Source organism: Garra rufa, chromosome 4 (assembly GCF_049309525.1).
Source record: "Garra rufa chromosome 4, GarRuf1.0, whole genome shotgun sequence".
NCBI classification, from domain to species: domain Eukaryota; kingdom Metazoa; phylum Chordata; class Actinopteri; order Cypriniformes; family Cyprinidae; genus Garra; species Garra rufa.
Window position 1 is genome coordinate 40,036,278 of NC_133364.1, and position 123,810 is coordinate 40,160,087.

At 37.9% G+C, this 123,810-nt stretch overlaps 7 protein-coding genes across 7 annotated transcripts; 5 read left to right on the forward strand and 2 right to left on the reverse strand.

Annotated features, from left to right (window-relative positions):
* The first annotated feature begins 12,067 nt into the window (after window positions 1-12,067).
* Window positions 12,068-40,507, forward strand: LOC141332944 (uncharacterized). The gene is made up of 6 exons (XM_073837902.1): window positions 12,068-12,286; window positions 20,290-21,200; window positions 21,708-22,109; window positions 22,795-23,385; window positions 36,016-36,169; window positions 39,075-40,507. The coding sequence occupies exons 1-6, from the start codon at window positions 12,112-12,114 to the stop codon at window positions 40,178-40,180; spliced, it is 3,339 nt and encodes a 1,112-aa protein (XP_073694003.1). The 5' UTR covers window positions 12,068-12,111; the 3' UTR covers window positions 40,181-40,507.
* LOC141334024 (fucolectin-5-like) lies at window positions 27,206-28,670 on the forward strand. The gene is made up of 4 exons (XM_073839171.1): window positions 27,206-27,316; window positions 27,760-27,783; window positions 27,981-28,269; window positions 28,464-28,670. The coding sequence occupies exons 1-4, from the start codon at window positions 27,253-27,255 to the stop codon at window positions 28,594-28,596; spliced, it is 510 nt and encodes a 169-aa protein (XP_073695272.1). The 5' UTR covers window positions 27,206-27,252; the 3' UTR covers window positions 28,597-28,670.
* Window positions 40,508-53,935: 13,428 nt separating the features above from the next.
* Window positions 53,936-69,395, forward strand: LOC141334023 (uncharacterized). The gene is made up of 4 exons (XM_073839170.1): window positions 53,936-54,274; window positions 65,064-66,211; window positions 68,588-68,631; window positions 69,192-69,395. The coding sequence occupies exons 1-2, from the start codon at window positions 54,121-54,123 to the stop codon at window positions 65,990-65,992; spliced, it is 1,083 nt and encodes a 360-aa protein (XP_073695271.1). The 5' UTR covers window positions 53,936-54,120; the 3' UTR covers window positions 65,993-66,211; window positions 68,588-68,631; window positions 69,192-69,395.
* LOC141332946 (uncharacterized) lies at window positions 69,264-71,578 on the forward strand. The gene is made up of 4 exons (XM_073837903.1): window positions 69,264-69,404; window positions 69,488-69,671; window positions 70,979-71,071; window positions 71,209-71,578. The coding sequence occupies exons 1-4, from the start codon at window positions 69,264-69,266 to the stop codon at window positions 71,439-71,441; spliced, it is 651 nt and encodes a 216-aa protein (XP_073694004.1). The 3' UTR covers window positions 71,442-71,578.
* A 4,793-nt stretch (window positions 71,579-76,371) lies between these two features.
* On the reverse strand, window positions 76,372-88,684 carry LOC141334021 (uncharacterized). The gene is made up of 2 exons (XM_073839168.1): window positions 88,510-88,684; window positions 76,372-77,748 (listed from the first exon to the last, which is right to left on the reverse strand). Exons 1-2 carry the CDS (start codon window positions 88,667-88,669, stop codon window positions 76,592-76,594), a joined length of 1,317 nt encoding a protein of 438 aa, XP_073695269.1. The 5' UTR covers window positions 88,670-88,684; the 3' UTR covers window positions 76,372-76,591.
* A 1,835-nt stretch (window positions 88,685-90,519) lies between these two features.
* On the forward strand, window positions 90,520-99,049 carry LOC141334018 (uncharacterized). The gene is made up of 2 exons (XM_073839164.1): window positions 90,520-90,712; window positions 97,567-99,049. The coding sequence occupies exons 1-2, from the start codon at window positions 90,556-90,558 to the stop codon at window positions 98,967-98,969; spliced, it is 1,560 nt and encodes a 519-aa protein (XP_073695265.1). The 5' UTR covers window positions 90,520-90,555; the 3' UTR covers window positions 98,970-99,049.
* Window positions 99,050-104,299: 5,250 nt separating this feature from the next.
* Window positions 104,300-108,877, reverse strand: LOC141334020 (uncharacterized). The gene is made up of 2 exons (XM_073839167.1): window positions 108,730-108,877; window positions 104,300-106,026 (listed from the first exon to the last, which is right to left on the reverse strand). The coding sequence occupies exons 1-2, from the start codon at window positions 108,812-108,814 to the stop codon at window positions 104,741-104,743; spliced, it is 1,371 nt and encodes a 456-aa protein (XP_073695268.1). The 5' UTR covers window positions 108,815-108,877; the 3' UTR covers window positions 104,300-104,740.
* Between the last annotated feature and the right edge of the window lie 14,933 nt (window positions 108,878-123,810).

A 123,810-nucleotide genomic window follows, 5' to 3' on the forward strand; every position in this document is an offset into this window, starting at 1 on the left:
CCTGATGCTGCGGCTGCTGTGGTTGCTGCTGTGGGTGGTATTTACCATTTCTCTCGTCAGCTTGTCTCTTTTTGCAGGCCCGAGCCCAGTGTCCCTACCTCCCACAATAATTGCATCTTCCCCTCTTAAGTTGGTTATGCACTACATTTCCTGCTCCACCCCCTGCGTAATGCAGGAAAGCAGGGCTCGCTGTTTTAGGCAGATCAAATAACCCGTCACCAGCCATTGTTCTAATCTTTTTTCCCACATCCTCCACAGTCAAAATGTCTTTCAAAGTTGAGACGGACGGCGGAGTTACCTCTACGTGACCCTTTCGTTTTGATATCCACAAGTGAGCTTCATTTATTTTCTTGACGAGCGCTAATGGGGGCGCGCAAGGCTCTGCGGAAGTAAGCGCGGGCGCGCTGCGCGCGGGTACGTTAGGCGCGGGCGCCGAATAGGGTGGCGGCGTGCACGGCGGGAGTGAGGAAGTAGACGGTACTTCTGGATAGAGTTTAGTTGCTTTCTCTAATTTGGTTTTCTGTAACTTTGACTCAGCCTCAGCTAATAATCGTTTCTCGTTTTTTTCCTGTCGGCTTTTTGGGTACCACATTCCTGACAGATTTTGGCAGTGAAATACCCTGTTTATCATTCCATACAGTTTGCATTTTTAACCAAACATCATACCCGGCGTGTTAAAGCATGCTACAGTTTATCCTTTGCTCAAGAGACACAATTTAGACCCTACTGTTTTAGAGAACTATAGACCAATTTCAAATTTGTCTTTTATTACAAAGATCCTCGAGAAAATAGTGCTTCTACAATTGCAGAGTTTTTTAGATGAAAATAAGATATTTGAGGTCTTTCAATCAGGTGTTCGAAAATTCCACTCTACAGAGACTGCACTCCTGAAAGTTTTAAATGATATTCTACTTACTGGCGACTCTGGAAACCACTCTGTGCTTGTGCTCCTAGATTTGAGTGCTGCGTTTGGCACTGTTGACCATGCAGTCCTTCTTACTCGCCTGGAGCACTGCGCAGGCATAACAGGAAGCGCTCTTGAATGGTTCAATTCATATTTTTTAAATAGACGTTTTAATGTTAATATGGGTGAACACTCATCTGAGTCAGCTCCTCTAGCATGTGGTGTACCTCAGGGTTCCATCTTAGCTCCAATTCTTTTTTCTTTGTATATGCTGCCATTGGGTTCTATTTTTAGGAAGCATGGTCTGTCATTTCACTGCTATGCAGATGACACTCAAATATATTTGCCCTTAAAAAAGAGTTCCAATGGCTTAGAAGCACTCATGACTTGTTTGGCTGATGTGAAAGCCTGGCTATCTTTAAATTTTCTTAATTTTAATGAGAGTAAAACTGAGATAATAGTATTCGGTCCTTCAGACTCTGTTAGTACATCAACAATACATTTTGGTGAGTTATCTTCCTCTGTAAAACCTTGGGTTAAAAATTTAGGGGTTATCTTTGATGATAAGCTGAAATTGACAAACACATCAATGCAGTGGTCAGATCGTGTTTCTTTCAGCTTAGATTACTAGCTAAAGTGAAACCCATTTTGACGAGAAAAAATTTTGAACAATTGATCCATGCTTTCATTACGACGAGACTGGATTACTGTAACTCACTATATTTTGGGATTAGCCAGTCAGCTTTATCCCGGTTACAAATGGTTCAAAATGCAGCCGCTAGACTTTTAACCAGGACTAAAAAACGGGAGCACATTACACCAGTTTTACGTTCTCTGCACTGGTTGCCTGTGCGGTATCGAGTGAATTTTAAAATGATTCTTTTGGTGTTTAAATCATTAAACGGTCTGGCCCCTCCGTATCTCTCGGAATTACTTACTGAGTATCGTCCGGTTCTGTCTCTCCGGTCATCTAACCGGAAACTATGTATCCCAAAGTCAAAGCTGAGGTGCAGAGGAGACCGGGCTTTTTCAGTAGCTGCCCCCAGATTATGGAATGCTTTACCTCTGTGTATTCGCTCTGTTTCATCCTTATCTGTTTTTAAAACTATGCTAAAAACACATCTTTTTGAATTAGCATATACTTAGTGAGGAAGTTGTATTGAAATGTTTGTTTTATTATGATGTTTTTATTGCTTATTTGTATTGTGCAATTGTCTATTATAAATATGTGCAGCACATTGGCAACCTCGGTTGGGATAAATGGTGCTATATAAATAAATTTGACATTGACATTGACATTGACATATATTTTTGGTCCCATTCAGGGTCACCTTCGCCTTTATATGTCAATCGAAAAGCTTGTGCCATATGATTTGGGTCAAAAGAACCCATTCGCGGATATGTAGGATACATCCCATTGGCTTCGGTCCAACCCGCTAAATTGTTCACCCATAAATTTGTATAAAAACCCCAACTACATCTATTCATCCAATCATTTGGTGTTTCGCCAGGATTCGGTTTAGGATAGGTGGCTCCCATGATGGATATACAGATAATATATACAGATATTCACCTCACCACGGGACAGACCGAAACTCGTGACTCACACTTTCACTTTTAATTTACTTCAGCGTGCTCTCTCAGTTTTGCTGAGAATATTGCGGCGGCCGTCAGATAGGCAAACTATACTTCGCCTTACCTGATCCTCGCAATGTATTTGCGGCAGCTGTCAGATAGGCAAACTGTACTTCGCCTTACCTGGTCTGCGCAATGTCTAGATAGACAAACTACTTCATCGTATCTACTTAGACAGACAAACTACTTCATCGTGTCTATTCATAACGAACAATAATGTCACTAATCAGATATACAAACTATACTATTCTATTCAGAACGTTAAGTAGAGATTGAAATAAATGGGGAAATGAATATAAACAGATGTGATTGTTCCTGAGTTGAAGGTGTGCTTTCCCTGATGTCTATGATAATGAGTGCTGAAGATCTGCTGATGAGTCTGAGCTCTTCCTAGAGCTGCTGACATCCTTTGAGTGCTTTGTCTTCATCTGTAAGGACAGCTTTCTGAAATCAAAATCAAACTACAGCGTTTCTCTGCTTTAGTCAGATTCATGACTGCAGCGCCACACTTTGATCTCAATCAAGAATCTGATGGAGAGTCTCCTGATCTTCACCTCACAGTTTCTACAGGTGCAACTGGATAGTTTTGCACCCCTGTGATGGATATACATTTCATTACTATTTAGAAATGATTTTCTGAGTTCTGTTCAATCGAACCAAACAAGATACGCCTTAGATATAAGCCAGATGCTTCCGAAACATTTCAGCTGTGATTTATCCTTTAAATCAATCCATTATCTAACCTTTTGAATTTGTTTGTTTTTTCTGTATGTGAATTTCTATTATTATTTTTAGTGTGTGAAGGGGACTTTTATTTTGGCCTGGCGACATGATGTCATAAGGCTGCGCCACACTCCTGCATCTGTGTGTCTGCTGAACAAAGGTATGTTTTTAATTGTTTCAAGTTTTTAATTCAATGCGACCCATTCACACATATAGAGAACAGTGAATTGAGTTAATGGTGATTAATAACAAAATGTTTCTAACAACAATAATGAACAGTTTTTGTGAGTAAACATGCATCTCATTTCAGTCCCTTTTCATCATAAACACACTATTTGCTCACCGGCAAGTAATGATTAACAAATACAGCTTTTTTGAAACTTTAAACAGTAGTTTCCATTCAAATGTGAAGTAAATATTTTTAAAGTTTGAAGAAATAATAATAATAATAATAATAATAATAATAATAATAATAATAATAATAATAATAATAATTGTAATTTAGGTGTATGTCCATGAAGTTGTTAATATTCTGCGTAAGGGTCATTGACATATGTGACCCTGGACCACAAAACCAGTCATAAGGTTAAATTTTACAAAACTGATGCGTATACATCATATGAAAGCCCAATAAATATACATTTATATTGATGTATGGTTTGTTAGGATAGGACAATATTTGGCCGAGTAAATCTATTCGAAAATCAGGAATCTGAGGATGCAAAAAAAATCAAAATACTGAGAAAATCACCTTTAAAGTTGTCCAAATTAAGTTTTTAACAATAGATATTACTAATCAAAAATTACATTTTAATTTATATACAGTAGGATTTTTACAAAAAATCTTTACTTTATATCCTAATGATTTTTGGCATAAAAAAAATCAATAATTTTCACCCATACAATGTATTTTGGCTATTTCTGCAAATATACCCCAGCGACTTAAGACTGGTTTTGTGCTCCAGGGTCACATATAAGAATTTTCGACAGGCCAAATTTAAAATACAAAAAATATTATGTACACATTAATTCATGTTAAATTTTTAAATTAAGTTATTTTAGTGTTTTTTCATCTAGATTAATTAGCCGTAAAAAGAAAAACGATGTGGTGCGACCATTTATATTAAAATTAATTTATTTCCCTAACATGCTTAATTTTTTAGATGTTCTCAGTGAAGTGTTTAGAAAGTATTTGCAAGTTTTTGTATATATTGATCTTATTTTTGTTCTATAATTTCAGAGTTGCTTTCTTAAATGTAGTTAGCATACTTATTTTTCCTGCAAATTGCCTTAAACTGATCAAAATGTTTTACAAATACTATTTACTTGAGCACACTGTAGCAGTGATTCATATTTCAAACACAGAAATTGGATATTTTATTTTTAATTTAATAGTTATTCCTATTATTGGTCGCACCACATGATGAGCGGTCGCTCCAAACGACGTAAAGGCCATACATCATTAAAAATGTATTTAAAGAGATGTGTGAAAAGCGCACCACATGGTATTAACTGCTCAGTTGACCCTACAAACACGAGTGGATTACTTTCGGTGGACTCAAACTTGAAAAGTGGTGTGTATTGACATCTACTGTGTTCATAGTTGAAATAAGATTGCATAAAAAACTATATCCCAAATGATACAAAAATAAAGTATTTTATGTATATACACCATCAATTTAATATAAAAGCACAGAAAACTGCCAATCTGAGATGTATATAAATAATGGAAAACACTCTGCGGTGGTCACACCATATGATATTTGGTTGCACCACATGACATTTTTAAATTCAGTCAAAATTTACAAGCAGAGAATTGGCCACCTAATTCATTTTGAAATTTGTAATAAACATAAAAATTGTAGAAATAACTTAATATTCTTTTTTTTTTTTTTTTTTTTTTTGAGGTCATACCAAATGATATACGGTATATGATGCAAAGTCCTATCTTTTAATGGATTTCAACATAAAAGCCACAAAATCATCATTTCTCGATATTCACGCCACATGATATTTAATAAAATTGAGATCATCTGACAAAGTTTGCACATTAATGATAAAAATCTGAATACAAATGCTTAGCAATTTGATACAGGATTACAAAACACTGGAAATCATGCCAAATAGCACATCTGAATAAATTTAGGGTAATTTCAAAGAGCCAAAGCACAAATATTGCGAGGACCCTCTTGGAATTGCTCAGTTTAGTATTTATTTATTCTTTACACTTAACTCAAACATGTTCATGTTCCATGTTCAATCTGCACCAGACTTCATATGTTTGATAAAGGTTCTGACGTGAAGACATCTACATGCCAATATTCTGTTAACAGTCACAGCGCCACCAGCTAAAAGCAGGAATATCAAAGACTTTGACTTATTTCTCCCATATTAACCACTTTAAATGCATATTGCTCAGGGTCTCCTGCTTTCCTAAAGCCACCAGGCTGCTTGCAACTTTAATTTTGAGTGTTTTTTTGCCTAATCAGGTCCATTAGCTGTTACTCTGACTAACTCCCTTACTGGTGCGATGACTACTGAACTAGGGAGCTGATTGAGATGCTCACAGAGATTTAGTTTGCATAGATTTTTTTGTCTGTTAATTATTCTCATCTTGAACACACAGGAAAACACTTGGTGAAGTGACCGAGATCCACGTGACACACTTTTTATAAAGATGGTGTTTATTAAAAAGGAGAGTAAAGACATGAAGATTGAAGAAGCTTTCAGGATCAAACATGAAGATACTGAGGAACAGCAAACAGAGATGGCGTTTATTAAAGAGGAGACTGAAGATGTAAAGACTGAAGAAGCTTTTAGAGTCAAACATGAAGATACTGAGGAACAAACAGGTTGGTTTCGTTTATTCTTACTTCAGTCATTCTAGTTCACGAATCTCTTTATCTCCGTTATTTGTCTCGTTATTTTATCACACATTAAATGATGATAAACAGTAAATAGCAAAAAAAAAAATATATATATATATATATATTTGTGTAACAAAAACAATGTAAAAAAAATCACTTAGGTTTGCAACTGTATCTACAAATCCACCTGCAAAAAGTAAACTATGAATGTGAGTGAGATTTGTTGGCTATAATCAGTTTTTTGTCATCCTCACACACAATCACATTTTTAAGTCAGCGTCTTGTAAACATCACTTTCTCTCCAGACATGAACAACTCAAAATCAAAAATTTTAGAAGGAAATGAGACTGAAAAACACTTTCTCCTTTTGAGAAACAAATGCAATAAGTGCTGTTTTTGTTGTCACATTGTCCTGTGATGCACATGGAAGCTGACAATATTCTAAATTCTAAATTCACGTTATAGTTGAGAGGAAATCATTTTTCTAGTAATTTTTCCAAGTTTATTGGTGGGGGGAGTAAACGTACAGAGCTCTCTTTCACCCTCAATACCACGAATGAGGTGAAGCCCTTGAGGAACATAATGAAACCCCAACAACTCACCCCAGCTCACTGCTTTGGGTGTGTGTTGACGTCGCCCTGTCTCTGGGGCTCACCTAGTTGACATGGTATCCGCTGACAATCGGCTGTAGGTGCTGATCCACCATCTGCTCTTGGTATGGACTGGATCTGGTGGCTGCACCCTAATCCCATCTGCCATCAGCCAAGTCACCACCTGGCTCCTCCCTTAGTCACCACCTGGCTCCTTATGCTCCCGGCTTCTCACACCTTCATCGCCACCTTGGTTTCTCCCACCATCATCGCCCTCATCCTCCTCCAAAGCCCCTACTCTTCCTCATCAGTTGGGGGGTGTAATATCATTTTCATGGAGATTTAGTTTGTTTTCAGTTACCTGCTTTCTTTACTTTAGCTTCCCACCACCAATATGTTGTTGTGTATGTGTATTTAACAGGCACAGCTGTCTTTATTCATAATCATTATGTGCCCTGTTGAAAAAAAAAAACAGCATATGCTGCTTAGGTAGGTTTTGAAGCATGGATGCTGGTTTGAGCTGGTCCTTAGCTGGTTTAAGCTGATCATGTGCTGTTCATAAACTGGTTTAAGGTGGTCCTGAGCAGGAGCTAGTTGCTTAGGATCAGCACATGACTGGCTATGGACCAGTCTAAACTAGCTCAGCATCCAGCATCCATGCTTCATAACCTACCTAACCAGCATATGCTGGGTTTTTTTCAACAGTGTAAGTTTCTCGGTTTATTTCATTCATTGTCTGGAATGGTTTGTATCTAACATTCTGTTTCATAACCTTGTGTTTTCGTTTTAAGATTACAGGTTAAACCTCCTGTAGTTGTTTAGTGGATATAGGATCTAGCATACATGTTGTTGGATTTGATGTTTTACTGTCTGTTGCTTTGTGCCTTTAAACTGGTGTTAACCTTGTTTGGTTTCTTTTCACCCTAGACCGGAAAGAGGAGAGTCAAGAACTGAATGTAATGCAAAAGAAAAATCAGTATGATTCAATGACCGTGGAAAAATCTTGTAGTTACACACGGACTCATAAAACAGATACTACGAACCTAGCAGATGCTGAAAAGAGCCCTTTCACCTGTAAACAATGTGGAAAAAGTTTCAGCCGAAAACACAGACTTAATGTCCACTTGAAAACCCACGAAGAAAAGCTGTTCATATGCCCTCAGTGTGGAATTAGATTTACACGGAAAAAGTATCTTTATAGCCACTTGAGAATTCACACCGGAGAGAAGCCCTACTCCTGCCGACAGTGTGGGAAGAGCTTTGCACGAAATGGAAATCTTAAAATTCACATGAGAGTTCACACGAGAGAGAGCCCTTTCACCTGCCGACAGTGTGGAAAGAGTTTCTCTCAAACAGGGTCTCTTAATGTCCACATGAGGATTCACACTGGAGAGAAGCCTTACACCTGCCCTCAGTGTGGAAAGGGTTTCAGTCGAAAAGAAAACCTTAAAGTCCACTTGACAATCCATGCTGGAGAAAAGTTAATTTGCTCTCAGTGTGGCAAGTGTTTTACACAGAAAAAAACGCTTAATGTCCACATGAAAGTTCACACCGGAGAGAAACCCCACGCCTGCAAACTGTGTGGGAAGAACTTCTCAGTTAAAGGAAGTCTTACATCCCACATGAGAACCCACACTGTGGAAGAGCCATACATTTGCTCTCAGTGTGCAAAGAGTTTTAAACGAAAACAACAACTTGTGGCCCATATGAGAAATCACGCTGGAGACCTGGAAGAGCTCCACACAAAAAGGGTCTGATGTGAAAATTCACGAGTGAGAGAAGCCTTTTGCTTGTGGTCAGTGTGGAAAGACCTAAATATATAAAGAAGGCTTTCATCGTCACATGAGGATTCCCTCTGGAGAGAAATGTTTCAGGTGTTGCAAGTGCCAATGAGATTCTCAGACAGGAATCAGCTTAAGAATCACATTATAGAGGAGCCTCACACATGTGCCATTCTTGAAGATGGCTAAGGACTCAGCTGTCGGATTGACTTGGGCAGGTCATTCCACCAGAAGGGTGCATTGTAATGTGAAAGTCCCTGAAAGTGATTTTGTGCCTCTTTGTGATTGAAAAAGGAAAAAGGTTTAGAAATAGGAACATTTTTACTCGGGACAAAGATAATTCAGTCTAATAAAAACATATGAAATATCATGTAAATGTCAAACCCTGTCCGTGTTCTTTGTTCAAGAGTAAGCTGAAAGTGAACTTTTAAGTGATACTGATACTTTTAAGTGTACTATTTCAATACTCCTTGGGACTAAATTGGCCCAATTTCTAGTAAATAATAGTATGCTTTAAGTATAACAGTAGTAAACTTTGATTACGCAACTACTTTACATCTCTGTTTTCAGTTTGTACTGCAAGTATACTAAAAGTGAACTTGGGTATACTGATTATACTGATATTACATTTTTAATGCATTTTTAGTACTCCCAGTTATCTACTAGTTAAGTAGTTTTACACTGCAAGTATACTCGTAAGTTTTCTTTAAGTAAAATTTAAATCACATTTTAAGTATATTGCTATGTATATATTTTGTTATATGAATATCTGAACTTACAAAACATCAAAAGAATAAACAAAACAAAAACATTTTATTCTATCTTCATGCATTCCTTTTTAAAAACACTTGAATGTGGGTAAGTTTCATAAAAAGTAAATAAAGAAACAACATTTTGAACAAAAAGCTAAAAAAAAAGACTATTGGTGATAATCAAAACGTAATCCAGAGCATGACAGTCATAATTACCTCTTCATGGGTTGACATTTGTAATACACAGTTTTCCATATCTATGGTTTTGATACTGTTTTATGTCTGATGATTGTGTTAGATTACATGAAATTCTGTTCAGAAGATGTGTAATAGCTGTAATAGCGCCCCTAGCGGATAACAATGAAAACATAGATTCTCAGAGCTCAAGTATAGCTCAAATATATTTTTAGATTTTTTTTCCAAGTGTAAGTCAAGTATACCTAAATGTTTCTGAGATTTCTGAGAAGTACATAAAAAGTAGACTGAAAGTATACTTTCCGATATTAGTTTTAAAGAAGCATACTAATAGCAAACTTGAATAAACTTCTTTTTCGTAAGGGATGTCTCCCACACATGACAATATTAGAAGAACGATTCACATGCAACTTTAGCTCGGATGCAGAAAAAGCAATTGATTGTGTAAACTGGGAACATTTATTTCAGGATTTAGGATTTAATATTGAACAAACTATGCAACTAGATTCTGTTTTTTTCTGATGAGCAGACCCCAAGTGGTCTGCTAATATAACACATGATTCATATTATATAAATAACAGCTTTGATGCGTCGGCTTGATAACTTGTGGTTAAAGCGCCACTCAGTGGTCAAAGCTTCAAATGCATTTTGCAGACGCGGTACCCACTTTATATCATCTGTATAAAGTTTTGAAAGGTTGGATCTTGATAAATTTATCCTTAAGTGTAAAGAATTTCCGCAAGAATATACATACCGTTTATAACCAGTATTTGTATTCTCCCTAATCTTTCCAAATACTGCATGTTTCATCTCTAACAAAGGCACATGAATAAATGTAATGCACACAAAGACCTTGGTTAATTTATTTACAATTGGACATGGAAAGATGATCTGTCATTTCAATAACATAATTTCACAATTTCAATTTGGAAGGGATGGATATAGTTATTATTTAGAAATTTAATGTAACTACAAAAGACAATTATTTTAGTCCATGCTAAATGGTAGCCTTGGAAAGTCAGCAAGAGATGTCACTTAAAATCTTAAACTGTAAATAAGGTGTGTGTGAACTCGACTGTAAAATCATCATCTTTTGTCCTTATTGTCTGTTGATGTTTGTGTCTGATGTGTTTAATTGTTCTCATAGTTGAGTGTGAAAGCAGCGTCTGAAGGTGTGCTTTCCCTGATGTCTATGATAATGAGTACTGAAGATCTGCTGATGAGTCTGAGCTCTTCCTAGAACTGCTGACATCCTTTCAGTGCTTTGTTTGCTTTGTCTTCATCTGTGAGGACGGCCTCCTGAAATCTCAGTCAAACTACAGCGTTTCTCTGCTTGAACAGAGTTTGATCTCAATCAAGAATCTGCTGGAGAGTCTCCTGATCTTCATCTGAGAGGAACTGATATTCGAGGTATTTTCTTCTCAAAACTCTACTAACATTATAACATGTATTTCTGTTGCCCTGTGACTGACATACCTGTAGAGATTTTCCATTTCAGTCAAAATCAATTCTTTTAAACCCATCAGTATAATGCTTTACAACCACTGACTCTTAATAAAAGAGGAAATTCGATTTTATGTTTTGGCTTTATATTCTATGGAGAAAGTGAGATGGAATAAGATGGATATATATATATATATATATATATATATATATATATATATATATATATATATATATTTATACAAATTATAATAAAGATTGAGTTATATTTAATAAATTAAACAGTAGAACTAAATATAACTATATCATATAAACTACAAATTCTTAATGAGTTTGAAATATTCAAAGATCTATTTAATCCTTTGTAATATGAAGATCAAGATACTTGAGGAGAATATCACAAATGCTCAGTAGTTGGTGTTATAATTGCAATAACTTCACAATTCACATTTAGATATAAGCCAAAACTTTTGAAAAAATCTCTGCATTTCTGATTTATCCTTTAAATAAATCCATTATCTGACCATTTGAATGTGTTTTCTGTGTGTGAATTTCTATTGTGTGAAGAGGACTTTTATTTTGTTGAGGTGAGATGATGTCATAAGGCTGCGCCACACTCCTGCATCTGTGTTTCTGCTGAAGAAAGGTTTGGTTGTAATCATTTAAAGTGTTTAAACTAAAATAACTTACTCTGATAATTATATAGAGAACTGTGAATTGAGTTAATAGTTGATGAATGTAACACTGTAATGTTTCTAATAACAATACTTTTTTGTGAGTAAACATGCATTTCATTTCAGTCTCTGACTCTCTGATCATCATAAACACATGGTTTGTTCACTGGCAAGAAATGATAAACAAATACAGCTTTTTCAAACTGTTAACAGCTGGGTTTTCAGCCAAATGTGAAGAAAATCTTTCCAAAGTTCCCAAAAAAGGAAAAAAAAAGTTTCCAAGTTTAGATTTTGCACAATTTGCATTCTTCTATTAATTTGTAGTGCTAGTTTTGAGTGTTTATTTAATCTAATTCAGGTCATTTAAGTCCATTCATTCTGACTGACTCCCTTACTAGTGTGCTGACTACTGAACTAGGGAGCTGATTGAGATGCACCCAGAGATTTAGTGTACATTTCTTCTTCTGTCTGTTAATTATTCTCCTCTTAAACACACAGAAAACTCCTGGTAAAGCGACTGAGATACACGTGACACACTGATATAAAGATGACGTTTGTTAAAGATGAGAGTGAAGACGTGAAGATTGAAGAAACATTCAGAGTCAAACATGAAGATCCTGAGGAACAACAAACAGAGATGGTGTTTATTAAAGAGGAGAGTGAAGACGTGAAGGTTGAAGAAGCTATCAGAGTCAAACATGAAGATACTGAGGAACAAACAGGTTGGTTTCATTCTCAGTCTGCAGTCATTCTGTAATAACAGGCATTCATGTATATATACACTCATATATGTATAACTTTAACAAACAATGCTGTTCGATATATCATTTCGTTTCATTGAATTTTGTAAGTACAGTAAGGAAAATTGCAGTAACCAGTGCGAGCGGACTGACGTTATCAAGTATTCTGTTCTATTTGCAGTATTACCAGACTTGCACTGTCCCGTTATCAAGAGTTTACACTAAATAAATGGATAGATAACTCAAAATATTTGGAAGAGGGAAATGACTTCACTTTTGAAAGAATTTGCAACTGAAACTCCTCAAAAACACTTTCACTCATTTTTCACTGATATCTTAACACCAAGATTTATGTTGGGACCATGAATTGAATCTGAAGGTCCAAAACAACGTCTGATTTACTTTAAAATTAAAAATAAAAAGAAATCAAAAGAAAAAATACAGAAAGTTTAGAGACAACCAGGGGTCTCATTTATAAGCGTCACGTACACACAAAATTCAATACATACCTTTCTTTTTTAACACGGTTTTCGGTTCGGTTCGGTTCTGAAGGCTTGACACATAAGTGTTTTTTTTTTGTTTTTGTTTTTTTTTAATTCTATGCTCAGGCAATTGGAACAGTAAGAGGTTAAGGAGAAAAAAATAAAAGCGATTTATTGCAGTACTCCTTTATTTTACTTAAAAGCCAAGAAAAGTACACTAGTTCCTAGTGTAGGCTGTTGTATAATAAAAATAAATAAATAAAATAACACTGAAATCTCACAGCTGCTGCTAGCCCGAACTGGGGAACACATAAATTCCTACATTTTGAAAATAAACATAATTTGACCATTTCAAATAAACATATTTGTACTTCAGTAAACATAAATAAACCATCTTAATTAAACTTAACAGTACTCCAGTATTACTTTCTCTGCTATCCTCCTTCAGACAGTGATATTGCTGGGTGATGGTGCTGCAGTCATGTTGGAAGTGTTTCCGTTTGAGTAGGCTATAATACGTGTAAAACAATGCTTGCACACAGTAATTTTTTTTTGTTCACCGTTTTTTCTTCCTCGGCATTATACTCAACGGCAAAACTGAAAATGTCCCCACATCGCGGATTTGAAAGACGCCGACGCTTCCTCGTACTGTTGCCTCACTTCACCGCCGCTCGCATGTTAAAGTGTGGAATGATGGTTAAGCGCCCCCTAACTTTAGTGCATAGTGATTGAATATTTACTCTCAGCTCGTAGACTTACAGGCAAACACAAACAGTCAATTCGGAGAGAAATAAAACGCACATAAATTATTTACACGTAAAACCGGAAAAATTCACAAGCGCGTATTGAACCGGGGATGTCGTACCGAGTGGTTCAATATTATATTGAGAATTGTGTAATTAAATTGAATCGTGAAAACAGTGAAGATTCACAGCCGTACTTTTCGGATGGCAGTACTGACATACAGAGATTCCAACTATACACAAAAAGCATATAAACAGCAATTTTACATTTACTTAAAATGTAAAGTTGTAAAGATGTATTTGCACAGCAGAAGAATTAATTGGGGAAAAAATGTAGATCAAGAATCGTTTTGGAATCGGATCTCTCATAATTGGATTTGGATCATTAAGTGCCTGAAGATTCCCACCCCTAGTTCTACATTTACATTACATTTACATTTATTCATTTAGCAGACGCTTTTATCCAAAGCGACTAACAAGTGGGAATATAACAAGTGATTCATCCTAAGGAGGCAGATCAACATAGGAAGTGCTCAAAAATACCATATATCAGGCGTTGTTAGAAAAGTGCAGGCTAGAAGGGGAAGATCAAGAAAGAGAGATTTTTTTTTTTTTTTTTTTTTTTTTTATAGCGTCACATAGTGGCGAAAAAGATGGGTTTTCAGCAGTCGCTTGAAAGCTGTTAAGGAGACTGAATTCCGGATAGGGGTGGGAAAATCATTCCACCAGGTAGGAACGTTGAACGAATTGTTCTGGAAAGTGATTTCATACCCCTCTGTGGTGGTACAATGAGGCGTCTTTCACTAGAGGATCTCAGTCTTCTGGAAGGAGTGTAGATGTGTAGTAGTGAATGGAGGTAGGCAGGTGATGATCCGGTGGCTGTCCTATAGGCCAGCATCAGTGTCTTGAATTTGATGCGAGCTGTAACCGGTAGCCAGTGCAGGGATATGAAGAGCGGTGTGACATGGGCCTTTTTGGGCTCATTGAAGACCAGTCGTGCTGCTGCATTCTGAATCATTTGTAGAGGTCTGATTGTACATGCTGGAAGACCAGCTAAAAGAGCAGTGCAGTAGTCCAGCCTGGAAATGACCAGGGCCTGTACGAGGAGTTGTGTAGCATGCTCTGTTAGGAAGGGCCTGATCTTTCTGATGTTGTGCAATGCAAACCTGCAGGATCTAGCAGTTTTAGCAATGTGATCTTTAAAGATCAATTGGTCGTCAAAGATCACTCCCAGATTTCTGGCTGAAGTCGATGGGGTAATTGTTGATGAACCTAACTGGATGGAGAAGTCATGTTGTAAAGATGGAGTGGCAGGAAAGATGAGGAGTTCAGTCTTTGCTAGATTGAGCTGTAGATGGTGTTCCTTCATCCATGCAGTTCTGGTGTATGCATGGTTTTATGAATCTCAAAACTTTTGTGAAAACTACGGAGAGTTATATGAATGAGACCCCTGCAGTTTGTCTTTTCCCCATTTATGCTCTGCTCTTCTGCAGACATTCTTGAGTGAGCATATGGTATCATTTACCCAGGGCTCAGACCAGTCTATAAAGGTGCCATTGAGTCTAAGACATTTGCAGAGATGGAATTAAACCTGAATAGGAGCTCCTCAGCACTCAGATCTATTTGGGAATCACAGAGGGATAGAGTGGCTTCACAGAAAGCTAAGAAAAATGGCAGAGTGGCAGAGGCAGTTAACCATGACTGGTGAGCAGATAAAGTACGATTTGAAAGATTAAAAAAAAACCACAAGGAACCATAAACATAACAGTCTCGTGGTCAGAAAAAAAAAACATTTTCACACAGCTCAAGGTCACAGACAGAAGAACCATGCAGCAATACTAAATTAAGTATATGTCCATGCTGATGGGTATGGGCAATGACCAGTAAGTAGCACTACAGTAGTCCACATTTGAAGTGGATCAAAACCTTTCATCAAAGTTGTCATAAAACCAAAACAATGCCAATTTCTTGTCTTAGGACAACTTTAATCCACTTCAAATGTTGACTACTGTATAACATAAGCATGTAATAAGTTGATAAGGTCCTTAGCTAAAAGGTCATCAGTACAACAAACATGAACATTAAAATCTCCCAGAATTACAGAGGATGATAAATCACTGCTATTAAAGAAGAGGATAGGTGTCACACCAGCCCTGCCCCTCACTGACTGTTGCTGCTCCCTCTGCTGCTTCGCTGGTTACTTCCTGTTTGTCTGCCATAAAGGCTGGCTCAGCACACACACTCAGTGTGAAGTATTGCGTTTCTCCTGTGTACCTTTACCAAGCGTTTTCCCAGTTTCCCAGTCTCTGTGTTTTCTTAGTTTCCTAGTTTATTCCTGGTTTTGTTTTCTAGTTTCAGTCTAGTTTCAGTCTTTATTTTCTAGTTTCAGTCTAGTTTTAGTTCTTAGTTTAGCCTTGTTTTATTTGTTTGTTTCATTTGTGTTCCTTTTTACTCTGACTGCCCATTTGGTTTCTGGACTACTCTCTGGATTATCCTCGTTGTGATTGTTTGCTGGTGTTTGACCCTGTCTGTTTGACCACGTCTTCTAATAAAGCCTGCGTTTGGATCCACACATCAGTCTCCAGATCTCCCTTGTTACAATAGGACATGATGTGTGGCCAAGTATGGTGACCCATACTCTAAATCCGTGCTTTGAATTTGACCCGTCCAGGTGGACACACACTCGGACCACTATTGCTGTGGCGCCCGGGGAGCAGTTGGGGGTTCAAGGGTCTCACCTCAGTCGTGGTATTGAGGGTGGAGAGCGCTGTACATTTACTCCCCCCAACTACAATCCCTGCTGGACCAGAGACTCGAACCTACAACCTTCAGGTTACAAGACTCGACTCTCTAACCATTAGGCAACTACTGCCCGAGAATGGACCATCAAATTCCAGAGCAAATAACGGCAATTCAAAACTGCTAAATTAAAGTGACAAGTCAAGAAAAAGTGTCTTTATAGATGGAGGTCAGATCTCCACCTCAACCCATAGTACTAAAAGAATTACAGAACAAACTGTTTGTTGGCAGCAGTTCAAAAAATTGGCTTATAGGCCGGGACACACACTCTCTCGTCGGGCAGTATGTGTTTCGGTTAGTCTGTTTGGTGTGTTCCACACGTAGGGCTCAAATCAGCACGAATTCCCAGATTCAACATCACGGAAAGTGAGAACTCTTTCGTCGCCGCTAGTTATTTGAAGTCGGCTTGGTGTGTCCCAGCCTTAAGTCCCATATCATAAGCCAAGTTTCAGTAAAAAATCTGGAATCCAAGATAAAATAATTTATAATAACAGTGTTATTTACCACTGGCCTGGCATTGATCAAGGACATGTCCCATACCCAGAGATGTCCTGAACGCACTTTTCCACGGTGAACGTGGGGAGAGCAGTATGGAGCTGCTGCGGTTGGAAACAAGGGAACAATTCATTCTTGTACTGGTTTCAGGTGTACTTCACTTGGGTAGTTGAGGCCTAATGGTTAGAGAGTCGGACTTGTAAACCAAAGGTTGTGGGATCGAGTCTCACGTCCAGCAGGAATTGTCGGTAGGATTCTGTCCACCCTCAATACCACGACTGAGTTGAGACCCTTGAGCAAGGCACCGAACCCACAACTGCTCCCCCGGTGTCAAGAGCATTGGCTGCCCACCAGAGTATGTGAACGGAGTGGAGTGGAGTGGAGTGGTGTGATTTTGAATGGACGGAGGAGCGGAATTAAGTCGGAGTGTCGTGGTTTACACTCACTCCATTATGAGTACAATTCATGCCAACTGTCCGTAATATAACTGCATATTAAGCAAGAATTCACATGTTAAACATATTAAGCTAGCTTGATAGAGATGGATCACTCAAATCAGAAAGAATGTGAAGGCTATGTTGACGGCAATAGACGTGAGCGGTAAATTATAGTTCACAAGGAATTAGTTTGTTCCTACTAGATACTGAATATTTTCAGGTGAAAGCATGATTTAAATGGGTACAACACTTATTCACACACAATCGCTCTGTCAATAATGCATTAAAACAAACGTAATGGTATCCGATTTCGAATGAGCAGAAATCTGTAAGAAGCGCAGTGATCTGTAGGTAAAATAACTGACGTAACTAAAACGTATTGTTGTTTTCATTACAAACGTTGCACTGCAAAAAGCAGCAATTATACACTTTTAATGCTGACAATGTTATTAGCTTGGCATGTGGTAAGAACAAAGTTTGCACACTAGTGTTCCAAACTGTCCTGTTATTTTATTTCTTTATTTTTTATTTTAATATATGTTATGAACAGGACTGTTCTGATATCATTGAGCGAAGAGTGGAGCGGGAAATGGTGAACCCTAAGCAGAGCTGGAGCGAAATGTTTATGAAATGCACAGAGCGCTGTGTCACAGTTCTGTCTGTTTATGTATTTGGTTTCTCCCATTGTCTCCCCCCGTCGATCTGTCTGCTTTGGTTTACCCTCATTAGCGTCATCCCCTTCACCCATCTGCAATGATTAGTTAACCTTTATAAATCTGTCTAAGTCTTTAGTTCTCTTTCGGTCCCTTGAGCGCTCTTCGGTCTTTTCTGACCGGAACATTTTACATTTTGATTTTTTAAAAATCACAGCTTCATCGGAATTATATGAAACTTGGTGACTTTTATGGCACTGGGAATGTGAACACAGAAAAAAATTACGACATGATTCGAAAAGGCTAAGTGGGCGTAAAAAAAATAGTCACACTAATGATCTTCGGTCAGAAATGACCGACCATAGGAAATGAATGGGAAAAAGACGAAAACACAGCAATTCAGAGATTATCTGTGTGCACAATCGACAAATCAGACACAAAACTATAAAAAAGTACACTGCAGTGAAGGGATGATATTATAAAACATCAGGAGTGTGATTTAGACACATCCAGTCACACACAGACACGCACACACACACACACACTTATACACACACACACATCAATAAAACTACTGTGTCTGTAATAGAGCAAACGTTTGAGAATATGTGAAATCCATTCAATAATTCAGTCATAATGCAGAAAAAGCTCACAGCAGTGAAGTGGTGACACTCTAAAACATCAAGACTGTAAAATAAACACACACAAACATATCTATAAACTGCCTCTTGGGTTTGTCAGTACAGTGCAGTTTAGGATTGACTATAATCATAATGCAAAAAATAATTTGAAATCATTATTTATAAGAAGAAAATATCTCAAACTTCACAAAAAGTACTCTTTGTTTGTATCTCGTCTCCCGTCTCATCCGTCCAGCACCAAACCGTAACAGAAAAGATCGACCGACATTTTTTTTCCCTGCTTTATTTTCCGGTTTTTCTCAGTGTTTGTTTTCTGTTTTTTATTTTTATTATGGATAACCCCGCTGTCCTCCTCCTTCTACTGGAGCAGGGAAATCGCTCTTGAGGACCACACCAGAGACTTTGTGCACCTCGTACCACACACGCACTACCCGGTCAGCTGCCTTTGCACGTTCTACAGTGCCGAATTTTAACATCGCCACCAGGGGATTTAATAGACATTTTTATGGAAATATCTACCTGTCATGATCTGCCTGTCGGTATGGAATTCCCACCCACCCTCCCTCTTCTGCCTATGTCAACATCTGTCTGGTCACCGTTGTCCCCTGACATCCCCTCTGCTCACCCTCAGTCTTCCACCTGTGCAGTTGGCTCGCCGCGGGTCTAGCAGCTTCCATCGGTGTCATGGAGGACCCTTCATCTCCGCCTGAAGTCTCACAGTTCAGAACTCCACCTAGGCCCTCCGACCCTGGGGCTCCACCACGGCTCCCAGCGCCCTCCTCTCCATCATCGCCCGTCGGTCCACCAGCTCCACCGGGCTTCCTGGTCTCTCTGGCTTCGCCCTGGTCAGTCGTCACCCCTTCGTCACCTCAGGACTCTGCATCTCCGGCTGCGCCTCGTCACTCCGTTCCACAGGCTCCTAAGGACTCCTCCCTCCGGCACAGACTCCATCCTCTGTCGCTTCGGCTCCCCTGCGGACCTCCGGATCTCCGCCTCTGCCAAAGCCTCCTCGCCCTCCTCTTTAGTTCTCTGTCGGTCTGTAATGTTGTTTTGACATGTGTGGATGTACTCTGTGTTCCTGCTTGTTCCAGTGTGATTTTCCTGAAGATTGATATTAAAGTAATCGTTTGTTTGTATCTCGTCTCCCGTCTCATCTGTCCAGCACCATACCGTAACACGCGGAGGGGAAATTTTTGCCGCTCCACTGCGCTCACATACTCTGTTGCCCACTTCATTGCTGTGTTGGGTTAAATGCAGGGCACAAATTCTGAGTATGGGTCACCATACTTGGCCACACCATACCTCTTTTCCTTCCTTACAGTTCATTGGTAGGCCTTAACCCGTATACTACTCTTCTGTGCTTTCTAGCCGAAATGGCCATTGTGCGGCCAATGGTTTAGACAATGGACATCAGTAAGGGAGGGGGACTGTGATGAGAGCTGTTTTGTACTTGTTTGAGCAGTTTGTGTGAGATGACTTGAAGGTTTAGAAGAGATATAGTCATAAGTCAATACCAATGAAGTACACTCAAATAAAACATTAAACATCCAGACGGCAACATCTTGAAAAACAAATACAAATATAAACTGGCCATCTGTCTTACACCATTTGTAGTTGGTTAGAGGATATAGGATCTAGCATACATGTTGTCGGATTTGATGTTTTACATCTCTATTCATGATTGTTGCTTTGTGCCATTAAATTGGTGTTAACTTCTTGTTTCTTTTCACCCTAGACTGGATGCCACTGAAAGAGGAGTGTCAGATGAGTGTTCACACTAGAGAGAAGCCATACTCCTGCCAACAATGTGGGAAGAGTTTCACTCTAAAAGGAAGTCTTAAAATTCACATGAGAATTCACACTGGAGAGAGCCCCTTCACCTGCCAACAGTGTGGAAAGAGTTTCACTCAAAAGATAAGCCTTAAAGTCCATTTGAGAGTGCACACTGGAGAGAAGCCTTACTCCTGCCAACAGTGTGGGAAGAGTTTCACTCTAAAAGGAAATCTTAAAATTCACATGAGAGTTCACACTGGAGAGAGCCCCTTCACCTGCCAACAGTGTGGAAAGAGTTTTACTCGAAAGATGAGCCTAAATGTCCACATGAGAATTCACACTGGAGAGAAGCCTTACACCTGTCAGCAGTGTGGAAAAGGTTTCAGTCGAAAACAAAGCCTTAAAGTCCACTTAAAAAAACATTCCAGAGACAAGCTATTAATTTGTCCTCAGTGTGGAATGGGATTTAAACTGAAAAAAACCCTTAAAGTCCATTTGAGAGTACACACTGGAGAGAAGCCTTACTCCTGCCAACAGTGTGGGAAGAGTTTCACTCTAAAAGGAAATCTTAAAATTCACATGAGAGTTCACACTGGAGAGAGCCCCTTCACCTGCCAACAGTGTGGAAAGAGTTTCACTCGAAAGATGAGCCTAAATGTCCACATGAGAATTCACACTGGAGAGAAGCCTTACACCTGTCAGCAGTGTGGAAAAGGTTTCCGTCGAACAGAAAGCCTTAAAGTCCACTTAAAAAAACATTCCGGAGAGAGGCCATTCATTTGCCCTCAGTGTGGAAAGAGCTTCACACAAAACAAAACACTGAAACGGCATCTGCAAACTCATTGTGAAAAGAAAATGCTGTTTTCCAGAGTGTGATCAGGTTTAGAAACCTCTGGAGAAAGACTATTCAGTCTAATAAAACCATGCATATGAAAAATCATGAATAAATGTCAGAATTTCAGTCCTTGCTGTCGCTTTTATCCTCAGTGATTCTGCTTGTTAACTGCAGGTGTTATCACTAATGCTTAGTCATCTCTTGTAGAGTCTATCTATTGTCTATCTATTTATTTTTATTTTACTCTCTAGTTAATCTGAGATAAAAGAGGAGAAATTTAGCAATAATAATGGATTTTCCTTATAACACCATCAACGAGAAACCTAGAAAAAAAAACATTAGGGCTGCCCTCGACTGAAGATTTTTCTGATCGACTATTAGTCGCACATTTATTATTAAACCATGTAATTCATAGCAATGAGCCTTTAATTGCCTAAAGCACACACAATAGAAGCTTTCCACAGAGCACCAACAGATATAATAATTTTGAAGGAGCTATGAATTGGTTAATTAAAAAGTATAGCCTATATTTTCATGTCTGTGAGGCAAGTATACACTTTTGGCTCGCCGCGGGTCTAGCAGCTTCCATCGGTGTCATGGAGGACCTTTCGTCTCCGCCTGAAGTCTCAGAGTTCAGAACTCCACCTAGGCCCTCCAACCCTGGGGCTCCACCACGGCTCCCAGCGCCCTCCTCTCCATCATCGCCCGTCGGTCCACCAGCTCCACCGGGCTTCCTGGTCTCTCTGGCTTCGCCCTGGTCAGTCGTCACCCCTTCGTCACCTCAGGACTCTGCATCTCCGGCTGCGCCTTGTCACTCCGTTCCACCGGCTCCTAAGGACTCCTCCCTCCGGCACAGCCTCCATCCTCTGACGCTCCGGCTCCCCTGCGGACCTCCAGATCTCCGCCTCTGCCGAAGCCTCCTCGCCCTCTTCTTTAGTTCTCTGTCGGTTTGTAATGTTGTTTTGACGTGTGTGGATGTACTCTGTGTTCCTGCTTGTTCCAGTGTGATTTTCCTGAAGATTTATATTAAAGTAATCGTTTGTTTGTATCTCGTCTCCCGTCTCATCCGTCCAGCACCATACCGTAACACGCGGAGGGGAAATCTTTGCCTCTCCACTGCGCTCACATACTCTGTTGCCCACTTCACTGCTGTGTTAGGTTAAATGCAGGGCACAAATTCTGGGTATGGGTCACCATACTTGGCCACACCATACCTCTTTTCCTTCCTTACAGTTCATTGGTAGGCCTTAACCCGTATACTACTCTTCTGAGCTTTCTAGCCGAAATGGCCATTGCGCGGCCAATGGTTTAGACAATGGACATCAGTCAGGGAGGGGGACTGTGATGAGAGCTGTTTTGTACTTGTTTGAGCAGTTTGTGTGAGATGACTTGAAGGTTTAGAAGAGATATAGTCATAAGTCAATACCAATGAAGTACACTTAGTCAAATAAAACATTAAACATCCAGACGGCAACATCTTGAAAAACAAATACAAATATAAACTGGCCATCTGTCTTACACCATTTGTAGTTGGTTAGAGGATATAGGATCTAGCATACATGTTGTCGGATTTGATGTTTTACATCTCTATTCATGATTGTTGCTTTGTGCCATTAAACTGGTGTTAACTTCTTGTTTCTTTTCACCCTAGACTGGATGCCACTGAAAGAGGAGTGTCAGATGAGTGTTCACACTAGAGAGAAGCCATACTCCTGCCAACAATGTGGGAAGAGTTTCACTCTAAAAGGAAGTCTTAAAATTCACATGAGAATTCACACTGGAGAGAGCCCCTTCACCTGCCAACAGTGTGGAAAGAGTTTCACTCAAAAGATAAGCCTTAAAGTCCATTTGAGAGTGCACACTGGAGAGAAGCCTTACTCCTGCCAACAGTGTGGGAAGAGTTTCACTCTAAAAGGAAATCTTAAAATTCACATGAGAGTTCACACTGGAGAGAGCCCCTTCACCTGCCAACAGTGTGGAAAGAGTTTCACTCGAAAGATGAGCCTAAATGTCCACATGAGAATTCACACTGGAGAGAAGCCTTACACCTGTCAGCAGTGTGGAAAAGGTTTCCGTCGAACAGAAAGCCTTAAAGTCCACTTAAAAAAACATTCCGGAGAGAGGCCATTCATTTGCCCTCAGTGTGGAAAGAGCTTCACACAAAACAAAACACTGAAACGGCATCTGCAATCTCATTGTGAAAAGAAAATGCTGTTTTCCAGAGTGTGATCAGGTTTAGAAACCTCTGGAGAAAGACTATTCAGTCTAATAAAACCATGGATATGAAAAATCATGAATAAATGTCAGAATTTCAGTCCTTGCTGTCGCTTTTATCCTCAGTGATTTTGCTTGTTAACTGCAGGTGTTATCACTAATGCTTAGTCATCTCTTGTAGAGTCTATCTATTGTCTATCTATTTATTTTTATTTTACTCTCTAGTTAATCTGAGATAAAAGAGGAGAAATTTAGCAATAATAATGGATTTTCCTTATAACACCATCAACGAGAAACCTAGAAAAAAAAACATTAGGGCTGCCCTCGACTGAAGATTTTTCTGATCGACTATTAGTCGCACATTTATTATTAAACCATGTAATTCATAGCAATGAGCCTTTAATTGCCTAAAGCACACACAATAGAAGCTTTCCACAGAGCACCAACAGATATAATAATTTTGAAGGAGCTATGAATTGGTTAATTAAAAAGTATAGCCTATATTTTCATGTCTGTGAGGCAAGTATACACAGAGTTTTGAAGTTTGACGCTCAAGTTCACAGAGACGGCAGAAACGTATCCTGTTTGCTTTAATTATTTTACAAAAGCACAATGTTTAGTTGTTATTGCGAGTGCACACAAATAAATGTAGGTGAAGAAATGACTCGCTCTACCGACATCCGTTTCTCTTTAGTGAGTAGTCTTGAGAAAGCCAACTTACTGAAATGCTGAAACTTCTTCTGAGACTAAACTTTCCAAGCACTATTCCTCCTAGAGCTTTAACTCTGCAAACTCCAAACTCAGGCCAGATCTTCAGACTGATCTGACTCCAGCTGCTGGATCTCTAACTGATCAGACTGACGCTCTTCCTAAAAATGATGAAAACTGGGAAAAATCCCATAGACTTACATTGACGGAATGTTCAAAGGAGCCAAGACTATTCAAACTCACACTGACAAAACTCCCACAATCTCTTCTGTCTACTATTTCTAATCCATTTAAACTCATTCAAACTAACTTGCTAATCATGATAACATGCTAGTAACATGCTAATCATGTTAGAAACATGCTATTAACTCACTAATCATGCTAGCAATATGCTAGTAAGATGCTAATCATGCTAGAAACATGTTATTAACATACTAATCATGCTAGCAACATCCTAGTGACATGATAATCATGCTAGAAACCTGCTATTAACTCACTAATCATTCTAGCAATATGCTAGTAACATTCTAATCATGCGATTAACTTACTAATCATGCTAGAAACATGCTAACAACATGCTAGTAAATTGTTAATCATGCTAGTAACATGCTAACAACATGTTAGTAACCGCAATCATGCTAATAATGCTAGCAACTGGCAGTTTTGCTAATCATGATCAAATGATGCTAACAGTGTGCTAGTAACATGTTAAACATACAAGAAACATGCTACATGCTAGTAACATGTTAATTACGCTGTAAACATGTTAACGACATTCTAATCATGCTAGCAACTGTTAGTAACTTGTTAATCATGTTAACAACATGCTAGTGACATTCTAATCATGTTAGAAACATGCTATCAACTTGCTAATAATGCTAACAACATGCTGGTAACTTTCTAATCATGTTAACAACAAGCTTGTAACTTGCTAATCATGCTAGTAACATACTAATCATGATATAAATTTGCTAACAACATGCTAGTAACTTGTTAAATATGTTAATAACATGTTATCAACATTCTAGCAACATGCTAATCATGTAAGGGATAATCAACGGTTTGCCGTGCGTAAATGCACGACGTGGAGGCTAATAACCGGTGCAAAATTTGACTGAATGGATAAAAAAGACGGTTATTTTCGTCAGTTGTGACACGCAGCTCTAGCATTCTGGCCGCTTCAAATCAGACTCAGAGATTAAATAGTCCGGTAAAATCACATTTATTTGAATGAAAAATAGCATTTGTTTCAGTAGATTATCGATCGACCAAGAGTGAGTGTGAAGGCAAGAGAGATGACAGTTGTGTGTGTGAGTGTGTGTGTGTGTGTGTGTGTGTGTGTGTGTGTGTGTGTGTGTGTGTGTGTGTGTGTGTTAATGTGCGTGCGTACCTGCCTGCATGCTGTGCGTCTCTCTCTACAAACAACAATTCATTCAAAAACAGCATCTTTACCGCCCCGTTGCTGATGAATATAATGTAGCGACATAGTATCTAGGATATTTTAATAAGGATCGCAGGCAAACGCTGACAAGAAGTTTATGTATGTGCGCAGCACAAGGCGATCTCCGACCTCTCTCTCTCTCTCTCTCTCTCTCTCTCTGTGTGTGTGTTTGCGTGCATCAATTAAAGCAGCGCATTAATATAGAACGGTGATTAAACTGACTTGGAACTACCTGTGCATTAAACGGTTTTACTGCACACCTGCCAGCCAATCAGAATCCAGCAGACATTCCATGGAATAACATGTTTTTGATGTTAAACAATGCATAAAAATACAGCACCATCTAAAACCTTGTTTCATGTTTGAAAGTACAAGGTTTTTAACCATTTCAACATTTTACCTCCAAAACACATTTCCAATCACTGGGCTGTAAAACCTATCATTGTGAGCGGAGGATAAACAGGGGTCTAGATGGGTGGTGGGAAATTTTATAGATGCATATACAGTTGTCATTATGCAAACTTTGACTCATTGTGCCATATTTCTCTCTGAACTTTGACATTTGTTACTAACATGATAATCATTTATTATCTTCAAATTTATAACTTCAAGTTAGCTGGAATCTTGAAATAGTAATAGATGTCATTTCCTGAAAATGCCATTTAGAAAGAGGTTATAAATATTTAGCAATATTTTAATTTTTGTGCATGTCACCAATGTGTGGAAAAGTAAACAAAAGCTGCATGTGCAGATAAGAAAGTACAATTTGTTATTGCAAAAGGAATTCTTTTCTTAACTTGCATTGTTTTATCACGCCATATATATGTGTCAACTTATTTATACACGTACATAAATATATACAGTGCAAATTTATGTTAATATAATATATATATATATATATATATATATATATATATATATATATAGCAACATGATCAAACACTAACCTAGTAGACTATTTATGTAAGCACTGTTGTTTTGTTTTTAACCATTGTTTAAGTCCTCCGTTTAAGTTTAAGGTTCATATATGGCTGTGCATATGTACACTTATGTTTTTACACTGTATGAGCAGATATGTGTACCTGGAGCACAAAACCAGTCTGAAGTAGCATGGGTATATTTTGAGCAATATCCAACAATACACTGAATGGGTCAAAATGGTCGATTTTATGCTAAAAATCCATAGGATATTAAGTAAAGATCATGTACTATTAACATATTTTGTACATTTCCTACCAAAAATAAATTTTGGATTAATGATTTGCATTGCTAAGAAATGCCTTTGAACAAAAAGGTTTTACATATTTAGTTTTTTTTTTGTTTTTTTTTTGCACCCTCAGATTCCAAATTTTCAAATAGTTGTAAATATTTGGACAAATATTGTCCTGTCCTAACAAACCATACATCGATGTAAAGACAGTAGAGTTGAGGCATGGATCAAGATATGAGGAATGCAGGAGAAATAAAACCTCATTTGACAGTACTTCCATTTCTTTGCACGTCACCAGTGTTTGTGGAAATAGAGGAAGCTGCATTTGCAGATAAGTAAAAAAAAAATTGCTTACAAAACTTTTTTTCTAATATGTTGAAACAGAAGTGGGAGTTACTGACGCTCTTCTTTGGAAGAGAAGTTTATTTTTAATGCACTACATCTGCCGCACGTACTGCATATATGCTGTATTGATCTGAGGTTCAGCCACACTTCAACTGAGCACAGACAGGTCAGGATGGAGATAATCGTGATGCTGTTGCTCTCACTGCTGCCTGGGCTCTGTGGTGCTGTTTCCACAGGTACGTCTAGAGTAATAGATTTGTCACTAATACCATGTTAATTCATATATTTATTCTGAGAGTGGGAATATTCTATCTGTATCAGCATTTTGAGCCGAGTATTTAAATGTAATTGAATTATATTAATGCAATATATCATGAAATATTCTATTGATGATATTTACCAGTTGATGTAATATTTTATTGTTACGAATTTTACAGTTATGCTTTGTTAAATGTCCCCCACTTGTTGTTTTTTGCTTTATGTTTTGTATTGTTTCGTTGGGGTTGTGCCATTTGGTTTCCTTTATACCCTTAAGTTAGTCCATTATGTCAACATTTCTCAGTTTGTGTGAGGTTGAGGTTTCAGCAGGTTTAAAGACAGAGAAGACGTGTCTGTGATTTCATTTGTTTCTGTGCACATTCATGTGTGATTAACTCTTATTACTCTACTTTATCAACAGAATACAATCCCACTTGTGTCCCGGGTGAGTGTTACTTTGAAACTTTGAAATGTCTTTCCGTAATAAACACACACTTACTCTTACGAATGTTCCAGAGATGTCAAAGCAGCCCCAAAACCAATAATCCATAGTTATGCTCTTAACAATGGGACTTATGTATTCAAGCACTTAGTAAGATTTAGTTTAAATGTTTGCATGTTCTGTTTTTCAATGGGAAACAGGGAATCTTGCTCTTGGTGCCAACGCTGTCCAGTCTTCCGTATTTCGTCAGTATTACGCCCGATATGCTGTAGATGGGAATAGAGATCCAGACGCCAGTCACAGGTCATGTAGTTTGACCGAAGCTGGAAGTCCATCCTGGTGGAGGGTTGACTTGAAGAGAGTCTACAAAATAAGAAAGGTTACCATCACTGCTCTCAGGCATCCTTATAATGAGGGGAATGCTGACTTACAGGGCTCTGTGATTCGTATCGGCAACAGCCTGGAAAACAACGGCAACTACAATAAGCTGTAAGTTAGACGGGTTCATTCTCTCTCTATCTCTAGCTTTCTTAGGCGTTTTCATGAGTTTGTAGTTTTCAGTCCTGTCAAGTAGAGGCATCTCACATTCGTTCACTGGTATTGAATATGATGCTTCGTGTTTGTATAAAAGCATTCCTCTGTTAGAAGTATCTGAAAGATATTTTCTCTGTGTTTCTCCACAGGGCTGCAGTCATTGGAGACATTCCAAACGCAGGCACAGAAACGTTTGAGTTTGCACCGATTTTTGGACGATATGTCAACATCGTAGGCAGTAACCCATATCTATATGTGTGTGAGGTTGAGGTGTATTGCTAGTAAGACATACACATGAATAGAGGAGATGTTGTGTGTGTGTACTATGTAACAAATAAAAATATTATTACAGTGAGACTCCCAAAAATATTTTTTTCTTATTTTTTTCTTTTTATTTAGACGGTAGAACTGGAGAGATGGCAAAGACTGTTCTTTACGATGTTTTAAATGACCTTAAAGACATTTCACAGTTTTAATAAAAAATGAGACAAGGTGTTATGTGCGTTAGGGTGATGGACATCCGTGTATTCCCCCTTACCTTAGTTCCTGTGTTTCCTTTTATAGTCTGTTTCCGCTTCTTGTTTAAGTTGATTTGATTTCCATGCCACTTAATTATCCTGTGTGTTTAAGTTCAACCTCTGTATACTCCGGAGTTAAATTTAAAGAGTGTTCTTGTTTATATTAACTCCTGCGTTCTCCAGTGAATCCTCAACTGTGACAGAAGACCGGACCCATACAGATATGAGGAACTGGGCTGAGGAATTGCTTTTTGCAATCAAAACCAACAAAAGAGCAATAATACGTAAGTCCTGTGACAAGTCTTAGTCTAACACAGTAATAGAACATAGAATAGAAAGCTATTAGAAAAAGAATGAAGAAAGCTAATGTTAGAGGATCAATTAATAAAACAAGAATAGAAATAGAATAGAGAATGCTAGTGTTAGAGGGGCAAGTGTGGATGGAAGATTACTTACATGTCATATAGTTAGCCGTTGACAAATGTGATTCAGGGCAACAATTCCAGTAATGCAGTTATGCCCTAAGATTCAAGATATTGGTGCAAAAATGCCCCTGTTGGCTATGCATTGTTGCCTTGTATTTATACCACAGGATAAACTATATCAGACCAGTGCAGATTTCGTCCCAAATATCAACAGTTCTGTAAATAAGAAGTTGATATTGTGTTATGTGTTTAACACAATATTAGGTGTTTTTGCTCAATTTTGCAGAGAACATATTATCTTCGAAGCCATAGCACAAGTCAGAGCAACACAGCGGTGTTTAGTTTCTGAATGAATCCGCGTTTTGAACGAATCATGTGAACCAATGATTCAAAGGTCCATTCGTAAGAGTGCTGTTTATTGAATTCCTGAATGAATCAGCCGTTTGAACGAATAAATGACTTAATATAATAGTCAGTCAATATAATATTCAGGGGGACCAGAAACCATAGCGGTGCCCATGTGTCCAGTATAAACAATACCATTAACATTAAAGGATATCTATTGCCAAAATGCAACCTGGGCTGTTTTTTTTACTGTAAACGAGACAAACTTATATCTAAAAGCATAATTACGATAAACGAGTCGTTTTTGAGAATGAGCGTGATTTCGTTTTGTGTTCAGTGGCTGGTGAATGGGAGTACTAGGGGCATAACTTTGAGCGCATCAAAATCCATATTTTTACGACACTAAGAAGGCTCGACACACCATGAAACTTTGCTGGAAGTATGGCCTGGGTTTCTACACATGAACTCCAGCATTGAGAACATTGTTTGTGTACACAGAGTTTACTAAAAAGAAAGGTTTTGAACAACTCACTTTCACTGTTTGGGTTTCCGCTCGTCTTGCCAGTCAAGAAGTGTCCATCTCCGAATGCGAGGATGGATAGCTCCTAAAGCATATTTCCATATAAATGCACGGCTAATTTGTTGTTTTGTCGCAAGTGAACAACAATATTAACCTTCTAGTTGTAAAAAGAGCCTCATATAAGCCTAATATTTGGTCCTATGGAGTCCATTCATTCGCATTCGGAGATGGACACTTCTTGACTGGCAAGACGAGCGGAAACCCAAACAGTGAAAGTGAAGTTCTTTTTAGTAAACTCTGTGTTAACAAACAATGTTCTTATTGCTGGAGTTCATGTGTAGAGACCCAGGCCATACCCAGGCGTGTGTTGAGCGTCTTAGTGTTGTAAAAATATCCATTTTGATGCGCTCAAAGTTATGCCCCTAGTATTCCTATTCACCGGCCACTGACCACAAAACGAAATCACGGTCAATCTCAAAAACGGCTCATTTGTCGTAATTATGCTTTTAGATATAAGTTTGTCTCGTTTACAGTAAAACAAACAGCCCAGGTTGCATTTTGGCAATAGTTATCCTTTAAGTATCCAGTAAACAAAATTTTGCAAAAACGAGAGTACACATGTTGTATTTAACAGGGAAACGGCTAGTGTGCTTTAAAGACAGGAAAAATAAAAGATGAGCTCAAAAAATGTGCCAATGACTTGCTGGCATGCACAAAACCCAACCATGTATTGAACATGTCTTGGTTGGTCATCATGAAGCGTAGCTTCCACCTCCCTGAAGTGTGCTCCACAATACTTCAGGTTTTTTTGCATGTTTATCACACTTTAATGTGTTAGATTATTGGTGTGTGTATTAAAAAAAAAAAAAAAGATGTACTTTTACTTATTAAAGGAGCAACATCAATATTTTTCCTTATTCCTAATATTTTATTATTGACATATTAACTGAAAGAATATTTTTTATTAATATTAGAAGTGAGAAGTTTGTGACTTATTAATCTTTTTAAAAGAATGCTGATGACTATATTCTCTTTCTAGAGCCTTGTACTTTTCCATTCATCTGCATATCCTATGTGTATGTGCTCTGTACAAAGTGCAGAATGTTCTGTTCTTTCTTTTCAATTTTGCATGTATGTGTGCGATAAATGAAGTGTGATTCTGCTGAATTGGCTAAACAGTTATTATTACCATCTGTGACTGACCAACGTACATTGTTGGCTAGGTCCCTAGAGGTATACTTAATTGAAATAAGGAACTGAAACTGTATCATGAATTGATGCACTGATATATTTTTAAGCTGACAGTGAAATTTTGACCGGTCTGGTTGGTTTCCTGATTTGTCTGGTTTTAGGTTATAAAAGGTCTTGCAATTTTATTTAGGGGAGATCGGAGACTTCAATCTTCCTGACTCCTTTTGCTCCGCTCTCAACTTTCTTCTGGTGCACCTGAAGCAGTCTAATTTTTCTCTTAGACTTATTTTTTTATTTTACCTCTCTTGCCTCAGTTGAGGTCAGTGTTCATGACTCCACCATAAGAAAGAGACTGGGCAAAAATGGCCTGCATGGCAGAACTCTAAGACGAAAACCGCTGCTGAGCAAAAAGAACATAAAGGCTCGTCTCAGTTTGGCCAGAACACATATTGATGAAGAAAAAACTTTTGAGAAAAAACTCTCTGGACTGATGAGACAAAAGTTGAACTTTTTGGAAGGTGTGTGTCCCGACACGAGCTCGCCGACAGGTCAGGCTGTGATCAGGGGAAAATCAGCGCTACAGTCTTTATGTCTGAACTACTTAAAGATGCATCAAAGAGGCTTGCTGATGCCAAACAAATATCTAGCATGCAAAATTTTCTGGACTGATCGGCCAACTCGACATTACGTAGCGTCAGGTGATGTGATGTGCTACAGGCAATGAGTGTGAAAGGCATGGGTTGAGGTCACCGGAAGAAAAACAACAGCAGCAAAACGGCTTTAATCAAAGTTTGGCCACAAGAAATGGAGCTCAATTTTTCAGAACAGATCATTAAGCAAACAGCATTAAGCAGTAATTTTCCTCCCGATGTCCATTTTCAAATAAATTACTCCTGTTCCACTTCTTGTGACAAAATGTGGTTTGGGAATGGAAAGAGTCGTTGGGTGACAAAGAAAAGTCTTAATTATAATTTTAAGAGGTCTTACAGTTGGGGACGGAAAGGGCTGGATAACACTTCAAAAGACAATGATGTTGTTGAATAAATATGCACGATGCACGTTTCAAAGTCAAAACGCGGCACGGATGTCTTTATATGAATGTATCTGAAGGGAACTTGGGAAAACATAACTTTCCAGCGCTCCTAAAGCGCCACCTGGTGACAGACAATGAATTTGCATTTCTAATAATTTTGGAAATATTTATGGTCAGATTATTGCAAATATTGACCCATGTTTTTATGAGGCAAACACATAGAGTTGTAGATGTGAAAGAAGTTAATGTGCCTTCTAAAAACCTAAACAATGAAGAATGTTTTGAATAAATATAATAAATGATATGCTTGATTTATTCCTTTTAATGGCTAATAAAGGCTGAAATGCCATTGTACAAGATATTTTGTTTTTGTGTGAACCTGTATCTGAATTATAAATCATGTCATTTTGTGGCTTAATATGCTACCGTACATTGTCCAACCCACTCATACTGTTTGTTTTACTTGTGCAGCTCTTAAAAGGGGTCATAAATTGCCTTAAATTTATATTTAAAAATGCAGATACACTGATGTTTGTGTATTGAAAATATTTTTAGACATTAAGACTCTAGATTTTCTATATTTAAAAAAATAATAATTTTCAATTGGAATATTTAATTTAATAATAATAATTTTTTAATATTTATAATTTAATAAATCATTCTCATTAAACTACTAGTTAAGTAGATTTATAAAGCAAATAAACGTGTACGTTTTCTTGAAGTAAATTTAACATTACACTTAGGTTAATATTTTTATATTATTTTTGCACGTTAAGTGTCAGGTTCTGATTGAAGTGTTTGATTTTACACTTGAAATATACCTTGAACTGTACTTAAACCCTTTTCCTTCCAAGCATTTAATTTTTTAAGCTGGACCTTTGCTGGTTTATGCTGGATTTTGACCAGCTAAGGACCAGCATCAAAACCTACCTAACCAGCATCCTTAATAAGTGTAGATGAGGACTAATAAATAAAAAATACTATTATATGTTTGCTAAGTAAAGACTATCGACAGGTACGTATTTAATCAGTGAACTACATTCCTTTTAATTTGAACAAAATTGCTCATAAAAACAGTATCACTGCCAAAATCAATAAGATCAAAGACAGCCCATACATTCCTTATAGATTAGAAGATGCATTTGTTACTAAAAACAATGCACTGCAAAAAATGCTTTTTTTACTTAGATTTTTTGTCTTATTTCTAGCCATAAAATCTAAAAAACATTAAATCAAGAAATATTTTCTAGACAAGCAAAAATAATTTTCTTGTTTTCATAAAAATAACTACTCAAAATGAAGTGAGTGTTTGCTTAAAACAAGCAAAAATAATCCGCCTAATCTTATTTTAAACAGAAAACAAGATTATTTTTCTTACCCCGTAGGCACATTTTGCCTGTTTCAAGTAAAAACACATTTAATTTTGAGAATTTTTTCTGAAAACATGACAATAATTTATATTAGTCTAGAAAATCCTTCCTGATTTAAGAATTTTTAGATATTTTGGCTGGAAACAAGACAAAAAATCAAAGTAAGAAAATGTTAATCGGCGATTTTATTTATTTATTTATTTTATTGAAAAAAATAAATAAATACAAATCAAACAGACTTTAAATGAACCAAAATAGAAATTTTAAAATATACAATTGCAAGTACATAAGGCAGACACAACTGCAAGTATATACATAGTATTAACTAAATTTGAATTACAAAATCTATATTAAATAACATTACAATAAAATAAATAATGAAAATAAATAAAACATAAAATAAATAGTAGGAAATAAAATACATTTATATGACTTTGCAAAGGAGTTAGTTATAAAAAAAATATTATAAATCACTAAACTCAGTGAAAAAAATTAGCTAGTGTAATAGCCTTATTACCCGAAAGGGTACACAGAGACGATTTATTTTATGTATTCTTCTCACTTGACATGTTTTCGTATGTGAAGGCATTATTCTGGGCGGGACTTTTATTTTGGTGTGTCGCCGTGACGTCACGTGTCTGCGTCGCTCCTGCATCTGTTTATTCGGCTGAAGGCAGGTTCGTCTTTTATCATCCACACAGTCTTTAAATCAACGCAGCCCGTTTGTTTCTTACTCAACTTTTTAATTATTTATTTTCGAGTGTAACATTGCGATGTATCTAATAACATTAATTTGTAAAGCACAGAAAGGTGCGTCTCATTTCTCTCCAGTTCATCAAAAACACTTGTTATTAAACTATATTTACAGAGACTCATATGCAGTCTATTGATTCTGAAAGCTTATTTATATTGCACCTTATCTGTACATATTTATATTAATTAGGGGATCTGGGGGAATGGCTTAATGTTTAACAACCCAGGTGAAAAAAATACACTTAAATGCAATGAAAATACACTTAAATACCTGCAGTACATTGTTATTTTTTGTGTTAAATAAAAGTGTGATGGTTATACACTATAAATATACTAATTAAAGTAGGACTTTAGTACACTTGAAAAAGTATACTAAACACCAGTAATACTTAAATAAATGTTTAGTGTACTAAAATAAAGTATACTACAGAGAAAAACATACAAAAGAGTTTTATTAGTGTACATGCTTTAAACATTAGTTGATTTTTAGTAGACTGTTTACACACTACTAATCCTAAATTTAAAATAAGTTAATATATAAAAAATATATTAGTAATGTATTGTAGTAGAAGTACATTTTCTCAAGTACACTTAATATGAATGCACTATTAACACTTAAACTGATTTTGAGTGTGGTCATTTTAAGTTTACATTACATTGATTTCATTAAAAATCTATTAGTAATGTATCGTAGTAGAAGTACATTTAAAAGTAGGGTTTAAGTGTATTTGTAACTATATATAGTTTTTTAAAATACAGATATAGTATGTTAAAAGCACATTTTAGTTCAATTTCATGGTGTCTCAAAACAGCACAGTTGAGTACACTTAGATGATCTTAAGTTTATCTTAAAATGCACTTAATAGTGATTTTTAGTACATTTAAATACAAAATTAGTTTGGGAAAATAGAGCACTTTTAATACAGTATTTAGCACACTTTTTTCACAATTTGTGTATAATTTTAATATATTACTATTATGCTTTAAATATATTTATAAATGTTTAAAAGTAGGGTTCAAGTGTATTTCCAGCTGTAACTACATATATTTTTTTTTAGTTCAATTTCAGGGTGTCTCAAAATAGCACAGTTGAGTACACTTAGATGGTATCACGTTTATCTTTAACATATACTCATTGTACTAAAAAATAGTATTGAGTACAAAGTTAGTGTGCGAAAATAGAGCACTTTTAGTACAGTACTGAAAAGTGCACTAAGTATACTTAAATAAAGTGTATTTTAGTGCACTTTTTTTTACCTGGGAGAGTCAGGTGTACACAAATACACTAACAATGTTTTCATGAACAGCTAATCCATTAAATATAATCTACAAATCTATACATGCTAAATGTAAATCATAAATGCCTAATTATTACATATTTATATTATCTGTGGCTGTGCTCTTTTAATAATTTGTAGTGCTAGTTCTGACTGTTTTTCGTCTAATAAAGTCATTTATGTCCATTAACTCTCACTCTGACTGACTCCCTTACTAGTGCGCTGACTACTGAACTAGGGAGCTGATTGAGACGCACCCATAGATTTAGTTTGCATGTCTATTTCTGTCTGTTAATTATTCTCCCCTCAAACGCACAGAAAAACACACCGCTATAAAGATGACGTTTATTAAAGAGGAGAGTGAAGACGTGAAGATCGAAGAAGAATTCAGAGTCAAACATGAAGACACTGAGGAACAAACAAGTTGGTAACTCCTAACAAAATGAACGACTTGATGCGAATTAAGAAAAATAATTTTGTGTAACATTAAATGAGCAATATCACACGAGTAGACTTGACATATGGCTGTATATCGGCACGGTTGTGATTCACCATGGAGTGTCGATATACAGCCATATCTCATGTCTACGAGTGTGATAATGCGTTTATACAACAGTTTGACGGCACAAGTGTGTAAATACATAAAATAACAACGGGGTGTCTTTAAAAACCTGTTTTGTGCGAACTATTCCTTCCTCCACAAATTCAAATCAAAGATTGAAGGTTGATCAGCTGAGAATAAGCCTCTGTTACTAATTCCAAAACGTCATTTTAGAACTAGAACTAGTAACGAATGAATGCTGATTTGCTTCATTGAAAGCCTGTTGTATTACTGTATTAAAACCTCACTGTATAATGTATGAGTATTATGAGAGAGATGGACTGAGCGAGTGATTATCGTACCTGCATCTAATTCATTATTCATATTCACCATGATATGACATTAGTTTGAATGTTTACTGATGAAAGCGTTAATATCTGTTCATCTATTAAGGTTGATTTTGCTGCTCAGTGCATTTATTCGCCGTAGCAAGCTGTTGTTGAAGCAGAGGTCGCGTTAACCGAAAATTTTCCGTCATTGACGGAATGTTTTAATCAGTGACGGAAAAATCTGAAGGCTGTCCGTCACTTTGACGGAATACACCCATAGACTGTAAAAAATATGGACGTAGTGTCCGTGACGTCACCCGTAGGATTCTGAAGCGCTATTTTGAAGCCTGTTGTGGGCGGGATTCGGCCGTCGCCATCTTGGAATCGCGTCATCGCGCGTCACTCCCAGATAATCAAAAATGGGCAAAAAGGCGGGACGTGGGTGGAGCTGGTTGCAGAAACCACGCCCTCCTAGCGCGACAGTGGTGACAGCAGCGGCAATCCCCCTGTCACTCAAGTGGCCACGCCCTTAATTATGCTGAACTTTAAGGCTTAATATAACTTAAACGGATGAGTTATAAAAAAATTAACCCCCCTCACAGTTGACATGAAGGGCAAAACTAGCTATATAGACCAAAACCATTTTTTGAACCAGGCTGTAAACATACTTTTTTCTGCTGTAAAGTTGGGCATTTTAACATGGGGAGTCAATGGGACTGACTCTCTTTTGCAGCCAGTCTTTAGCGGCCAGTCGATGAATTGCATTTTAAGACACTTCCGTGTTGGTTTCAATAGAGAGAGCGGGAGGTTGCCCCTTGAATACACCACACAGAGGGTGATCTATTGTAATTTGTAACTGTAGTTCCCACCCCTGTCCAGTTGGTGGCAAATGCGCTTCAGTGTTCGCTCAGAGCACGTTATCCAGAACAAAAAAGAAACTCTTACGAATCCTTTGCTGTGCGTTTGATTACACCAGTACCCAGTTAAGGCTACAGTGATCTATTATGCCACATTAAAGAGCGCCAAAACGGTATTTATTACTTGAATTTTCTAACGAAATGGACAGAATTTGAAATCTGAGGCTTTTTCATATTGAAAGTAACAAGTGAGGCACACTATGTAGCCTACTCTTCACAAACAGCATATACCGAAAGATCGATTGGGATTTAAGAAATATTAGTCTATAAAAATAAGAATCTATTCAAATCGAGAAATCGATTTTTTTTACCCAGCCCTAGCATGTTTTGTTGTTTTTGTCACTCTTGAGTGTGGAATTGAACACGAAAAGTAACGCAGTTTCTGTTCATCTGTTCTCTTCACGAATAAATGCAAAAACCTATACAGTATGCTTGCATTGTAGGTTCATTATTAAAAATGGAAATTTGAACAAAAATAAAAGCAATTAAATGTATTATTATAATATGAAAATTCAAATGACGGGTAATAATAGATTATGACGGAATTTTTACGACCCTGTCCGTCAAAATGACAGACAATGAAAAAGTCTAACGCAACCTCTGTGTTGAGGCTAAAAATAACTTCGCTTAACTTCAGTTTAAAAGTCCCAAAGTCACCATTAACTGCTCACTCATAACACGGTCTCTTGTCGCCATCTAAAGGCGGAACAATGTAATGTTAACTAAATTCACCATCAAGAATACACGCACGTTACTCAATACTAAGTACTATTATTAAATACATTATTTAAAATATAATTTATATACATTTTTATTTATTGAGTAGTAATATTTAATAAACAACAACAACAAAAGCAGGCATCAAAAAGTTGCTAGGCAATTCAGTCAAGAGTAAAGCCAGCATTCAGCATTGAATTTACATAAACATGCTACATGAACTATCTTCTTCTCTGGAACAAATAATAGATTAATGAGATCAAAGACTGCCCGTTAGATTTACCCATAATGAATTACATGTCATGTGTAACCACTACAGAGACATCAGAGACAGCGGTAAATTCCTGAAGATCTGGCCGTGGTGAGAGCGCTCTGAGCGGATTAATGAGTGCAGAACGCCCCCTGACAATATGGGTCTCGAAAGTCCGAAAACGACGAAGCAAATTTTCAAACAGACGTTATCTTTATTAACAAACTGCATATTTGAACTATAAACAAGTGCATTCTCGCCTGAAAACCTCTTAAAACTACATTCCATGACACAAAAAGAGTAATTTATAAAATGATACGAGATTGGGACGTCAGCCATGGCACTCGGAAAAAACGGTCAAGCGGAGTGATACAAAATTGTGAAAGGGCGTTCCTGTAGCGATACCAGTAGAATATCTGACGGTTCTCAGCCAATCAGATTTGAGAACCAGAACGAACTGTTGTATAAAGAGTCATAATTTACATGTGTTGATTTAGCGTCTCAAACTCCATCTCTGCACATTGCTGTACGTTTTGAGTTTATGATGACGTTCATCTGTTTCTGTTCGCTCTAGACCTGATGGCGCCGAAAGAGGAGAGTCAAGAACTGAATGAAATGGACACGAAAAATAATCTCGTGGCTGGAGGGAAATCGTTTTGTTTCTCACAGACTTATAAAACAGAAACCACAAACCTTCAAGTCCAGATGAGTGTTCACACTGGAGAAAGCGGTTTCGCCTGTCCACACTGTGAAAGGAGTTTCGGTCAAAAACAGAGCCTTAAAAGCCACTTGAAAATCCACAGTGGAGAGAATCTGTTCATGTGTCCTCAGTGTGGAAAGAGCTTTACCCAGAGAAAAACTCTTAATGCCCACATGAGGATTCACACCGGAGAGAAGCCTTACTCCTGCCAACTGTGTGACATGAGCTTCACACGAAAAGAAGGTTTTAAGACCCACATGAGAGTTCACACCGGAGAGAGCGCTTTCTCCTGTCTACAGTGTGGAAAGGGTTTTAATCGAAAACAAAGCCTTAAAGTCCACTTGAGCATCCACGCTGGAGAGAAGCCGTTCACATGCCCTCAGTGTGGAAAGAGCTTCACACAGAAAACAACCCTTACCATCCACATGAGAGTGCACACTGGAGAGAAGCCTCACGCCTGTAAACTGTGTGGCCAGAGTTTCTCAGTGAAAGGAAGTCTCAAAATTCACATGAGGATTCACACCGGAGAGAAGCCGTTCACATGCGCTCAGTGTGGAAAGAGTTTCAAGCAGAAGAAAGAACTTGATGGCCACAGCAGAGTCCACACTGGAGAGAAACCTTTCGATTGTGATCAGTGTGGAAGGAGCTTTGGGTATAAGTCGCACCTTAACAAACACATGAGGATTCACTCCGGAGAGAACTGTTTTATATGTCAGCAGTGTGGAAAGAGTTTCTCACACAGGGGTAACTTTGACAATCACATGAGAGTTCACACCGGAGAGAAGCCTTTCTCCTGCCCTCAGTGTGGGAAGAGTTTCAGAGTTAAAGGAAACCTCAAAACTCACATGAGACGTCACACTGGAGAGAGGCCTTACAAGTGTGCTCAGTGTGAAAAGAGCTTCAAAAACAACACGAGTCTGAAGCGACACATGCAAACCCATTCTGGAAATAAACTGCCTTTGTCCACACAAGAGGTTTAGAAAAAAAAAGAACAATTTCAGCAATCTTCTGTGCATTTACTTGAAAAGCAGTTCAACTGTGAATCAGCTTTGATCAGTCTAATAAAAATGTCACACTTAAACATACGTATAAAGGTCATTTACATATTAAAGTAATGTAAATTTCAGACCTGTTTGTGTTCCTTTTTGTTTTTTGAAGAGTACTATTACAAACAAGTTTGATCAAGTGTGATTAGTATATCTGAAAAAAAAAATATAGTCTGCACAAGTAAAGAAGCAGCAGAGACAAGGGTTAGAAGCACTGCTTATGCAGCATATAAATCAAAACTTAATGAGCTGTTGAACCAATGAAGAGAAAACTACTGAGTGTTGATAGAGTCCATCTACTCCATCTATGTTTTGATTATCAATCCAGATTTGATAAACTTAATTTTTTTTTATTGTTTTTAATTAAAATGTAATGATTTGAAAAAGCACAAAGTTAGATATCTCGTCTATCTCCACTAATTCTCACTTTTTTTGTGAAAATTATCAAAAATGCTGCTGCTGGCTGTAAACTTTTAAAATCGACATAAAAAGATCAAAATATACGTACTAATGGTCAAATACAAATTATGTGATCTAACCAGAGATGTGAACAGAATTGGAGTCGTTTCTGAAAACTTTTTTTTTTTTTATTCTGTTCAACAAGTGAAACAAGTAAATCATACCTGGTATTAAAGTGCTTGCAATACTCATCATTAGTCAAGGAACTTGTTTTAGACTAGAATATCAGTGTAGTTGACCATCTGAAGTTTGTACAGTGCTCTCAGAGGAAAACAGTTTGAAGAGACTCAAGTAAATGTCAGCAGGATTCATCGAGTGTTGCTTTCATCAATGAAAATTACGACTAAATATCGTCGTCAAAGAACCTTTATCACGTGACGAAAACGAGAGGAAACAAAAAAAATGACGATGACTATAATTAAATGTATACTGCAATATCGTTGACGAATAAAAATTTCACTAAATGTGGTTTGCTAAAATGTCTCTTTATTTTTGTTGACGAAAACGAGATGAAACTAAAAGTTATAACGTTAGATTGATGCTCTTGCCCAATAGCCAGAGCTGTACCCCTTCTAAACGTGCAGACCATAGAGGCATCTAAATAAATATATCTATGGTGCAGATGCAGGCGACGTCACTCCCTCAAGCCACACTCGCTGCATTATCTAGAAGATGACTACAAAGTTAAGTCTGACACAGATGAAGGGACCAATGGCCAGCCAGCTGGGGTTCATCTTTGGGAGAAAAAGAAGAAACGACACACGTTTTATTTGCACTTTTTAGTAGTGATGAGAAAAAAATAAGCTTTCGAAGCACCGAGGCTTTCCCCTCAACTGTATCGTTAAAATGTTTTCAACACGTTGCACACTAATGACATCTTGTGGTCAAAGGTGGAAAAAGATGTCCAAGCGATTTTTGGACATTTTCATAACATAAATCAACTTGTGCTACGAAAACCATAAGAAATTAAAAAAAAAAAAAAAAAAAAAAAAAATGTCATTTTACTTATACAAGGTATAGACTACATTAATTAATTTTGTAAATAAACTTATTAAAAAAAAAAGAATAAAATACAATTTTCATTGACTAAAACTAGACGAAAATAGTCATGGATAATTCTGACTAAAATAAGACTAAAATGCCCAGACTTTTAGTCGACTAAAACTTGACTAGACTAAAAAGAGTATGACTAAAACTAATAAAAACTAAAATGACAGCATCGCACAAAGACTAGACTAAAACTAAAATTAAAACCGGCCGCCAAAACAACACTAGATTCATCTATTGAGCAGGATTCAGATCACTCACAAAAAACAAACAACAGAAGCAAAACATCTGTGAGCATGTTAATATCAGGAGCATCTGTAATATATACAGGGGTTAAATTAGGATTTGTAATGTGGAGGGGCTCTATGGTGGCAAAAATTAAATCAAATCAAATTAAATAATTTACACTGAAAAATACAACTGAATTAAATAATATTAGGATTGTTTTAAGTTTTTTTTTTTTTTACATACACAAGAAATTATACTTTTAAACCAAATTAAAACACCAGTAGGTGATGGCAAGTGTCTAATGAATGAGTCATTCGACAATCGTTCAAACGATGGATGTATCAGATGTTTGTGCATGGGATAATGAACTTTGACTGAGTTAGGTGCTGTGAAATGCTGTGGTTTTGCTGTCTTTGAAATTATTTTTGCTGCTGAAACAAAAGCAGTCTGTAGGCTACTGCTCCTAAAATGTAAGTGGCCTAATATTATTGTACTTGCTTATTGAACTATTGAACAGGTGTGATGGTGAAAACGTGCGATGTTGCTTAACTGTATTTTAAATAGAAAAACTTTCCGTCGTCTGAATTTTTACCTCATCATGCCAAGTTTCTTTGTGTTGCACGTTTTGATTTCTCATGGAGAAGCAACTATGTCCACTATTCGCCACTTGTCTAGTTTGGAAGTAAGTAGATTACTAGGGAGAGAGAAATAAAGGGATAAAGATACAGTATGTGAATGTAACAGGAATACAGAATAGGACAAGTTAAGAAGATAGTGGGAACCTTGAAGGCATTGTCATTGTCCTGGTTTACATTTTAATTATTGCATCTTTTACAGCTTGAAAAGGTCATCACTGTTCAAGGAGGAGCATGCAGTGAAATGGAAAATTACACTGATCCGTCATTGTACTTGCATTTTCCACAACACGTCTTTCACAGGATAGTCTTTAATTGAAAATGCGTTGCTCAGGCTGTAGTTGTCTGTGAGGGTACGGCTTCAGCAGGTCATTTCTCAATGGGTTAGCCTCATCTCCAACGATGATGATGTTGGTGTTTGGTAGAGCCTCTACCAAGGGGGAATGTTTAATTTTCTGTCATCCAAGGCAGCTCGCAATAAACCTGCATCTGAAACTCTGCCTTGAACTCCCACATTTGTGTAGATAAATCTGTAATTCATCTATTGCACCAAGGCAATGAGGGAATTGGCACTTTATGTGAAACTGTTCAGCAATTTGGTGCCACTGTCCTTCAGAAGTTGGAGTCTGTTAACAACACAATATAAAATTAAAAATGCACAGCTCATTTGAAATGCTGCTAGAAAATGGCGTAATCATTATGATCCCTAGAAGCATGTCCTGCTCAATGTAACATCAATGTAAATACCTAATGTAATGGTATGTGAACACTACTTAATGCATGAAGTAACAGTCAATGTTAAAAGGAACAATTACAAAAATAAATAAATGTTAAGTTAAAGTATTTTTCATTCTTAGTTCATGTTAAGTAATATTACAGTTAATTAACAAGTAATTAACTACAGTTAATCTGGTCATACGTAAGTGTAGTGTTATATTAAGAAAGACGGATAGTCTTTCTTTGGCACTGATGCTCTTCCTCATGACTGTGTTCGTTTTGGTGATAAAAGGCTCAACCATGGACAGTTCACCCGTAGCATCTCCCTGAAGCCCTTCATGTCATTTATCTGGACAATAAATTCATCAATTACACAAATTGTCATTTCTTTTATTTTAGCATGTGTGACCCTGCTTATGAAAACCAGGCTAAAGGTAGGTTTTGATGCTGGGATGCTGGTTTTAGCTGGTCCTAAAATGGTTTATGCTGGACCTAGGTTGGTTTATGCTGGAACTAAGATGATCTATGCTGGTCCAAAAATTGTTTATGCTGGTACTAAACTGGTTTATGCTGGTCCTAAGCTGGTTTATGATGGTCCTAAAATGGTTAATGCTTGTCCTAAGCTGGTTTATGATAGTCCTAAAATGATTCATGCTGGACCTAAGATGATTTATGCTGGTCTTTAGCTGGTTCATGCTGGACCTCAGATGGTTTATGCTGGTCTTTAGCTGGTTCATGCTGGACCTAAGATGGTTTATGATGGTCCTGTGATTTACAAATATATTGATGTGCCTTCCCTTACCAAAGGCGGAAGGTGCAGCCACTCCTTCACCGCCCTCCTGATCATCCCATCCAGGTTTCAGAGTACACAGTCACTGACCCAGCAGAGGTCAGCTTGGTAATAATGTCGTGGAATGGCATATTGATTGAGGAGTGGAAGGTTTCCAGGGGCTTTTCTTGATATTCTTGCTCCAATTATTCAGAGACACTGCCAGGTCAGACTTAACAATCCAGGGATTGATTTTCACTCCCAGATATTTGATCGCCTCATCAATGCTTGTAATCTTACCCCCCAGAACCCATCTGGGGCAGTTATTGACTGTGAAAGAGCCGCTGCATGGCCTGACCAAGAAGCTGTAACACTTCTTAGCTTGAACTTGGCCAGTGTTCTGCCAAGGACGTCACTGTATGAACTCCCATGGTGTACCCCTTACGGAAGCGTTCGAGGTCATGGATAAGGGGATCCAAGGGAACATGGGGTCTCCCTCCTTAACACCAACTCTCACATCCGGTCCCACCCTGATTGCGACACTGGTGCAACTGTCCATGTAGACCCCCTGGATAAGGCCTACCACGTGGGGGTCCACTTTAATCTGCCTATGAGCTGATAATCGAACCGATGGTTATTGGTCTCCAGTTCCCAATATCCATCATCGCACCTTGGTCCGATGTCTTAGGAATTTGCACTGTACGACTTTTCTTCAGACGGGTAGGAATGACAAATGTGAACCACCACATGTTAAGCAGTTGTATGAGAGTCTCGCTCTTGGGGTCCTATTTGAGAATATCCTGCTTCTCAATTCTATCTGGGCCTAGTGCTGATGCGTTCAAAGCATGTTTGAGGCTACGATGGATCTCGTCAGTGAAGATGGACCCGGAAAGTTGGGTGCCCACTCTGCCAGCAGTGAATCGACCCGGCCCGCTAAAAGTGGTAGTTGCCACTTGCTCTTGTAAAATTCATAAACAGTTCCCTTAGATATCGGACAATGTTCAATACTCTTTCCATCCAATACCTCCTCAGCAAGGTGGGCCAGGTCCTTCTTAAAAAGAAAATTATGATAGGCATGGCGTTTGACAAGGAATTTTTGCCAATTATTGTTATTTAGGCTCCGGAGTGTCCTCACACTCTTCAGAGCCCGGTCCATTCTCCCTCCAGGTTCAAGCCCCTGGAGCATCCTTTGCGTTGTTGCCTTGACCAGCGCAGGTAGGCTTTCCTTTGGAGTATAACCAAAAGCCCTCTGGCAAGTCGGGTTGGTCTGGGGGGTTTGACGAACTCGCTTGGGCCCGCAATAGGGTTGACTTGGACCAAGTCAGTCCTTGAGGCAGCGTCCAGTTGCCCGGCACCCAGGGGCTCCTCGGCAGAACTCGTGGCACCGAGGTTTTCAAAATTAGCCATTACCAGCGCCTTTTTTATCGTCCAAGTGGCGCAAAACCAATGAACATTCTCGTATGCCAAATTCCGTGCCATTCAATAAGCTACTACCGGCACCATGACTCTCGGCCCTAGAGCAATGGGGAGGCCTTGCTATAATTGAGGGAACCCAACCCCGAGGTACCTCTTTGGCAGCTTGTTTAACCGGGCGACCTGCCTGCCGGGGTGAATTTTCTATATTTTTGTCTCCCATATTTGTTTTTATTTTCCAATAGGTAGAATTCCAGAGAACAAGCATCTGGTTTCACAAAGGGTGAGAGTGTTGCCAAAACTGGGCCAGGCGATGCAACAGCTGGTGTCCCATTGCAGGAACCAGAAGCGCGCAACACCCGGATCCGGCCAGCAGTTAGCTCCAGGCCAGTAAACGAGGCCCCATCGATCTTGTGATACCGTATAACGCCATACCCAATCAACATCCCAGGCCTATGAGTCTGGCCTGCCTTTCCCTGATCGCCGATATCAGATGTCCTAAATTGACATGTCAGAGACTGTCTACACGTGAACCATCAGTCACCCAGCATCCTTCCCATGGTGCTGTACCCGTGGTGACTTGCCCTGTCCCCACTATCTCCGGCGTGTTTGGGCAACTTCGGAGGGAACCAGCTACTAGATGGTTTGACTAGTCTTTCGCCAGGACTGCTGCGTTGAAGCCTGAATGTTGCAGCCTTATGTTAAACTGCTTTAAATTACTTTTTCTCATATTGCTTCTAGATGTTCCTACACTTGGAGTGGAGTTAAACTGTGGCAAATTCATTTGAATGAGTCTGATTTAGAAAGACACACACCTCTCAGAAAAGGTCTAACAGCTGAAAATGCAGATCAGAGCAAAAACCAAGATAACTGCCTGTAGAGCTCAGTGACAGACTTGCGTTAAGGCGATGATCTAGAGAAGAGTTCAGAAACAAATCTGCTGCATTGAAGGTTGACAGAAGCATTCTCCATAATGGAAGACGACTGGAACAACTAGGACTCTAGAAAATGTCCAAGCTGACAGAGATGGAGAGGTGAAAAGGTGAGGCAAAGAATGGCAGATAATTGCCAAATGCAGATGTGCAAAGATGCTCACATCAGACCCAAAAACACTTGAGGCTGTAAAGCTGCTTCAACTATGGACTGAGTTAAGGGGATGAATACTTATGCAACCTACTTATTTCAGTGTTTGTTTTTTAAACCATTTGTAAAATTTGCAAATCTAGTTTTTGCTTCGTCATTATTATGGTGTACGGAGTGTAAACTAATGTGGGGGAAAACTAATTGAAAGCAGTTTGACATAATGCTGCAACAAAACGTGACAAAAATAAAGGGGTGTGAATACTTTTGCAAGACACTGTAATTCTTCACCTTAATTCTTTTGCAGTTACCATGTGTCTATTCTTCTCCACCTGTTTTTTTTCTAACTATACAGACACAATGAACATTTCACTGCCCATTGATCATGCCTTAACTTAGCAAATTCTAGTATTGCATTAGTATTGCATTCTTCTCATGGGCCTGTAAAAAACTTTGACTTTTCAGTCAGAGTTAAATCTCTTTTTTTTTTGGTTAATTTTAACTGTGCATTGTTTAAGTGCTTAAGTTGTTCATTTCCAGCCTTCGTGGACAATTATATATCAATTAAAAATGATTTAAAACAAAAAGAATTGTTGATTAATAAACTGATTAGATTTTGGCCATCAGACTGGATCTTGAAAAGTGTTGCTCAAAAGAAAAACAGGATTCTGAAATCGGATTAGATCACAAAATCCATTATTGGTTTTGATCTGGATTAAATCTTCAGTTTGTGTTGTTTAAAATGTTTTAGTAAGATTGGGATGCTTTTGATTTAAAAAAAAAAAAAAAAAACTGGATTAATCTGATCTCAGCAGAAGAGTGAATTTCAGGAACAAAACTTTAAAACTGGTCCAAAAATACAGCATTTTTTCTTAAATCACTGATTGTAAACTACATTGGCACAATCATCAGAGATGGACCAGTCATTACTAGTTATTTTGTGTAAATGCGATTCAAAACTAGAATGCAAAACATTGTTGCTCCCCTATATCTCCGTAGAGCACTTATGGAAACTGTGCATCTGGATCAGGGTGATCCAATACAGTTTTGCTTTAAAAATGAATGATGAAATTAATAATGAGTGATGATTTTTAATTAAGTGTTGTTGTTTTTTTTGAGAGCAGTGGTGGCAGCGTGCCCATTTTTGGCACAAATCAAGAATATTTTTGTTAGATAATCAAGAATATATTTACTACCTCCCCAACAGAACACTGGCATTAATTTTAACTGTTTCTTTATTTCTTCTAAAATCATTGATCAAACTCCTTAGTGTTACGGAAGCAGACCAAACGAGAGAGAGGACAGAGTGAGTATTAACAGGTTTATTTTCAGCAGAACAGGATGATGGTGATAGCGTGCAAAACCGGGTGAGTATAACAGCTCAGGGTGATATTCTTGAAATGTAGCTGGATCGTGGATGAGTTGCTGCTTTTCCTTTCCAGGAACTACGGGAGGAGGACCGAAGAAGATGACCACACTCACACACACAGCGTTGGCGTTCCGTCGACGGACTTACGGCTGGCACTCCGCTAAGTGGAGACAAGGACAGGACTTGGACTAGAACAGACGAGAAGACAGGTAAGTAATCAGAAGGTATGGATCACGGTAAGTTTCGTAGAGATTTGAGACCACTTGGAGTGAAGCTCAATGAGTCCGCTTCGTGCAAACGAGCCCGGACCATGATGGCTGTGTGTGAGGTGCTCTTGTAGTGTTAGGGTTAGTGATTGAGTGCAGGTGCATGATGATTAGTATTCACATGAGACGTCACACTGGAGAGAGGCCTTACAAGTGTGTTCAGTGTGAAAAGAGCTTCAAAAACAACACAAGTCTGAGACGACACATGCAAACCCATTCTGGAAATAAACTGCCTTTGTCCACACAAGAGGTTTAGAAAAAGGAACAATTTCTGTGCATTTACTTGAAAAACAATTGATCAGTCTAATAAAAACACCACACTTAAACATGCGTATAAAGGTCATTTACATATTAAAGTTTCAGACCCAATTTTAAATTTCAGACCCTGTTTGTGTTCTTTTTTAAAGAGTACTATTACAAACAAGTTTGTTCAAGTGTGATTAGTATGTTTCTATTAAACTAAAAATAAGGAATTACACTAATTATATAGTCTGCACAAGTAACAAAGCAGCAGAGACAAGGGTTAGAAGCACTGCATATGCGCATGTAATTGAACAGCATATAAATCAAAACTTAATGAGCTGTTGAACCAATGAAGAGAAAACTACTGAGTGTTGATAGAGTCCATCTACTCCATCTATGTTTTGATTATCAATCCGGACATAATATTTGATAAACTGAAAAAAGTTTTTTTTTTTTTAATAAAATGTAATGATTGGGAAAAATAATATGCACAACGTTAGGATATCTCGTCTATCTCCACTAATTCTCAGCTTTTTCTGAAAATTACCAAAAATGCTGCTGCTGACTGTTAACTTTTAAAATCTACATAAAAACATCAAAATATACCTAATAACAGTCAAATACACGTTATGTGATCTAACAACAGAAATGTGAAAAGAATTGGTGTCGTTTCTGAAAACTATTTTCTGAATTCTGTTCAACAAGTGAATCATACCTGGTATTTAAGTGCTTGGAAACCTCATCGTCAGTAGTCAAGGAACTTGTTTTAGACTAGAATATCAATGTAGTTGAACTTCTGAAGTTGGTACAGCACTCTCAGAGGAAAACAGTTTGAAGAGACTCAAGTAAATGTCAGCAGGATTCATCTAGTGTTGCTTTCGTCATCGGAAATCATGACTAAATATCGTCGTCAACGTACCTTTATCACGTGACGAAAACGAGAGGAAACAAAAAAAATGACGATGACTATAATTAAATGTATACTGCAATAAGTCATTTTACTTATACAAGGTATAGACTACATTAATTAATTTTGTAATAATAAACTTATTAAAAAAAAAAAAGAATAAAATACAATTTTCATTGACTAAAACTAGACGAAAATAGTCATGGGTAATTCTGACTAAAATAAGACTAAAATGCCCAGACTTTTAGTCGACTAAAACTTGACTAGACTAAAAAGAGTATGACTAAAACTAATAAAAACTAAAATGACAGCATCGCACAAAGACTAGACTAAAACTAAAATTAAAACCGGCCGCCAAAACAACACTAGATTCATCTATTGAGCAGGATTCAGATCACTCACAAAAAACATACAACAGAAGCAAAACATCTGTGAGCATGTTAATATCAGGAGCATCTGTAATATATACAGGGGTTAAATTGGGATTTGTTATGTGGAGGGGCTCTATGGTGGCAGGCTTTATCACATTAAATAATTTACACTGAAAAATACAACTGAATTAAATAATGGTAGAATTGTTTTATATATATATATATATATATATATATATATATATATATATATATATACACAAGAAATGATTAAAAGCAAAATTAAAAGCCCCGTAGGTGATGGCAAGTGTCTAATGAATGAGTCATTCAACAATTTGTTCAAACGACGGATTTATCAGATGTTTGTGCATGGGATAATGAAACTTTGACTCAACTGATTTGTTCAAAACAAATTATTCAGCAATGAATCGGCTGGTGAAATGCGCTGTGGTTTTGCTGCTGAAATAGAACAAAAGCAGTCTGTAGGCTACTGCGCCTAAAATGTAAGTGGCCCAATATGACTGTGCTTGCTTATTGAACTATTGAACAGGTGTGATGGTGAAAACGTGTGATGTTGCTTAACTGTATTTTAAATAGAAACACTTTCCGTCGTCTGAATTTTTACCTCATCATGCCGAGTTTCTTTGATTTGCGCATTTTGATTTCTCCTGGAGAGGCTGTGTGAGCCTTGCTTCAGCAGCGCAGATATATCCACTGTCGCCACTTGCTCTAAACCAAAATACACGCTGAAAAGAATAACTCAGTGACATCTGGACGTGATTCTCCGCAATCTCTGAAATCGGCCGGGGTTTTTTTCTGTAGGGCCATTTTGAACTTACTATTTGAATGCATTCATTTACTTAATTCTTGAGCTGAAAAGTAATATATATATATATATATATATATATATATATATATATATATATATATATGTGACCCTGGAGCACTAAACCAGTCTTAAGTCGCTGGGGTATATTTGTAGCAATAGCCAAAAATACATTGTATGGGTCAAAATTATTGATTTTTCTTTTATGTCAAAAATCATTAGGAAATTAAGTAAAGAGCATGTTACATTAAGATTTTTTGTAAAATGCCTACTGTAAACCTATCAAAATGTAATTTTTGATTAGTAATATGCATTGTTAAGAGCTTAATTTGGACAACTTTAAAGGTGATTTTCTCAGTATTTTGATTTTTTTGCATCCTCAGATTCCAGATTTTCAAATAGATGTATCTCGGCCAAATATTGTCCTATCCTAACAAACCATACACCAATAGAAAGCTTATTTATTGAGCATTCATATTATGTATAAATCTCAGTTTTGTGAAATTTAACCTTATGACTGGTTTTGTGGTCCAGGGTCACATATATATATTTTCATGAATTTCATGGTGCCCTAAATTTAAAGTTGGCTTTAAAGAAAATATGGGGAAAAAAATTATAATTTAAAATAATATAATTAAAGAATAAAAATGTGTGTTTGCATGCATTCTCAAAGCATTTCCTTCCATAATAATGGTAAATGAATATTCTGATAAATGGGTCATTCTTTATTTGTGGTGGCAAGTGGTGTCCCTTTCATTTACAATAGTTAAAATACACTTTAAATACCAATAAATTATAAAATGTTTTCATGTTTGTATTCTGTAGGATAAACACAATTCATGCACTATGAAAAATGAATGCATGTTCCTGCCATACATCAGAGAGGTATCATGGATTGTAATTGCAATAATATAATTTTTTTTAACACAAATTAAGAGGTTATATTGTAAATATAGATTTTATTTAACATGTACAATTTTATTAAATTGTTTTAAAATATATATTTTGTAATATTTAAGAAAAAAGTACTGTCCCCCAAATTCATGTCTGTGGTGTTACAACAATGGACGTCGCCCCTTTAAGAAAAGGGGGAAATCTATTTAGACTACTTCCTGTGTGTAAAGGTCATTGCAGGTGCTGGTTGATCTGAGGGGTGCATGGTGAGTTCATTCTTCCTTATTAATTTTCTTAAAGTTAGCAAAACTTTTGACAATTTCATGCGTCGCACTTTATTAGTGTCTGTGGTGTTATGTTTATAACTTGCAGATTTTACATGTTTTAATCCAAATTTTGATAAATACATGCTTATTAATATTTTATAAATGTCCCCTGACCTTAAAATCATCATGACGGGATCCTCCATTTTAGAAAAGACTGGATTTAGGCTAATTTGTCTGTGGTGTTACCGTCTGTGGTGTTACTGTCTTTACAGGTAACACCACAGACAATATACAATTATAAATGTTGTATTTTTTAATGAAACACAGGACATTAATAATCATATAACTGTAAATCTCTTGTCAGGTATGGCAAGATTAACTGCTGCTGAAAAGCAGCGTCTTTATAGACAGCGCAGAGATGCAGACCCAGTTCGAAGAGCAGAGTACCTTCAAAAGAAACAACAGACCTATGTGAAAGATATTCAGTGCAAAAAAAGACTGAGAATAGGAGATCTCACAGAGAGGGGAAAGAGAACAGCAAGGAAGAACTGGAGAATATATAAGGCTATAAGAACACTTTGAAATCTGAAACGAAAAAGGGCATGCCAACCAAAACATATATAGGCACACTGCATTAAATAGGCCCATCTCATAAGATATTTTGAATGTTTTGTTCTGATGTTCTGATTTTGTTTCGTGTTAAATATGTTTAGGAATAGGCTACATGATTTATTAATTGAAGGTGTTCTGAATTTTTAAAATGTTTTGTAAAAAAAAATGTTTGTGGCTAAATAATTTTTTAATTGAAGATGTTATGGATTTTTTAAAAAGTTTTGTGTTAAATAAATTGTTTTAATTATATATATATATATATATTAATGCAGTTTTTACAGCTTACTCTAATTTTTCTTATATCAGAGTCGATACTTTTTTACTTTTTGCTCAATAAACTTTTAATTGTTAAACCTTTTATGCAACAAGAAGTCTGTGGTGTTACTTCAATATGTATCTACAATTTTCTTCCTTCAGAGCCATTTAATCTTATAATTTAATGTTTTTAGACTGTAAAGTGGTTTTATTTTTTTTGGAATAAAGTCTATTAAAGTAGCACAGACCATTTTTCTGCCTTTTTGATGTACATCCAAAAAAAAAAAAAAAAAAGAAACAATTCTTCTTTGGCAAAAATAGAGGCAGAGAAGAACAATTAAATGTTTCTTTAAAAAAATCAATTTGAATAATCAATGAAAATTAGTTTTTAAAGTGATTTATTTATTAATTAATTATTGCCTAAAGTTGCATAACTCTGCTAATTTAAGAACAAACCAAAATTTAACTTCAAATATTGGTAACACCACAGACATAAGTGAATGTTTCACCAGTGTTTGATTAAAATTATTTAAAATTAAAAATGTTATTAAGCTTCAATTTTGATAGATATGGCAAATTAAACTAATTTTAAATGCATAACAATACATTTTATTAAAAGAAAACAAAAAATCTTTTTTACAATTTCTGCCTTTCATTTGCCACCCAAATTGAAGAATGACCCATATACTGATATGGTATGGAAAAAAAAAACATTGTTATAATTATTTTTGGACATATCACCCAGCCCTAATTGTAACTTTTACTATAAAGAAGTGCTGAAAAAATGAACTAAAACTTAGAAGATAATAGAAGGGCAGTTGTTCGAGCGGACTGAGGAGGGCAGCAATACGCCTTTGACGCGTCTAGACTTTTGTTTTGGTGTGGCGTCATAACAGTGCGCCGCTCGATTCAGATGGAAAAAAAGGTTCGTGTTTTTAATCATTTAAGTGTTTAAATCAGTACAACCTGCTCCTAGCGTTTGATACAGAACGTATGCAATTACAATTAAATGACGTTTTTGAATATAACGTTACAATGTGTCTATAACATTGTTTTAATGAGTAAAGCACATGAAACATCACTATATAGTGAAGCAGATCGTTATACACACTGTTTGCTCACCAGCAAGTGATGATAGACTGATCTTTTTAAAACCAACGCAAGAACAACTAAAACATCTGTAAAAGCTTCTGTAAATCAACTGACAGTGTTTTCATGAAAATATAATCTACTAGTCAATACATACCAAATGTAAACAAATGCCTAAATATTATTGTCTGTATGATCTGTGCTTTTATTATTAATTTGTTGAGTGTTTGTTTTTTTTTCTGTTAAATCTGGTCATTTAAGTCCATTAACTCTCACTCTGACTGACCCCCTTACTAGTGTGCTGACTACAAAGGGACTAGTATGAGATTTAGTGTGCATTTCTTCTTCTGTCTGTTAATTATTCTCATCTTAAACCCAGAAAACTCCTGCTGAAGTGACTGAGATCCACGTGACACACTGATATAAAGATGACGTTTATTAAAGTGGAGAGTGAAGACTTGAAGATTGAAGAAACATTCAGAGATACTGAGGAACAACAAACAGAGATGTTTATTAAAGAGGAGAGTACAGATGTAAAGACTGAAGAAACATTCAAACATGGAGACACTGAGGAACAAACAGGTTGGTTTCATTAGTCGTTTGTTTCTTCATCTCTATCTTACAGAGCTGTTAGCATTGCTTTCTTTACAGGGGTACTAACCAAACACCTTTACTCCTGGAAATAATGACATTTAAAAGGAATTTTCTTTTGAGAAAGAAATGCAGTTTTTATGTTTGTCACCTTTTAATGTGTTTTTTTTTTTCAGTTTGTTCGGATAGCACGTTTAAAAACTACAACAAATGAGGTTTAAAAGCATTTAAAAGCAAGTCCCCAAACGTACTGCCAGATTCTGGAAGATAAATTCTTGAAAGAGTGATGTGATGCTGGTCCTTCAAGAGTCTGCCTCAACTTATCTGTCTATAAAACATATAGAAAACAGTCTTCCTGTATTTTACAACACTTCAGCATGTTATTCTTATTAAGTGAGGATTTTTTTTGTTGTTTCGCTGGAATGGTTTCACACCTACAGTGCCTTGCAAAGGGTATGAATACTTATGCAATCTACTTATTTCAGTGTTTTATTCTTAATAAATTTGTAAAATGTGCACATCTGGTTTTTGCTTTGTCATTATTATGGTGTGTGGAGTGTAACTTGATGTGGGGAAAAACAGCAGTTTAACATAATGCTCCAACAAAACAAAATGTGAAAAAGATGAAGGGGTATGAATACTTTTGCAAGGCACTGTAATTCTTCACCTTAATTCCTAATTCTTTTGCGGTTACCATGTGTCTTTTCTTCTCCACCTGTTTTTATCTAACTATGCAGACCCAATGAGCATTTCACTGCCCAATGGTCATGCCTTAACTTTTGAAAATTCTAGCATTGCATTCTTCTCATGGGCCTGCAAAAAACTTAGACTTTTCAGTCAGAGTTAAATCTCTTTTTTTGGTTAATTTGAACTGTGCATTGCTTAAGTGCTTAAGTTTTTTATTTCCAGCCTTCGTGGACAATTATATATCACTTAAAAATGATTAAAAACAAAGAAAATAGTAGTTATTACGATTGATGTGGTTCGGAATTGGTCAAATGTGCTTGGAAAAAAAGTATGACCAGAATATCAACGTGCCTGATAATTATGCACACAGTGTAATGTAAGTAAAACAATCTAAAGCTTACTGAAGAAAAATAAACAGACTAAAGATTAATTGCAATCAAAATGATAAATAATTATATTAATCAAAATACAAATAAATAGGTTTTTTTTAATACGTCTATATAGCAGTAGCAGTTTTTCAAAAGTAATCTGATCAGATTTTGGCCATCAGATCAAACCTTGAAAAGTGTTGTTTGAAAGAAAAACAGGATTCTGAATTCGGATTAGATCACAAAATCCAGTTTTGGTTTTGATCTGGATTAAATCTTCAGTTTACGTTGTTTAAAGTGTTTTAGATTGGGACGCTTTTTTGATAAAAAAAAAAAAAGGATTTCTCTGATCTCAGCAGAAGAGTGCATTTCAGGAACAAAACTTACCACTACAAAACTTAGGTCCAAAAATACAGCATTTTTCTTAAATCACTGATTGTAAACTACATTGGCACATTCATCAGAGATGGACCAGTCATAAGTAGTTATTTGTGTAAATGCAATGCACAACTAGAATGCAAAACATTGTTTCCCCCCCCTATCTCCGTAGAGCACTTATAATCTAGATTTTGGAAATCTGAAAAACTGTATCTGGATCAGGGTGATTTAATCCAGTTTTGCTTTAAAAGTGAGTGCGTTTACATGGACCCTCTTAATGCCATTATAATGAGATTTTGGCAATATTGCCATTAAACTTTTCCCCATGTAAACGCAATACTTCGATTACAATAATGCGATTTAGCTTATAATCACAGCAAGCGTCATGTGAGCGCAGTTTCGTGCATTAGGCTACATTTAATCCATTACATCATCACCAAGATTGAGACGTGCCGTTCATTTAATTTTTAATATAAGTGTAAAGTATACACAGTTGAATAACGCATTCATAGGAATTGTGTTAATGTTGAGCACACAACCCAGTCTCACGGAGCGCATTGGGGCTGTCCAGCTTTGAAGTCTTTCCTTTGCATGTAACAGGTTTTTTCGTTGTTTTGTGTATAGAGCCCTGAATAGGCCTAAAATCTAGCCCAGCTCTTGGCAGAATTCTTGACTCAAGGCCAGACTCCGACCCAAGATCGTCTTTTTGGCCACTTCTCCCAAAAACAGCTATTTTTTTTAGCTATTAAAATAGTTCAGTTTTGTATATAGGCCCAATGACAATGTAATTATATTTCATTTCAGTTTTTTTTAAGTTAACGTTTTTTTTTTTCGTTAAATAGCCTAAGGCCATGTTCACACTTGGCGTCCTTTTCCAAACTGCCAGCGTCTGTTTTACATTCTAATCCTATGGAGTAAACCGTCTTTTCAAAAAAGCCCTGAGCGCTTTTTTAAACGCCACCGCCAGCGTCTTTTTCTGCAGCTCAGAGCGTCTTTTTAAGTTGAAAAAAGTTTAACTTTTTTGAAGAAAACGCCCTACGTCAAGCGCTTTTTTGACAGCTGACCAATGACAAGCGAGTAGCGGGACCTATCGTTTCCATAACAACAAAAACAACAAGAAAAAAAAACTGGAGAAGTTGCCGGTAGATAAACTTATCGTACTAGTTTCGGAGCACAAGGAGTTGTATGATATGAGTAAACAACTCTATTATAATATACATCACAAACAGAACGCTGCCAGCGTTTTTTTTTTTTTTTTTACTAAAAAAACGCCCTAGTCAACTTTTTCTTGTCAAAAAAGACGCCAAGTGTGAACGCAGCCTAAGTTGTTTTTTTTAAAGAAGCGATCAGCGGCAGACCGTGAGTTCATTGATGTGCTTTTTCTATTAAAAAAAATAATGGAATGGGCTCTCTTGTTCAGGAACAGGAATCTTTAGGCAACCGTGAGGCAAATGCGTTAGCCTTTCATGTGCTCTTGATTGCGGATTTGTGAAACTCCTAAAAAAATGCGCTGAAGGCGCACTCACTGCTGCCCGTCGGGCTCGGGCTGGAATGCAGGGCTTGTTTTAAGTTTGTGTCTATTTTTTTCGTTCGTGTCAGTTTTAGATGTAATTTAAAAGGCCGTTTTAAAGGAACCGTATGTAGGATTGTGGCCAAAACTGGTACTGCAATCACTTTCAAAATACTGTAGAACGATGTATCCCCTCCCGCTCCCCCCCTGACTCGAGGTTGCCAGCTAAGCTGCAGGAGTAGGCTTGCTAGGAGCTTCCAACGGCAAGTGGAAGTGAGTCCTACACAGTAATTTGTTTTTCTTCTGTTAATCATGCTTATGCTTCACGAGAGATGTTTTGCGAAGTAATTAAGTTATGTATCGCAGAAATTTACAGATGGCGATTAGCCAAATATTTCGTAAAGATGTAGGCTACTGTAATAACGTACCACATTTCAGTCGGAACATAGGTTGTTTTCATACCCTGCTAGTGGTGCGATATAAAGCTTTTTATGAACGCATTTAGCACGGCCGACCGCGGGAAATCCACTGTGTACGGAAGCAAAGTTAGCCAAACATAGATGAATCTTAACCTGTCCAGGAGAAAATGACGATGGCGTCTGTCTTCAAATTCTTCTCCGTTTTCAGCCGTCTCCATCTTTCAAAGGCATCACCTGTACAAATCCTTGTTTTATTTCGGACTTTTTCACGACGTATTTCGGATTCATAATGAGGTCTTTTACATTTCGTAACGTTATACATGTTTTATCCGACACGTTCGTATAGCCGCAGCTGTAACAGAGCTGGCAACCCAGATCACAAAACTCTACTGACTTCGTGATTGGTCGATAGCTGGAGGGTGGAGCCTCAGACCAAAACACAAAATGACAACAATAACATCAGTTGTGGGCTGCAACTCTCACTTTTAAATGACAATATCCTGGCCGGACCACTGTTGACAGTGATATAAATATTTGAAATGAACATGATTTCTTAATGTCTAGTGACATGTCAGGGCCATTTTATGATTAACTGACATAAATTTCTTACATACAGTTCCTTTAAATAAAATGTAAATTATACTTCTGTTAAATGTGGTGTGTAGGCTACCAGAGGAGCTGCTTTTCTTAAAAAAAAAAAAAAGACACATTTTCTTCATTAAGTAACTTTTACGTCACGAATATCGATTATTTTCTTAGCACCCCCACATATTGGACTAGCCCCCCGAGAAAATGTTCTGGTGCCTATCAGCAGATTAGAAACGACGACGGGCGAAGAAGGCGACACTTTTAGGGAGCTCAGGAAACTGAGTTTATGTTGTGGACTTTGCGCGATATGAACACAATGCAATTCACGGACAATAGGAATAATGGAAATTCCATGTAAACCGGAGTGAAGAACTGTGCTCTTGACATGTAAACATCATAATGCGGTTAAGTCCTTACTCTGATTATTGGAAAATAATCGCATTATTCGTGCCCATGTAAACGTAGTCAGTGACTGATGAAATTAATTCCCAACAGGAAGTCGGTTATTTTTAATTTTCTCTGCAAATTTTGTCATTTTTGCCATTTTTAGGCCTCGTACTTGAACAAACTCCTCCTAGAGATTTATTCCGATCAATGCCAAATTTGTTGAGTCTAATCTAAAGCCCTTTGTGATGTTAAATTGCGAAGATCTAGAGTTTTCATCGGAGGGCGTGTCCGTGGCGGACTCACAAATTTCGATGTTTCGCCATGAAAAAGGAAGTTGCTATAACTCAGGCATACAATGTCCAATCTGCCCCGAACTTCACATGTGTGATAACACTCCTGACCTGAAGACATCTACATGTCCATATTCAGTTATAGTCATAGCGCCACCTACTGGCAACAGGAATTGACATGCTTTACGTTGCAACAAATTGCTCCTAGAGATTTATACACCAAACACCAAAATCAGTCAGTCTAATCTAAAGGCCTCAGTGATGTTAAATTGCGAAGATCTTGACATTTCGGTAAAGGACGTGTCTGTTTCGCCATGGACATAGAAGTTGTTATAAAATGTCTGATCTGCCTCAAACTTCCCAGGTTTGGTAAGAGTCCTGGCCTGAAGACACCTAAAGGCCAATATTCAGATATTATCATAGCGCCACCTGTTGGCAGCAGGATATATCATATCTTTCACTAACTCAAACATACCAAGGTCAATTTGCACCAAACTTCATATGTTTGATGAAAGTGCTGGCCTGAACACATCTACATGCCAATAATCAGTTATAGGCATAGCGCCACCAGCTGGCAGCAGGAGATTTGGCACATTTAAATGACGTTGACATATTTCTCCTATATTTGCTGTATTAAAGGAATACTGCCCACAGTTAGCTGTTGTCCTAAAGCCGGTCGGCGGTGAGCCCGGGTGCGAGAGCCCTTTCATCGCTGCTTGCAGCTTTAATTTCTTCTAAAATCATTGATCAACTCCTTAGTCTTCTCGACATTCAATTTTAGGGAAGTTTCCACACATGATGTAACAAAAAGCTCAACCTCACTTCTATAGTCCAAATCATTATTTTGAGTGATTAGACCCACAAGGGCAGTATCATCAGAAATCTTTTGAAAACCGCAAGAGGTCTGAGTGTGCTTATAGTCAGGTATACAGTACAAATAAAAAAAAAGGGGATAAAACCCATGAAAGATTACTATTATTAAATAATCCACATTGTTATATTCATATTTTGGATTATGGGGGGTGCCATTATTTTGATTGCGTAGAACGGTTGTACTCTGTGAGCTACTGGTACTGAGCTACACTGTTTCTACTGCAACACAACTTGGAAAATAAAATACTGATACGATGACCACAGCTACTGAAAGAGCTTATTGGAGAAGATGGATAGAAGCCGAATACCAATTAAAGGGGTCATCGGGTGCAAAACTCACTTTTCCATGTTGTTTGAACATTAATGTGTGTTGGCAGTTTGTGTACACAACCACCCTACAATGATGAAAATAAACCCAGTGGTATTTTTTTTCATCTTTAAAAGTAATATCCCCTTTTTAAAATCAGGTACAACAGGTCTAAGTAATGAAAATAATGGTGCCCTCTATAGTACAAAATATGTATATAACAATGTGGATTTTTTTAAGTAATGCAAGTCTTCCATGGGATTTTTTTTTACTACATAGATTCTTAAATGATTCTCAATTCTAGTCCCGGCGAACCCCCACTCTGCACATTTTGTATGTTTCTCTTGTCGCTTTAGACATTTGTTCTCAGACATTTGAATATCACAGGATATTCTGCCATGATTCCAGCTCAAAGCGAATGTACATGTTCCATTCAAAGGGCACTGAAGTGTGCGAGATGTGAATTTAAATTGTATATATTTTCAGAGGTATATTACACTGACCAAAATGGCAACGCAACACTTTTGTTTTTACCCCAATTGTCCATGAGCTGAACTCAAAGATCTAAGACTTTCTCTATGTACACAAAGGCCTATTTCTGTCAAATATTGTTCACAAATCTGCCTAAATCTGTATTAGTGAGCACTTCTCCTTTGCCGAGATAATACATCCACCTCACAGGTGTGGCATATCAAGATGCTGATTAGACAGCATGATTATTGCACAGGTGGGCTTTCAAAAACCAGTCAGTATCTGGTGTGTCCACCATTTGCCTCTTGCAGTGCAACACATCTCCTTTGCGAAGAGTTGATCAGGTTGTTAATGGTGGCCTGTGGAATGTTGGTCCACTCCTCTTCAAAGGCTGTGTGAAGTTGCTGGATATTGGCAGGAACTTCCTGCTGAAAAAAAAAATTGTTAAAACCAGCCTAGGCTGGTTGGCTGGTTTTAGCTGTTCAACAAGGCTGGTTTTACTGGTCATGGCTGGTCAGCAGGCTCATTTTAGAGGGGTTTTGGCCACTAAAAGAAGGCGTTTTAGACCAGCTAAAATCAGCTACCTCCAGCTTAAACCAGCTAAGACCAGCCAATCAGCCTAGGCTGGTTTTAGCTGTTTTTTTCATCAGGGCTGGAACATGCTCATATACGCCAATCCAGAGCATCCCAAACATGCTCAATGGGTGGCATGTCCGGTGAGTATGCTGGCCATGCAAGAACTGGGATGTTTTCATCTTCCAGCAATTGTGTACAGATCCTTGGGGCTGTGCATTATCATGCTGCAACATGAGGTGATGGTTGTGGATGAATGGCACAACATTGGGCCTCAGGATCTGGTCATGGTATCTCTGTGCATTCAGAATGCCATCAATAACATGCACCTGTGTTCACTGTCCATAACATATGCCTGCCTATTAGGGGTGGGCGATATGACCTAAAATTAATATCACGGTATTTTTCATCTTTTGAACGGTGCCGGTATAATATCACGGTATTACTTTTTTTGGTACATTTTCGGAGAAGTAGCCTGTCCTGTCCATTTAGTATGTGAATAAAGTTAATCTTTTCATAATATAATAAGTATATGGTAGGTATCCTTATCAAAAAGAGACATGGGAGAGTATTATGCATTCTCAACATATTTATTTTGCAAAAAACCTAAAGATCTTACTTAACAGTGTACAACAAAACAAAAATTATTTTTTTAAATTTAATTTCTGCAATATTTAAAACCTTTAAATAACTGGGGGAAATCAACCCATGGCAACAGTTTAAAAGTAGACCAATTCTGTGTGGAAAAACGCGGACTTGGCAACCCTGCATCCAACATGAGCTGCTGGAGTTAATGTCTTTGCACACGTGAGTACGAAATTTTCGTCCGACATTTTTGCACGTTAAAAAAAATACAGGTTATGTTAATCGAGTTTACACACTGCCTCTGAAACTTTCATCCGTCATAAAAAAATTTGGATCATGATTGATGTTCTGCATTTTCACATCCATAGTAAGCATTTTGATAAGGATGGCGAATATGAGAAAACTAAAAAAAAAAACATATACGAAAACCGGACTCAGTGTACAATGACCTTTAGATTTGAACGATCACGGGTCGAAAGTAAAGAGAGATGAAAAAAATAGACTGGAGGATTTGTTGCAATCTTGGACTCACTGACAAATATCTATTATAAGATGTGCTGCTCCCTTTACAAAATCGAAAGTAAACGTAAACAGGCCGGTCGCGTTCGCCTCGCGCCTGCTCAATTTGTGATCCGCTGTGTAAATCCTTTGGCCGGCCGACCGGGAAAAGTCCCGGTCGTCCCGATTGCCACTCCGCCCCTGGTATAGGCTACAGGGCCGACCTTTCTTCACGATGTTTCACCAGCCGTTTAATGGCCACTCCCCTTTTACCTACCACCTGCAAAGCTGATACGAATATGTTTTACTTTTTTATTTACAACAAGATATATAGTATAAGGACAGGTATTCAGACCACAACTGGACGTTTGAAGAAAATTTAATGTTTTAAATATACCGGTATTGACGGTATTAGAAAATCCATGTCGTGGCGCTATCTCACACCGGTGATGACTATGACACCGGTGTACCGCCCACCCCTACTGCCTATACCATAACCCCACCGCCACCATGGGCCACTCCATCCACAACGATGCCATACACGCTGTCTGCCATCTGCCCTGCACAGTGAGAACCGGGATTCATCCGTGAAGAGAACACCTCTCCAAAGTGGCAGACGTGAGCATTTAAGTCGGTTACAACGACGAACTGCAGTCAGGTAAAGACCCCGAAGAGTAGTAAGCAGATGATCTTCCCTGAGACAGTTTCTGACAATTTGTGCAGACATTCTTTGGTTATGCAAACCGATTGTTCCAGCAGCTATCCGGGTGGCTGGTCTCAGATGTTCTTGGAGGTGAAGATGCTGGATGTGGAGGTCCTGGGCTGGTGAGGTTACACGTGGACTGTGGTTGTGAGACCGGTTGGATGTACTGCCAAATTCTCTGAAATGCCTTTGGAGACATGAACATTCAATTCATGGGCAACAGCTCTGGTGGACATTCCTGCAGTCAGCATGCCAATTAAACGCTTGCTCAAAACTTGCGACATCTATGGCATTGTGCTGTGTGATGAAACTGCACATTGTCCTTTAGATTGGCCAGCCTAAGGCACACCTGTGCAATAATCATACTGTCTAATGAGCATCTTGATATGCCACACCTGTGAGGTGGATAGATTATCTCGGCAAAGGAGAAGTGCTCACTTACACAGATTTAGACAGATTTGTGAACAATATTTGTGTTGTGTTGCGTGTATAATTTTGGTCAATGTATGTCACACTTCATGCTTCTCTAGTAAGTTTCATCTGTGTGTGAGGTTGCCGCAGGCCACGGCGCATCGCAAATCCACGAATTAATGTTCCGAAGTGAAGTAAACTTCATTTCCCATGCTCAGGAAGTAGGGAGCAATGGACACTGTGTCGGGACAATGCCAATCGCAACACAGTTCATGCACGGAGCTCTCTTCTAATGAGCTGGTAATCTGAATCAGGTGTGTTAACAAAGAGAGACATGCAAGATATGCAGAGCGGGGTTATGCAAGGTTCCGAATTGAGAACCACTATATTAAGCCATAAAAGTCAGTACCCAGGGTAGGGCTGTGCAATATATCGAACGTTATTGTAAGGCGCGTTTAGTCAATGAAGCCGGTGCTTTGATTAGTAGTAAATCTCCATCACGTGCGTTCCGCTCAGGTTCCGTTGGAGCGGCAATTGATACACAGAGACGTAAATCTCTGACAAGCTATGCCATATTGAGCTTAATATCGCATCCATTCTCAAACGGATTTGGATTGTGAAATGTATTAAGTGTAGGCCAGGTTAAAGAGATGGGTCTTTAATCTAGATTTAAACTGACAGATTGTGTCTGCCTCCCGAACAGTGTTAGGTAAATTGTTCCAGAGTTTGGGCGCTAAATGTGAAAAAGATCTGCCGCCCGCAGTTGATTTTGATATTCTAGGTACTATCAAATTGCTGGAGTTTTGAGAACGCAGCGGACGTGAGGGACTATAATATGATAAGAGCTCGCTCAAGTTGTTTTTAAATACTTTAAACAGCAGAGAGTAATAATTAGATAGAGATTTCTAAAGAAAAACAAGCTCTAGAAAGCTACAAATACAGAGAGCTAAAAACACAAACCAGACCGCAGCGCAGCAAAACAGGAAGTGACGCCCCGTTGTCATTGATTAGGTATGTTTTGTACACCGAGGTATTTATGGTTACTTACTGTTTTCCAGGGGTCTCCAGTAAGTGCAGTCGAAGTACCTTCTGCCTCTCTTTTATAGCTTTTTCAGAGTCATAGAGTTCATGTATTCTCGTAACAATAGTTCCCCTTACAGGTAACTTGTATGATAGTTTGCCTGTAGTGTTGTGAATTATGTCTGGAGGCCCCCAGTCCTCAACTGTGTTGATGGGCCTGCAGTCTGTGGTGATCCATTTAGTGATGTTTTGTAAGTGATAATGAGTTAAGATCTTAGTTAGCTGCTCCAAGTGTGCTTGATTTGGGTTGAAGCTGAACTTTGTAGAAATGATCTCCAGGAACAGGATTTGGCAAAACTGGGCTGAACACTCAAGTGTTAATTTCCCAAAAGAATTGATAACCAACGATAGTTGTACCTTTCTTTTTTTTTTTGTCAATTTTTATATAAAATATAGGGGCCCTATTATGTTCCTTTTTACAGTATGTAATACAAGTCTCACAGAAGGTAGCTCAACTTTCTTTGGAAAGAAGCTGAGATTTTTTTGGAGATGAAGGATGCCATGCTACTCTTTAGGTTCTCAAGATTGCCATGAGATTGGCAGAAACTGTGTGTGTCCTCTTTAAAAGAGGTCCGGAGATTACAGGCCTGAATGTTTGTTGCTTTATGGCATTTAACTGGTCGTAACATGTTTGTGTTTCTTTTTACCCTAGAGCTGATGGTGCTGAAAGAGGAGAGTCAAGAACTCAATGAAATGGAAGAGATAAACGTAATGACTGGTGAAGAACTCTTAAGTAACTCACATACCCATAAAACACAGACTAGAAACCATAAAGTCCAGAAGAGAGTTCACACTGGAAAGAGTCCTTTCAGCTGTGAACAATGTGGAAAGAGTTTCACTTTAAAACACAGCCTTAAAAAACACTTGAAAATCCACACTAGAGAGATGCACTCATGCTCTCAGTGTGGGAAGAGTTTTACACAGAAACAAACCCTTACAGACCACATGAGAGTTCACACCGGAGAGAAGCCGTTTGTTTGTGATCAGTGTGGAAAGAGCTTCCGATGTAGAGAATACCTTAATTATCACATGAGGATTCACTCAGGAGAGGACTGTTTTTCATGTCGTCAGTGCGAAAAGAGATTCACAGACAGGAAGTACCTTGAGAATCATGTGAAAGTTCACATCGGGGAGACACCTTTCTTGTGTCCTCACTGTGGAAAGGGTTTCACATACAGAGCAAACCTGGAGGATCACATAAGAATTCACTCTGGAGAGAAGCCTTACACCTGCCCTCAGTGTAAAAGGAGCTTCACGGTGAAAGGAGGCCTCACGCTCCACATGAGAGTTCACACCGGAGAGAGGCCCTTTGTTTGTGATCAGTGTGGAAAGGGTTTTGCGAGCAACGGAAACCTTAAAACTCACATGCGGCTTCACTCTGGAGAGAAGCCTTACACCTGCCCTCAGTGTAAAAAGACCTTCGCGGTTAAAGGAGGCCTTACGCTGCATATGAGAGTTCACACTGGAGAGAAGCCATTTGTTTGTGATCAGTGTGGAAAGGGTTTCGCTATTATTGGTAGCCTTAAATCTCACTTGTGGATTCACTCTGGAGAGAAGCCTTACAATATTAAACAATATTAGACCCTACTTGTGTTATTTTTTAAATAGTATGACAATACAAAAAGCATATCTGTGTATAACCAAGACACTGCAGTTGAATGTGAGCTTAATTAGATTGTGACCACTTTACAGTCAGCACTTATGACCACTTTTTTATGTTTTTTTAGTTGAAAAAAAAAAGGGGGGACATATCCAGTCAGGAGACAAAAACTAAACTAAAAACTGGGACTGTTTCCGAAGGTACTTTTCACACAAAAATGCTTACATCACTGAATTGATTTAATGCTGTCTGTTCAATAAAGGCATTACATTGACAAAACTATGCTTTATTTTGACGGCGTGTCATTATAAGTAAGTTATGTATACTTAACTGAAAATGGAGTGCAATTCAAAGTCATGTATACTTAACCCTTGTGCATTGTTTCAATTTACAACCTTTCGTTATGAAAACAGCCACTACTTTAAACTGCTGTAAAAATGTATCAGATAAATATTTTTTTCATTTTTTTTTTTTGCATAAATCTATTAATCAACCTCAGTCCTGCTCAAAAATACTAAATGTTTATAAAAAATTCAGGATTTTAACTCTTTAATTGCCAAATTCCTAAATGATGTCACTGATTTTGAAAAAAAAAAAAAAAAAAACAACACAAAATTACTAATTTTCAATATAAAAGGTAATTGTGGCCTGGATTTTTTTTACCTTTTTAACAGTCTTGGATATATGAAAGATTAGTAAGAAGATTGGCTTTCATGCATTGTTAGTTTTGGCGCAGCATCAGATTTTCATTTTTTCTCCCTCATTTATTGTTTGTGGCTGTTTTTGCCCCATTGACTTCCATTATAACCACATTTTTTGATTGCAAAGCCATGACGCCATATAATGCTGAATTCTTGATTGTTTGTGGTTTTCCCTGTTGGGAAGGGGTCAAATTTGTAAATTGTGCTGTTGATTATCAGTTGGCCCCATTAACCCTTTAGATAGGACTTTGCAAAAAAAAAAGCTTAGTTTTACATAGAGTTCTATGGAGTATAACGGCATATTATAGTGTGTGTGTGTGCGTGTGTGTGTGTGTGCGTGTGTGCGTGTGTGTGTGCGTGTGTGCGTGCGTGTGTGCGTGTGCGCGTGTGCGCGTGTGCGCGTGTGCGTGTGTGCGTGTGTGTGTGTGTGTGAGTGTGTGAGTGTGTGAAAGTGTGTGCGAGTGTATGAGAGTGTGTGTGAGTGTCTGTGAGTGTGAGAGAGACCTCTGTGCACATTGATACATCTCAGAAAATAAAAAAAGCACTTCAGCTCTCAGAACTATATTGTCAACAAATACATAAATATACTTTCTTTATTTTTGTTTACTCCATGTCGTTCTGAGAGCTGAGGTGCTTATTTAGATTTTATCAGGGGTATCAAGGTGCACAAAGGTCTCTCTCACACTTTCACACACACACACACACACACACACACACACACGCACACACACACACACACGCACACACACACACACACACACACACTATAATATGCCGTTAAACTCCATAGAACTCTATGTAAAACTAAGCTTTTTTTTGCAAAGTCCTATCTAAAGGGTTAATGGGGCCAACTGATAATCAACAGTACAATTTACAAATTTGACCCCTTCCCAACAGGGAAAACCACAAACAATCAAGAATTCAGCATTATATGGTGTCATGGCTTTGCAATCAAAAAATGTGGTTATAATGGAAGTCAATGGGGCAAAAACAGCCACAAACAATAAATGAGAAAAAAGAAAATCTGATGCTGCGCCAAAACTAACAATGCATGAAAGCCAATCTTCTTACTAATCTTTCACATGTCCAGGACTGTTAAAAAGGTTAAAAAAAATCCAGGCCACAATTACCTTTTATATTGAAAATCAGTAATTTGGTGGGGTTTTTTTTTTCCAAAATCGGTGACATCATTTAGGAATTTGGCAATTAAATAGTTAAAATCCAGATTTTTTTTAAAACATTTAGTATTTTTGAGCAGAGCTGAGGTTGATTAATAGATTTATGCAAAAAAAAATTGAAAAAAATATTTATCTGATACATTTTACAGCATTTTAAAGTAGTGGCTGTTTTCAGCCACGAAACATAACGAAAGGGTAGTAAATTTGCCCACAGTGTACTGTTGAGTTTTTGAAAAATTTCAAAGCATTTCCCCAAAATATGTATCAAAATAAGATTAATCACCAAAAATCATTCCATTTGCTTTAACAGAGAAAAAGTTGTGGCCAAATTAAGACCCAACAGTACCCCTCAGTGGACGAAAACGTCCCTAACAACACATAAGGGTTAACTGAAAATGGGGTTCAATTTAAAGTCATTTATACTTACCTGAAAATGGAGTGCAATTTAAAGTAAGTCATGTATACTTACCTGAAAATGGAGTGCAATTCAAAGTAAGTCATGTATTCTTACCTGAAAATGGAGTGCAATTTAAAGTAAGTCATGTATTCTTACCTGAAAATGGAGTGCAATTTAAAGTAAGTCTTGTATACTTACCTGAAAATGGAGTGCAATTTAAAGTAAGTCATGTATTCTTACCTGAAAATGGAGTGCAATTTAAAGTGAGTCATGTGCACTGTTTTACATTTTCACTCTTAGCATCCCAGTTGTAAGAGGCTACCCTCGGATGCCCTGCTATTAAGGTAAGTATGTATATAAAAAGTTTTAATGTATATGCTTGATTGTGTTTTCTGAGTATGCATTTCTGAATTTTACCTAAAAAGACTATAAACCTGTGAGTGTAACTTATTTGACAGGACCTTCACAGTTTTTTCATGGACAGATAATTTTTCAAGCTAACAGTGATTATTTACAAACTGTAATTCACATCACAGTGTTAGGCTCTGCTATCTGTGTACTCTGCTAAACATAGTTCAAAAATGCATTGTCCACAGAAAGCAGGAATAGGTCCCATCAAATAAGTTAAAGGTGGTCAAGTGTCAAGTTTTAAAAATATTTTATTCTTCAAAATATTTTTATGTTTTAAAAAGTTATTTTTGACAGTGTAAAAAATAATAATCCCTCTTTTTTATAACTTTTGACACTGTAACTTTTGGCAACTTTTTGACCTTAATATTTATCTTTATTTTAAAAGTTATAAGGTAAGTCAAACATCCCTATGTTTAAGAGTTGTGCATGCTTGTAGAAGTTCTAACTAACTTATATTTCAAGGCTATTTTTACATTTCTGTTCTATCTTAAAGATGCGGGTAAACTGCCCACTCTGTCCGGCAAAGGTTTCCCACTTGAGGCACCACCTGAGGTTTATACACCGCATGAACAACAGTGAGGAGAGGCAAATCGTGCTGCGCTTGGCCAGGGGGCGGGTTAAGCTACGTGATGTCAGATGTCCCGAGTGCAGCATCGTTTACAACAACGTTATAAAGCACTTCGAATCGGGCCATCCAGAACTGACAGCAAGTCTTATCTCAAACTAGCATACGTGTTTTTGTGGATTTATTTTTAGATAAATCTGTAAAGAAAATCTGTTTTTTTTTAGGCAAAACGGGTGAAAACCCACATTAGGGAGCTACAGCTGATGGTCAGTGTAGACCAGCTCAAAAAACTAAGAGCACAGAACCCTCCGGTTCCGATGGTGTCTCATCTGGATGATCCTGAAGAAGGGGAGGAAAGACAGGGGACACTACTCCCCCAGACTCCAGAGGACTGTTTTCAATTGCCGGGTAAGCAGTGAATGTTTCATGTAATGTGTCCCGAATCCGGTCCATGGCTTCTCACACTACACAGATTGTTGTATGTCACCCCGGACTACATTTCCCATTATCAATTGCACTGAATGCACACACACAGCTGCAACCAATCAATTGTCCTCTCCTAGTGTTAGCCACATTTATGGAGCCCTAACACGTATTTCCTGAGTCTAGTTAAGTGTTTTTAGTCTAGTTCAATTCAATTCAAGTTTATTTGTATAGCGCTTTTCAAGATACAAATCATTGCAAAGCAGCTGTACAGAAATGTAGGTTTCTACAATATATTTAGTAGCTTACTAGTGGTCACTACTGTATGTCAAGACGATTTACATATGGTATAGATGTATGTTAAAATCAGTTAATAGTGTAATCAAACAGGTGATGAACACTAATAGTAATGATTATATGTTGAAATCAAACCTTTTGCAAAATTGCGTAGTGCTGTATGTTGTTTCAGGGTTGGCATCATCTCTTCTCGGGTCTGAATCCAGACTGAATCTTGTGTAAATCCTAGTTACCACGGGATGTTCATCCTGTGGCAGAAACAGAGAAACAAACAGAGAAACAATTAGTGTAACATTAGGTGTTTAGCCCATTTAGCGCATTTGATCAGATGTAACTGAAGTACAACGTTATGAGACTCATTATGTGAATGCTTGGCTAAAGAGATGAGTCTTTAATCTAGATTTAAACATAGAGAGTGTGTCTGAACCCCGAACGTTATCAGGAAGGCTATTCCAGAGTTTGAGAGCCAAATGCGAAAAAGCTCTCCCTCCTTTAGTGGACTTTGCTATCCTAGGTACTACTAAAAGTCCAGAGTTTTCCAAAGTTTTCCAGAGTTTTGCGACCTTAGGGCATGGATGGATCTAGTCATCCGTGTCTTTATTCCTGCCTGGTTTATCTCGTCCTGTCTGTTTCTCTGCCTGCCTTGGATCTCTTGTCTATTTTGGATTAGTCTTTGTCTTTCTGCTTCGGACTCTGGTTGCCCAGAGTTTGTCTGTTTGGATTACCTGTTTGTCTCACCCCCTGGATTACGTTCGGATAATCCATATAGACAAATTATAGTCCAGACGAGGGGCAACCAGAGTCCCACGGAAAACAAGCGGGAATATAGAGAAGGCGTTTGAGGAGAATCAGGGCGATACAGAAGCATTAGCAGCAGGGCAATCAGACACAAAATGTTGTTTTTTTTCTATGATGAAAAGTCTAAAATCTCTCACTGAATGGTGTAATGTGCAATGTGTGAAATGATGTATTTATATTTAATATTGTCATGACAGAGCCGACTGGTTTTTTTGATGGCAGTGAGCCAGAACCTGCCGCTGCTTCTGCTTCCTCCGCCAGCCCTTCAACATCTGCTGCTGGACCCACAGGTGTGTACAGGCAATAATGATAAAAAATGCATGTTTACAGTGAGCACTCATAGCCTCACACAACACTGGCAGTTTGTGAATCAGTTTAATCCTTTTCTGCCTTCTCATTGTACAAAATGTGTTATCATTTGATACAGCGCCACCAAGAAGAAGAGCTCAGAGAAGGCCTAGGAAGCAGCTGTTGGAGATCAAGCCGCAGCTCCTAGAAGCACTCCGGACCCGTCCTGCAGCTCCAGCGCCGCCTCCACGCTCAGAGGATGAGCTCTTCCTCTTAAGTCTGGTCCCTTCCCTGCAGAGGTTGCCGCCTCAGACGAAAGAATTCGTCAAGTTTCAAATACACAAATTAATTTATGAAAGCAGTTCTGCTTAATTTGGAACAATTGGAGCCTTCAGAGTAGTTTTAAAAAAGAGGCAGCAATCTCTGCAGGGAATGAACCACACTTTCTCCTCTCCTTCACTTTGGCCCTTACTCTTCCATCTTCCCTCTTCCAAGTCAGATCTGTTTTATCCCTGCATGTAAATAGTAAAATGTTCTACACAATGACCAAAGGTTTGGTATGTTACTTTGTGCACAACATAGTAAATCAAAATGTATATTTGTTACATATAAATATTAATTCTATGGTAAGACTAGAATACTTACAGATTCTAATTATATCTCATTGCAAATACACTCACAATAGTATAGTAAAAAGTAGTTATTTGTGATTGGACCAGTATTGTGGTATAGTGTAATGAGAATGCAGCAACGAGACAGGGATTCCTTTTGGAGGAATTTATTTATTTATTCCTTTTGGCTCCATTTATCATTTGAAAACAAAAAAACTAGAACAATCTAAACTGGAACAAAAAAGTTGAACTCCTCCACTTAGCAGTCACCATGTCTGGAACAACCTTGCAGACTGCGCAGAGACACCAACATGGAAGCTGAAGGAGTCTCCAGCGGCAAGATATCTGAAAGAGAGAGAGAAAATAAAATAAATATTGTTATAAATGCAGAGTGCAATTCCATTTTAGCAAATATAAATTTATAACACTGGTGTCTGTGACATCTTCATTTCTCTTTAGTTTATTTTTTTACAGTTAAACAACTACAAGCTTGATAAATGACCCTTAATACTTCACCTTTATTTAGCATTTGCTCTGATTGGCTTGCTACAAAGCCAAAACAGACTATTATTCAATATTATAATAACTATTGTGAAAAAGAAATGCTAAATGCAAATCCTACCTGGATGGAGGACACACTGGTTTTGGAGAATGCATCAGCGCAGCCTACCCCACAGCTAAGTGCAACATCTGACCCAGATTTGGTCATTTCCTTGTTCAGCCTCTTTGTATCTTCAGCTAGTAGTATCTACAGCTGTACATACAGATACAGTCGATACCCTGAGCTTAGGTATCAGAATCAATATCGGGAAGGGAAAAAGGGTATTGGAGCATCTCAACATTTAATTTCATTAGAAATGAAGGAAATAATCAAAAAGGTGAAAATACTGAAAGTGTTGAGTAGGTCTAGAGTGGGTGTAGGGAGGGCTTTATTGTCCCAATAAAGCAGCATCCATTTAAAGTTTTGAATTAAAACTATAATTTGCACTGGTTAAGTTATTATTGCATACAGTTTTATAAAGTACAAGAATACTGAGGTGCAGTTAAATTGCCTTTATTTGCAAAAAAGTATTATAAATAGCAGAAAACCCTGCAATTTTCATATAGTGTAAATAACTTCTATCTCTGTTTGCACTTATACTGCAATATTGGCATTGACACAACCGATAGTTCTGATAAATGTATCCATCTATCCTTGCAGTGGCTTCTGAAATCCTTCTTTATTTTTAGTTGTTTTCCTTTTCTCACCACCCAACTTGTGTCTACGAAATCGGTTGTGCTCTGACACAGCACTCAATTTTTTTTCTTATCTTCATAGACGTGCACAAGTAGAACCTAATATGGAAATGATGAATATTGAAAGGAAAAATAAATAGACGCTGCAGTAATCCAATATAATCGCATGTAAGATTTACAGAACCTTACACTTTGATCTTCTGAGTCTCCACATCTCACTGAGAAGATGCGAGAAAGTCACTATTTACCTACTGTATACTCTTCATCCACTTCCTCGGGAGAATCGGTGGGCGGAGCTAAACAGGCAGCGCTGTAGCAGCAGGCGTTGATCTTTTTGACTGGCTTCAATATAAGCTGTGTTCAGGCTTTTGAGAAATGTTTCAGTTCAGAAACTTACAGAATTGTTTTTATAAAATGACCTCTTGCATGTCAGAGGATCAAGTGAAGTTTGGTTACTTAGTTTAGGACCCCTTTTAAGTTTTGTAAAACAGGACCATTTATTATGATGTGCAAATCGCAAAAGCACAAAAACATTGAAACAAATGGGGGGCAATGAAAATGGTTGGCTGTCAATGGCAATCACATTAATGATAGCTGCATCAATTTTGAGAGACCTTGGATCTGTATCAATTTATTACCATTTTATTACCAAACTACAGTGAATAAACTGTTATAATTGTTTGAAATGTTGTATCTGGATAAATGTAGTTTTGACTGTAGATGTTGATGCCCCCATGCTGATTATTTTGTCACAGATATTACATTGTGTGTTCTCTGCTGATACCTCAGTAAAATCATCCCACTCTGGCACTTTCTTTAAAGCCTTTGCCATCGGAAAATAATTTAAACACGGAAATATTGACGGTCAAATGTGTTTATTGTTCTTTAACCTAGAAACTTGTGTAAGTTTCATAGGTAACACTTTTTTTCACAAGAGTGTATTAGCTAGCTTACATGAACTATATGCATTATGCATTTTACAGCATGTATTAATATTTGAGCAATACAACTGTACCTCATTTATTTAGTGCATTAACTTAACAGATAAAATGAAAATTAACTTCATTTAACACATATGCAAATGTTGAAATTCATAAGCAAACTATAAACAATTCTTCTAAAGCATTTATTAAATTCAGTTAATGTTAGATACTGTAGTATTAAATAAATAATTCTAATAAATAGTCTCCATTTAGTATTTAGCTTCTATTAATATTAATGAATAACTGAGGAAATTAGTTAAAAAATGGTTTGTTTGTTTAGAAATCACTGACCACATTCGTACACCATTGGTCAAATCTCAAAAAAAAAAAGTCTTATTTCAAACATTGTGTTTGCTTGAGAGTTTATTTTCTTCTGTAATTATACCTTGGGGTCATTTTTCATATGTATATGTTTTTTCTTCTCTTTTTTTTACTATTATTTTGTTACAAAATTGAGTTTTCAGAGGGTTTATGATATTTTTAAATATACATAAATTAATAAATAGATATTTTTTAAATAGGTTTTTCTACAAAATTCACTTTATAAAGCACTCACATTTCTACCTTTATTTCATGGAGATAACATAAATAATCTCACATGGTTTAGTTTACGATTATTGCCCATCTTTTGGAAAATCCAGTTTTTAAAATGAAAAAAGTAGGTGTCTGCAGAGCCCCACTATTTGGTATTTGACCACCTGAAAGATATCTTTCACAAGTTCTTTTCAGTTGAGTTCATATCTACATATTATGAAATCAAAATTACAACAATAAAAAATACTTTTTTTTATCAAAAGTTCAGCATTTGTTTGTACTGAAACAAAATCAGCAGGCATGTGATTGGTTAAGGACAAAAAAGCAGGAAAATATACTAAGACAACCCCCCCCCCCCCCCCTCGCCGAGGTCCGGACAATTATATACAAAAAATAACTTTTTTTTTTTTTTTTTTTTTTTTTTCTCTCAGGAGACTAGGGTATCTGCTGCATATCTTAAATTCTACACATTTAAATACTTTTTAAAGACCTGAACAAAATTTAATTAATACATAAATAAATTATTAAAATGACTGTAAAAAGCATGATTTACAATTGAGATGCAGATTTCCCAAAACAAAAAAAGATTTCTTAAATTATAAAATTCACATTCCAGCCTTCAAGAGTCAAAAGTATCAATTCTTATATTAATTTATATAAGATTATTAAATTAAAGATTATTAAATGAAACTTATTATTAAATTAAACAATTAATTTATTGTCAATCAAGTATTATATTAATTAACATATATTTTATTGCCTTAATTGTTTAAATTTGTATAACACATGATCTTGTCGATCCATCAGATAACATTTACAACTCTACGTGTTTGGTGCTTAAAACCATGGACTGATTTGTTTACATTGGTCTTTTTGACAACAGTAGACATACGAGCTGATTGAAAATGTCAGATCATTCTCTTCCAGCAGGAGGTGCTATCAGAATGATACACAAAGCAGCGCCACAGATGACTTTGAAACGCGCAGCGCTCATATTTATTCAATGGATAGCCTTATAAAGTTCCATCGTAATTCTTGCCTTTCAGTTTAAGACCACCTGAAATAATTAAGTCTTTCTTAACCCCTAATAACACTACAATCATCAATAAATATGAAGAGCTTTATTTCAAGAACTGACTTTCAAAAACCCTTAGCCTACACAAAATACGTTTCTTTTTATTTTGCAGAAGAGAAATATTAGGGAAGTAAATTAATATCGGCATATGAAGTATATTCGTCTATCATTGTCTCTTAGAGAATGTGCACATTAGATGCTGAAAGCGCTGTTTTTACTTGCACTTTAACATATGCAGTTTTCACGTTGCTTGTGTGATATCCATTGGCTCACCGTCGTGGTACAGTATAAAAAGATATATTTACAATATTTTGCGACGTAACCCCAAAATAATGCATTTTCCATCAACGTTTTTCACTCTCTGAAAGCTACATCTGTCTGCCGATCTCTGCTCTCCTCACTGCACGGAAGATTGCACCCAAACGCTGACCCTAGTGTGCTTGATATAGATGTATTTATTAGAAATAGCGTTTGGCATTTTTTTTAATTATTATTATGACAAAAGCTTTCACGGTCCGCATGGACGCATCTTGCGGTCCGGAATACTTCGCCATCCGCCATTTGCGAACGGTCGCAAATACGTGACACAGGTCACATTTTCAGGTCGAAAAAAACGGAATTCCGGATTAATCCGGAAAAATCACATCCCTGATCAGTTCTGTTGCAAAGTGAGTAGCAGTAAAACGACGAATATATCTGAAAACTGCACAAATGTGGAGTTAAAACATTAATAAACAGGAAAATAACTTTTGTTGTTTTTACTATTAATTTGTTACAAAATTGCATTTTGTAACCAAAGACCATGAACGTAACTTTTTTTGTCACACTAACACAAAATCAAGACATCATTGCAATTTGTTTTTTTATTTGTAGAACAAGATACGGTTAACTGATTTATAAAATCGCATTTCATTTGAACAAAAGGCACTTAAACATATTTATTTTAACAAATGTCGTTTGGGGTCAAAAAAGGGTCAAGAACGAAATCATCAAACCATGTTGGAACCAGCGTCACACATATTTGAAAGTCTGATGTTTTTATTACACTAAGAACAACTGAACAGTCTTTCTAGAGTGAATGCATTATGCATTAACGTCTTGTCTGACGGAAAACGAGGAGCTCTTTCCAGAATGAGTGTTCAGATGCAGTTTCAGGCTTGTATAATATGAGAAGCTCTTCTCGCACTGATCACACTTGTAAGGCTTCTCTCCGGTGTGGACTCTCATGTGCAGCTTAAGGTTTCCTTTCAACGTGAAGCTCTTTCCGCACTGATCACAAACAAACGGCTTCTCTCCGGTGTGGACTCTCATGTGGATCTTGAGATTGGCTTTGGTTGTTAAACTCTTTCCACAGTGAAGGCACATGAAAGGCTTCTCCCCGATGTGATTCTGAACATGATTCTTGAGGTCAGTCCTGTCAGAGAAACTGGTTTCACACACGTGGCATGTGAAACGTACCTCGCTGGAGTGACTCCTCATGTGATGGTTCAGGCTTTTGTTGTGTTTGAAGCTCTTTCCACAGATTTCGCAGGTGTGAGGCTTCTCTCCGGTGTGGACTCTCATGTGTATCATCACATGGCTATTGGCTGTGAAACTCTTCCCGCACTGTTCGCAGCTGTGAGGCTTCTCTTCAGTTCGATGTGTCATTGAACTCTTCGTGTGAACTTTCAAGTGGGCTTTAAGACTTTCCTTCCATCTGAAACTCTTTCCACAGTGAGAGCATGTGAACGGCTTCTCTCCGGTGTGAACTCTTATGTGGGTCTGTAAGCTGTACCTTTTACTGAAACGTTTCCCACACAGCTGGCAGGAGAAAGGGCCGTCTCCAGAGTGAACACTCAAGTGGCCATTAAGTCGCTCTTTCTGACTGAAAGTCCTTCCACACTCAAAGCATGTGAACAGATTTCCACCATTGTGATCTTTCATGTGATTCTTGAGAGTTTCTTTTAGCATGAAGCTCTTCCTACACAGTATGCACCTATAGGGTTTGCGGATAATGTGGGTTTTCGAGTGAATGTTAAGGCCCAGCATTTGACTGAATCTCTTTCCGCACTGTTGGCATTGGAAAGGCTTCTCTTCAGTGTGAACTCTTATCTGGACCTGACGCTTTCTAAGTTCCATTCTAGGAGTCTGTGGGTCACTAGAAGGTTGTTCCCTAGCCGTGAGATCTTGACATGTCTCTGTCACATTGTTTTCCTCCGTTTCCTTCAGTTCTTGACTCTGCTCTATCAGTGGCATCAGGTCTAGGGAGAAAACAAACAGAAAAAGTTACAGTTACAGTCAGTTTATAAGCACAAGACATCAAAACATTTAAAACATCAAATCCATGCATGCTGGATCCTATACTGTCCTCCAAAGGCAGAGTGCAGTAACTACACATTTGCTCAAAATTAAGTTAAGGTTTAAATGGGCTTTGTGACAACTGTTTTGTCTTGTGGCAAAGTCTCCTGCTTCAGTTTTGCCAAAGAGTGTCAAAATTGCAGTAACTACAAAATCCAAACAATGGTGTAAAAACATTAAAAACATTTTTCTCAGTTTCGGTGTTGGCATAGTTACTGCACTTTGCCTTTTATACACTTTCATAACAACAATGCACAGATAATGTGCTCACCCCCTTGTTTTTTGGAAGAAAGACATTTCAGGATTTCTCTCTTTATAATGGATATGCATGGAACCCCGAAGTTTGAACTTCCCAAATGCAGTTTAAATGCAGCTTCAAAAGACTCTTAACGATCCCAGTCGAAGTGGAAGGATAGCGAAACAATTGGCTATTTTCGAAATAAATTTACAATTTATATACTTTTTAACCTCAAAAAAGCGTCTCGTCTTTGCCCAGTCTGTGTGATTGGGGTAAATACAGTTAGGGTACGTCTAAAAACTCCCATCTCGTTTTCTTCCCAAACTTCAAAATCGCTTTAGATCGCTGCAAAAGTAGCGACATAGTGTTTACAAAGTGAACATACAAAGAAACTCAAATGCCCCCTAACAAAAAAAAAAAAGGGAAAAACAGCATTGTAGGATGATTTTGGACATTGAAGACTTAAACGAGATGGGAGATTTTAGACGTACCCTAACTGCATTGACCTGAATTATGCTGACTACACATGAGCTGCGCAGAGACCAGACAAGATGAGCATTTGAGGTTCAAAAGTATATAAATTGTCAATTTGTTTCTAAAATAACCGATCGTTTCGCTAGATAAGACCCTTCCTCCTCGACCGGGATCATTTAGAGCCTTTTGAAGCTGCATTTAAACTGAATTTGGGAAGATCAAACTTCGGAGCTCAATCCATATCCATTATAAAGAGAGAAATCCTGAAATGTTTTCCTAAAAAAAAAAACTATTTCTTTACGACTGAGGAAAGAAAGACATGAACATCTTGGATGACAAGGGGGTGAGTACATTCTCTGTGCATTGTTGTTATGAAAGTGAACTAATCCTTTAACTCTTGGACACGTCCCATATAACAAATATGAATCAAGTGATTTGTCAGTGGACACGACACGAGCATTTGCTGGTGACTCTCTACCAGCCTCTTTCCACACCACAGGTACACATAAATAAACTGCTGACAATTATGCTAATTACTACACTAACTAAACAACATCTATCAACTCTCAGGTACACTTACCCAGGAACTCACAGCAAACACTTACCCAGCGGATCAACCTCTCTCCTTCTTACAAAAGATGAAGTCTCTAAACATATCCTATCCAGCCATGCTACCACTTGCACCTCTAGAATCTAGACCAATCCCCTAACATCTCCTGCAAGCGATTTCCCTTGCACTTATGTCTCATCAAGTTCAAGTCATTGGTGCTTGCCTACAGAACAACCACAGTCTATTCACCCTCTACCTCCACTGTCTCCTAAGTGTCTACATCCCCTCCAGAAACCTGGGTCAACCTAACCCTAACCCACCTTTTGGAAAGTTTTTCAGTAGTAAAATAAATTTGTGTTGGCCCCAGGTGGGGGTGGGGAGTGCGATGCTAGATCAGGATTACCAGTTAAAAATCCAAACCCATGGGGCTTCTTATACCAGGGCTAGGCTCTAGTTTGCCAGATGGGATCTGAGTGTATTGGGGAAGCCTGGGCAAGAAAATAATATATACTTTTTCAAAAAACAATTGGAGGAGTTGTATAAAGAGATGTATTTGGTGGCCAGACCTAGGTTGGGGAGGGGAGTGCGATGCTGGATCAGGATTACCAGGCCGTGGCCTAAACGGTTGCGGTCGGGTTTGCTGGTATCTTCTCTAGCCCTAATCTGGCTAACAGTCATGGGGTGGCACAGTGGTAGAGCGTTGGTCTTGGAGCAGGAAGACCCGGGTTCGATTCTCACCTTGAACATGAAAGGTTTTGGGGTTAATTTTTTTTGGGGGGTGGGAGTTTATATGTGGGTTCTCCTTTTGCTGGATGGTTTCTCAATTTACTCAAATGGCCCAGACGCCCATCCAGGCATAATCCCTGGTAAGGGAAACGGTAAAGTCTAACGAGCGTCGGCCCGTGCATTTGCCTCAGTCTTCCCATCCCAAACCTTCCCAGTCGGGTGCTGGGTAGGGGGGAGATGTTGTAATTTCAAAACACCTAACCCTTAGCCAGAGCCATCGGACCTGGCATGCCAGTGTAGCGTACACTACCAGAATGGGTGTCTCTCTTGTTCTTCCTTTTGTTTGATCTGGGTGTATATATAGGGGGAGATATGATGCCGGGCCGGGTTTACTCAGTTCGGGCTGGGTTCGCCGGTTTCGGAGCAGGTTCGATCAAGCGCCTTGCATTTTTCCACCCCTAGGCAGAAGGCTTGTTTCATCTTCATTTGGAATAGAAGGGTGGGGTAAAACAATTTTTTGGCTCCCTCTGTTGTCCCCTAGGTTTTAGGACCTTGGACAAAGCCCGGACAGGCTCCTAGGGGAGACGCGTGGCCCAGACAGGCCTGTCGTCTCCTGGTCCATTTATTATTTATCATTTATTATTTATCATTTATAGATTTAATAATGCATTAGGTTGGAGCGTATGGCCCGGGGCATCACAGCATCCGGCTCTCCCCTCCGTGGAGACAGAGTGGCTGATTTAGGGGAATTGAAACTGGTTCCACACCAGGGTGGACATCCTATATAAACACTATCAGGAGATGCTTCAGGGGGCCAGAGCAGAATTGAGGGATTCCTCAAGGCTGCAATGGCAGGAGGCATGTCAGGTGGCCATAAGATTGGTCCGCAAGGACCTAAAAACGATGCGCGAATCTACAATCCAATTGGCAGCAGAGGAGGTAAAAAGGGTCATGTCGGAAGAGGTCTCCGAGATAGGGGAGCAAGCGGAGGGGGATCCGCCAATGGCATCCCCAGCCCCATACCAGCCTGAGGATGTTCAGCCAGCATCAGCGCCGGTAAAGGTGCGGGTGGTACAGGGACAGGGCGGACGGCAAGTTATGGCCACAGCCCAGGATCCTCCAAGTTCTTCTGGGGGACATCGGAAGGCCTCAGAGCGGCAGACAGCTGGGGGGCCTCCCCAGGATGGGAATGAAGAGGGTACCTTGGGTCTGGCACAGGATCAGGGCTCTGTGGGGTCAGAAGAGCTGGAGGAGATGAACTGGTCCTGGTCGCAACCGGGTCAGACCGGGCCAATAGCCCAAGGGGGTTTAGGTGCTCCAGAACCAAAGGAAAGGGAGGGCCCTCTTGGTCCAAAGGTCCCTAACATTGCCTCCTCCGGGTTAACGGATCAGAGCCTGGGCAAAAGACATGATCACCATGGTGATCGATACAAGAACTGGACCCTAGAGCCCAGCAGACCAGTGGTGATCCTAGGGGATTCGAATGTGGGTCGTCTCCCACCCATCAACAACAGGCAGGTGGAGGTGGCGGAATCCCGGGGGCGAATCTATCCCAGGCATATAACATAATTAAACACAGGACCCCGGTGTGGGCAGACGCCCAACAGGTGGTATTATCCTTTGGAATAAATAATAGGGATCAGGGGAATCCCTCCCTCTTGAGGAAGATTTTGGAGAGGCTGTTGGGGGCGGCCAAGCAAACTTTCCTGAATGCGGTGATACATAATTCCAGGGTCAATTTTGCCTCAGTCTCCCTATTTCAAACCTTCCCAGCTGGGTGCTGGGTAGGGGGGAGCTGTTGTAATTTCAAAACACCTAACCCAAACACCTCCAGAAACCTGGGTCAACCTAACCCTAACGCCGGTTTCACACTGCACGCGTAAGCAGGACGTAAGCAGCGCGTGCACAGCGCGTAAGCAGAGCAGAAGCAGCGCGCATCCATTGGGCTTTCACACTGGCAGCGTTTGTCGCGCGCAGCTGAACCGCAGCTTGTGTACTGCAAATATAGACGAGTATCGTTCATTCGGTCCCGCATTGGTGTTCTCTGACAACTGTCTGTCATGTGCATTGAATTGTGATATGGTTGTATGTTGTAGATTAAGTAGAAAATGAGAAACGCTAAAATATTGAATATATTTTTAGACAAAGATCTTAAAGGTCTTAATGATTACCAGTTTGATTTAAGATAATTAAAGGCAACAGTTTTTCAATAACGAAAAGAATATGTAAAAAAAAGTATGATATTTGGGGTACTAATCGCCCCGGCTGTTGGGGCTAAAGGCACAATAATTTACAAGATAAGTAATAGATGACTGACTTTTACATTTGTTGACTCATATGGTATATATCATGTTTTTTTATGGTGGTTGTCCAACTTTCAGATAATGAAACCATCATATTTAAAAACATGATAAGACATATATAAAAATATAATTTGTTGTTACTAGCCTACTGTAAATCTATATAAAATTATTATAGGATCTCCTTCAATACTTTCAGAATCTTCAATTTTAAAAATGATTTTGTTTCTGTATTTTAAAATATGTTTTATATTAACATTTTAATGGCAGTAATATACATTTATTTATTCTTGTATATATCAAAACAAGCAGAAAATAGTACAAACTTTGCTAAAGTGATTGTTTTGAACAAGTAGGCTAACTAGACATTATTTACAAAAAAAAAAAAACATTATTTTTACTGGTGAGCCATTTAAACCGTGATTGTGTTACATGTGATACATGATTTTATGGTGAAATTGTTATTTTTCGTGTTAATCAGGCCAGTTTTGATCAAGATCGATGTGGCTTTAACCCAGCGTAAGCGGCGCAGCAAAAATAGACTCGGCGCCAAAACGATCGCAGCACTGACGCTTCTGCTCTGCTCCTGCTACGCGCTGCCACGCCGTCCCTGCGTGCGGTGTGAATGCTCTAATCTGTTAACATGGGCGCCGAAAAAAATACGCGCTGCTTACGCCCTGCTTACGCGTGCAGTGTGAAACCGGCGTAACCCTAACCCTAACAAGCAGTAGCTCGTGGTCCCATTGCAGAGAAGTGCAAAATTACTGTTGGTACCGCACTACATTAGGACACTCGAATAGGGCTGGGCCATATCATACCTTTCAAGGTAATACCGGTGTAATGTTATGGTACGATATGAAATTGACATATCGCGATAAATCTTGGACTTAACGCGCGTGCGCAGTGCTGGTGTTTTCTAGGGGTACAACGGATCGTAGATGATCTGTGCGGACCAGACCCCACGCTTCGCATGTGGTTCGCGGATTAACTGTTAAATTTAACCATCATAGAGTAAAAGTTTATAATTTGCACGTTTTGTCTTGACGATTTACCCATTCAAACTGTTTAAACCGCTGCAGCAAAAGAGAACACGCGCGCTGTTGTTGTTGTTTTGGGGGTTTTTTTTACCGCTGCCGCACACCTGAAGCGACAATGCGCACAGAGAGAGATAGAGACAGAGAGAGACGTGCGATTCACAGATTGATTCCTCTTTAAAACTTCTCTTAACATACATACAAAGTTATGTTTAAATACCCGTTTTGGTATTCTGGTAAACACAGTCAGTTATGTCTTCAGTGAACAGAAACAGCTGAGAAAGATGCGTGCCAGTATTAGGGACGTGCATTTGGCCTTAAAGAGACAGCATCCTATAAATACCTGCAGTGAGAAGCACTAGTTATTTTACAATTAAATATTAAATTTCTGCACCTGAACACTAGTGTTATTGATTTTATTAGTAACTTTGTTGTATTCATCTACACTTGACATTTATGTAATTGTTCATGTTTTGTTACTGACTTTATTAGTTGAGCTAGTAGTTTTTGCTGTGGATTAGAAGTACTTAAAGTTAGCATTCAGTAATAATTAAAAAAACAAGCTTTTTTTGTTTGTTTTTTGTTGATCCGAAAAATGATCCGATCCATGACTCCAAATCCGTGATATGATCCGAACCGTGAGTTTTGTGATCCGTTGCACCACTAGTGTTTTCATGCAGTCGCACATGGAACGAGAAGCATGGCGGCGACCGAGGAGGCGGCATGCACAACCGGAGCATTGACTAACACATGTGAACCAGAACTGGTTTGCAAAAAAGGTGCAACATCCGTGGTGTGGAACTGGTTTGGTTTTCGCCCGTCAGATACACGGCAGAACAAATTATTTTGCAAAATATGCAAGCAGTCCGTATAAACAGCTGCTTGTTAAATTGAAAAGAAATGTTCTTTTATTTTATTTGCACCGATAAAGTCGTGCAGTTTGGAAGTATTTTGTCTAGCGGCAATTATATCGTCAGTTATATATCGTGCTAAAAAAATTTGACCATATCGCCCTGCCCTACACTCGAATTCCTCACAATCCTCAAGAAACAACTGAAAGCTCAAATCTTCAGTGAGCATCTAACTGGCCTCCTTCAAAAAAAATCCATGCCTTCACATATTTGTTCTGTTTTATCGATTCTATTAAACGACTGTGCGTTTTTTTTGTACATGCATGCAATATTCATATCATATGAGAGAACTTCTCATTCTGGATAACTTTGCCTCTAAAACCACTGCTGTCAATCAAACTGTTTGTTAAATGTTTATTAAAAAAAAAAAATACTTTTGTGAACCAGTCCTAGGTTTTTCTCTCAATCTGGAAAAAAAAAACACTGTGGTACAATTCTCTGGATTGTCTAGGTCAATAATCGTCAAAACATTTTGAACCCTTTGGGAAGCTATAACAGGGTCATTTAGAAAAGAGGCGTGTCCGAACTTACCCAAAATTCTACAAAACCTAAAGGAAAACTTAAAACTTGACGAAACCTGCTTAGCAGATGTGACAGGTGATTCTAAACGAGCTTGCTAAGTTTTAAGAAGATGGGACCACAGCTGGCCCTATAACGATCTGACAAATTTCTGTGGTAAAAAACCTGGATTTGCCAGAATCATTAATTTGATGGTTACAGGCTTGCTAAATAATGCCCTTTTCCAACCACGGAAATTGCTGCTTGCATCTATATTTGGAAATTGGTATTTTTGCATCTTCCAGGGCAATTTTGTATTTCTGCATGAAAAGCAAAGTTGAAGCTACACTGAAAAAAATCTAAATATCTTACAGGTCTTAAATCAAGTAAAAATTGTCTTGTTTTCAGAAAAAAAAAAGTCAAAATTAAGAACGCCAATGGGGTGAGCAAAGAAATCTAGTTTTCTGTTTGAAATAAGATTATTTTGCTTGTTCTGCACAAAAACTCACTTAATTTAAAGACAATATTTTTTTACTATATTTTCTCTGTCTGCGCCGTAGTATGCATCATATATAATTGAATTGGGAAAATAAAGAGGCTAGTACTTACCACTTTGTTTATTTTTTATATTAAATAAATAAGTACTTTTTCATAATTTGCAAATGTATGTATAGTGCCACAAAAAACTGACAAATAATTAAAAAAACAAAAAAACGCCTATCTTGACCTGACTGTCGTATAGGGATCAATTCAGCATCACTAAACCACTGCGTGATCTAAAACACCTTCGGCCTGCATCTAGGGATGGCTCGATACCACAATTTTGACTTCGGTACGATACTAGGATCTAATACCATAGGTAAAAAAAAAAAAAAAAAAAAAAAGGAAACAGGCAAATATAGGTGAATTGAAAACTCTATGAACAACTGTGCAAAGAAATTGTTACAAAAAAATAATAAAAACTACAATTTTGATTTTAGAAGAAACAAAACTGAAGAGATCTAATTAAAATAAAGTAATCTCTTAATATATGTGACCCTGGACCACAAAACCAGTCTTAAGTCGCTGGAGTATATTTGCAATAGCCAAAAATACATTTTATGGGTCAAAATTATTTAATTTTATGCCAAAAATCGTTAGGAAATTAAGTAAAGATCATGTTCCATGAAGATTTTTTGTAAAATTCCTACTATAAATATATCAAAATGTATTTTTTGATTAGTAATATGCATTGTTAAGAACTTAATTTGGACAACTTTAAAGGTGATTTTCTCAGTATTTTGATTTTTTTTTGCACCCTCAGATTCCAGATTTCCAAATAGATGTATCTCGGTCAAATATTGTCCTATCCTAACAAACCATACATCAATAGAAAGCTTATTTATTCAGCTTTCATGTGATATATACACCTCAGTTTTGTAAAATGTAAGCTTATGACTGGTTTTGTGGTCCAGGGTCACATATTTTCAGTCTTTATCACAAAGAAAATGTGAATGCAACCAGAATGCAACAACAACAACAACAACAACAACAAACCCAACAGAGTAGAGGATACAGGTTGGATTGTGATTTTGGGACTGAATAAAATGGGTTCACATATACATATCTTTTCAGTCTTTATTTTTTTGCTAGCTCCTTTGACCGCTGCAGAGCGCGTTTCATCTGTGTGAGCCGTTTGTCTGTTATCACGCTTGCCGGTTTTACGCCAGTTTGCGGAACACTGCCGCATAGTGGTGAAAATCGGAACAGCGGATGAAATACCGAACTGAGCAAACTTTTGATATTGTACTAGGGCTGGGCGATAAAATGATAACGATACATATCGCGATAGACAAGAGATCGATATCAATAAAAAATGTGTTCGATAAAACGTTCGATATTTTGTATTCTTCGTCGGCCCGCCCAGCCCCCCTTTAACGTTCAGTTCATAGCGCCAGATCACAATAGAAGTTAAGGTTATCTTTCCTACAGAACGGGTCCATGTTGTTGTATTAAACAAACTAAATAGCCTTATGTTATTTATCTTATTTACACGACGGCATTTGATTTCTGTCTCTACATGATCGCGCGTTTACAATGTCTCCTCACAGACGGGATCGCGGACTCCATTCATAAAAACGGACTTTACTATAGGGCGGAATGCCGCGGAATTCGTTGATTTTTGGACCAATAAATCAAAAGTCAGTCTGTTAATTAATTCAGATCGCGATATGGACTAGTGTCTGTGAAAACTGAAATGCAAAAAGACTGTTTCAATAAGAATCCTGCATGTTCCGTTTGCCTCTATATGTATGAATGGAGGAGACGCGTTTTTATTTTCACTACACGCATACTGCACACGTGACGCTCCCGCTAATTTTTGGCCTTTGCATCTCACATGAACAGACAAACTCCAATAAATACATCTCCAAAGCTGCTGTGAGTGTCACTTTTTGTCAATTTTACCGTTTCATTAGTGAAACTAGCATCATTCACACTGTATTACACACTGAAACTTCACGGCAACCTGTCAAAATAAAAGTAAGGTTTAACATGTAACAGAACAATATTAGTCTTGTATTACTTTGTACAGTATAATGTAGGTGTTTATATGTTCACATTTAAATAATTTACATAAAACAATATATATGATAAAAAAATAAAATAAAGAGTCACCACTTAATTGTTGAAAAAATACTATTATTATTAAACCTTTTTTTAACTGAATATAATTTTTCTTCTATGTGTTAATTTTAACAGTAAAGCTCCGTTTATTTTTAAAAATAAATCAGTGATTTTGCTTTCATTTGATTATCAGAAAAATTAAAACAAGAATTTCTGAAGAAAAAAAAAAAAAAAAAAAAAAAAGATTGTAAGGCCCTATTGTTCAAAATGTTGAAAGTTTTGGACTTATTTTTTCAGCAATCTGTGCAGAAATAAATATTATCAGCCAAGTACTTTGCAACAACCTCTGACCTGTGGTCAAGCCGTACTTCTGGGCCATACATTAGCTTGACCATTCACTTCATCAACAATGAATGGGGTTTGAATTGAGGATTAAGAGATAATTAAGTGTATATTGTGACTTTAGACTTATGTTTACATTTTAATTATTTGAGTTTTCCATGGTTGTTGACATTTCTGTCTTAATAACTGAGGGGATTATGATCAGAGGCAGGTTAAGTTTAAAATAAAAATGCTTGAGTGTAATATATTTTTCTCCTGGTCCTTATTTTAAATGGGTCATAAAAATATCAATAATTATCGATATCGACCGATATGAAACCCTGATATCGTGATATAGTTTTCAGCCATATCGCCCAGCCCTATATTGTACCGTTTAAAAAAAATAAATACCGGTATTTTCACAGTACCGGTATACCGCACATCCCTACCTGCATCCATTAAAAATACTCTCGCTTTTGAGCCAAACACACTCTAAATAGAATAATTTACGGACATCTGGTCACAAGTAACTCCACTAATAATTATACTTTAATTTACTGTTTGAATTTGCTAACTGGATCTATGGACGTTTACAGGTTTAAAAATGATATGATTACAATTTTGTTTTCGCTACAATGTACTGATTCAAAGATGTTCAGTTTTTGCCATTGTTATAACAGCTTTAGAATATTAAATAGTGTTGGTTATTTCCGTGTGCATCAAACAAACACATGGCAAGGACAAAAACGTCAATAATTACTTTTCTTTTCTTTCTTTCTGTTTTATTCTCTTATTATTTCCAGGAGTAAATGTGTTTTAACCAGTATCCACAGAAAATAAGTCAGGTTTAAGATTCAATCATGGGCAAAAAAAAAAAAAAAAAAAGCAATCTTGCATAATTACTCGATAGAAATGAATGGATTTCATGTGGATTCAGAAGTAGATATTGGGTTTAATGTTACACAAAATAGTTTGTTTGGCACAGAAACACTTGAGACTGAAACCAACCTGTTTGTTCCTCGGGATCTTCGTGTTTGACTGTAAAAGATTCTTCAGTCTTCACATCTTCACTTTCATCTTTAATAATCGCCATTATTGTGTGTTCCTCATAAACACTGAAAGCATCTTCGATCTTCAAGTCTTCCCTCTCCACTTTAATAAATGTCATCTTTTCACCAGGAGTGTTTCCTGTGATGAAGAGGAGAATAATTAACAGACAGGAAAGTAAATGCAGGCTAATCTCTGGGTGTGTCTCAATTTCGATTTTCGGCTGAAGGCCAACATCATAGATCGTCTAAACGTTAGGTTCTCTCAAAAGAAGGAAACGCGTCAAACTGAACAAAACACAGTGAAGGCCGACTGCAGGATCAAATGAAAGAGTTCAAGTAAGGGATGTTTCAATTTAATTTCATATTTAGAGCTTCTGTTAAGAACATTATTGCATATTTTAATTTGAATGTCGGATTGTAATGTAGTTTACGGAAGTATAAATGTAAAATGAATATAAATAGTATGTTTTTCAGCAGCAGAAACACATTTTTGGATGAAGCTTGTGTACATTTTTTGAATGCCTGTAATTTATTTAGTTGTTATTTAATTATTAAAATGTTTAACAATCCTTGAAATACGTTTATTACTTGGAAAAACCTGAAACTAAATTTAGATAAGTATAACGAATGACATTGGTTTTTGCACATTTTATTTTTCTTTAAATTTATTAATACAAAATAGTGTGTGTTGTTCAATTAATGTTATTGTGTTTTACTTTTTTCCCTGGTATTGCCACCGAATACTGAAATTTGGGTAAGGGAGCAAGTAAAAGTGAGAGATAGAGATAAAGATGAGCTAAAAATGCGATTTTTGAAACCAATAGGAAAAATAAACACTGGGTTTGTTGTGCTTCTTTGTAGAACTGCACCATTTGGATCAACATTCGGTGCTTTTACATTATTCTACAAATATATTAAACAAACTTTGCGATGTAACAACAATTTCATTCCTATAAACATTTGTGCTTACCCATAAAACAAACGGTTTATGACTTTTAATTATTAATAACTTTCGGTTATTTCGCTACATTCTTACGTTGTGAATAAATAATTAATTTATACGTTTTTTACAATACTGTTTGAACGAGTTTAACTGACTTAAACGATTGAAAACAAACCGTTCTTCAGCAGAGTCTCACAGATGATGCAGGAGCGCGCCGCCGCTTTATGACGTCATCGTGCCGCCGCACCAAAATAAAAGTCTCGTTCAAAAGTCTATTAATTCTCAATAGCAAGTCTTATGACACAACAAAGGTTGTTATAATTTTTTTTACACCTCACTTATCTGTATGAGAGAATAAATCATTTCAAGCGGACTGAGGAGGGCAGCGATACGCCTTTGATGCTCAGTCTGCTGCTAATTTTAAAATAAAAAGACTTTTATTTTGGTGTGATGACATAAGGCTGCTGCTCGATTCTGCTGGAAAGAAAGGTTCGTGTTTTTAATACTTTAAAGTGTTTAAATCATAGCGTTTGATACAGAACGTATGAAATTAAAATATAAATAATTATTTTGTAATGTAACGGTATAGTGCGTCTATAATAACCGTTTTTCAGGAGTAAAGCACACCCAAAACATTATATCTCTATATAGTTGATCATAAACACTGTTTGGTGCCTCGTTAATTAATGTTTATATAGAGATATGGTTTACTATATAGTGAATGAATTCGTCTTAGTGGCTGTTAATGATAGAGAAACCAACTCAGTTATTAAATGATAAACACTCGAGTTACAGCATTTAAATCACAACTACAAACTGTTTTCATGAGAATATACTACAATAAATATAATCTACAAATCAATACATACCAAATGTAAATCACTAATGCCTAGTCTGTATGATCTGTGTTGCATTAACACTCACTCCCTTACTAGTGCGCTGACTACTGAACTAGGGAGCTGAATGAGACACACACAGAGATTTAGTGTGCATTTATTTATCTGTCTTTTAAACAGAAAACTCCTGCTGAAGTGACTGAGATCCACGTGATTCGCTATTAAGATGACGTTTATTAAAGATGAGAGAGATGACCTGAAGATTGAAGAAACATTCAGAGATACTGAGGAACAACAAACAGAGATGGTGTTTATTAAAGAGGAAAGTGAAGACGTGAAGAATGAAGAGGAATTCGATCATGGAGATACTGAGGAACAAACAGGTTGGTTTCTTTTGTCTTTGTTTTTACGGAGCCATTAGCTTTGTTCTTTTTCCAGGCGTACTGACCAAAACACCTAGACTCCTGGAAATAATGACATTTAAAAGGAATTAAGACTGAATAAGTTGATTTGTATATCAACATGATCATGAACCAAATGAAGGGAAAGGGGCCACAAAAACACTACAGAACAATAACCTGTATATACAGTGTCTTGCAAAAGTATTCACACCCCTTCATTTTTGTCATGTTTAGTTTTGTTGCAGCATTATGTTAAACTGCTTTCAATTAGTGATCCCCCACATCAGTTTACACTCCATACACCATAATAATGACAAAGCAAAAGCCAGATTTGCTAAATGTATTAAAAAATAAAAGACTGAAATAAGTAGATTGCATAAGTATTCATCCCCTTAACTCAGTCCATAGTTGAAGCAGCTTTACAGCCTCAAGTGTTTTTGGGTCTGATGTGAGCATCTTTGCACATCTGCATTTGTCAATTATCTGCCATTCTTTGCCTCACCTTTTCTCCTCTCCATCTCTGTCAGCTTGGACATTTTCTAGAGTCCTAGTTGTTCCAGTCGTCTTCCATTATGGAGAATGCTTCTGTCAACCTTCAATGCAGCAGATTTGTTTCTGAACTCTTCTCTAGATCATGGCCTTAACGCAAGTCTGTCACTGAGCTCTACAGGCAGTTATCTTGGTTTCTGCTCTGATCTGCATTTCCAGCTGTTAGACCTTTTCTGAGAGGTGTGTGTCTTTCTAAATCAGACTCATTCACATGAATTTGCCACAGTTTAACTCCACTCCAAGTGTAGGAACATCTAGAAGCAATATGATGCTCCTGAGTGTCCCAGAACTGGGTATGAATACTTATGCAGCGGGATCTGTTCAGTTTTTTTATTTTTAATAAATTTGCACAAATGTTAAAAACCTATTTTTTGCTTTGCCATTATGGAGTAGGGAGTGTAGATTGATGTGGGAGAAAATAGTAATTTAAAGTAGTTTAACATTATGCTGCAACAAAACAAAATGTGGAAAAAAATGAAGTGCATTTTACGTAAAATTACAAATTACATGGAAGGTTTTAAATCAAAATACAAATTTAAACCTTTTAGAGAAAGAGTATTTGAGTTATTCCACGAAACTGGTATATATTTTACTAAAATGTGTTACTTTTCTGATCACCCCACAACATTAATGCCATATTTAACTTAAATAAAATGTATTTAAAGTAATCCTTTTATTTCGCAAGGATGTGATAAATTAATCAGAAGTGATGATAAAGATTTATAATGTAATGAAGTTTTCTATTTCAGATAAATGCTGTACTTATGAACTTTCTATTCATCAAAGAACCCTGCTATACATTCTACTCAATAACAATAATAAAAAATATTTTTTAGCATCAAATTATAATATTAGAATGATTTATGAAGAATCATGTGAATGCAGTAATAATGCAAAAAAAATAGCTTTGAAATCACAGGAATGAATTAGATTTTAAAATATATTCAAATACAAAACAGGTGTTTTGAATATTAAAAATAGGTCGAAATTTTACTGATACTTTACATTAAATAAATGCAAGTTTAGAGACTTATTTAAATTTACAGCTCAAAAACTTTTGACTGGTAGTGTATGTTATAATTTGCAGTTGAAGATATTAATATTATTAAGTTGAGTCTGGTTATAGTAGTAGCAATAGTACCTAGTTTTAATGGGGGAGGTTTCATAGACTTGGCCAGTTCATCTTTCGGAGGTTTGTCAGTACAGACATCTGTTGCAGCCACTATTTGCAGTCTTCCTTAGGCTTTTTTTAAATGTGATGTGAATTACGTCGCATATATTGTGCTACAAATGTTGGTCATATCGTCAAGCCCTATGTAATAGATGAATGTCAGATTTGAGGACCGTCTGTAATAAATCAGTTCTCCTGGATGTAAATATACGCATCTAATTTGCATATTATGACATCATCATGGGGGCGGCATTATTGAATTTCATAATGTTCAGGAAATAGTAGATATTGAATTCATGTTTTGTTTGTTGTTGTCTTTTTATCCTCATTCCAAATGATCAGAAAAGACGGAAACCAACAATAAATCAGGAAAATTTACTCAATTATTACTATACTATATAGAAGTCAAACGCATGTAAAGTAGCCTAATTATTGATCAGTTCATCATAATATTCAATAATATAAAAAAATAATAGATATTGAATGGATGTTTGAACTTATTTGCACATTTTTTGTCTTTTATCCTTATTTCCAAAAGGCAAAGATTCCCCTTCAGAGTCAGAATCGGCAAATAACGTTTGCAACACATCCTCACGGTACAACATTTTATCAGCCTTTTGGTGCTTTTCTCCTCACAAATCTGACAATTTACTCAGACTCTATGAACTGTACTGCTTCCTCATCAATAAAGATCGCTTTCTTTCTCTGTTATTTCCTCCAACACTTTGAATAGGAACAGGACGTAATTTTGGTCTAGAATTGAACTACAATTGTCTGCCATCTAGTGGTAGGGAACACAAATGTGAAATTAGAAAAAACCTTCAATTTTATTAACGTGCATTCACACCGGACGCGAATTAAGTGGCAAGCTCGAGTGATTTACATGTTAAGTCAATGCAAAGACTCGAATAGCCATCCCGCGTTAACCAATCAGGAGCTTGCTCTAGTAGTGACGGAGGCAGAAATCCGAAACAACAATGGCAGACAAAATCACCGTTGCTGTCTGTGGTTCCTCGGAGCTGTACGATACATCTTTGGACTTTTGTAGAAACAGGAATAAAAGGGATCTTGCTAGGAATAAAGTGAGTGAAGAGGTCGGACAATCTGGTTAGTTTTAAAAAACGCTCTTTACTCAATTTAACCTACATATACATACATATTGAGACTACAAGCAAGCTAAAGCTGGCAAATTGAGCTCATTCACCTATTTTACAACTACTTTCCTGCTGACCAGTGGCAGAAGCCCCTACCTTGACGCGAATTCGCGTCTGTTGTGAAGAAAATGTCACGCGCGAATGACGCGAGTGAACTCAAATGTTCAAGCGTTCAACTACGCGCGAATAACGCGTTTTTTTCCGCGCAAGTCGCGTCCGGTGTGAACGCACCATTAGGCATGATGTCTTGTCACAATTTTGCGAGGGGTTAAGTCTTAGATGGAACTAAGATTGTTGTAAGTTCTAAAGTAAAATCGATTCTTTATGCCAAAAGATATGGAAACTGTAATGCATGCCCATTGTAATGCCTTATGTCTAGACAGAAGTCCTTGATTGACCGTTTCCAAAATGGTCAAAATGCTGCAGGTAGGCTGTTGATGAACGCCCTAGAAAAAGCCTCATTGGCTTCCATGAAAGAATTAAACATTTGCATGATCATACTCCTTTGTATTTTAAAGATTTTTTACATCCTTGTCAATCACATTGCTTTCTGCTGACCAGGGGTGCGTTTCCCGTACAACGATGTAACTCACTGGTTAACCTCCATAGTACGAGGCGTTGTTGTGGAAACGAACTAGCTAGTCACGACTAGGGAACCGGTTCCCAGTGTTTCAATTCCATCGAATCGTTTGCAAAATTTTCAAACGATTCCCTTAACGATTCCAGTGAGCACGAATGACATCATCACGCGCATTGCGTAACTTACGCACGTTGCGTAGCTTACGCTCAGTCAATAAGCATTGGCGCCTAAGCGGAACAAACGCTCAAAAGTCTGGTTGTATTTCACCAAAAGACGAAAATAGGGCAGCTTGCAATACTTGCAGCGTAGATATTTCCTCAAAGGGAGGAAATACCACTAACATGCTAAAACATTTGCGTACACAGCATGCAATAACAATAAAAGAATGTTGTGTTTTCAATCTGCTCCGGACTAACAGTTCTCAACCCAGCAGCGGCAGCAGCAGCAACAACGTTAGCATGTCCTCGGCTAATAAAACTGCAGGACTCATTCATTCCCGATATACATTTTCTAGGGAGATGACAAAAATTCTCAACCGTAAGTACAAAGCCCCAAACAGAGACAGTTTAACTATGCTAATCAACAATTTGTTGTCCCTTTTCTTCCGTATGAGAATCGATAAGGGAATCGATAAAGAATCGAATCGTTAAGCAGAATCGAAAATGGAATTGAAATCGTAAAAATCGTATCAATTCCCATCCCTAGTCACGACTGTTTCCCGAACACCGCCGCATCTCCGTCGTTGGAACCACATTAGTTCAACAACGTAGGGCCGTTGTTAATGACGTCACCGAGTAATAACTTCGGCTATTTAACTGATTAGAGATCTCAGCTATATTGCTATATTGAAAATGCAGCTATATTGAACATGGCACCTAATGACTCATTTACTATTTTTTGTTCCCTGTCATTTCGCTTTATTTGATGTTTGATTCAGCGCGGGTTCTCTCTTACGTCATACTCCGGGGTTCCCTCAGACACTTTTCATAAACAACGCTTATAGAGGACGCACAAAAATATATAGATTAAAATGCATATATTTAGATTCAATGGAAGATATAGATTGTACTGTTAGCTTACTAATTGTGCCCAAGAGCATAATTTATTGAGCTCATATGTCTTAATAACGAGAAACTATGCTTCTAACCACAGGTCGAGAGCTGTAGTTCGAACCACGTAAGTTTTTGACTCTGTTTGCGAATGTTCGTTTGAACTATGGTTTCAGGAAACACCGAATCGTTGAACTATGTTGGTAACGACGGAACTTACGACCATAGTTGGCTAACAATGCTTTTGGGAAACGCACCCCTGGTGTGTCTAATTCAGTGATTCTTAACCGTGTTTCTGGAGCCCCATCTGTGCTTGCTGAGATTGTAAGCTTTAGGCTTTTACTTAAACACTTATGTGCAGCATTTTTGATCCATTCGTATAGTTTTGTAAGTGCAATATAAATCAAATGAGTTGAGATCTTAATTAGCTGCTGCTGCAAGTGTGTTTGATAAGGGTGGAAGCTGAACTTTGTAGAAATTATCTCCAGGAACAGGATTTGGCGAAACTGGGCTGAACACTCAGGGGTTAATTTCCTAAAAGCGCTGTTAACCAACGGTGGTTGCATCTTTCTTCGTTATGTCGTTTGTCATATATATTAAAGGGCCACTATTATGCCCCTTTTTACAAAATGTAATATACACTACTCACATGAAGTTAGGGATATTCAACTTTTGGGTGAAATTTTTGGAAAATGGAAAAAGTTCTTGAAAGTAGGGCATTTTAGTAGAAGCATGCTTTGGTAATTTCTTCATCTCAAACTATTTATTAAAACAAAAGCTAACCACAGTGGTGGGTATACCACAACAAAAAATTCTTCTTGTGTGTCCTTGAGCATTAATTTCAGCTTGACAACAACTATTCATGCTGTTTACAAGTCGACTTATTATCTGCTGAGGCATGGCATTCCACTCTTCTTGAAGGGTCATTGAGGTTCTGGGGTGCGAGGTAACAATCCTCTACACGATGCCTCAGCTGATCCCATAGGTTTTCTGTGGGGTTCAGGTCTGGAGAACGTGCAGTCCACTCCATTTGAGGTATCCCAGCCTCCAGCAGTTGTTTGCTGATGATGCACCCTCGATGAGCTGGGGCATTGTCGGCTATGAAGATGAAATCAGGCCTGTGTTGCTCATGCAGAGGCACAATGATTTGATTATTATATTATTCAGGTAGTATTAGCTTGTTGCAGTACCATTTACAAGTTGTAGGGCAGTTCTGTAATGACTAGGACACACCTGCCCAGACTGCAATGGCCAGAGAAACTTGCATGGGCCAGGAAGCAATTGCTCTGGACGAGGAGCCAGTGCTGTTCTCTGATGAAATTCGATTAACATTGACCAGAAATGATGGCTGCCAATGCTGTTGGAGATGTCAAGGAGAAAGCTATGCATCAGCCTCTGTTGTCACCAGATGAGCCTTTGGAGGGAGGTGGTGGTGTTACAGAACTGCCCTACACCTGACAAGACAATACTACCTGAATAACATGATTAAGTCATTATGCCTTTGCATGAGCAACACAAACTGTGCCATAGCAAGTCCCAAGCCCGAAGGTAAAAGGAGGAGGTTTGGGCAAAAGGCTAGCAAGCCATGAAAAAAAAGGTCTTACTACAGAATCGCCAACAAGGATTTCAACGGTTCTGGAAAAGGATGGATCTCCGGCTGAAGATGCCATAAAGCCGTGTAGTAAGCCAGACACTGGAATCTACCAGGCTGAAGACCATAATTTCTACCAGAACCACCATGTTCGAATCTGGAAAAATTCAGATGGCAGCGGAGATGAGGAACTATAACATCAGCATCCTCTACATGAGCAACACAGGCCTGATTTCAACTTCATGGACGACAATGCCCCAGCTCATTGAGGAGGCATCATCAGGGGATGGCTGCTGGAGGCTGGGATACCTCAAATGGAGTGGCCTGTACTTTCTTCAGAATTGAATCCCATAGAAAACCTAAGGGATCAGCTGAGTCTTTGTGTAGAGGGTCATAACCCTACACCCCAGAACCTCAATGACCTGAGGGCAGCCCTTCAAGATAAGTGAAATGCCATGCTTCATTCGGGTTATGGAACTCTTTAGCTCCACCAATGGCATGCCTCCAGGAGCTTGACTTTTTCAAAAGAAGTGGTACAGCTACATCTCATAAAATGAAAGGCTCTTCAGAGACAAAGGATGCTATATTACTATATAGGTACTTTACAGTGAGATTGGCAGAAACCGTGTGTGTGTCCCCTTTAAGTAGAGGTTCTGAGTTTACAGGTCTAAATGTTTTTATGTCTGTTGCTTTATGCCATTAAACTTGTCTTAACATGTTTTTGTTTTGTTTTTTACTCTAGAGCTGATGGCGCTGAAAGAGGAGAGTCAAGAACTGAATGAAATGGAACAGAAAAACTTTGTGAATGGTGAAGAATCTTTTACCAACTCGAACACTGATAATACAGAGACTATAAACCATAAAGTCCAGATGAAAGTTCACACTGGAAAGAGCCCTTTCAGCTGTGAACAATGTGGAAAGAGTTTCACTCGAAAATACAGCCTTAAAAAACACTTGAAAATCCACACTAAAGAGAAGCCTTACTCTTGCCAACAGTGTGGGAAGAGTTTCGCACTAAACGTACAGCTGAAGATTCACATGATAGTTCACACCGGCAAGAGTTTTACACAGAAACAACCCCTTACAGACCACATGAGAGCTCACACTGGAGAGAAGCCTTACCCCTGCAAAACATGTGGGCAGAGTTTCTCGGTAAACAGACAGCTTCAGATTCACATGAGAATTCACACTGGAGAGAAGCCGTTCACATGCTCTTACTGTGAAAAGAGTTTTAAACAGTTAACTGAATATAATGTCCACATGAGGAATCACACTGGAGAGAAACCTTACTCCTGCGAACTTTGTGGGAAGAGATTTAAGCAAAAAATAAGTCTTACCACCCACATGAGGTGTCACACTGGAGAGAAGCCATTTGTTTGTGATCAGTGTGGAAAGGGTTTCAAACGTAAAGCACACCTTAGTAATCACATGAGGATTCACTCAGGAGAGGACTGTTTTATATGCCATCAGTGCGAAAGGAGTTTCACAGACAGGAATCACCTTGAGTATCATGTAAAGGTTCACATCGGGGAGAAGCCTTACATGTGCCATCAGTGTGGAATGAGTTTCACAAACAGAGCAAACCTGGAGGATCACATGAGAGTTCACACTGGAGACAAGACTTACACCTGCCCTCAGTGTGGAAAGAGCTTCACAATTAAAAGAGATCTTCTTATTCACATGCGACTTCACTCTGGAGAGCAGCCTTACAAGTGCCATCAGTGCGAAAAGAGATTCACAGAGAGGGATCACCTTGAGAATCATGTGAAAGTTCACATCGGGGAGACGCCTTTCTTGTGTCCTCACTGTGGAAAGGGTTTCACATACAGAGCAAACCTGGAGTATCACATAAGAATTCACTCTGGAGAGAAGCCTTACACCTGCCCTCAGTGTAAAAGGAGCTTCGCGGTGAAAGGAAGCCTCACGCTGCATATGAGAGTTCACACCGGAGAGAAGCCATGTGTTTGTGATCAGTGTGGAAAGGGTTTCACGAATAACGGAAACCTTAAGACTCACATGCGGATTCACACTGGAGAGAAGCCCTACAAGTGTGTTCAGTGTGACATGAATTTCCCATATCACATAAGCCTGAAAAATCATTTGCAAACTCATTCTAGAAATAATTCCTCGTTTTCCTCAGTGTGACGAGGTTTAGAAAAAGGAATCATTTCGTAAATCATCTGCGGATTCACTCTGGAAAAGAACAGTTTAATTGTGATCAATGCCTATTTGTATTTTTTTTAAAGTAGTAAGATAATAGAAAATGCATAAGTTTGAAACCAAGACTTGGTTAAGCTTCATCAGATTGTCCACCTTATGACTACTTTTTTATATGCATTATTATTATTTTATTTTTTTATTTTTTTTTTGCATCCCTCATCTTTAGTTATCACTTTTATACTTGAGCCTTTTTATTTTCTTTTGAGTATGTTTACTGCACTGAGAAAAATCTTCTTTTCTGTAGTTTTGAATTTTAGGCGGTTGAGGTAGACACCCTTTAATCTAGATTGTGTAGAAGTGTTGCTCATTGTCATATATGTTGGTCAGTTTTTTCTGCAAAACACAAAAAAACTTTCCCTAAAAGCTCTTTCCACACAAAAAGAGACAATCTCAGAGGCAGTTGGTACTGTTTGTGTCAGCATATACAGAGGCAACAAAAGTTTGAGAATGCTTCTGAATTGGTTTAATGCTGTGTGTTCAATAAAGACATTAAATTCACAAAACTGTGGAGGAAAAGAGTTTCTATCTTGTTGACCTTGATGACCCACAACTGATTTCTTTGTTTTATGAGATGTCCCTTGTTTTCCAGCATCTGCATGTATGAATCCTTTACTACACTGACTGTATGGTTATGAGAGCCATCCTTTATCACTGAAGACAACTGATGAACTATAACAGTGGGTGAAAACATTCACTGAAGCAATGCTTCAAGAGAAAAGACAAATTTCCTGCATTTGGCCCGAGTGTTGAAGTGAGCGTGGAGACATTAGCAAAAAGTCTCATGATTTATTTCCAGAACATGAAGCATGATGGGATACACTATGCCTTGGATAATGCTCCAGTGCGGATTTAGTGCTTGTTAAGCCGAGTTCAGACTGCATGTTTTTAGCCCCGATTTTGACTCGCCGACAGGTTTTGAGAAATCGCCGACAAATGCCCGAAATCACAGGCAAATCGGTGCTCGTTCACGTGAGTGACAATCACACAGTGTGAACTATCAAAGACGCCATCTGAGAGAATCGCCGACACCAGTGAGATATTTGGCATGCTAAATATCTGGACCTGTCGGCGATTCAAAATCATGCCGTGTGAAAAGTGATCTGACTGAAAATCACATCGGCGATTACCTACAGCCAATGAGACAGCAACATCCAGGCCAACGGGAAGTTGGGGGAGGAGTTACGAAGGTATAGACCACAATATCAACAAGAATAGTTTCGGCTTATTTTCTTTTCGCTGCAAATGAGTGCACATGCAATTTGTATGACAAGTTCCTGCGGGCCACCATTTTTTTATAATAATCCCAGTCTCACGTGAGAACTTGCACGCCTGACCTCGCGTTGTTTCCATGTCAGTTCTCGTGTGTGTTTGGTTGTGAGACGTAGTTTGCGGACCGGGACAAAGTTGTCGGCGATTCTTCCTATTGTAAAGTCACGCAGTGTGAAACCTCCTGTCGCCGATCCATCGTGCAGCGTGAACACAGCAGCGACGGCATGCTACCCCAGATAGTCATGCAGTGTGAAAACATCTGTGACGCGATTGCTTTGAAAATCGTGCAGTTTGAACTCGGCTTTAGGGGCACTGCTCGTTTTTAAGAACTAAGACTAGTGTTAATTTCGTTAACGAAAACTAACACAAAAAATGTTTGTTGACCAGCTTTTTCCCATGACTGTCGAGTTGAAAGACGAGACGACAATAAAGTCAAAACTAAACGAAAACTATATCTTCATGCAATTTCATTAATTAAATTTTAAATTATAACTTTACCAAAAACCTCTATTTTCATCAAAAAGGAGACAAAATGTTATTGTGAAATGCTCTAGCAGAATTGGCACTAATTAACTGAATATAGTTCATATGCAGTGTTGCCAGATCGGGTTGACGATTTCCAGCCCAAAAGCTCACCAAAACCCGCCCACTTCAACAAAAACCAGCCCAAATTTTAACTGCCAAAATAATGAAATAATATAAATAATATAAAAGAATAATGACAAAATAAAGATAAATCAATTTCACAGGAATATGGATCAAAACAGTCCGAAAATATGCGTAAAATGTCCAGAAATCTTTTCAAAGTGGAAATTAACCCATGACTTTAACCCTTGGAAAAACGCAATAATAACCCGCCCAATGCATTATGCTCCGGTCCAAGCCGATCAAAAGAAGCCCAATCTGGCAACACTGTTCATATGTGATTTGATCTTTCATGGTAAACAATTATTGATAAAATTGTTCTGTGGTTTCTGGAGTAACCCTTCTACAACAGATGAGAAGCTCGAAGATATCTACATTTCTGAAGGGAGCTGCTGACAGACGTAGGAGACATTGGTAAGCTGTAGAGGTTGCGATAAAGCAAAAACTTAGTGAGGGGAAACTTATTACGGTGCCAAACGATGCACTGTGGAGGAATTATGATCTTGTCCTTACGAGCATTAAAGAGCTCCGTGGCTACATGCAGTTTAGGGCTTGCAAAGCTGTCTTGTCTGTAATAAATCTCAGAGATAAAGATATTTCTTGCTGAAGCTACTTTTTGTTATATCTGTTTGATGCTTTACACAACAACTTTACACATCTGTTTTTAGCCTTACCATTCCCTACATTGCTCACTATTTTTTTCTACAAATGCTTACCAGCTTATTTGCGAGACAAGAAAGAGTGTGTCGGCTCAAATCTGCCACCTGAGGGCTGGTGCCTCATAGGAGATGGGGGGTTCCCCTGAATGCATTATGACCCCTATCGTGAGCCGGTTTCTACCCCTGCTGAAGCACAAGGTGACTTGGACATCACTCCAGAGCAAGGTGTGTTGTTGAGCGGGCTTTTGGCATGCTGAAGGCAAGCTGGAGGTAAATTTTTCTTAAAGCTCTGGAGGCGAACCCCAACTTTGTTCCCCAGTGTTGTGACATGCTGTGTCATCCTTCACAACATGTGCTTTGCCAGTGATTTTGCCATAATTGAAGCTGAAGATGTGATCACCAATGATGATGATGTCGCCAATCGTGAAGAGAATGCAGAATGTCAGGAGATTTGTGGTGATGCCATGAGGAGCTAAAGTTATTTTTGAAAGTGAACTCAATTTGATATTGCAGTGACTTACCATAGACCACAATAGGTGGAGGAAAAAGGAAAAGTACTGGAAAAAGGCTAAAAAGTTCAAACAGACTGTACATGCTAATATGGCTAGTAAAATTAGCAGCACCAAAACTTCTGTTAAAGTCTCTTCGAGCGCCTTGATTACAGACAGTTTTCACGATTACCTCAAAAAAGACAATAAGCCAGAAGAGTTTATGCTGGCAGAAGAGGAATTTCCATGTCTCCCTGAAACTCCCTTCATGTACAGCATACCTGCATAAGCAGTATTACAAGGATAACTTCATTGTTGTACAGCCAGTTTAATACATTCTTGCTACTAAAAACAAACACAGTTTCCAATACGTCCCAGTCTTAAAGACATACAGCAACTGTTAAGTAGAAAGGATATCATTGATAAAGTTTTTGAGGGTCATCAAAGACCAGGGGACACACATTCTGGACTATATCGGTACAGGTCCTCGAGAGACGGGTCCTTTCTCAAGGAGAATTATTTTCTTGTCGGGGGAAAAGCCAAGAATCATACAACATTTTTGTGTGGATGATTTTGAGGTCTGTAACCACCTTGACACCTCACAAAAGAAACCTAAGCTTTGTGCTGTTTATTGGGTATATTAGCTAACAGGGTAATCAGCACTGACCACAATTAATAATAGGTTTATAAATGTCTTGCTTTTCCTGATCCACTGTGATGACACATCAAGGATGTGTAAGCACTGGTCACTGTAGTATGTGGGCAGTCATAATTGATAGTCACTGGATAACACTCACCGCTGGGGGGGTTACATGGGACAGTCGGGTAGGAAATAGTCTTGTGTAGCCAGACCTTCAGACTGATGACAGAAGGTCTGGGAACCTTGGCCGCTTTGAATGGCCAAGGCCTGCCCAAGAAGCCATTTGATGGATAACTAAAGCAACCAATCACATTTCATTTCACATGCACGTCTCTTAATTAAATTTGAGACCATTGTACTAATCCCTTCTTAAAATGATTCAAAATCTAGTGATTGTGAAAGGAGAGGAGGAGCTGAAGGATCTGGGGCCGGATTCACAAAACATTCTTAAGAAAAAAATTCTTCCTAAATGCCATTTTCTTCTTATTTTCTAAGTTAAGAAAAAAGAAGAATAATATTTTGTATATACCAAAAATTCTTCTTAAAAATATTCTTATATTTTTTCTTAAGATGGATTCAAATTCTTGAAAAGAATCGTCTTAAAAACCATTGTAAATAACTTCTTAAAGTTAGGAAAGCCACATATTTGTTATAAATTCCAAAAAGTAAGAATTATTTCAAAGTAGTTGCTATATTCAAGCATTACAACAGTACTAGCTACATATAATACATATTACGACTATTAATGGGGATGTGCACAAGCTCTCTGAAGTGACAGCGATTACTGAAAATGTAAACAATGATCAGTCAAGATTAACCTACGTGTTACCCTACTTTTTGCTGACGTCAAAACTCAGTAGCAAAACATAAAAACATGAAGTCGAGCACCAGTCATGGTTGTGACGAAAATAGTGTGCATACTTGTTATGATTATTAGGATAATCTGCAGAAACCAGTCCTTAAAGTGCGTCTTCAGCCATGTATTCACTCAGATAAAGATGTATCATTTTCTTAAGAAAAAAATTTGTTCTTAAGAACATATTTGATAACTTCTTACAATTTTTTTAAGAATTGCACTTCATAACTTTCAGAATTTATTTCTTAATAATATGTTCATAAATCTGGCCCCTGCTGAGCACATATGTAAATATATTAAAAGAAAAAACAGCCTCTGCTTTGAAACTGAAAAACTTTATTCAGCTTCCTTTTTTTACCAACAGTTGAATGTGTATGTCTCATAAAAAAAAAAAACATTTTGTATTCAATACAAAATTGTATTCAGAATGATGGTTAGGGCATAGATAAAGTAGATAGAGTCCATCAACCCCCCTCAAAGCTTCACAGTCTTTACAATTTCGGTGGTAATGTAAGGCAGCTTATGATTTCTGTTTAGTGTCTGATGATCACATTATTTTACATGTGCATAAACAATGCTTACTTTGCTTGCTTCTGCTTCTTCAGCTGGGTTTTTGGATCTGGAGATTCGGTACTCGTTCAGAAGACATTATAGGATAGTGCCCCCTCCCATATAACAGTGAAAACATGGATTGTTTTCTTTATAAATCAGTTTTCAAACAACGTACGTTTCTGAGAAAATATGTAAAACTAAAGGCTCCTTGATCAAACGAGTAAACACAACTACAAGCAAAATATACTTAAAATACACTAATTACTTTTTAATTTATCGGCCAAATATACTTAGACTATTCTGTCAGTATAAATCACTTAGGAATAAGTGTATTTTTAAATATATTTCTATAAAGTAAACTAAAAGCATACTTTCTCATTTTTAAGTTTCAAAGAGTATACCAGCAGGACACTTGAAAATACTTTTTTTTGTAAAGGGATTCTTTAACAAACACAAACAGGGTTTACATAACTTTTTATTTGTATGTCTAGATTTTATGTTTTATTAGACTATCACAATTGAATTGTCTTTCTCCAGAGTGAATGCAACAATAATTGTTGAATTTTCTCCCTTTCCTAAACCTCTAGTCACACTGAGGACATCAGCAGTTTCTCTTCAAAATGAGTTTGCATGTGCCGCTTCAGTTCTGTGTGATACGTGAAACTGTTTTCACACTGAACACACTTGTAAGGCTTCTCTCCAGTGTGAACTCTCAAGTGAGTCTTAAGGTTTCCTTTATTTGTGAAGCTCTTTCCACAGCTAGGGCAGGTGAAAGGCTTCTCTCCAGAGTGAAGTCTCATGTGATACTCAAGGTGTCCTTTAACCATGAAGCTCCTTCCGCACTGAGGGCAGGAGAAAGGTTTCTCTCCAGAGTGAATTCTCACGTGATTCGCAAGGTTCGCTCTTTGTTTGAAACTCTTTCCGCAGTGATGGCACATGAAAAGCTTCTCTCCGGCGTGAATTTTCACATGATTCTCGAGGTGATTCCTATCTGGGAAACTCATTTCACACAGATGACAAATAAAACATTTCTCTCCGGAGTGAATCCTCGTGTGATGATTAAGGCTTTCTTTATAACGGAAACTCTTTCCACACTGGTCACAAACAAAAGGCTTCTCTCCGGTGTGAACTCTCATGTGAATCGTAAGGTGTCCTTTGATTTTGTAGCTCTTCCCACACAGTTTGCAGGAGTAAGGTTTCTCTCCGGTGTGAATCTTCATGTGGGCATCAAGTTCTTTTTTCTGTTTAAAACTCTTTACGCACTGAGAGCATATGAACAGCCTCTCCCCGGTGTGAACGCGCATGTGAACTTCAAGTTGTCTGTTCAGTAAGAAACTCTTTCCGCACTCAGAGCATATGAACGGCTTCTCCCCGGTGTGAACTTGAATGTGATTTTTAAGATTTCCTTTTACTGAGAAGCTCTTGCCGCAGTGTTGGCAGGGGTAGGGCTTCTCTCCAGTGTGAATCCTCATGTGAATTTTAAGATTTCCTTTTCGTGGGAAACTCTTGGCACACAGTTGGCAGGTGTAAGGCTTCTCTCCAGTGTGCACTCTCATGTGGGCACTAAGTGTTTTTTTCAGTGTAAATCTCTGTCCACACTGAGGGCATGTGAACGGTTTCTCTTCGCTGTGGATTTTTAAGTGGATTTGAAGGCTTTGTTTTCGACTGAAACCCTTTCCACAGTGTTCACAGGTGAAAGGCTTCTCTCTGGTGTGAACCCTCATCTGGACTTTAAGGTTCCTTGTTTCTGTTTTATGAGTCTGCAAGTGACTAGAAGATTTTTCCTCAGTCATGAAGTCATGAGTTTTCTCATCCTGGATTTTCTCTTCCATTTCACTCAGTTCTTGACTCTCCTCTTTTAGGGGCATCAGGTCTGAGGTGAACCGAAACAAAAACAAGTTTAATGGAACAAAGATATGAAAACATTTAAAACGTAAATTCTGACAACACATATGCTAGATCCTGTAGACAATAAAAAACAGAAAAAGGTGTAAGATGATCTCAGAACCTCTTGTCAATATTGTTGATTCTTTGCTTTCTTAAGGACACGTCCCAAACAGTTTCAAGCTGGCAGTTATCAAACCCTTTATAAAAACCCACAGTAGAGCACTGGATTGGAAAACCACAGGTGCCCTCACAAATCCGACCGGAGCAGGTGGTTTTGCCTTAGCTGTGGGTGAAACTGGGAAACCATTTTTTAAACTATAGCAAATAAACTGTGATAATATGAAAAATGGTGTCTTAATAAATGTTGGTTTGACTGTATGTAAGATTGTCGACTCTGTAGAACAGTGTCAATGGAAAGTGAATGTTTGGATGAACCCCAACTACCACATTTCTTTTGCTTATTCCCACAAAAGCTTTTTTACATTCTGCCATTGTGACATGACAGAATATATACACAGACTGCTTTTGATAACGGAAAATGAAAACTTTTAAATAAATTTAAACTATTCTTTATTTTTACATTGAATTATGTTATTTCATGAACATCAATAAAAAGCATTGCAAAACAAAATACTTAAATACAAGAAAGTACATTAGTAAAATCTTATATTTTGTGCTCAATAAAATTGCATACTATGAATACACTAGTTAAAAGTTTACTTTTACTTTAGTAGTACTTTAGTGCAACTGTGAAAGTATACTAAATACAACTGATATTTAAACTGCTTTTTAGTACATAGCAATAAAGTGTACCACAGCAAAATTATACAAAGGGTTTTCTTAGTGTATTTCATAAAAGTATGTTTTGAATGCTTAAAAAAATAGATCAATATTAGTACACCTATAAATAGTTATCCTAAGTTTAAATAAATTGGTTTTATTTAAAATATATTAGTAGTGTAATAGTTAAAATTACATTTTTTCCAAATGTGACTTAATATAAATATACTGATTAGCACTAACAGGTAAATATATTTTAAGTGTAGTCAGATAAATTAGAATTAAATCGATTTTACTTAAAATACATTAGTAATGTAATGGATCAAATTAAATTTTTCCAAATGTGCTACTTAAGTAGACTTAAATATATTTAAACTAGGGCCGGGACTTTAACGCGTTAATTTAGATTAATTAATTACACAAAAATAACGCGTTAAATTTTTTTAACGCATTTTAATCGCACTTAATTTTTCACCGCGGAACGTTTCTCACTGAATGAGTTTCAGCGGACCGATTATACTGGAGCACCAACTAGCGTTCCTCAAGTATCACCTCAATGCTTTTACAGAAGGTCTACCTACCTATAGGGTACCTGAATTTCGGAAATGTAGGCTAGTATATTTCTAAATATCCCAGTGTTTCCCCTACCATTATCTTAGGGGGGCGCGTTTACAATGTCTCCTCCAAGAAAACACGGACTGGATCGCGGACTCCATTCATAAAAACCTAATTTACTACAGCGCGGAATGCCACGGAATTCGTCGATTTTTGGATTGATAAATCAAAAGTTCGTCTGTCACTTAATTCAAATCGCGATATGGACTAGTGTCTGTGAAAACTGAAATGCAAAAAGACCGTTTAAATATGAATCCTGCATGTTCCGTTTGCCTCTGTATGTTAGAATGGCAGAGACGCGTTTTTTTTTATTGCACGCGTGATGCTCCCGTTAATTTTTGGCATTTGCATCTCACATGAACAGATAGACTCAATCTCCAAAGCTACTGTCAGTGTCACTTTTACCGTTTCATTTGAGAAAACTAGCATCATATCATACTTTACACACAGAAACTTCACCGCAACCTGTCAAAATAAAAGTACGGTTTAACATGAAACAGAACAATATTCCTATTTAAATAATTGACAAAAAAACAATATATATGATAAAAAAATAAATAAAACAACATGATTAACCACTTAATTGTAGAAAAAAATACTATGATTATTATTTAAATGGTAAATTATTATTATTTATTGATTTTAACAGCAAACCTCTGTTTGTTTGCCAAAAATTAAAAAGGTTTATTTTTCATTTGATTAAAAATAAATAAATGTTTATGCTTTCATTTGATTATGAGAAAAATTAAAACAAGAATTTCTTAAAAAAAAAAAAATAAATAAAAATAGCAAAAGATTGTAAAGCCCTATTGTTCAAAATGTTAAAATAGAGAGTTTTGGACTTATTTTTTCACTGAAATAAATGTTTTCGTTATTACACAAAGTAGGGTAAAGTACCGAGAAAAAAAAGTATGGAAACCTAGGGGAAACACTGTATCCTATTGCTACACTTAATGGAAATATTGCACTGGTCTGTTGGACTTGGTTGAACAAAAATAAACAATATTTTGTTGCTTAAGTTTATGTATTCAGTCATTATTCAATGGTAACTAAAAATCCATATGAAAAAACTTACTTCTCGCTGTTCTCAGGTCAAATATTTATATGCGATTAAAATGCGATTAATTTCGATTAATTAATTACAAAGCCTCTAATTAATTAGATTAATTTTTTTAATCGAGTCCCGGCCCTAATTTAAACAGATAATTGTTTGGATTTTTTTTTCCTTCATAGTGATGTCAAACAAAATAAAGAGATTCACGAGAGAAAGAAAGACTTTGAGAATGAAACCAACCTGTTTGTTCCTCAGTATCCTCATGTTTGACTCCGAATTCTTCTTCAATCTTCACGTCTTCACTCTCCTCTTTAATAAACGGCATCTTTATATAAGCATTTGATGTGGATCTCTCTTGCTTCCCAAGGAGTTTTTCTGTGTGTTTGGACACTCTGTCATAATTAAGATGGGAATAATTAAGTAAGAAAAAAATAAACAAAAAAACACCCAAAAACACAGATTATACATACATTTTGTATATATGCACATATTATTTATATTTGACGTGTATTGATTTGTAGATTATATTAAAAGGATTACATTTCAAAGACAACATTGTGAGTGTATTTGTGATAACAGATGTTTGTGTTGTTGCATTTACACTGGTGTACTGCAGTTGTCCTCAGTCTGCTGTGATTCCAGCACTTACAAACAGTCAATCATGTTTTACAAGCATTTGATTCAGTTAAGGCTGAACTGGTTTAGAAAAGCTCAGTATTTGAAAAGGAACAAACAGCATGTTTATGATGAACAACTTCACTATATAGTGAGACCTTATATGTTACTCATGTGTGGATGTGCTTTACTTATAAAAAAACTATGTTCATTAATGTTATTGGATACATTATAACACTGCATTCAAAAATCATTCATGCATTTGAAAGTTCTCTATAAAACTGTCTAAACGGGTTGCACTGATTGAAACTCTTAAAAGAATTCAGAACACAAACCTTTCTTCAGCAGAAACACAGATGCAGGAGTGTGGCGCAGCCTTATGACATCATCCTGCCTCAACAAAATAAAAGTCCTGTTCACACACTAAAACTAAAAAAATCTCAAACAGGTTCTCATTCATTGAAAATTGATTTACAAACATAATTGTACTCTCCATAATAAAAGATGCATAAAAGTAACAAATTCATCTTCTGTCAAGAACATATGGTCTGTCTTTGGTTTTATTGATGAATTCTCTTTCATATGAGCAACTTTTATGTCAGTTTTGGGCAGTTTAAAAGAAATTGTTAATTGGTAAATTTTTCTATGTGTATTTTCTTTATTCAACTAAAAAATGACATCATATACAGTTGTTACGTTTCCACTTATTAAGAGTGGTGTTCAGTTTCTAGATGCAAGTTGCATTAACCTGCTTACTAGAAACACAGGAAGATCCATCACAGGAAACATAACTATTTATGATATCAGTGAAGTAAATGTTGTTTTGAGAAGAAGATACCTTGACTGTCCAGTTGCACCTGTAGAAACTCTGAGGTGAAGATCAGGAGACTCTCCAGCAGATTCTTGATTGAGATCAAAGTGTGGCGCTATTCCCAAAGTTGCTGAGACAAACTCTTACTCAGGAATAGAGAGAAGTGTTAATCTAAGAGTAAGGGCGGGTTGAACTCATTACTATGGATGATGTCAGCATGCTCATTAACTATGCACACTGTGATTGGCTGATAGGGGAGGAGTCTCTGTCAGAGATTTATTCATAGAAATATTGTAGACCTGCCATATTCAAATAAAGGTTTAAAAACTGAAAAGAAATGCAAGAACAGCTTTTACTTCTTGCCCAAATTGTTAATGAAAACAAGGATATAATCAAGTGAAAATCTGGAGTAGGGATAATCTCAAATACCAAAAAAGATCCATGGGAAAACGTGTGTTTCTAAAATGTTTACGTTCCGAGGCAGATTGCCTGTTTTCTGACATATTTTGGCATTTGGTCCTTTTCACTACTCCTAATGTTTAGCAGATTTAGGGGCTAATTTTAGTGCTAAAACACTTTGGGAAATACTCTTAGAGCTAAATTTTGGATTGATGCCCATTATTTTTAAGATTTTCTCCTAAATCGGCAAGTTATGAGCTACACTAATTGGCCAAAAGAATTGGGACACCCCTTTCTAATGAAATGGTACTGCTTTAGTAATTACCATGAGAACAAATTCTTATGTTTAAGCATATAATGATATTCCAGGGAATTGTGTGTTCCTAATTTTATAGCAACAGTTTGGACAGGACCCTTTCAAGGTTCAAATATTATTGATGGATTCAGTCAGTGTGGAAGAACTTGACTGGTCTTAATCCCAGCTGAACACCTCTGGAGTGACTTTATATGCAGACCTTGAGCCAAAAACTCTTCACCAAACACCAATGACTTGTACATACACTATATGAACAAAGGTTTTGGGACACCATCTTCTTTAGAACAGAAAAAGGCACTTCCAAAACTGTGGCAACAATGATGGAAGCTGTTAGAATAAAGTATATTCTATAATCACCGAGAATTAAGATTCGATCTGAGTTGAGCCACACAGCACAGGTACGGGACCCCGGAGCCAAGAATGACAGACACAGCAATAGTGCATTTCATTCAAGACTGGTTTATTGGTGAAAGGTAGTTGGTATTTATTAGTAAATATAGGGAAGTGAAATCAGACTGTCAGCAGAAAGATGGAAAGGGTACGAGATGTCCCAGACAGTCCCATGATCTGTCATTACATCATTGTCTATATTCCAAATACAATAGAGAACACAAGTTACAATGTTAAGACACATATTACAAAGGACACAGGATGTTATAGAATCTTACAATGGCCACTTTAAGACAGAATGTCTTACATTGCTGAATCTGCGACTGACAACAGTAATTTTATTACTAACGAAGGAGGGCAATTAATAGAATCACTAGTCGCTAGTGGAATGTTAGGTCGTTCCATGGTTGTTTTAGCAACGGTGGTTACAGAAGTAATTATCGGCGCAGAGTGATTGGATATACAGTACTGATCACACTGTATATTTTGGTCACGGCAGCGTCATTTCTTTCGCGGAAGTACGAAAATATTGAGTCTGTTTATGACATTTATTTCAATTGTTACTGCATGTTGAAAGATTTGTGACCAGTAAAAGATGGTGCTTTAGGGGCGACCCGAATGCAGTTTGGCGAAAGCTGGACAAGTTTGGCGAAAGCCCAGAACATAGGTACACCACCCAAGGTCACGGATACGATACATGTACTACAGTTGAGGTTGAGCAATACAGTACAGGAAATTTGTGCACAAAATTACTAACCACTAACCCTTTTCTAAAAGTGGAAGATGGGGGGTTCAGTATCAAGACCATTACCGGGGGAAACGCCAGTCGATTTTATGTACCGAAATAATCAGGGATTTTACACAGAACCGTACGTTAGTAATATGGTGGGTTGGTCTGAGCAAATGAAACCACAAATTGAGACACCGTATCCACGAGAGGGTTCATTTACAGACGATGGCATGCAACTGGCCAGGAGTCTGGTAAAAGAGGGATGGGGAGACCCAAATTGGGATTATAACTATATGACAAAGTGTTATAGTGTCTGGCAAAATATGAAAAGAATCTGGGATGAAGGTCCAGAGAAAAAACAGGTCACGGCTTATGTGGCTAGAGTGACAGCAAAACCCCCTCCCCATTGCATGCCTAAACCCTCAGCTCCGTCTGCGGATAAACTTAAAACAGTACAAGACCAACCGTCCGACTTAAATCCACCTAAAGCCAATCAGAAAGCGATGATTTAGTTGAGATCAGGTAACGGTATTTCTACTAGACCGATAAAAATGGCAGATATGGAAGCAATATGCAAAAGCTTGCCTTCGCCTCAGAATCCCAGCCAATTTGTCACTATTTTGAGAACACACACAAGATACGCACATTTCACAGGGGCAGATTATAGAGCAGTTTTAGCAAGAACTTTGGAGGCAGACATTTCTGAAACAGATTTGATTTTAGCCTGTCCGACATTTGATCGTGATAATGATGTGATATCGGGCTCAGCTACTGCTGCAAGCCCTCACGAAATTTTCTGGAAAAAGCCTGAAAATCATGACACTTTCTTTAAAGAATTGAGAGCTTTTTTGGATAAGCGTGTAGGCAGTAGACAAGATTTATCATTTGCTGCGAATACTAAGCAGAAATCGAAAGAATCTGCCTCAGATTTTTATCTGAGGTTCAAGAAAGCATGGACTGAAGAGTCTAAACTCCCAATAAACCATGCAGCAATGGGGCCATTGTTTACCAACACTTTATTAAACAATATGCAGCCAAAGCAGGCTCAGTTAATCAGAATAACAACCACAAATTTGCTTAATATGAGCACAGATAAATTGGGGAAGCGAATTAGGGAACTAGATTCATCTGGGGGATTTGTAGTTAAAACAGAGACGGCTATGTTCACTGGGCAGAAGCCTCAGAATAACCAACATGACCAGAAAACAGAAGTGAAACTACACTTGGCTCAGCCAAAAAAGCCAAGAATAGTATGCTACCACTGCGGGTCTCAGTCATGTTAAGTGAAACTGCTGGGCATTGAAAGGTCAGATGCAGAGAGAGCAAAATAAGAGGAAGTTTTACCCACAACAGAGAAGCACAGCAGCAAGCTCAGATTACCCAACCACTTGGCAATAGGGAGGCCTACAGAGTAAGGTCAGTTCCAAATTGTCCAGAATGACCCTCACATATTTGAATAATGATGAAGATTTGCCTTATTTTACATTAACGGTGCACGGTCAGCCTCAGACTTTCCTCCTTGACACGGGGGCTGACCGGTCCTCAATGACGTTTGCGCACTACGAGGGTCCTATTACTGGTAAAAAAGTTAACTCTGTGGGAATTTCAGGAACTGACATTGAATGCCCTGTCACTCCTCCTTTGGAGGTTAGAGCTCCGGGGTTAAAGCCATTTTTTCATGCATTTACAATCATCCCAGGAGCTCCACTAAATTTATTAGGGCAAGATTTGATGCACAAATTGAATATGGATATCAAGTTCACTGATAACCGAGTTATGTTTTCCTTCCTATCAAGCTTACAGGCTTCAGTAAACCCCATGCCGGTCTGGGAAGAACTCAACGATTCACAAGTAACCACACCCAAGTCTGGCTTACCACAAAGGGTAGAGACCATGATTGATCCATCATTATGGTCACAATATAAGGACCATACAGGTTTTATTGATATGGAACCTTATAAAGCTAAGCTTAAGACTGACAAACCAGTCTACATTAAGCAATATCCTTTGTCCAAAGACAAGGAACTAGGTATTAAACCTTTGATTGACAATTTTGTCCAGCAGGGTGTCCTCGTGCCAACACATTCACCATATAACACACCCATCAACCCAGTGGTGAAGGCTGATGGGAAAACATGGCGTTTGACTCAAGATTTGAGGGCCATAAATTAATTGATAACACCACTTGCACCAATTGTACCTGACGTCCAAATTGTAATTAATTCTATTCCATGTACACATGAATATTTTACAGTCATTGATTTGTGTGCAGGTTTTTTCTCTGTACCTGTGCATCCAGAGACTCAGCCTATCTTAGCTTTTACCTTACATAACATGCAGTTCACCTGGACACGCCTTGCTCAGGGCTACGTGACCTACCCTGCCAGCTTCTCGGTAGCTGTGCAGAGGACAATCGCTAAAATGACTTGCCTTCCACAGTCTGTGTATATTCTGGTCTCGGCTGAGACCAAGGAAGACTGCGAGAGAGCATCAATCGTGGTTTGCAACATGCTGGCGGAGGCCGGATTCAAAGCCTCTAAGGAAAAGCTCCAGTGGGTACAACCCAAAGTGACCTACCTGGGACACATCATAATGCCAGGTCTATGGGCGATCTCGACGGACAGGGTCCGGATGATCAGGAAAATGCAGCCGCCACAGACTGTGCAGCAGCTCCAAAGTTTCCTGGGACTGGTGAACTACTGCAGATCTTGGATACCTGATTGTGCTATACATGACAAGCACCTCAGAAGCCTGATTGATCACAAAGTCCCACCAAGAACGCTTTTGAACTGGACTGATGAGGCCTAACTGCATTTCAATGCACTGAAGAAAGCCATCACAACGGCTCCCACACTCGGCCTTCCAGATTTCCGACGGGATTTTCAGCTACATGTCCGAGAGGCAGAGGGGGTGGCCATGGGGGTCCTTTGCAACAGCATGGTTCCACGTATAGACCAGTAGCATACCTGTCTAAGAAGCTAGATAATAAAGTTTCAGGTATGCCAGCATGCCTTCGTGCTGTAGCAGCGGCTGCTATGGTTGTACAGATGGCTGAGAAAATTGTCCTGTCACATCAATTGAATTTGTATTCCTCACATCAGGTGGGAGCAATTTTGCATAACATGCAGACACAACACATGACGGCTATGACGTTCAGGCTATGAGGCAATCCTGCTGGCCACCAAAAATCTTACCATTCAGCCAACTTCGTCAATTAATCCTGCTTTATTAGGAGTTTTGGGAATGGCCGATATGGTAGATAATGATGAAAATCATGATTGTACAATTGAATTGACTGCCTCTTGTTCTTCCAGGGCCGATCTATCGGATTCGCCTCTGGATGGGGGGGAGCATATATATGTTGATGGATCATGCTCGAAACCTTCTGATGGTGTCTACCTTTGTGGGTATGCTGTGGTATCAGACATGGGGGAAATAATAGAGGCATTTGCCTTGGACTACAATTCAGCTCAAGCGGCTGAGTTAGTAGCATTAATAAGAGCATGTGAGTTGATGGCAGGAAAACGAGTAACGAATCATTTTTCGAAGTATGCATGGGGGGTGGTTCTTCATTTTGCTAAAACATGGGAAGCAAGAGATTTTAAAACGGCAGATGGTAAACCAATAGCGCATTCGAATCTAATAGGACAGCTAACTAGAGCAGTACAGCTACCTGCCAAAGTGGCCAAAGTAAAGGTGAAAGGTCACGCAGCGGGAGAACAGGCTGTAGGGAACAGGAAAGCAGATGAAGCGGCAAGGGAAGCGGCCAAGGCCCAAATTAAACCGCCATTCAACATGAGTAACGAAAGTCAAGTAACTATGGCTGTCCATATAACAAATGTACCTGACAATGACATTAAGATTTTGCAGAGTCAACCTACACAAACTGACTCGCAACATTGGAGTGAGCACGGATGTGCTCTGGATAAAGACGGGATTGTGAGAGATGAGAAGGGAAGGGTAGCACTCCCAAAGTTGGCATTGGTGATTCTTATTAGACATTACCATGGCCTGTCGCATACAAGCTGTGCAAAGGTAGTACAAGTAATCAATCGTTTGTTCTGCATTGCAGACGTAAACAAAACAGCTAAGCTTATTCTGGATTCATGTATGACGTGCACACAAGTAAATCTGTATAAACCGATTAAACATAACGTACTAACACATCCAGAAGCGCCTTTCCAGAATGTGCAGATTGACTTTACACACATGCCACCTATAGGTAACTTGAAGTACCTGTTGGTCATAATTGACTGATTTACAAAGTGGCCAGAAGCATTTCCTTGTGTAAGGGAAGATGCAAAAACAGTGGTTAAGATCCTAACCAAAGAAATAATTCCTCGATTTGGCATACCTACTACCATTGAGAGTGATAATGGGACACATTTTGCGTCTAGGGTAACACAATTCCTAGCCAAAGCATTGTCCATTGATTGGCATTTCCACATACCGTATAATCAGCAATCGTTGTCAAATTCGGAACGCCTTAATAGGACTATTAAGGAAAGGCTAACAAAAGCCTCAATCGAGACAGGGAAGAAATGGGTAGATTTACTACCTGCAGTATTAACTGAAATAAGAATGACTCCATTTTCCACCACTAAACTCTCACCGTTTGAGATACTAATGGGTAGGCCTTTCCTGACCCCTTGGGTCAAAGGCCGCGCAAGCATTACTTCCCTAGGTGACCTGGAGGTGGTGCAGGAGGACTACGTGACTTCCCTAATCGAGAAGCTCAATTCTATATGTGCTGATGTTTCTTTGTGTTTTCCTCTCCCCTCAGAACAGCCTACTGACTATTTTGTTCCAGGCCAGAGTGCTGATCCCAAGTTTAAAGCCAACGAGGGTAGGAGAACTGAAGTACCTCAGACCAGACACTGTGATTGCCGTAACCAGGACCGGAGTTCTGGCGGATTACCAGCCACAGTGGATACATGCTTCACGACTGAAGAAGTGTTCTTCAGGAGAGCAGGCAAGCTCCAATTTAAAATAGAATCCTGGTAAAGGGGATTCCCCTTACTGCCTAACAGGGAGGAGGAAAAACACTGACTAAGCTGAGGAAGGAACTACCTCTTATAGTGAGGTGGGGGTTATCCAAAGCAGGAAGATAGATGGTCCATTGAGCCAAACAGTGTTAACTCTTATACAACCCTGTATGCACTAAGGGCCCTATTCTGATTGATGGATTATCCACCACTAGATGGCTTCACTCAGTGCCCTGTTTTAGAAGCTATTCTAGTGTTTGATAATAAAGTTGTTGAACTAGCAAGAGCAGTCTTGGAAGAAGAACCAGAATTAATTAAAGAAATAATTCTTGAGAGGATCTTCCAGACAATTTAGATAACATCACGGATATCATCACCCACACGAAGGAATCCATTCTGGAGCTGAAGAGAGTCGACTCCTGGCTGGACAGACTCTGGGGCGAATGGGGAACCTGGAGTTTCACCACTGTTGTTGAAATTATTGTTCTGATGTTTATTGTGTTACTAATCGCTCCATGTCTAATGCAGTGTATTGGCAATTGCATTATGCATACTATTACATCCATCACAACAAGAGGAACTTATAAAGTTATGCTCACTGTTCAGTCAAGTAGATGAAGATGAGTACAATAATTATGATCGTATTTATCCGCTAGAATCTGAAGGGCATAATCTGAAAGAAGTCTAGACACAGGTCTAGTCATAGTTGATATATAACTATATACTCAATGATGAATATGAAGTGTATCTGTGTGTCCACATTTAACATTGATAGAATTATGTATCCATATCTAACAATGATTAAGTAAAGGTACTAATGAATGATGTGATTTGTATTTTAACATGTAGACACAGGATGTTATAGAATCTTACAGAAGCATAATTCATGTTGTTGAAAATTGTATTTCCATCTCTGTTGCAACAGTTTTGGAAGTGTCTAAAATGACTGTACGCAGATGTACAAGTGTTACGACCCGTTGTCTAGGGCAGTGGTTTTCAATCCTGGTCCTGGGGACCCACTGCTCTGCACATTTTGTATGTATCTCTTATCTGACACACTCAGTTAAGTACATGGATCTCTCTCCTAATGAGCTGATGATCTGTATCAGGTGTGTTAAATAAGAGAGACACACAAAATTTGCAGAGCAGTGGGTCCCCAGGACCAGGATTGAAAACCACTGGTCTAGGGGTTAGTCCATGTAAGTGACGGGATTCCAGTTGCAACAGATAACCAAAGACACAAAACCATAGAGTTAAATAGTTTATAAAAAAAATAGATAAGAAAAGTACATATATGTGACCCTGGACCACAAAACCAGTCATAAGGTTAAATTTGGCAAAACTGAGATTTATACATCATATGAAAGCTTTATTTTGATGTATGGTTTGTTAGGATAGGACAATATTTGACTGAGATACATCTATTTGAAATCAGAAATCTGAGCATGCAAAAAAATCAAAAAGACTGAGAAAATCACCTTTAAAGTTGTCCAAATTAGGTTCTTAACAATGCATATTACTAATCAAAAATTACATTTTAACATGTTTACAGTAGGAATTTTACAAAAAAATCTTCATGGAACATGATCTTCACTTAATTTCTTAATGATTTTTGGCATAAAAGAAAAACTAAAATTTTGACCCATACCATGTATTTTTGGCTATTGCTACAAATATTCCCCAGCGACTTAAGACTGGTTTTGTGGTCCAGGGTCACATATAAGGAAATGGAGCAATGGTTTCAGGGTGACCCAAGGCCAAAATAACAAACAAAACCCACTAGAAAAATAAAGTCATACAAATAACCTGTAAATAAAGAAAGTAAAATTACAAACAACTTCCCTGCCTCCCTTAACAGAAACACATCGCAAAAGTAGTTCAAAAATAAAGGGGCAGGTCACCCCAACGCTCCAAGATCTCAAACAAACTAAATAACTAGACGAAGGTCTTCCAAATCAGGCTAGCGTTTGGTTTGTAACTCGAACCACAGAATAGATCTCATACAACGTAAGTTAACAGAATGCAGAAACTAAACCAAACAAATCAAAAGAAAACTATCGGTGATCAGTTGTAGCGCTGGAATCCGGAGCTCCTCACGCCACGTCGCACACACCAGAATGAGCTCGCCATGTTTCGAAAACACCGCCCTTTTATAGTCAGCTGGCTCCAAGTTCACCAACCACGTGGTCCATCACTACGCCAATAGGCTACCTGTACACACACATACACAAAGCAAATCGTGCAGATGCGAAGATCGTAACAACAAGTCGTTGGTGTTTGGTGATGAGTTTTTGGCACATGGTCTGCATTTAAAGTCACACCAGAGGTGTTCAACTGGGATTAGGACTTGACTTTCTGCAGACCAGTCAAGTTCTTCCACACTGGCTGAATCGAACATTTGTATTTGAACCTTGCCTTATACACAGGCATTGTCATGTTAGAATAGAAAGGGGTGGTCTAAACTGTTGCTATAAAATTAGAAGCACACAATTCCCTGGAATATCATTATATGCTTAAACATTAGCATTTGTACTCATGGAAATTACTAAAGTAGTCAACCCTGTTTATTAGAAGAGGGTGTCTTTTGGCAATATAGTGTACTTTTAGCCTTAATATGTTTTGTGAGTATGGGCCCAGATTTGTTAAAACTGTTCTATTTGCATCTGGCCACATAAAAGTGTCTCCGCAAAATGGCTATTAACCAGTCTTCAATTCTCACGTTATATGCAAATATAAAAGAGTTTACATCAACAAAAGATTAATCTGAAATGCAGCCCAGACCACCTCCTGAGGTAGTTTGAGCGATCAGATTTTAATCTGTATCAAAAGTGTTTCACACCTGATTTTTTTTTTGACGATTGGATAGCTATCAGAGAAAACTCTTGAAGTGACCAGGTGTAAACAGGTCCAAAGTGGCAATATCTGAAAATTAATGTGCTTGGTTTCAATGTTTTTAGACTAACGAGGAAGTTTTAAGTTCTGAAATGTATGGGATGTTTTATAGTACAGTGACCCCCTTACATGTCAAAATTGTATTTTTTAATCCATGACCCATTTGGAAAATTATAAAGAGCCAATGATTGTCAATCTCTTTAAAAGTAGCTGAACTGACTTTAGCTCAATGAGTCTCGATTAGTTCCCCAGTTCAATAGTCAAACTGTTATTTAATTAGATTTCAGCATAAACATGTGTCACTGATTCACTAGACAAATGAATATTAATAAATAATTTACAGCTGAAATATTGCAGGCATGTCATTTAAACAACAACAAAAAAAGTCAAAAATATATCTACAATGAGATTGTTATCGTGTCACCTGGAATACAGTCATTGGTGTGTCAGTGTAAAGTAATCCCTACTAGTGATGCGCGGGTCGGGGTTTTTTTCAACCCGCGGGTCCCGCAATTATGAAATTATTTGGCCCGCCCCAGCCCGCCCCGCAGTACTGTGTCTATTTTTACAACCCGCCCCGCACCCGCGACAATTAAATAGACATACTATGCATTGTAATGCAAATGAAAACCGAAAGTGCTTTTCGCCCTTTAAACTGGCAACAATACTGTACGATTATGAATATGAACCATAAATCAAATCATATTAATAACAAGATAATCAGTGGTGTAACGTTAGTGGTGCCGGAAGAAATGTGGGTATATGCTTCATTTATGAATATCGGTTTGAACTTTCTATTTGAACGCATTCGTTTACTGGATCCTTGGACTGAAAGGTTTAAAGGTTCACTGGTTTAAGGAAGTTCTGATCATGAAAATCTGCTTCTTTTTATTTGTAAGATATTGTGTTCGTTATTATGTACTGTTTAAAATGACTAGGGTGCAGGATGCAGCGGGCGCAATACATTTCAAAGCAAGCCGGCGCCACAGTCCTGACTACATCATTGCTGTCTTTATTGTGTGTTTTTAGCGAATATTTACATTCATTCACATATGACTGGATGTGGTTGACTGTCATGATTTTGGCTAATGCAGGATAATGCGCATCAGAGGAGATTTAAATACGCATAGCACCAGGCCTGCAGAGCTGAATGTGAGTTCGCTTGATGCGCTTGTGGCTTGGCAGCGGGAGCTGCTTGGCGCTTTCGTGACGTGACGTGTTGATAACCTTATTAAAGAACTTAATAAAATATGAAAATAGATATTCCCAAATATGTAATATAGGCTATAGGGGATTGCACGCAACATACATTGATTTTTTTAAATTTTATTTTGTTTTTAATGACCCGCCCCAACCCGCCCCGCAAATAAAGTGACAGTTTCTTTACCCGCCCCAACCCGACCCGCGGGTTACCCGCGGGGCCCGCGGGTTATGAGACGACCCGCGCATCACTAATCCCTACTCCCTTTGCCAGTGCCTGAAAGTATGGTAAATTTAATTATATTATGCTATAGTATTAAAAAGTACACACACAATGGGGACAATTTGCACCAATAAAACAATCATATTATGTTTATTACTCCTACTGATCTTTGCATTTAAGTAGCTGGAAGAAGAGACCCTGGTGTTTGGAGAAGATGAGCCTGGTGGAAAAATGGGAGACGTTTTTTTAACTATTCTTTGCTGCCACTTCTTTTCTGAAAGGATTTTGTAGGTTTACTAGAGGACAGAACATCTAAACCAGTGTTTCTTGCGTTTTGTTAACTATTCTGCTGCTACTTCTTTTATCAGAGCACTTTGGAGATTCACTAGAGCACAGCATACCTGAACTAGTTTATCTGCAAAGTGCCACAGATGAGATGGGATACATTTCAGGATTTGTAATACTTTTAAAGGGGCAATAGCCCTCTTAACATGAATCCTATTCTGAGCTCATTATGTCCTTAAAAAGGATCTTGAAGTTTTTAGCACATTCCTGACAGTTTTTGAACTGCAGCGGAACAGTGCAACCAGGTGCAGGTTTGAACAGTTTGACAGTTTCACGAGGGTCATGAAAATGTGGTCTTCAAGAACGATTTCTATGGATATCCAACAACAATGGTATGTAATTGAATTCTTAAAGCGACAACACATTCACAAACAGTACTGAAGGTTTCTTTACCTGGCAATCCTGTCTCCATCTGAAGAACAGTTTTCCTCAGCTGAGAGGCAAAATACCTTTCTCGAGAGTAACTTTGTCTTTGAGAAACCCCATCTCTGCTGTGGAGTACTCTAGCTTTATCTCAAGCTGAAATATTTTCTCTGTTCAGACTCCAGCTCATCAACTGTGCTTCTACCTGGTTGGTTCCTAAACACTGTTGGTAGGGGCTTGATGACTTTCTACAGAGATGGTGGATTTTCATCCTTATCAGTCATATGCCGTCTAGCGCTATCCTCCTCTTCATCCATGAATAGTGGAATTCTTACCGGCAGGTAGGAAATTCATACTGGAAAGAACCAGTTTACTATCATAACAGAACTGTAACAAATGCTGACCAAAGAGAGATTTGTCATCAGAGATGTCTGCATTCAAATCACCCATCACAAATATATTTGCATATGTACATTCCCTAATATAAGAGTTCAAAAAGGCCAATCTATTCATATATTCATCTTCATTTTTATAGCAGAGTTGTAAGTGTAGTTGTAATATCCACACTTAGTTGTTCAATCTTACCAAGCAAACAGGACACATCAAGGCTGTTGAAAGTCACAGGTGGAAGTTCATCAAGATGGTGAGAAACAAACCGAGGAACATTTTCACCAGCTTTATTAAGGAGCTTAAGGCAACTCCTGATGTTCTTTGAGTCTTTTTGAGGCCCGGTGTGAGCCACAAGCTTGCGAGTAGAACCTGGACACAGTTCAAAAAGCAGTTTGGTGGAGTTTGCAATCCATTCTGATCCAAAATGGTCCTCAGCCATCAAAACAATCTCATCCTGCTTCACAGTTTTAAGTTTGACAAACAGAAAGTTCAAAAACTCATCTTCCACAATCACTTGCCCTGTATCTGTGCGGTAGATTTCAGGTTTTGTTCGAATTTTGCTCCTGCCTGTAGCAGCTCCACATGCTGCGGCAGCCATCTTGGATGATAATGTTTTCTTACAGCACAGGTCACGCTCAAATGCCATTCCATATTTGGGTCTAATACATACTTGGCACAGGATAAAAACAATTCTAATGTATCTAGATTAATATGGATGCAGCCTAATATATATAAAGAAAACACAGATTTCTTTTACTATTACTCAGTTACTATAGATGGGTACAGTATATATCAGTAACATGTCTGAAAGTAACAGGACTGAGATTTTAGGATAAAATTAGCAAATACATAAAATATAGCCACATGAAGTACATAGTAATATTATATATAAGCATACTTATAAATTATAGTGATTCATCAAAGATTTGTATTTTTAAAATAAACAAGTAACATTTAAGAAATCATTTAGATAACAGGACTGACACTTCCTGTCACCATTGCCTTCAGAATATCCAGATGTTGCACTATCCAGTTGAAAATGTGTTTTGTGGAATTTTCTCAGTTTTTTAGAGGGGGAATGTGTTCATGTAACAGGACTGAGTGAAACCCTGGGGACACGACTAAAGTGTGTATTATATCAAACTATTATACATTTATTTTGAAATAAATGTATTTAAATCACAGATGGGATATGAAGGTCCACAAAAATAAAAATGACATTATTATAATATATTGACAGCAAGTGTTCAATTCTTATTTCCCAATCATGATTTAATTAAGCACTTCATTATCTCATCAGCTTCAACACTGCTTTAGTGTAACTTTTAAAATTTTGAGTTAGGTTATATTAACACTAAGCAGAAATAATTGAACACTGGGGTTTTTGTTGTGTACGCACATTTATTCTGACAAGTTATTTCACTGGGTGTTTACATGACACTGTTGAACTAAAAACAGAAAAACTTCTTGCATTTTGGCTTTTCATTCACATGACAACAGCCTTTTGATGAGCATGAAAACAAACTTTTAAGTTTTTGAAAAAATATATAATTACTGTATCTTTGTAAACTACAAAACCGCACTTTTGTGAAAAGGTCGTGCGCATATGTATTACATGTTCAGTATATAAGTATGTGCACAGGCAGGTATGTATTTATTTTT

Bases quoted from the DNA above. Each gene is read 5' to 3' on its own strand.
- LOC141332944 (XM_073837902.1), top strand. From the start codon at position 12,112: ATGACGTTTGTTAAAGATGAGAGTGAAGACGTGAAGATTGAAGAAACA. The intron at 21,201-21,707 runs TGATCAGGTTTA...CATGTCTGTGAG, and splicing joins AAATGCTGTTTTCCAGAGTG to GCAAGTATACACTTTTGGCT. The intron at 22,110-22,794 runs GTTTGTAATGTT...GGTGTTAACTTC, and splicing joins TCTTCTTTAGTTCTCTGTCG to TTGTTTCTTTTCACCCTAGA.
- LOC141334024 (XM_073839171.1), top strand. From the start codon at position 27,253: ATGGAGATAATCGTGATGCTGTTGCTCTCACTGCTGCCTGGGCTCTGT. The intron at 27,317-27,759 runs GTACGTCTAGAG...CTTTATCAACAG, and splicing joins CTGTGGTGCTGTTTCCACAG to AATACAATCCCACTTGTGTC. The intron at 27,784-27,980 runs GTGAGTGTTACT...AATGGGAAACAG, and splicing joins CAATCCCACTTGTGTCCCGG to GGAATCTTGCTCTTGGTGCC.
- LOC141334023 (XM_073839170.1), top strand. From the start codon at position 54,121: ATGACGTTTATTAAAGTGGAGAGTGAAGACTTGAAGATTGAAGAAACA. The intron at 54,275-65,063 runs GTTGGTTTCATT...TTTTTACCCTAG, and splicing joins AGACACTGAGGAACAAACAG to AGCTGATGGTGCTGAAAGAG.
- LOC141332946 (XM_073837903.1), top strand. From the start codon at position 69,264: ATGAACAACAGTGAGGAGAGGCAAATCGTGCTGCGCTTGGCCAGGGGG. The intron at 69,672-70,978 runs GTAAGCAGTGAA...TTGTCATGACAG, and splicing joins GGACTGTTTTCAATTGCCGG to AGCCGACTGGTTTTTTTGAT. The intron at 71,072-71,208 runs GTGTGTACAGGC...CATTTGATACAG, and splicing joins ATCTGCTGCTGGACCCACAG to CGCCACCAAGAAGAAGAGCT.
- LOC141334021 (XM_073839168.1), bottom strand. From the start codon at position 88,669: ATGACATTTATTAAAGTGGAGAGGGAAGACTTGAAGATCGAAGATGCT. The intron at 77,749-88,509 runs GTTGGTTTCAGT...TTTTCTCCCTAG, and splicing joins AGATCCCGAGGAACAAACAG to ACCTGATGCCACTGATAGAG.
- LOC141334018 (XM_073839164.1), top strand. From the start codon at position 90,556: ATGACGTTTATTAAAGATGAGAGAGATGACCTGAAGATTGAAGAAACA. The intron at 90,713-97,566 runs GTTGGTTTCTTT...TTTTTACTCTAG, and splicing joins AGATACTGAGGAACAAACAG to AGCTGATGGCGCTGAAAGAG.
- LOC141334020 (XM_073839167.1), bottom strand. From the start codon at position 108,814: ATGCCGTTTATTAAAGAGGAGAGTGAAGACGTGAAGATTGAAGAAGAA. The intron at 106,027-108,729 runs GTTGGTTTCATT...GGTTCACCTCAG, and splicing joins GGATACTGAGGAACAAACAG to ACCTGATGCCCCTAAAAGAG.